We start from the raw sequence: 144,179 nt of genomic DNA, 5'->3' as shown, positions 1-144,179 counted from the left end.
CGTGAAGTAAGTTCATTGAAGCACTGTTCAATTTAAATGAAATAAAGATGTTCCGCTCGTGAATCAAACTCGTTCACGTGTTGAAACCAAAAGACGAAATTAACTGTGTACTGACAGTCCTTGGTTTGACTGTTCATAAACTAAATGTGCCCAGAATTGAAATACACTGTTCATTAGAGTAGAAATGCACTGTTCATTAAAATAGAGATGCGCTGTTCACACCTGCACAGTTCAAAATGTCGACACAATTTACGGATTGGTAATTTAAATTTGGATTAAATACAGTTTATAACTTAAAGTATCGAGTCCTCGGCAAGGAGCAATCAGTTTTAAGTCCATCAAATTTCAATTTCGAACACTCGAAGATATTTGCGGGTCTTGGACACTCGTATAGAGTAACAGTCAATAAATAATGTCCAGACGATACACAATTCACCTCACGTCCTATCGGAGTAAAAGGTTGTCACAATATAAGGAAATCTGAATAAGTCCACATTCAGCATGACTATATTAAAGTCCACGAACTTGAAACTTAGCAGCGGCTTCACGTTCGGTTACCACACCCGCGAACTGACTGCGCGAATACGACAGTCTAGTGTGCTTATAGAAATCCCGGCCTCAAACTGGTATCATATTCTGCTGCGCACTGCTGCTCACTATAACAAGCTGTAACACACACTGACACACTGACACACTCTGATCTGCTGAGCGAAGCAGCACGTATTTATATTTGATCCGAAACTTGTAGAACATTCTGCATCAATCCAGGCTGTGGAGTGCAGCGAGGCAGGCTGTGACGTCACCCGCTCACTACGTCACACGCGCGCAGCTGGTGCTCGCTGCCCGGTCAGTTCATCGTAAGCGGACCGGAGCATAACACGTAAGTTTAAGATTTTCATAACGGGGCTTAGTCTGTACCGCCGTTACCGGTACAATATATTAAAGCAGAAAACAGAAGTAGAAGAGAAATACAGTAAACTTTATAGCAAATGCCAGAAACGTACACTACGCGGTAAAAATGAAATGAAATGGCGTATGGCTTTTAGTGCCGGGAGTGTCGGAGGACAAGTTCGGCTCGCCAGGTGCAGGTCTTTTGAATTGACGGCCGTAGGCGACCTGCGCCTCGTGATGAGGATGAAATGGTGATGAAGACAACACATACACCCAGCCCCTGTGCCAGCGAAATTAACCAATGATGGTTAAAATTCCCGACCCTGCCGGGAATCGAACCCGGGACCCCTGTGGCCAAAGGCCAGCACGCTAACCATTTAGCCATGGAGCAGGACACTACGCGGTACCGTTCGAATATTTACAGACCCGTTAGTGCTATTCGAAGGTGATTGATTGATTGATTGATGATTGTTGTTTGTTGTTTAAAGGTGCTTAACATCGAGGTCATCGGCCCTTAATGGTAGAAATGAGACGAATTGAGACGGCAAGTTAAAAGTCCAAAATCCTCCACTGAGCAGAATTCAAAGCGTGAGAACGAAGAATGAATGGATGGATTGATTGATATGAAGTTGAAACGATCAGTGGATCCAACCCACAGTGCCTCACATGCACGGAAGCTGGCACAAAACAATAGTAGTACCTACGGACCAAGGGACTGCTTCTATAGCACGATGCTGAATCGATTAGAATATGCTCGTCGTCGAAACGGGTCCAAAATCCAGGTCATCGGCCCTCATAATGGTATTTATCGCTAGAAAAGTAGAACCATGGTATTAGCCAGGTTGCGGTACTAATCAAGAGTAGCGACTCGCGGTATTCCACACATTATGGTACGACTCACAGGTAATGAAATTCACACATGTATTACATACCTCATGTGTTTCGCACATTGCGGCGCCCTTGACAGGCAACGCAAACCTATGGTGTTCATCACCTATCAGGGACTCGTACTATCCCGTGGTGCTCCTCATATAGTGGGTGCTAATCATAGGCAAGCAAAAACTATGGGTTCCTCACCCATGGTGTCGCTCATATAGTGTTACTAATCACAAACCTATTTGGTACCCAACATAGTGGTACTACGCGCAAGTGAAGGCGACCCATGGTGTTGCCCGCGTGGTGATACTACTCACAAGGACATCTTGGTTCAATAGAAAACTCAAGTCTCACACAATAACAAGCACTCGTTCGGAACAACCTCAAACAACCTCGAAGATGATTGTAACTTCCAATGGTATTCCGCAAATATCCCGCAGAATGGCAGCATGACGTCTCTCTCGCCTTCTACCACGAGTTTAGAGAATTTTTGACGAAAGTGACATTACAGTATGTTACTTCCCTGCTGACAAGCAGCCAGAGACGTTGTCATGTTAACCGGTAGGTTCGTTGTCGATCACTCAGTGGAGAGCATGAAACTCGCAGAAAATAGTAATTTTCTCCATCGTTTGAAGAGTAAGCTAAATTATACTCATGAAAAAAAAAGTTGTTTATAGTGAGGGAACGTTTCATACGTAGTTCACAGATTTTACAGAAAATCAGTGTTATAAGAGGATGTGGAAGAGAACTGTTGTGGTTTCCTTACAAACCCCCATTCCCTTCAGTGATTTTAAAATCATATGCATATCTAAACCTTCCCCTGTATATGAAATTTGGTTGAGATCTATTCAACCGTTTCTCCGTGATGGTGCAAAAGACGGACACGAAAGCTAGAAATCATTGTTACGGTCTTCAGTTCATATAATTCGGATAAATATCTGACATAGTGACAAAACACACGAAATTACAGACAGCGGAACCTTTACAACTTTATTTATACACTGACTGACAGTGACAATGCAACACCAAGGAGGAGTGGTTCGAAAGGGATGAAAGTTGGGGAAAAAACAGAGACGGCACGGACGAATAATTGATGTTTATTTCAAACCGATATGCAGGTTACACAATGCGCACGGCATCGACTCAGTAGGATGTAGGACCACCGCGAGCGGCGATGCACGCAGAAACACGTCGAGGTACAGAGTCAATAAGAGTTCGGATGGTGTCCTGAGGGATGGTTCTCCATTCTCTGTCAACCATTTGCCACAGTTGGTCGTCCGTACGAGGCTGGTGCAGAGTTTGCAAACGGCGTCCAATGAGATCCCACACGTGTTCGATTGGTGAGAGATCCGGAGAGTACGCTGGCCACGGAAGCATCTGTACACCTCGTAGAGCCTGTTGCGAGATGCGAGCAGTGTGTGGGCGGGCATTATCCTGCTGAAACAGAGCATTGGGCAGCCCCTGAAAGTACGGGAGTACCACCGGCCGCAGCACATGCTGCACGTAGCGGTGGGCATTTAACGTGCCTTGAATACGCACTAGAGGTGACGTGGAATCATATGCAATAGCGCCCCAAACCATGATGCCGCGTTGTCTAGCGGTAGGGCGCTCCACAGTTACTGCCGGATTTGACATTTCTCCACGCCGACGCCACACACGTCTGCGGTGACTATCACTGACAGAACAGAAGCGTGACTCATCGGAGAACACGACGTTCCGCCATTCCCTCATCCAAGTCGCTCTAGTCCGGCACCATGCCAGGCGTGCACGTCTATGCTGTGGAGTCAATGGTAGTCTTCTGAGCGGACGCCGGGAGTGCAGGCCTCCTTCAACCAATCGACGGGAAATTGTTCTGGTCGATATTGGAACAGCCAGGGTGTCTTGCACATGCTGAAGAATGGCGGTTGATGTGGCGTGCGGGGCTGCCACCGCTTGGCGGCGGATGCGCCGATCCTCGCGTGCTGACGTCACTCGGGCTGCGCCTGGATCCTTCGCACGTGCCACATGTCCCTGCGCCAACCATCTTCGCCACAGGCGCTGCACCGTGGACACATCCCTATGGGTATCGGCTGCGATTTGACGAAGCGACCAACCTGCCCTTCTCAGTCCGATCACCATACCCCTCGTAAAGTCGTCTGTCTGCTGGAAATGCCTCCGTTGACGGCGGCCTGGCATTCTTAGCTATACACGTGTCCTGTGGCACACGACAACACGTTCTACAATGACTGTCGGCTGAGAAATCACGGTACGAAGTGGGCCATTCGCCAACGCCGTGTCCCATTTATCGTTCGCTACGTGCACAGCACAGCGGCGCATTTCACATCATGAGCATACCTCAGTGACGTCAGTCTACCCTGCAATTGGCATAAAGTTCTGACCACTCCTTCTTGGTGTTGCATTTGCTCTGTCAGTCAGTGTATATAGTGTTACCTTTTCTACATTTAATAAATCCATTCAAGCTTATTCCTTAACTAATGTCATTCCAAGCCATTTCTCCACTGACAGCTCGGAACATACCTTTTAGCAGAGCTGTTCGTCCCCTTATTTGACAAGTCTTCCAATCCAAAAGTTGCAATATTTTCATAAGCCTACTCCTTTGTCGGAAATCACTCAGAATAATTCGCTATCACTGCAAGGAGAAAAATATTATTTACTAGCGAATGTACCCGTGCTTCGCTACGGTATTCTACATTGTATTCGAATATTGAAGTAAATACTGTACATGCAGTAAATAAGATTGTTTTAAAAGTGTGTGTCTCTTAGCGTTATCCGAGAAAGAGCATGGGGAGGTCGTCGTACGTTGTTTCCAATGTAAAGTGTTTGTTACGGATTTGTGATATAACGGCAGGCTCACTTGCCTACTGCCATTCACAATCGAGTTGGGAAGTTTACATTATAATTGCAGGCCCCATTGCCTACTACGCGGACAGAATCGATTTGGGGAGTTTTCGTTAAAATGGCAGCCCCCCTTTCCTACTTCCAGAGAGATTACAGTTGAGGAGTTTCTATTATAATGGCAGGCAATTACCCTACTATCACTCGAAATTGAGTTGTGCAGTTATCATTATAATGCCAGGCCCATTTTCCTACTTCCAGCCAGCTTACTGCCAGTCACACCAAGTTGGCGAGTTTCCATCAAAATAGCAGGCCACTATGCCTAATGCCAGTCACATTTTAGATGAGGACATTTCTTTATAATGGCGGGCACCCTTGCCTGCTGCCAAACACAATCGGGTAGGGGAGTTTTAAACAAAACTGCATGCTCACTTGCCTTCTGCAAGTCAAATCGAGAAGGGAACTATTCATTACAATTGTAGGCCTCCCTTACTAATGACAGTTACACAGGAGTTGGAGAAGGAACCCTTTCCTACTGCCAGTCAAAGTCGGTGTGGGGAGTACTGATTAGAATAGCAGACCCACCCTTTCTCGATCGCTACAAATCGACATCAGTGAATATATATAGATCGACATACGAAAGTATATGCGTGTTTACAATATTGAAGACCTTCATTTACAGATTAACTGCTACTAAACGTACGTCATATCGACAAAGGAATATACCATAAGACACGCCGGATTTAGTGGCCTAAATGGCTGGTCCTATGATATGTCATCTATTCATGGGTCAGACTGAGTTAGAAACGTGGAACAGGGTAAAGGTTTTGTAAGATTATCTCACATTACATTACTTTTCGGATAATTATGTGACAGCTACATACATAGCATTTGGCTCACATATGGCTACTGGGTGGGCCAATTTTCGTGAAGAGTTTGATGATTCTGTATTTCATATAAGTAGGCTAATTGAAAGTATGAATTATGCATGTGAAAATTCCAAATTGACATAACATCGATTAATAGAGAAAAACCAAACGTAAAAGGGATACAGATACAGCAAAAAGTCATAAGACCAAGGTTGTAGATCATTCCAAATTGAGCGGAGATTGTGAAATCCGTTATGTGATAGGAATTTCCGAAGGTCTGCATCATCATTAAAATTGCCTGCATATTTTGATATTCTTCGCGGATAAAAAGTGAAAAATTTAATGATCTAGGATGTTTTCCGTTCGTTACAGGCTAAAACGTATAATTTTGTCAAATTTCAATTATCTTCTTTTTCTTCTGGCAGATTATGCCGCAATATGGATTTTGGGCGAGGCGGGTAAAAATTAGGACTTTCAGGAAACTAAACCAAAAATTATGGAGATGGTCATTATTACCCCTTAAACGGAAAGCTGTACGAAAATTTCGCCAAAATAGTCAGTGTAGAGGCACACAGTCGTTACGATTTAATATATATAGATAAGGAATCTGCTCCATGTAAAACACTTTTATGGCTATGTCCGCTGGACTTAACCTGCAAAAGTGACCATTCATGATATCTCCCTTATTAATCCTCCTTACGAAAAAATGCACATGAAGAAAAAGGTTTAGAGGTGGAATTCCATCACGTTTGGTCGATTTCCAGTCATGTTGGTCTTGTTCTGTATGTATTGTGGAAGAGTAAAATCACCATTTCGGTTCCCTATAAACCGCCAGTCCATTCCGGAACATGAAATGTTATTTACGTTTAAAACCTACCTTTGGACAGGTGGATGCTAAATGTAAATTTTGGTTCGAATGTCTTCAGTAGTTTTCAAGTTGTAAGGAATACGCTTTACACGCACCCGCTCGTGAGTTAAGTCCGATGGGACTTGTACAGATAAACGATCCGTTAATGATATCTCCCTTATTAATCCTCGTATCGAAATGATGCAAATGAGAAAAAAGGCATAGAAATTAATTTCTACCAAGGAAGGTAGATTTTCATTAAGTTTGGTTGTGTATATTTTGTGGAAGTGCAAAATCACTGTTTCGGTTTCGTATAAACCCCCAGTCAGTTCAGGGATTTAGAAACAATATTTGCCCAAAAACCTATCAAGGACAGGTGCATTCTAAATATGAGTCTTGGTGGAAATACTGCAACCGTTAGGGCGTTAAAAAAAATGCAACCGTGCCATGGGCATTAGTCGTCGCACCAAATTAAGTATGAACCAGCTCTGAACACATAGGGCGACAAAATGAAACTGGCCCCAAAAATTGGGCAACAAAATAAGGCTTACATTAGGTATATCAGGGCAATATTACTTAATTTGGTTACACAAACAGACGTACAGATGGAACATTCCGATGAGAACCGCCAGAAGTCACTTACCAGGCTTTAAGTCTCATCCTCCCTACTTTCATAAGATCACCGGCTGAATTCGTAGAGCAATATGGGTAATGGAATGTCCGATAAAGAAATAAAATAGGCACTATCTAAAATAATGAAAGTAGGATTCTATAATATGAGAGGAATATGCTAATATTTGTTAAATGAGAAGAATCTCCGTTCAAGTATATATTCTAAACATATTTATTATAATGATACGAACCACACAAATAATGTTGTATCTCAACATATGAGTAAAAGAAACAATTGATAACATTATATACACTGTATGCCTTCTTTTCTTGAAATTGTCTTGGCATAATTAATTCTTGATGTACACCATTCGATCAACATACACTGATACATGATATTAAAAAGAATGGATATTGAATTTATTTGTTAAACTCTCGTCACAAATGGATATTAAATATGGTTCCGGTACCTAGGATCGAACTCGAGACTCCTGGGTAAGAACCAGATATCCTTCATGTGTTAGTCATAAATGGATATTAAATAGTATCCTTTGTCTACCGGTCATGATTTGGAGAAAAGAAAAGAAATTATAACACAATATAAGCACATCTGATATACACACGAGATTGCATTGCCGAGTATCGAACATGTGATCCATTTGACCACGACAAATGTATATTTACATTGAACACTTACGATGAACATACACTCTGAACATATATGTGCGTATCCTGGGTTTACCTAACAAGTTAATATTTAAAGAAAATCAGTCAAAGCTGGAATCAAACCCATCACCATATCATATTTGGGAAATAATAAAACACACAGAAACATATATAAAAATATCAAATATATTTACACAACACATCTTGAAGATATGGCTTAACCAAGCCATAATATCTGGTTAAATCTTCGCTCCAGCATCATTCGAACCAATAGGCTTCGGCTTCCAAAGTAAAAATTTTTGGACTCCAATCAGAGGCTAAATTAATGCTTAGCACGAGAAGGGATCTATCCTTCACAAAATCCGAAAAATTATCCGTGTTACTTGCAACGTATAATTAGAATGGGATTGAGATTACTTTGGTAAATGAAAAGAGCTTGGCCCATTAACATCGTTTGCTAGAGACTGCAAAGTTTGCTCGGCCTACGGTCAGCCAGCATATACCTTTTCATCACAACAACAGCTGTGACTAGTCCTGAGTAGATACCATAAATCACCCGTCACTCTCCCTTTCAATTCTTACATATCCTCACGGCTCATTGTCAAGTATGCATTCACTTGAAGGCCATTATTTCTTATTACTCGTTATCTGGCTATATATTCAGCCCAATTTTATATCTCACAACAGCTACAATTATTTATTCTTCCTTATCACTCCAACAACAAAACATGTTATAGCTTCGCCCTCTCATGTCTTGGCATCGTATCTCAATCCGTTCAATTAATTCACAGAGAAAACCCATTATTTCAGGTTAATTATTCTCACAATTTCATGTATGATTATAAATTAATTACGCCTCGATTTGGATCAACTCCAATGATTATCTAATATTATCCGGGATTACAAATACCCGAATCTCCAAGTATCATTTATATCCAAACTACTCTGAAGATCTTTACCAGACGAAGAAATATAAATCTAGCTAACTTGCCGTTCTTCCCAAAGATAGTTCATATAAGCTAAGAACTTTGCAATCTATATAATAATTCATGCAGATGATTTTTTGTTAAATATCAATGATTATCTTAAAAATCACTTGATGATCGTAACTAATAATAATAAATCTTTCCCAATCATACGCGCATAATGTTCCCTACATATTTAATATTTCATTATGACATTATAATATTTACAAATATTATATTACTGGCATGCATCTCTCGTGTTTAGGGTATATTGAAGTATGTACTTAACATTTGGTGAGTAAGGCTTGCTGTCATCTGGGGTACATCTTAGATCTTTACACGAACATGATGAATATTATTGTTCCTAGTACTCCTTGGTTCTTCTCCATACGACGATACATGATTCGAACTGCTGTTTTCTCAGTTGAATTTCGGGACGATCCTTGTAAAGCTGATTGCAGGCACTGAGGCGCGACTCTTGTAGGCTCCGAGTCTTGGGTTCGACGACCACTCACGAACCTACAGAAAAATGGAAAATGAGTTATCAAATACTGTTTTATGCACTTTCAAAGGGGTCTACTTGTAACAAGATCCACTCTTAAGTTCAAACAGATTAACATAAGTAGTGATACGTTTGTAAAAATCACTGTTCATTCCCTGACCGTCACACAGACTATCACAACGAATATCCCTGGAGGATGCGAATATTAATTTTGTCAAGAGCGGTTATTTAATTTTTGCTAAATGTCACTCGTTCTGAAATGCTCAAGAGCTGTAATAATTAGCCCTTGCATATATTAGTTAACTGTCTCACCACGCTAAATAACCTGAAGTGTTTGCCCTCCGTTGGTGATTGCACCATAAGTCATAATTAACTAACTTCGACGATTGTGATGTTGAAAATGCCAAATTAAGGCTTCTATTCGGCAATTATGTACATTAACTTGTACCACATGGCTTATTCCGTAAAAATATTAAATCACATTGATGTGTTTCTTCAATGGCACAACACTTGATACACTGATATCCAAGTAACTGATATCCAAGTCCGCTTCTAATATGCTGGGCTGCCTCTATACAGACGACAATTAAGTAACGTGTTACCACTGCAGCTACACGGATGAGAATGAGATACAGTGTCTCGGTCCAGGCTATATTTATAACCTTCGGAAAAATGGTCAGGGGGGAAGTGAAATATGCCGCTGCTAAACATGACGGTCCGGTAATCGAAGTTTTTGAACGACGTGATAATAATCGAATTAAAGCTCTACTTCTACTACTACTCTACCTCTACTTTCTACTGAACATCTGTGAAACCAAAGCGATCAGTAGGTTATTCATAATTTCCAAAGCGTCCTTTTGGAAAATCATGCGTCATGTTTCATCATGCAATATCTCCCACTTTTGTCCACATGTTGCCAGATTTCAGTAGTCGCCTTTGATCTGCGTACTACTGTATGATAGGCGTCATTACTGATCCATATTTAAAGTATTGCGTTTATATACATTGACAGTCAGCTTAAAATACACTGGTTCGAATAGGACCTGATTTATAAATTTAGGAAAATTATTTCATGTAGAAGTATTCTTCTTCTTCCTCTTTTTCGTAAATTATGGTGAAGTGGTACTAATGAATGCGGTGTTGAATTTATAGTGGGCGTTTATTTTTCAACGGTTAACACACCTTAATTCGGCCCGGTCTCAAAAAACCTCCATCTCCGTGCGTAGCGTCATCATCTCTTCTTACTCGCTCGGAAAGAGAGCGCGGTTTCAAGGTTAACAATACTGCGCTGTCTTCTTCTCGTCACAGCGTAGGGAAACTGCTCCCTCCGGACTGGCGCGTCGCGGATCATACCCCGGTTAAGCATACAGAATGCTAACTACTGCGTTATATGTCACAGGATGTTGCGGAAAACGGCATATATAATTAGCCAGACCTCCTAACATCTCCATGGCATGATGGTGAACGGTCACAATACATCCAGTAGTTTGTAGCACTCGCGTACATACGGCGTAATTAAGGAAAAAAATAATACAGTTAAGAAAGTTGAAAGTAATAGAAAATGGATTATAACTGAGGACAGCCGGGTGACGACAAATATGTAAATGCCAAGTGCATGTATTGGAAAATCAAATGCCCCTCAATAAATTATGCTAGTGTGAGTTATGGATATAATAAAGCGGTAACAGAGGAGAAATTTAGGTCCAGTGATTCTTAGATAAACAAATAATAAGAAGATGACTAATGGTGTTATTACTTAATCTATTCGAGGGCGGTTATAACATCCAACGATATTCCGCCAATATCCCGCAGATAGGCCGATTGGCGCCTCTCTTGCCTTCTACCCAAGGAACAACCACGAATTTAAAAGCATGATGAGGAAAATGGCAATGCGTTACTTCCCTGCTGTCATGCCGTCAGAGACGTTGCCATGGTAACCTGTAGGTTCGTTGTCGGTCTATCGGTCACTCAATGCAGAGCAAGATACCAGCGGAAAATTGTAAATTTCTCCGTCATGTGAAGAGTAAGGTAAATTATGAACATAACGAAAGTTGTTTATAATGAAGAGACGATTCACGTACGGTAAACTAAGTTTACAGAAAATCAATAGTATAAGAGAAAATGGAGGAAAACCATTCTGGTTTTCCTATAAACCCCCCGTCTATTCAAAGATTTTAAAATAATATGTATATAGAAACCTTCCCAGGGATGAGTGTACTTTAAATATGAAGTTTGGTTGTGATCTATCCAGCCGTTTCGACGTGATGGTGGAAAACCCATTCTGGTTTTCCTATAAACCCCAAGTCTATTCAAAGATTTTAAAATAATATGCATATCTAAACCTTCCCCGGGATGAGTATACTCTAAATATGACGTTTGGTTGAGATCTATCCAGCCTTCGAAGTGATGGTGGAAAAACCATTCAGGCTTTCCTATAAACACCCCGTGTATTCAAAGATTTTAAAACGATATGCATGTCGAAACCTTCCCCGGGATGAGTATACTCTATATATGAAGTTTGGTTGAGATCTATCCGGCCGTTTCGACGTGATGGTGGAACAGACAAACAGACAGACAAACAAACAGACAAACAGACAAACAAACAGACACGAAACGTAAAAACCACCGATTCGCTCTTGAGTTGACCTAAAACGGATAAATATCTGAAAAATTGGCGAAACAAAAGAAATTACAGACAGCGGACCCCCTACAATTTTATTTATATACACTGATTGACAGAGCAAATGCAACACCAAGAAGGAGTGGTCAGAACTTTATGCCAATTGCAGGGTAGACTGACGTCACTGAGGTATGCTCATGATGTGAAATGCGCCGCTGTGCTGCGCACGTAGCGAACGATAAATGGGACACGGCGTTGGCGAATGGCCCACTTCGTACCGTGATTTCTCAGCCGACAGTCATTGTAGAACGTGTTGTCGTGTGCCACAGGACACGTGTATAGCTAAGAATGCCAGGCCGCCGTCAACGGAGGCATTTCCAGCAGACAGACGACTTTACGAGGGGTATGATGATCGGGCTGAGAAGGGCAGGTTGGTCGCTTCGTCAAATCGCAGCCGATACCCATAGGGATGTGTCCACGGTGCAGCGCCTGTGGCGAAGATGGTTGGCGCAGGGACATGTGGCACGTGCGAGGGGTCCAGGCGCAGCCCGAGTGACGTCAGCACGCGAGGATCGGCGCATCCGCCGCCAAGCGGTGGCAGCCCCGCACGCCACGTCAACCGCCATTTTTCAGCATGTGCAAGACACCCTGGCTGTTCCAATATCGACCAGAACAATTTCCCGTCGATTGGTTGAAGGAGGCCTGCACTCCCGACGTCCGCTCAGAAAACTACCATTGACTCCACAGCATAGACGTGCACGCCTGGCATGGTGCCGGGCTAGAGCGACTTGGATGAGGGAATGGCGGAACGTCGTGTTCTCCGATGAGTCACGCTTCTGTTCTGTCAGTGATAGTCACCGCAGACGAGTGTGGCGTCGGCGTGGAGAAATGTCAAATCCGGCAGTAACTGTGGAGCGCCCTACCGCTAGACAACGCGGCATCATGGTTTGGGGCGCTATTGCGTATGATTCCACGTCAACTCTAGTGCGTATTCAAGCATGTGCTGCGGCCGGTGGCACTCCCGTACCTTCAGGGGCTGCCCAATGCTCTGTTTCAGCAGGATAATGCCCGCCCACACACTGCTCGCATCTCCCAACAGGCTCTACGAGGTGTACAGATGCTTCCGTGGCCAGCGTACTCTCCGGATCTCTCACCAATCGAACACGTGTGGGATCTCATTGGACGCCGTTTGCAAACTCTGCCCCAGCCTCGTACGGACGACCAACTGTGGCAAATGGTTGACAGAGAATGGAGAACCATCCCTCAGGACACCATCCGAACTCTTATTGACTCTGTACCTCGACGTGTTTCTGCGTGCATCGCCGCTCGCGGTGGTCCTACATCCTACTGAGTCGATGCCGTGCGCATTGTGTAACCTGCATATCGGTTTGAAATAAACATCAATTATTCTTCCGTGCCGTCTCTGTTTTTTCCCCAACTTTCATCCCTTTCGAACCACTCCTCCTTGGTGTTTCATTGTCACTGTCAGTCAGTGTAGATTACATGTGCCGTTGATTGACCATTCATGCGTAATAGCTTAATTCTCTAGATTAAACTTTAATTGATTTCAGACTTGTACATGTCCTGATTTAAAGTGAGATTCGTACATTGCTTATTATTTTCTTTCCTTGCGAGTGATTTTATGTCACTCTAATACATCGATTCGGCGATTCAAGAATTGGAAAGAAAGAAGAAGAAAGCGGAAGTGGCTGAAGTAAGGCACACCCCAAACATTTGTCTGGTGTGAAAATAGGAAACCACGGTAGAGCATCTTCAGAGCTGTCGAAGGTGGAATTCAAAACCCCCATCTCCCGAATGCAAGCTCACAGCTACACAACCCTAACCGCACGGCTAACTCGCTCGCTTTACTTATTCTGTTCTATTATAGTGAGTACAGGAAATGCACCAACCAAAGTCTCTGTTTGTTTAAGATAATTATATATATATATATATATATATATATTGAACGAATCAACGAGTTGCCACAATGGACAAAGTAAAGTGTGTCAGGTTACAGAATGTTTTATTATATAGAAATATAGCGGTAATATGGATTTTTTAAAAATTATGGTGGTACAAACAACTGAGATCACAGGATGTGTACAGATCCACCTATGGTGGTGGTAACTATTCTTTCAATGCTGTTCATAGGTAGGTCGAACATCTTCCAGAATTCTATGAGAAAGGCAGTGTCTTTAACTCTCAGTATGTTTAACTTGAGAATATTTTCTACTTTTAATTTTGTTTATTGTTTGTGGTTTGTCCCCTGGGCTGTAACCAAGTTAGCCTTTCTCAAAATCCGGCCCTTCCGATGCCGATGGTCTTAAGTTTGTAACGTCTAGTGGGTATTTCATTTCCACGGCTTCAATGTCTTTCCCGTTCCTTTCGGTGACACCTTCATTCAACAATGGGCTGGATTTCCTCCTTTCTCTATCTCTTTTAAATTTATACTTCCCACAATGACAGGCTGCCTAAACCTGACAGAGTATACCATAACACTTAAATGTTGAATGTTTAATAGTGAACTGTAAGAAGAACGTTCCCCAGTTGTAGGCCTACTTTCTTTTAAAACAATAATCATCACCATCATCACCACTTTAGCCCACCTTCTGACTATGATGGTTAAGGCGTCGGGTCGTTACGGTTTTACACCGTGGTTAGCTCGTTCGAGTCCCGTTGGCGTAGGCCTACGGCTTTTAATGCCGGGAGTGTCCTAAGTCATGTTTGGCACACCAGGTGCAGGTCTTTTGATTTGACTCTCGTTGGCGACTTGCGCGTCGTGATGATGATGAAATGGTGATGAAGACGACACATACATCCAGCCCCCGTGACAGCGAAATTAAGCAATGATGGTTAAAATTCTCGACCCTGCCGGGAATCGAACCTGTGACCTCTGTGACCAAAGGCTAACCATTTAGCCTTGGAAATAAATCATCATCAGAATGCTGGCAGGCGTGGTAGAACAGGTGGTGTGGTATACAATTTCTAATCACTAGATTGCGTGCCAAAAGCCTTGATTCATATGGAGTGAGCGAATATGATGGTGTTGATGGGGGTCGTCCGTCGGATTGGGACGTTAACTCTTGAGCTGACTACTGGGTGTTATTCGGCAGGAGTAGGCTACGTGCAAACACCAGGATTTACACCCTCTCATCATCACCCCCACACATCCAGAACCTCAGGTCGCCCATGGCTGTCAAATAGAAAGACCTGCATCAGACCTCTTCGGAGGCCATATGACATCAATATCAGTCAATCACCAGTTCAAGGTTGCCCACTCGTCACTCTTCACAATTCCCTTTTACAGACCAAAAACTGTGTCTCTCACATTTTTTTTTTCACGCTGCACCGACAGAGATAGGTCTTATGGCGACGATTGGATAGGAAAGGCTTAGGAGTGGGAAGGAAACGGCCGTGGCCTTAATTAAGGTACAGACCCAGCGTTTGCGTGGTAATAATAACAATAATGGCGTATTGCCTTTTTTTAGTGCCGGGAGTGTCCGAGAAAAAGTCCGGCTCGCCACATGCAGGTCTTTTTTATTTGACTCCGTAGGCGACCTGCGCGTTTTAACCAATTAAGGTTAAAATTCCCGACCCTGCCGGAAATCGAACCCGGGACCCCTGTGACCAAAGCCAACATGCTAACCATTTAGCTATGGAGCCGGACGTTTGCCTGGTGTGAACATGGGAAAACACGGAAAACCATCTTCAGGGTTGCCAACAGTGGGGTTCGAACCCACTATCTCCCGGATGCAAGCTCACAGCTTCGCGCCCCTAACCGTATTGCCAACTCACCCGATGTGTCTCTGTACCGACTGCGCTCATTCAAAATTCCATAACACTCCTCTATATTCCTTTTTGTTTTGGTGCACACGATTTTCTTTTTGGATAACATTTCATGACAGCAAACACTGTTTATTGCAGTGTTACATAATTATGCTTACTCCGTTTGTAAGGTTGCTCATTTTAGAATACTCCCCTCAGCTAACCTCGCTGGACATCAAACTTTTAATCCATTTAATGTGCTCGTGTCGACTGGGTAGCGGGTTTCTCTCTGTGAGCAGGATTTACAGTCTAAATAAATAATAAGAAATGGAGGGTTGCTGGACAGGTCAATTACGAATGAACCCAGTATTCATACAGTGGCTAGAAATGATTTGTTAGGGTTTCAGTGCGCACGGTGTGCTGCTGAAGCCATTCAGTCAGCAAATGAACTACCTTCGCTTTCATTCACGTACAGCAGCCGTACGTAGAACGAGAACTAGCGACAGTCTTCAGAGATCTACAGATGTCGAGTTGTGTAAATAAAGTCGTGAATGGAATTTGTCTTAATCATTCTACCTTCTCGAATTCCATCCCAGATGAAGTTGCCCATTTTGGCAAAATTATTCACGTTCCACCTCATTACTGTTGGCATCTTAAGGGGACATTAAGGCTGAATAAGTGGGAATTTTGAAAATACGATAGCTGCGCATTTAGACACCATTTTTGAATTTGAATCCGAACATTTTCCTCTGTATATTCCATTCCATTTTCCGGACCTCCTTGATGCTTATGGTTAATGATTATGTCTCAGTTGCGTGGAGTGTTTCTGGGAGAATGAGAGTGAGGCGATGACGGAATTTGACTTTGGTGGAAAGTGGTTTCTTGTTGTAGATTTTCCAAATGATTGTGTAAGCTTTACGTAATTTTTCTGCACGGGGTTTCTTGGTTACTCTTTCATTGTTAGTGTTTCCGATAATTTTCCACAAGAAATTTATTATTATTATTATTATTATTATTATTATTATTATTATTATTATTATTATTAAATACGAAAAAATCCTAACAATTTTAACAGGCAGACTGGCTATCAATTAAGTAATACGTAGTTGCCAGCCATTAAGGATTTACGTAGGTAGTACTCTTCTCTGTACTTTCTCTATTGTTATTTTGTTTCGTTGTTTTCCAAATTCGTACGTTCGTCATCACCCGTTAGCGCATTCCAAGGTATGTGTTAATGTCATACTTTCATAACGTGTATACATCGGTTAGCCAGCCCCCCTCCCACACCGTCTCACATCATAATCATCCTCTGGTTTACTCCACGCACTTTCTTTCCATTCTTCTGCCCTGTTCTATTCTAACCTGGCTGCCATTCGTTGCACTTTATTTTATTAGTTTCTATCTATTTATTCTACCACTTTAGTCCCTGTCCTCGTTACTTCTTAAGCACACACGGTGTAATAGAACATCTCAATTGGAGCACGGCCGACTTGATGCATCGCTCTGGCTAGCACCGGAGCGCAGGGAGGGATCCAGTCAGCCGTGATTGGAGCTTAATATTGTCGTCAGATCCCGCTTGGAGCACTGTGCTAGCATACAGCGATCCACCTGGTGACCACTACAGCTCCAACGGTAAAGCATTCTTAAATACAAACCCTCATTATTGTAGACCCTGTCTAGAGAGCCTAGAATAACGGCCGAGAGGATTCGTCGAGCTGACCACATGACACCTCATAATCTGCAGGCTTTCGGGCTGAACAGCGGTCGCTTCGGGGCTGTTGCACCATGGGTTGTTTTTTTTATTATTGAAGAAGTCTTCCTCGTGAGCAGTCGAGATTTTCTTTCTTGAGATAGCATAAGCACAAAAGCCCATATCATGTCTACGATTACGAGCCGTGAAAGCTTCAATCTTATTATTATTATTATTATTATTATTATTATTATTATTATTATTATAGCAGTAGTAGCAAAATTTTAAGGCTGAGGAAAAGGTTTCCTCTATCATTTGTAAATTTTGAAAATATGAATTATCAGTATGATACGAGATTGCAATCGTTTTCATTTGCAGACATTTTTACATTGCTTTTCTTAAAACTATTACGTTAAATGTCTCGTATTTTGACATTTTTAGTTGTCTCTTACGACAAAGAGGTTTTATACTGCCCCCACTGACAGGGAGTTTCAAAGGAAAAGTTTATCTTCTAGGCTACTTAAAATTCAAGTACCTAGTTACGAGACATAGAACCATAATTCATACTTTTTAACCTCAAACTGTCTACTAATACTTTTACAGTTCCTATCTAAGAGTAGAGTTTAATTTACGCGCAGAATGCTCCGCTACGCAACTGAATGTATTACATTTACTGTCCAAGTACAGCAACAAACACTCCTTGGTTATCTGCAATATATACAATGAATGTTTCCTTTAAGTACGACCTTGGCGTATTTTGTAATAAATACCTGACTTAAATGAGGTCACATAACGTTTCATGTTTAGTGGACAGTTCTCTTCACCAGCCATCATATATTTAGTGTTTAGTACTTTTAAATCAAAACTGGGAATGTGTTATGTGTTCTGATGCTCGCTCACGTAGACGCGAGTGTTGATGGGCGGTTTACGATCCTCATTTATTTGCGCGCACTATCTTTGTTCGAGGAGTTTATACTACTTGCCTCTTATAGTGCCGGGAGTGTCCGAGGACATGTCCGGCTCGCTTGGTGCAGGTCTTTGGATTTGACGGGGATATGGGATGATGCTGATAACGAGGTAGGGAGAGGGTGAAGCCCGGTGTCGGTACATAGCCTACTCCTGTCGAATACTCTATCTGAAGGATGTATCATTATCGACAGCATCATATACCCTCACTCCATATGAGCACTGCGAAGAGGTTTGGAATTGCGTCCAGGCTTTTGGCACGCGACTTAGTGATTATAATTTGTATACCATCACCCCTCCTACCATACCAGCCAACATCCTGATGGTGAGATTACTAGCACGTAAAAGAACTCCTGCGGGCCAAAATTAAGACACCTCGGCGTTTCCGAAAACCGTCAAAAGTAGTTAGTGGGTCGTAAAACGCAATACCGTTATTATTATTATTATTATTATTATTATTATTATTATTATTATTATTATTATTATTATTATTATTATTATTGACCAAGCTCGACAGCTGCAGTCGCTTAAGTGCGGCCAGTATCCAGTACTCGGGAGATAGTAGGTTCGAACCCCACTGTCGGCAGCCCTGAAAATGGTTTTCCGTGGTTTCCCATTTTCACACCAGACCTTAATTAAGGCCACGGCCGCCTCCTTCCCACTCCTAGGCCTTTCCTGTCCAATCGTCGCCATAAGACCTATCTGTGCCGATGCGACGTAAAACAACTAACAAAAAAGAAATTATTGTTAATGATGGTAAATACTTCTTTTTGATCAGCGGGACTCGAGCCGGCTAATTACGGTGTCCGGCCATATACAGTGCTGGCAAAAAGTTTAAGGACACCTCTCAAAAGAAGGTAATAATCTACAGAAATCAATGTTCAGCCTAATACTTAGTGACCTACTGGCAATCACTTTGCAGTTATAGAATTTCTAGAATTTTCCTTTAAATTAATAATTAGTACAATTGAACTAGTGCATTACCCCACCAAGCTGACACCAAATTTTTAAGTCCACTTGCCATATCCTATTCTAAAATGTATCGTGACCTACCTGTCCTGCGAGACGTTCTAGTAGGTTGGTCACCAGGCCGTTGGATGTTGAGTTGACGTATTACAGGCCTTAAATATTGTGCTAACATACATATTTTGACATTGCAGCTGAAAGTACAGTAGAAATACCACCCATAAGTGAAAACCAGAGGTCTATAGCTCTACCCATTCCCAATTTAAAGTATTTTTTGTAATTTAAGGCATGGTTAAAAAAGCCACACATATATATGTATAACAAAATAAATGGTAACTTGAAAACGGTTTGAGCCAGATTTCTGAGCTTTGTTATACAAGCAGGTGTATCAGGTAGAATTAAACCAGTTCTTGCTAGAAGTCACTTAAAATGTGTGTTTAGATTTTAGGGGTGTTGAATGTTTGCTGTATTTTATGAAAAAGATCAAATGTAGGGAGAAAATTAATTTTGAATTTCCGTCCATATGATGGCCATGTGTCCAAAGACTTTCTAGCACACTGCGGTGACCCTAGGGGAGATGTTAGGAAGATACAGGCAGCACTGGATCTCTTTGGCATTGCAAAGAGTTGTTTATTCCTTTTGATGATTTCAGGTTAAGACATTGTGGTAAACTTTTATCGTGATAATACTTCGTAAAATTGTGACGAACGAGACAAAATAGCAGATTATTGCGATGCGTAAGACTTACAGGGAAAATGCAGCTTGTTTTAGTGTTTCAAAAGAGGGTGTAGACCTGAGGCCTTAAGGATGATGGCCACTAGGCGGGCTAGTGCACAAATGTGTTGATAATGATAATAATAATGTTATTGGCTTTACGTCCCACTAACTACTTTACGGTTTCCGGAGACGCCGGGGTGCCATAATTTAGCCCCGCAGGAGTTCTTTTAGTAAGTCTGCCGACACCAGGCTGAAGTATTTGAGCACCTTCAAATACCATCGGACCTGTGAGGTTGAGCTCAGAAGGACGTCTATTTGCCATCTGAGCCACTCATCCCGTCCCAAAAGGGTTTCAAAGAAGTCACAGGCAACTACAAGGGCTAAATATAGACAGAAATTCAACTCAGAAGGCCACCGCCTCAACAGTGTGGGTCTCTCAGAGCGGGGATGGTGAACGCGAGTGGTGGGGATAATTGTCTTAAGAGGAAATAAAAACAAATGTATCGACAAAATAAAGACAAGGGCCACCAAACGCGTGAAAACGAAAGATTCCTTCGGCCTCGCAAACTTAATACTGTTGAAAACAAGAATGGACCAAGAGAAATCGGGCACGAAAGATGAAAGTGATGATGATGATGCTTGTTGTTTAAAGGGACCTAACATCTAGGTCATCGGTTCCTAATGGTACGAAATGAGACGAAATGTAATGACAATTTAAAAGTCCAAAATTATTCACTGACACGAATTCAAAACGCGAGGACAAAGAATGAATGTATGGATATAAATTTTATTTAAAACAGTCAGTGGATCCGACCCGCAATGCCCCATATTCCCAAAAACTAGCGTTAAACAATAGCATTACTCTGCAAGAGATTGATTCTAAATCACAATCCTGAATCGATGATGCTTGTAGTCTAAACAGGTCCAAAATCCAGGTCATCGGCCCCTCATAATGGCACTTATCTCTAAGAAAGTAGAACCATAGTATTTGTTGTGGTACTAATCAGAAGTAGCGTAAGCTCGCGGTATTCCACACATTATAGTACTACTCACAGGTAATGTAATACGCACATGTAGTACAGAACTATGGTGTTTCTCATATTGCGGCGCCATTTAGAGGCAACCTAACATAGTGGTACTACGCGCAAGTAAGAGCGACCCATGGTGTTCCCTGCGTGATTATACTAATTACAAGTAACCTCATGGTTCTAATTCGACCATCCCTTGGTCGCCCTTTACGACAGGCAGGGGATACTGTAGGTGTATTCTTGGTCGGCGTCCCCCACCCATAGGAGGTAAAGATGAAAGTGAGAGCATCAAAAGACTAAGTGGAAACCTCGCAAGACTCAGCTATGGAACCTTGGTCGCCATCCGATAGATTCCAAAGTTACGAGCTCCTGGGGAGACCGCCTGCCTAGAGAGTTCCGGGAAGCGAATACGTCACGACAAGCCAGTGTCAGGGACAGGCATGCCCATTTATGAGCCTACGAATCTCAGGAACAACATAAGGGGTGGGAAAAATATCATTAAGCACATGTCGAGTGATGTCCCGTCAACTGACAATTTCGCTGTCATTTCCACACAGAATGAGCAGTAGGTCGAATATATGGATATTTACTAATACGTGCTCCATTCATCGATTGCTATCAAAATCATAAATTGAAACCTCTTTTATCGTGTTATTCCCACAAAGCCCCTGTGAACGGTTTACCAAAAGATACGAGTTAATTACAATTTAAATCCCAGTTCTGGTCTGTATAACATGTGTCAATAAGATTTAGTGGGATGTAAGCAGCTTAAAAACTCGCCAATGTAACAGCACTTATCAAAATATGTTAGCACGTACAGCTCTAGTTGTCTCTATTAGGACACGAAATAAAATGCGCTAGTCACCGTTTGACAATAAAAAAATGGTATTATCAATTCGATCCGTCATCAGTTAAAGTACTGATCCTGTGTTTTAATATATTAATAACATTCTCTCTTCTGTATGGGTAGGATTTAGAATACACTATTTTTACATCCTGGACGATCATTACAAAACAGAGTGAACTGGCCGGACGGTTACAATCGCCCAGCTGTGGTCTTTCATTTCGCAGACAGTGGGTTCGAATCCCACCGTCGGCAGGCCTGAAGATAGATTTCCGTAGTTTCCCATTTTCAAACAAAGCAAATGCCGGGGCTGTACCTTAATTGAAACCACGCCCGTCTCCTACCGACTCTTTGCCCTTTCACATCCACTCGTCGCTGAAAGTGCCACGTTAAATCACTAGCAAGAAACAGAGAAAAAAGGTAATTGCAAAGAAATATTCTGAGTAGCCGTAGGAACAATATTATTACTAGTTGATACCCGGTTTTTTAAATTAAATCTCGGGTCTGCCTGGCCGCGGTGATAAAAGGCGTGCTCAGTTCACCCGGAAGGACGTGGGTTCGATTCCCTGTCAGGAAGTTGTAAAATTTAAGAAACGGGATTTCCACTTCCGGAGGTGCACATGGCCCTGAAGATCACTCATCCTACAACAAAAATAAGCACTAGGTTAATTCCTGGGGGCGTAGAGCTACCCACTCTACCCCATCAAGTGCCGAGGTTCAGGATAATGGAAGCCTTTACCTTCCACCCCTTCAAGGGCTTACATGATCTGTACGGAGATGACTTTGCTTTGCTTTTTTAATTAATTCTACTTGATGCAATTTTTATTAACACTCTTCTTCATTATTTTTGGTTGCTTTGTTATTTATATTTTCTTGTTACATTTACTTCTAAGTTCACTTACGAAGCAAAGACATAATTACTGTCAATATGTTTTAATTTTTAGATTCTTTTGTCTATTCATTTTATGAAACTATTTCTATTTGCTTACATAGACTGCGATTTATTTGCATGATGTTCATTGCATGACATTCTTTGTTTTTCCATCTGGTGTGAAAATGAACAGAGTCCTCGGCAACGAGTTGCCTAGTTACACGAAGCTCCTAGCAAGAAATGTACCTCATAAAACATGGCGGCGTGTTCCCATTTTCCTATATACAGCATTTCTTACCGGACTATCATAAAACAGAGTAAGTCGCTGTCGCCTAGCGACAATCTATCCATGAATTCAAATCTTGGTGCGGCTTTGTAATTAAATGAATAATACGAAACAAACACATTTCTTGACTTTTCAAGAAATGCAAGATTTTAGCCATACTATTGAGACGATGTGGAAGATTTTGGTACAAATCGCAGAAGAGACAAATCGCATCACAACAATAGTCAATATAAAGTTATCGTTGGTCAGTTTTATGAGCTTATCATATTGTAGCCCCTAAACTACCATTTCATCCAGCGTTAACAAAAGTTATTTATAACCTAGATTGTAGCACCTTATTCCCAGACTCTATATACAGCTTTTCATTAAATTCTGTTCACCCATTTTTTCATGGTTCGGCGTTGATATGGACTTTGCAACAAAAATAGAAATACGAATATCTCTGTTATCACAGGTGGTATGGTAAAAATATATAAGACAAATGACCGTAAATTAAATTCTATATAACTTGAGTTATGTAGTATTTATCTTTAGGACCATTAACAACACAGATATTTGCGAAGTAAATTTGAGACCTTCCCCTAAACTACAATTTCACTCAGCGTGATTAAAAATATTTATAGCTTAGATTATATTGCGTCATTCTTCGACTTTACATACCGACTTTGATTAAATTCTCTTCAGCCATTTTCTCGTCATGCCTGTTCATACGTACATACATACATACATACACGTACAGACAGACAGACAGACAGACAGACAGACAGACAGACAGACAGACAGACAGACAGACAGACAGACAGACAGACAGACAGACAGACAGACAGACAGACAGACAGACAGACAGACAGACAGACAGACAGACAGACAGACACCAAAAAGAAAAGTACTACCTCATGTTTCCTCGGTATTCAGTTACATTACGTGGGGTTAATTTTCAAGCCGAGAGAAATATTATGCATTCTCTGATTTTCTCCTGTTATGGATCCCTCAAATAACAGCAGGTGTGCGAGGGTGTCCGCCACTGACTGCAGAGTATGAAGTCCGTAAAAAGTAGTATTTTCCCCCGCCATTTGAAGAGTCAGGGAAATTATGTACATAACAAAAATTATTTAAAATGAAGGGACGTTTCACATATAGTTCACAAATTAAACATATAACCAACAGTGTACGAGAAAATTGAAAGAAAACCTCTTCTGGTCTTCCTATAAAACCTCAGTCTATTTAAACTTTTTAAAATGATATCCTGGACTATGAACATTGGTCGAGATATAATCAATAGTGCAATAAAAATTGAAAAACTCTTCATTTGTTCCTATAAATACCCAGTCTATTCAGTAATTTTGAAATGATATGCATATCGAAACGTGCTCCTGAATGAACTGACTCCAAATACAAAGTTTGGTCAAGATCTATCCAGCCGTTTACCCGTGATGATGAAAAAACAAACAAATGGACACACACAAAAGCTAAACACCACTGATATGGTATTGAGTTGAGTTAAAACGGTTAAATATATCAAAATGAGGCAAAATAAACGAAATTACAGACAGCGGACCCCTACAACTTTATTTATGAGATACATACATCTATAATCTCGATCATTTTGGACTTTCCTTTTTCACCCCTTCTCAACCTCTATTTCGACTGGGCTGAAGTGTGACTTAAACGGCATTGAGACCGAAACAGATCATCTCCACGGAACGTTTACTCAGCCACCTTGGGGAGTGAGAAAGTTTGTTGTTACGAGTACACGGACTATAAAATGCTATTTTACATGAAGACGTAAACATTCCATTTTTGCCAGCAGTTTCACTTCTTTTAGTAGATTATGGGTGTTGGTAGGAAGACGAAGAATGCTAAGCGGATGTATGAAAAACGGAAGCTGGAAAATGGCAAGCATTTTCATACGGAGTGCAATTTGATCACGTGTGGTCCTTCTACAACAAAATAAAGACGACTTCTTGTGCATGAGAATATTTCAGTCGCGTGTGGTCCTTCAAATACAAACCATTCTGAAGTGATTCCTATTATTGGTGATGGTAATTATTTATTCTGCGCAATTTCATATTGTTTATATGGAAATGAAGATTAGACAAATTGAAATACGTTCAATTGTTGTAGACAGTATTAAAAAAAAGTGGCTTGCATATCGGAATTTTATTATCAGAGACGAGTCCTATGGACAAAATATCACCAAGGTTGCTGATTATAAATGTGTAATGATTGGTAATGGACAGAAAGGTGGACATGCTGAACTTCACAGTGCGGGTGAGTTGTTTTCTGATCACCTCTTCAGAGTTCACAGGGAAAATAGTGATGTAATAACGGATTACGGTTCTGGCCACATGATTCCTGACTTATTATTTACTGGGGATTTGGACAATGGATACGATAATATCTTGGAAAAATACCAACCCAACAATACAGGTCTTACTCCTGAAGTTCAGAGGCCTAAACGTAAAGCCACTTTAACAGGTCTCGTGAGTCAACTGCTAAGCCTCTAAGACAGTGTAACCACAAAATTGACGGTCTGAAATTTAATATTGCTTCAAGGTGTGATGTTTCACGTGTTATTCCAAATGTAAGGTCTTTTTCTATAGGTGATCTTCAAATGGTTTTTCAATATTGCTCTGCGGTGTATTCTAAATCCGAGAGGAATACAGCAGGACGCTTCACTCCCTCTTGTTATGATGGAAAAGTAAAACTTCCACCGGTTACAATTGTCGACAAACTGGAAGAGTTGTTCACCGGCACTGATGGAAAATCCGAAAACTTTAGACAGAATATTCGGCAGTACAATAATGTGCCGTTTCCATGTGGAACATGCGCCGCAGCGCGAGTGAAAACAGCGAGCACGAGGTCCTGAAACATGGCGCCGGAACAGTCTAGGCGAGAATTCAACTACGTACGTTTAATACGCGAAGAAGTGATCGTGAAGAGAGAGACTTTGCTTTCGTCTTTGAGCGGAAAGTAGTGTAAATACTTGTAAATAATGTTAAAATTAAGTTAAATGTAAAATGTAGAATGTAAAAAATAAGACGAAACCAAAGATCGTACATACAAGGGTAATGTTATGCAATGTAAAACATCGATAGTTGTTAATAAGTACGGTGGCGACACCTAGATATCGATAGATGTAAGTAGGTACTTAAGATAAACTTCCACATCTAGTGTGTAATTCTGATATTCCATGTCTTGTTTTAAAAACGAAAAGGCACTATACAAAGCCTGGCTATTGTTCATTGTTGGTGTCGATGTAATGGTAGTGTGAAATTGATACACGAAGGCTCAAGAAAAGTTGTTGCTAAATGAACTTACTATTAGTGAATGTAAATTGAATATGAAAAGAAGTTATTGGGTGATATGTACGCAGTAAATGAATGCAAATAGTGTGAAATAACAACGAAATACTTACAGTCGTACAAGGTAAAGCCATTACAAGGAAAGCAACGTGATACATAATAGAAATTGTCGGTATCTCGCAAACATCTACGTATAATTGGAAGTATATGCAATGTTGGTTCAATAGTGATTGTGTGTGTATTGAATAATCTAAAGTTAGCCTTTTTCTGCACGAAAGTAAAATAACAATGTCAGAAAGATATCCAGGAAATACAAATACACGGAGAGCATGGAGAGTTAAAAGAATGCAAACATGTCCAACTGAGATGATGGCGTGGTTACGAGGAAGGATAACCTAGGCCATGTGCTTTCCAATATCCTGGCCATCCAAGTCAGTAATTTCCCATTCTTCTCAATAATAATGTCTTCTTTTTTTTGCATTTTATTTTATGCAGCATTTATTTGCATTCTATTTTACTTAATGGTATCCATGGTATCCACAATGTAGATAGTAGTGTATATACAGTACATGTCCTGAGGTAGTTCGTCAAGACGTAATATTAGTTGCACAATGAGCGACGTGATATTATGTTATTTGGCCTGTAGTAATTCATATCCGCGTTTGGTGACACGGTATTAGAAATTCTATGATATCATGTGAGTGAACGACTAGTTATGTCAGTAGGCGACTTCGGCATTGTTTATATTATGTTGTGGTATCGCGATAACTGAAAGGCACGAGCTTATGTATGCTTATGTAACATGCGTTAGCATAGAATCTGAGCATATTTATTGTGAAGTTAACACAGGTAATACAGGTAAATGGATACGTGATTTAATATAAGTATGGATACAGCGAACGTTGTAAATTCAAGGGTACGTTGTTCTTCGAATGATAATTGCAGCAGATTTACTATAATTACGAGAATGGTCATGAAGCAAGGGCATATCGAGGTATCAATGAAGATGCAATGAAGTGCAATTGGACTAGACAAAAGAGTGACTGAATGGGTTGCTATATCTCTAGAAAATAGAGATCAGAGAATTAGAGTAGGTGAAGCTTTATCTGACCCTGTACTAATTAAGAGGGGAATTCCTCAAGGCAGTATTATCGGACCTTAATGTTTTCTTGTATATATAAATGATATGAGTAAAGGAGTGGAATCGGAGGTAAGGCTTTTTGCGGATGATGTTATTCTGTATAGAGTAATAAATAATTTACAAGATTGTGAGCAACTGCAACGTGACCTCGATAATGTTGTGAGATGGAGAGCAGGCAATGGTATGTTGATAAACGGGGTTAAAAGTAAGGTTGTGAGTTTCACAAATAGAAAAAGTCGTCTCAGTGTTAATTACTGCGTTGATGGGGTGAAAGTTCCTGTTGGGGATCATTGTAAGTATCTAGGTGTTAATATAAGGAAAGACCTTCATTGGGGTAATCACATAAATGGGATTGTATATAAAGGGTACAGATCTCTGCACATGGTTATGAGGGTGTTTAGGGGTTGTAGTAAGGATGTAAAAGAGAGGGCATATAAGTCTCTGGTAAGACCCCAACTAGAGTATGGGTCCGGTGTATAGGACCCTCACCAGGATTACCTGATTCAAGAATTGGAAAAAATCCAAAGAAAAGCAGCTCGATTTGTTCTGGGCGATTTCCGACAAAAGAGTAGCGTTACAAAAATGTTGCAAAGTTTGGGTTGGGAAGAATTGAGAGAAAGAAGAAGAGCTGCTCGACTAAGTGGTATGTTCCGAGCTGTCAGCGGAGAGATGGCGTGGAATGACATTAGTAGACGAATAAGTTTGAGTGGCGTTTATAAAAGTAGGAAAGATCACAATATCAAGATAAAGTTGGAATTCAAGAGGACAAACTGGGGCAAATATTCATTTATGGGAAGGGGAGTTAGTGATTGGAATAACTTACCAAGGGAGACGTTTAATAAATTTCCAATTTCTTTGAAATCATTTCGGAAAAGACTAGGAAAACAACAGATAGGGAATCTGCCACCTGGGCGACTGCCCTAAATGCAGATCAGTATTGATTGATGTTCTGCAGGTAAGTGATACAAATGTAATGAAGTTACGAGTGATGATACTACTGTGAATCGACGTGAAATAAATATGATAAAAATAATGATGTGAGTGCCAAGTGTATTGATTGCCTGCGATGGTGATAGTTATTGTGTTGATGAATAATATAGTGTAAGGTGATATCGTGATATGCTATTGATGCGTGGGCGAGCTCACGTGAGATTTGGTGATTGAAATAGTGAAAAGTGCTGCACCATGAGAATTATACAATAAGCTGGGATGTGATAGTGAAAATTCATCCTAAATTCGTTGCATAGAACGTGCTATTTAACTGTGTTATGTTACTGTGAAGTTAGATCATGCAAATGGAGTTGTGATGTTCATGTGCATGCTAATGCTGGGATTGTAATACCCATGTGTAAGTGAATGTTAAAGTTGTAATATTCATACAGGAGTGAATGCTAAGATTGTAATGTTCATATGTAAGTGTAGGCTAAGATGGTGATGTTGATGATTATTAATTGCGATGCGATGTCCGCCACGGTTATTCAATCCATTACCACGACATTACGGATGCCATATTCGGAATTTACGTTCGGTTACTATGATTTTCAGTTGGTATGATGACAATACTCTTGCGGCGCGTAGAAAGCTTGTCACGCACATAACTACGAGGACACAGGCCATGATATCCGTTAGGTTAGGTGTTTTACTTCATGGACATAGTAGTTTAGTTAAAGTAATAGAGATATCATGTGATGTTTTGTTGACATTTGAGTGTACATATTTCTTGTTCTTACATATGTTGTTTATTATTATTCTTTTTATGTAGTAGTATTAAGTTAATACGATCCTCGAAGGTATCTGCGAGGATGGGCGTGTAACTATTGTTGCGTCGAGACGAGCCTCATCAGGAGAGCATAAGTTAGTTAGGATGATGATGATTATTGATTTCAATTAGGATAGGTATCACAAAGAAAAAGCATTATTATTAGCTGGACTTCATGACGCAAGTAAAATTAAACTTCTCCTAATGCAAACATTATATTAAGAAAATGGTACCCAACACAATGAAAGTAAACAAAGAGTATGATCAGATAGGTGATACATGCAAACAGAATAGGTTAAAAACGAGATCTCGAAAAATAATTATTAATTTCAAGGTTCAGGTATACCAATGATTAAATGTAAGCATGTGTTCGTAATTTCGAATAGCTCTTGGAAAATGAAGATCAATTAACTCAAGATCACTGCATTATGTTGAAATAAGTCTAAATTAATTTAATTACGTCAGCCGTCTTAGTGTCATTATCAATGATTCCAAATATCTAAAATTAGAATCATGCTTTGGTTTCGTCTTAGTTAAGTAGGCTCACTTAAATCAATAAACAGAATCCAATCCAGAATATCTCCATCCTTTCATTATAACCTAGATGTAAACAACCTTACCTGTAAACTTAATTCAAACCTCAAGGTCATATTGAAATATGAGTAACTTTAACCTAAAACAAAGTCACGGTCGTTACATGCATGGTACAAATTGTAAAAATAAATAATGCAAACTGAACAGCGACGGATTGAAACCCTCAATGCAAAGATTTAGAAACCAGGTCGCCCGATAGGATTCCAAATCCGATTTTCCACCAGAGACGCGATACGTACTCATATAGCTAGCTGCGGCACACAAAATGACCTGCGACTCTCCGAAATAGCCCCACAACAAAAATAACCTGTTAAGACCCTGAGTGTAGAGTGCTCCCAGTGCTAATCGACGGGGCGATAGACCGGTAAGGGTGCATGTGTCACCCAACAGTGGGGCTCGACGCGACTCAATGCCGAGAAGGGTGCAATAAAACAATGCCATTTGTTTCCTTTGGTGAAAAAGTTGACTTACCACCAAATTATGGTCCTTAAACTTTCAGAATACACTGTATGGTTCATCATCGAATTTCAACATTATACCCTAAAGATGGGCAAAGTGCTTCATATTCTTGACTTCACCAAAGCTAATGAAGTAAGAATATCCCATGGTGGTAACCTACATTTGACCACAGAGACACTCACAGATTTGAATGGTTTGTTAAATAAATTTAATCCTTATGTTCGTTCACACAAGACCATGCATCAGAAGGTCAAAGAGGAAGAAGTTCTTGCTCAGAAAGAAAATCGTCCTCAACTCAATTTTTCATGCGGTTCTACCATGAACCATCTGCAGATAAGTGAGGTTATAACGATCCAACAAATTCTGAAATTGCTGCTGCGTTTGAAACAGGTGATGGAGCGCCACCTCCTCACAGACATATTACAGTGTTTGAAAAGGAAGGCGGATTGCAGAAAACAGATTATGATCGTATCCATTGCGATCGTCTGTGTTATACTTTAATTTGGCCCTGTGGTGAACCTGGTTGGCATATAGATATGCCTATTGAGGGTGTACGTCAGACACCATTAAAGAAGACGGATACTATGCGAGAGTATACATTATACAGAATTGCAGTGAGAGGAGGTGGTCCTTCAGGTGCCTTCAATCCTGTCATAAATGCTGGAAAACCTACTCAACAACTTTTTGTGGACTTATAATGCCGTATTGAAGGGGACAGACTAAATCACATTCGGAGGGAATAAACTAAATTGCGTGTAGAGGCATATGTAGGGTTAGCAAGTGCTGTACGTGTGAGAGATGAACAGGAGAATTTGAGAGTAGGTAGGATGGTAGTTCTGCCTTCTTCGTTCATGGGGAGTCCAAGGAATATGATGCAGAATTAACAGCATGCTATGGCAGTAATCAGAACTTTTGGGAAACACGATCTATTTATCACATTCACCTGTAACCCTGCATGGCCCGAAATAATAAATAGTATTCATCCTTGGGAGACATCAAATAATCGACCGGACATTGTAGTACGAGTTTCCATGCTAAGGTGCAAGAATTAATACGACTAACTTATAAAGTGGAAATCTTTGGAATAGTTAAAGCGTTCTTGTACACTGTGGAATTTCAAAAATGTGGACTGTCTCACATTCATTTCTTACTAACCTTACAAGATAATTCAAAAGTTAGGAACACAGAGGACATAGATAAAGTTGTATCAGCTGAAATTCTTGATCTTTCTAGTGAAGAACTGTATGGAAATGTTAAAGCTTATATAGTATATGGACCATGCGGTCATCTTAATCCTTCCTGCGTGTGTATACAAGATGGTAAATGTAAAAAGGAATTTTCCAAATCGTTCAATAAGAAAACAAAAGATAATGTCAATGGCTATCCCCTTTACCGACGGAGAGATAATGGTAGAACTAAACGTATTCATGGAGAGTATGTTGAAGTAACCAATCAATTAACTGTGCCGTACAATCCATTCCTCTTACTTAATTTCCATGCTCATATCAATGTTGAGATCTGTTCAAGTGTGGTTTCGATCAAATATGTGCATAAGTATGTCTATAAAGGTCATGATTGCTGTAATATACAAGTAGTTGTGGAAGATGATATCGTCGCTCATGATGAAATGAATCTATTCTTGAATGCTCGATATGCTGCGCCAAGTGAAGCTGCTTGGAGAATGCTTGCATATTCTACGCACGATCAGTCGCATACTATCCTTGGATGGCCAGTTCATTTGCCTGACTCTCACAATGTTTACTTCAAGAATGATTCTCCTGAGGGAGCATTGATCTAAGCTGAGTTACGTATGACACATTTAGTTGCATGGTTCAAACTGAACAGCAATCCTGCGACAAGAAGTCCTTACATTTACCCTGAAACCCCAGCTCACTATGCATGGAGTAAGAATGAATCGCATAAACGTAAAATTTACACTAAAACTATAGGCCGAATGTACAATGTTTCACCTTCTGATTCGGAGCGATATAATTTACGTCTATTATTGCTACATGTGGTAGGGCCACCTGTTTCGAAAATTTGAGGACTTATAAAAATGTAACGCCACAGCACGAGGGCTAATATTGAACGATATTGAATGGCAACGTGATCTAGAAGAGGCCTCTTCCTTTCAAATGCCGTATCAGATTCTACAGTTATTTGCCTACATATGCACATTTCATTCACCTTCAAATGCTTCAAATTTATGGAATGTCTTCAAAGAGGCTATGTCTGAAGATTTCCTTAAATCATATACAGCCGAAATAGCTTACCAATTAGCTATGCAAGACATTTCCACTACACAGGAGAGTAATAGAAAGAGTATTCGACAGTCGCCTACGCGAGTACATCCACTACAATGAACACCAGCGAGGATTCTGTTCAACTCCAGGCACCGTTATAAATACTTCCATTCTGGGCGCATTGTTAAAATCTGCTAAACAAAGGAAAGAAGACATCATGGTAATTTTTTTTGACATTCGAAAGGCATTTGACAATATCGGTCACAGCCACCTTCTAAAACTCTACAGTCCGAAGGAATACCTTCAAAACTCGCGGACGTAATTTCCAACCTTCAGACTGGGAACGCCACTCAAATGGAAACGCAGAAGGGTAGGACGAAACCTATACTCTTTAAGAGAGGTGTGATGCAGGGAACTCCATTATCACCAGCCCTCTATAACCTAGCCATAGATCATATCTTAGACGGGCTAAGCGAAGATAGTTTCTCGCGGCGTTACGGGGCATCTCTGTCACCTATAACCGTAATGGGCTTTGCCGACGTCTCCGTCATCATCGGGAAGCACACAGAAGCAGCCTTTGATCCTACTCGACTAGCCCGAAGGAGGTTGGAAGATATTGGTCTTGGTATCAATCCGCAGAAGTGTACAGGGATATGTGTAATCCGAGGCGAGTTGAAGCAAGGGCCGCTGTCCATGGAGGAAGACTGCAGGTTTGAATTGGAGACGGCGAACAAATTCGTTACCTTGGAACTACCTTCAGGGATACTCTAGTGTTCGACAAGACTGCTGAAATGAAAGACCTTCACAATAAGCTCCAACTTCTAACATCGTCGCCACTGCTTAAGGAAGACCAAAAGCTCAGAGTACTGAATTTCTCAATCTGCCCCACCCTGATATACCCTTTGCTGACATGCAGTTTCAAGAAAATCGCACAGAAATTATTATTTGTTAGCGTTAAAATGATTACAAGTGCAACAAAGGCGATATTGCAGTTACCGAATACTCCAGATGGCATGCTGTACACCGAAAAGAAATACAAAGGACTCGCTCTTTTAAAACCTCGTGGGAAGTTTACTTACAGTGCATTAATGCCTGTAACATCGTGCTTAAGACTAAACACCCACTCGGCGTCGCTTGGAGGGATTCTCACGCGGAGAATCGGGAATGTATAGAACGTCTAAAGCGTCTAAAACTAACAAACGCTGATACCCAGAAAATAACCGCCAAGAACAGTCTGTACGATACTAAGAAGATCCGTCAAGAGCTACGAGAACGTGAGTTCACCTCCTGGTCTCGGAGTACAACTTTACAAAGAGTATACGCCAGCAAACTCTTGGGTGCGAGACCATACCGGACTGTCTTGTAACGAGTGGAGAGAGGCTATAAAGATGACTGCTAATGTTTCTGCGGTGGGCTCGGTACCAAGCAGATCCCTGGACAACCACCTCTGTCGGCATTGCCACGGAGAGAAAGAAACTCTTTATTTATTTATTTATTTATTTATTATGGCTTCTTTCATGTGGCGAAGTTAGGGCACACTGCCCTCTCTTACACTTAACCACAATACAATAAATAATATTAAGGTTACCTATTATTGATTATACTAATTACACTACTTATACTATTTCCTAAATTAAGCTTAAGTTACACATCCACACAATATGCAGCTTATTAGCTCGTTACTTCAGTCCTCTTTTCTATCTCCCACAGCCACTTGCACATACACTTACAATGTACACACTTATCAACTACCCTTACGTTTATATTATATAAAACTAACAGAAACAATTTTTAATTTTACAATTACCAATCACGCGCACACAATACACACCAATACATACTTCAATCGGTATCTCTCAACAGGAAGTCTCGGCAAGATATTTTAAATTTGAGGAAGGAGTCAATGCTCCTGACACTTACTGGCAGGGAATTCCAAAGCCTGGATCCGGTTACAATGAAAGATTTATTATACACAGAAGAGTGGTGAAGAGGAATAGCTAAAGTGGAGCCCGAGCGAGTGTTACGATTATGGAAGGAAGAGAGGAAGTGAAGTTTTCATGTCCTGGGATTCTGCACACGCGGGGAGCTCCTTAGAAACACGCGGCACCACCAGATCTGATCCTTCATTGCCGAAGAACTGAGAAAGAATGGATTCACTGTACATGAGGAGCTACACGGAGTGGCCATAAACGGTAGTTCACAAAGAATTGACATCATAGCCTTTAAAGACAACAGCTCTTAAGGATTCATATTAGATCCGACTGTCAGGTTCGAGCACCATAGCGGTCAGGTAGAGGAGGTTAATCTAGAAAAGATTTACAAATACAAACCCACTATTCTTTACTACAAATCTAAATACCACCTTCAGGAAATCGAACTAATAGGGATAACGGTGCTCGCGATACAGTTCCTCGTCACTTCGTTGCCACATGGAAGCACTTCCAACTCCCAATGAAGAACATCCCATCCCCGAAATTGCGACCCTCGTCCTCCGAGGCTCCATCAAGATCCTGAGACACCACCTCTACAGTTACAGCTCTGAAATGCCACACTCATTATACTGTTCCTTTATAATTTAGAGTTTTCTTCAATTAATAGATTTGTACAAAAATTTTATATGTTTTACCTTGTATATATTAGTGGCAGGTGAGGCCGCCTGGGCGACGTACTGGTCCTCCTTCCTAGTTTTACCCCCGACCCAAAGTTTTAGTCTCTAGAATACTGACTTTGAGGTGGTAGAGGTACGATCCCTTACTGATTCCGAGGGAGAAACCGATCCTGGAGAAGAAAGAAAGACTATTATTATTATTATTATTATTATTATTATTATTATTATTATTATTATTATTATTATTATTATTATTATTATTATTATTATTATTATTATTATTATTATTATTATTATACCAGGAGGTACACCTCTACTCCGCTCATTCAAAATAACCGCCCTAATAAATTCCTCTATCGATCAAAAGGTGAAAATCATACTACAAGAACTTGGAAATTTAGTCAGAAGATGTCACCACCGAAATATTAAGTAATTGTGTTGTTGTGAAGTTTCGTAAACTGATTGAATTTCTCCTGGTTTTGTTTGATATACATCAAGAAGTTTGGACATTTTTCCATACATGTCACTACCATAAAACTTTGATCATTCACTCTCGGTGCAAGGTGCAAGAACATAACCTAAAAAAGTTTCATATTCCTATGTTTTCCATAGCTGAATCTATGTTCATTTATTTTTGGATTGGCAACACTTCTTTTTCTTTCCACCAGTTTTGAATCTAGGCAATGAAAAATTTCTGTAATTAATTTTCAACCTATCAAAGGCTTCTTGATCGATTTGAGTGTAACTTTTGAGCTTAACCAATGAAATTGAGAGGGTGTGTACGGCGTAGCCCAGAATCCTCTCGAACCTTCCCTGAGGGTATACAAACTGCGGCTTTTCATGTTTTCTTGTCAATTGATCGCCGAATGTATAAGTGTGTGTGTTAAGGCAGGAGGCGAGGCGCCTCTTTCGTCGGTCAGCAGAACATCTATAAGGTAATGGCGACATAAATTCTATCTCTCTTGCTACCTCCGCAGCTTTATTCGAGGAGAAGTTCCGAATCTTTAATTATGTAAGAATACTTTCCTAAAATGTAAACTTTCTTTCGGCTAATTTAAAAACTTCATAAAGTCTTTAACTGTAAATCGGGGATAGAGAGTGTGTTACCCTCTCTAGCTCCCCTTTATCTTGGTTTTAGGTGACAACGTTTTAGTAATGGCGTTCTCCTGTAATGTGTTGAAGTAATTTCAATGCGAAACCCCTCAGTAGTTTGGGAATAGCCCCTGTTTCATCGGCCGAGAGCCCCGTAGGATTTTAATTTTTTCATCAACTCGGAGCGCAGTGTACGCCTCCATTCAGTTTCTGTTCGGGCCGTTTATTTAACCGGTTCATTTCCGCTAAGGCGCTGTAGGTTTGGTACTAGATACCCCTGTATAAAATTTTCAATTTGTAGGTTGTGCCTTGAGAGGCCAGAGATTGTAAGTTTTTGATGTTGCCTTGAGTAGGCTGGAAGAAACTGAGAGCTAGTAAGCTCTTTTCAAAGTTTTTTAACAGTAAAGAGTGCCTCTGGAAGGCTAGATATTGTAATTTAGGGAACAAGTGCTCTTGGATTAGGGCATTTTTGCCCTAAACTAAATAATTCCACTTTCTATTGTAAATTTCTAACTTAGGGGATTGTAGTCCAGAATTTTAAAGGTCTGAACCTTGAATTTTCCAACTTTTGAAATTGTCATTGTACCTGATGTTTCATTGTTATGTTCATTCAGTGAAAAGTTGTTAATTTTATAATTCTAAAGAAATATAACTTTTGTTAAAGTTTTTAATGAATTTTGATATTGTAAATAGACCCATTCACACCGGCACCTTCGTTCACCTCTTTATGCTCCACGGGTATCCCCGTAAGAATTATTATTATTATTATTATTATTATTATTATTATTATTATTATTGCCATTGATGCTTTCACGGCTCGTACTTATGGACATAATATAGGCTATTGGGCTTATGCCGTGTCTCCAAAGCGTAAAGAATTTTACATTATTTTCTTGCCACGGCATTAGCCCAAAAGCCTATATTATTATTATTATTATTATTATTATTATTATTATTATTATTATTATTATTATTATTATTATTATTATTATTATTTGGCATCCAGAAACAATATTTGTTGCGGATGCCCGTCCTAACGGCAGCTCAAGGATGTAATTACTACCAGATGGAAACAAACACCTAGTTCCCGAGCCTCTTATGATAGGCAGGGCATACTATAGATACACCACGACCGGCAGGCGGACGAAACTGACCTGAGGGTTTTGTAGTGCCAACCCACGTTCCTATGTTATGTGTGTTGCCAGTGCAGTAGCATTTTCCCGAACCGTGTAGCCAATTCCCTCGGACTGCATGAATATAAATAATACAATAGTCTGTTGTGTTAACAGGAAAGCGTTGTGCTATAATTTTCCGTCCAGGAGATAGCTGCATACAAGGTGACCGCTGAGATAAGCGAAATTTGAACCCTAGTTTCCGTTGGTTGTCTAGCGAGACAGCTACGCAGTTGACTTGTCTCTGTTCAATGCAATGATATATTATACTAAGCAGAGTAATAGCACTGATTATTAATAATCTTAGGTAATTTGTATGAAAGCGTGTGTTATGTAAACATCACTAAGCGATTTAGCTGCACGGTTTAGGCTATCGCGGTGTCGAACCCTACCCTAAAAATGTGTTTCTAGGCAAATGCTGGAGCTGTACCTTAGGTAAGCGTATACATGCGTGTACTGTTAGTGGTGGTGATCTTTAGGGCGTCAGTAAATATATATTCGTATATTACTCTAAGGACCTGCAACTAAACGTTAGTTTTTATTAGCAGATACAGAGGAAATAAATATTTTGTAGACAGAGTGTTGATGGTTGTAATTATTGATATAATAGAGTGTAGCGGGTTCGAACCTTATAACCTATACATTTAGCTAAGCGCCTTGTAAGGCATTAGGAGTAGTATAATGGGAGAGTTCTGCCGCCTCCTCCTCCTCGCGCGGCGCGGGAAATTTGAATTCTGGCGGGAAATTTGAATTTTGGCGGGATATTTGAATTTTGGCGCGAGATTTGAATTTGTAAACAAAGCCACGTGCTTTTTGACAGCTGTCATCGACAACAACGCATCGCTAACCTCACTGCTGCCATCTTGACGGGCCTAAACCTCACTAGTGCCAACTTAACCTAACTAGCGTGAGGTAAACAAAGCCACGTGTTTTTTGACAGCCACGTGCTTTTTGACAGACAACAACGCATCGCTAACCTCAGTACTGCCATCTTGACGGGCCTAAACCTCAGTAGTGCCAACTTAACCTAACTAGCGCGAGATAAACAAATCCACGTGCTTTTTGACAGCCACGTGCTTTTTGACAGATTTGTAAACAAAGCCACGTGCTTTTTGACAGACAACAACGCATCGCTAACCTCAGTACTGCCATCCTGACGGGCCTAAACCTTAGTGGTACCAACTTAACCTCACTAGTGTGAGGTAAACAAAGCCACGTGTTTTTTGACAGCCACGTGCTTTTTTGACAGCTGTCATCCGCCATCCTTAAACCACAGAGCACTGTGCTGCCCTCTTTAGATGCAAAATTCGTCACCTGTCACCCGCAGTGCTGCCATCTTGACGGGTCTAAACCTTAGTGCTACCAACTTAACCTCACTAGCGCGAGGTAAACAAAGCCACGTGCAGCTGTCATCCGCCATCTTTAATCTATAGAGCACAGTGCTGCCCTCTTTAGCTACTTACCTTTGAAATGTGGTGGCGGATAATTTGAAAAATGCTTTTTGACAGCAGCCATCTTTGTGCACCATGCTGCCCTCTTTAGCTAGATACCTGTGGTGGCAGGCAATTCCACATGACAGCAGCCATCTTTAATCAAGAGATCACTGTGCTGCCATCTTTAGCTAGATACCTTTGAAATGTGGTGGCGGCAAATTGAAAAATTCCACGTGCTCTTGTTTGGAAACAAACTCACGTGCTTTTTTGACAGCTACCATCCGCCATCTTTAATCAACAGAGCATAGTGCTGCCCTCTTTAGTTTGAAATGTGGTGGCGGCAAATTCCACGTGCTCTTGTTTGGAAACAAAGCCATGTGCTTTTTTTTGACAGCTGTCATCCGCCATCTTTAATCCAGAGAGCACCGTGCTGCCCTCTTTATCGTAGTAGATGTAAATTCGTCACCTGTCATCCACAGTGCTGCCATCTTTAGCTAGATACCTTTGAAATGTGGTGGTGGATAATTTAAAAAGAGAAATTCTACAGCAGCCCTCTCTCGACGCTAATTGCATAAGATGGCGGCTATACATGACTCCTTAAGGGTGCTTACGCAAGATGGCTGCTATACACAGGTTCTTATGAGACGCCCTTGGGATGCTTGCGCAAGATGGCAGTTATACATGGCTCCTTATGAGATGCCCTAGGGATGCTTTCTCAAGATAGCGACTGCTCCTATGGGATGGCTTAAGTGTCCTTGCACAAGATGGCTTGAGACGCCCTAAGGATGCTTGCGCAAGATGGCGGACACAAGATGGCGGCTATACACAACTCCTTATGAGACGCTTTAAGGGTGCTTGCGCAAGATGGTTGCTACTCTTATGAAGAAAGCTGGCTTAGAGGCTAACTTGTCGTGCTATTTCTATTCATTAAATTTAGGGCTTAAATGCAAAATGTTAAATATATCGAAAACGGTGCACCGTAGAGCAAAACGGACAAAATTTTTCTGCCTAATACCTAGGTTCGCAGTATGAGGAACAAGAAAACCATGGTCTAATGATGGGATCAACGGTTCGGTTCCTACTTAGGCCCTTTGACATTTGCTCTGTTTTAGCTTGTATTGAAGCGAGTCTTCGTAACATGATCAGGTCTAACTATGGTAGAGAGTATAACGTACCGTGCTGGTTCGATTCATTAAATTTGGAGGCTTAAATGCAAAATGTTAAATATCTCGAAAACGGTGCATCGTAGAGCAAAACGGACAAAATTTTTCCGCCTAATACGTAGGTTCGTAGTATCAGGAACAAGAAATAACATAGTCTAATGATGAGATCAACGGTTCGATTCTTACTTAAGCACTTTGGCATTGGCAGCTATCTATTTCTACAAGATGGTGGCTGCTCTTATGAGACACAAGATGGCTTGAGACGTCCTAGGGATGCTTACGCAAGATGGCGGACACAAAATGGTGACTATACATAGCTCCTTATGAGACAGCCTAGGGGTGCTCGCACAAGATGGCAGCTACTGTTATGAAGAAAGCTAGCTTAGAGGCTACTGCGCAAGATAACAGCTGCTGTTATGCATGTGGTGGAGGGCAATTTGAAATTCTATGTGCTTAATCAACAGAGCACCCTGCTACCCTCTTTAGCTGAAATGTGGTGGTGGATAATTTGAAAAATTCTTTTGACAGCTATCATCTTTAAACAATGGCGACTATACATAGGCTGTTAAGGCCTTATCATTCTCCTCCTCCTCCTCCTCCTCCTTCTCTACCTCCTCCTCCGCCTCTTATGTCAAGGCATAGCTTTATATCGAACAAGTTTAAACCTGCATCGCGAAGGCAAGCGTGTGCAGCGATAACATTATTATGCATGTTTAGACTTTCGAAACATAAGAAGAGTAGAATCAAACGCTGTACTCGATACGACATGTGATCAGAACATTGATTGATGCGTTCAGAAAACAAAATAAGTGATCAAGACTAGAATCGAACACTGTACTCAATACATCATGTGTTTAGAATATGTCAGGGGATACCCTTGTTCTAAGAAGATAAGATTGAAACATAACAAGACTAGAATAGAACACTGTAATCGATGTTGCTAACTTCAACATGTGATCAGAACATTGATTGATGTGTTCAGAATACAAAATAAGTGATCATGACTAGAATCGAACACTGTACTCGATACAACATGTGATCAGAACATTGATCGATGTGTTCAGAACATAAAATAAGTGATCAAGACTAGAATCGAACACTGTACTCAATACAACATGTGTTTAGAACATGTTAGGGAGTACCCTTGTTCTAAGAAGATCAGAATGAAACATAACAAGACTAGAATCGAACACTGTAATCGATGTTGTTAACCTCAACATATGATCAGAACATTGTTTGATGTGTTCAGAGCAAAAGTACAATTTTGATGATTTGCTTAGTGTAAAATCAAAAACTATGGAAACACACTGTGCACATAGCGCATAGCTAACTCGCTCAGTAAGCAATATTGCAAAACTACAACTTCAATGATTTGACTAGTGTAAAAATAAACAAAACACACTGTACTCATACTGCGCTGCTAACTCGCTCGGTAAACGATATAGCCAAAGTATAACTTCAAATTATTTACCTTCCATCATTCGTCTTGTGTGAAAATCAGTCGAACAAGTTATCGCATAAACAGGTAACATGAAATATCAGTCAATCTGTTGGCATGGGTTACAAGCATGTAGCTTATGCGGGAAGTAAAATTAAACAGAACGCTAGTGCTATAAGAAATACTCTGCTTACATTTAAGTCCCTAGTTGTTGAACAAGTTATTACATAAATATGTAACATGAAATATCGGTTCGGAAACATATTGTTTCAAGGATGAAAGGACTCTTCCTCCTCCTTACCGCACATTCCTTGTAGGGCTAAGGGGCTAATGGGCTAAAGGGCTAATGGGCAAAAGGGCTAAAGGGCTAATGGGCTAAAGGGCTAAAGGGCTAAAGGGCTGAAGGAGCAACAACCTCATCGATCGCTATCAGCAAGAACGCTTGTACTTTGTTAAGTGTAGAAAATTAATCTTTATTTGTAAATGGTTTCATGTTCAGAACAAGGAATGGAACCTAGGGGTTACGTCTTACCTAATAAAATCCCCGAGGTGCGATGAGTTACGTTTTTTGAACTAGTGTTTGGAACACTGAACATTTCAAGATGATAGCAGAGAGTTTAGCAATGTTCTGTTGTTGGATTATAAATTCCGCGCTACAACATGCATAAGGTGGCAGCCTTGAGGTTTACTGCCGTAAAGATGACAAGAGTGAGGTTAACAATGTTCCGTTGTTGTATTTTAAATTCCGCGCTATAACATGCATAAGGTGTCAGCCTTGAGGTTTACCGCCGTAAAGATGGCAGCAGTGAGGTTAGCGACGCTCTATTGTCCTTCAAAGTGAGGTTAGATTTCGTCAAGAAGACAGCTGTCAAAAAAGCACGTGGCTATGTTTACCAAACAAGAGCACGTGACGTCACGACCATGTTCTGAACATGAAACCAGTGTTCGATTCTAGTCTTGTTATGTTTCATTCTGATCTTCTTAGAACAAGGGTACCCCCTAACATGTTCTAAACACATGTTGTATTGAGTACAGTGTTCGATTCTAGTCTTGATCACTTATTTTTTGTTCTGAACACATCGATCAATGTTCTGATCACATGTTGTATCGAGTACAGTGTTCGATTCTAGTCATGATCACTTATTTTGTGTTCTGAACACATCAATCAATGTTCTGATCACATGTTGAAGTTAGCAACATCGATTACAGTGTTCTATTCTAGTCTTGTTATGTTTCAATCTTATCTTCTTAGAACAAGGGTATCCCCTGACATATTCTAAACACATGATGTATTGAGTACATTGTTCGATTCTAGTCTTGATCACTTATTTTGTTTTCTGAACGCATCAATCAATGTTCTGATCACATGTCGTATCGAGTACAGCGTTTGATTCTACTCTTCTTATGTTTCGAAAGTCTAAACATGCATAATAATGTTATCGCTGCACACGCTTGCCTTCGCGATGCAGGTTTAAACTTGTTCGATATAAAGCTATGCCTTGACATAAGAGGCGGAGGAGGAGGTAGAGAAGGAGGAGGAGGAGGAGGAGGAGGAGAATGATAAGGCCTTAATAGCCTATGTATAGTCGCCATTGTTTAAAGATGATAGCTGTCAAAAGAATTTTTCAAATTATCCACCACCACATTTCAGCTAAAGAGGGTAGCAGGGTGCTCTGTTGATTAAGCACATAGAATTTCAAATTGCCCTCCACCACATGCATAACAGCAGCTGTTATCTTGCGCAGTAGCCTCTAAGCTAGCTTTCTTCATAACAGTAGCTGCCATCTTGTGCGAGCACCCCTAGGCTGTCTCATAAGGAGCTATGTATAGTCACCATTTTGTGTCCGCCATCTTGCGTAAGCATCCCTAGGACGTCTCAAGCCATCTTGTGTCTCATAAGAGCAGCCACCATCTTGTAGAAATAGATAGCTGCCAATGCCAAAGTGCTTAAGTAAGAATCGAACCGTTGATCTCATCATTAGACTATGTTATTTCTTGTTCCTGATACTACGAACCTACGTATTAGGCGGAAAAATTTTGTCCGTTTTGCTCTACGATGCACCGTTTTCGAGATATTTAACATTTTGCATTTAAGCCTCCAAATTTAATGAATCGAACCAGCACGGTACGTTATACTCTCTACCATAGTTAGACCTGATCATGTTACGAAGACTCGCTTCAATACAAGCTAAAACAGAGCAAATGTCAAAGGGCCTAAGTAGGAACCGAACCGTTGATCCCATCATTAGACTATGGTTTTCTTGTTCCTCATACTGCGAACCTAGGTATTAGGCAGAAAAATTTTGTCCGTTTTGCTCTACGGTGCACCGTTTTCGATATATTTAACATTTTGCATTTAAGCCCTAAATTTAATGAATAGAAATAGCACGACACGTTAGCCTCTAAGCTAGCTTTCTTCATAAGAGTAGCAACCATCTTGCGCAAGCACCCTTAAAGCGTCTCATAAGGAGTTGTGTATAGCCGCCATCTTGTGTCCGCCATCTTGCGCAAGCATCCTTAGGGCGTCTAAAGCCATCTTGTGCAAGGACACTTAAGCCGTCCCATAAGAGCAGTCGCTATCTTGAGCAAGCATCCCTAGGGCATCTCATAAGGAGCCATGTATAACTGCCATCTTGCGCAAGCATCCCAAGGGCGTCTCATAAGAACCTGTGTATAGCAGCCATCTTGCGTAAGCACCCTTAAGGAGTCATGTATAGCCGCCATCTTATGCAATTAGCGTCGAGAGAGGGCTGCTGTAGAATTTCTCTTTTTAAATTATCCACCACCACATTTCAAAGGTATCTAGCTAAAGATGGCAGCACTGTGGATGACAGGTGACGAATTTACATCTACTACGATAAAGAGGGCAGCACGGTGCTCTCTGGATTAAAGATGGCGGATGACAGCTGTCAAAAAAAGCACATGGCTTTGTTTCCAAACAAGAGCACGTGGAATTTGCCGCCACCACATTTCAAACTAAAGAGGGCAGCACTATGCTCTGTTGATTAAAGATGGTAGCTGTCAAAAAAGCACGTGAGTTTGTTTCCAAACAAGAGCACGTGAAATTTTTCAATTTGCCGCCACCACATTTCAAAGGTATCTAGCTAAAGATGGCAGCACGGTGCTCTCTGGATTAAAGATGGCGGATGATAGCTAACAGAACTTTTCAAATTGCCCGCTACTACGTGCTTAAGGTAGTAGCCATAAAGAGGGCAGCACGGTGTTCTGTGGATTAAAGATGGCGGATGACAGCTGACGAAATTCCCCGCAGCACGGTGCTCTGTTGATTAAAGATGGCGGATGACAGCTGTCAAAAAAGCACATGGCTTTGTTTCCAAACAAGAGCACGTGGAATTTGCCGCCACCACATTTCAAACCAAAGAGGGCAGCACTATGCTCTGTTGATTAAAGATGGCGGATGGTAGCTGTCAAAAAAGCACGTGAGTTTGTTTCCAAACAAGAGCACGTGAAATTTTTCAATTTGCCGCCACCACATTTCAAATGTATCTAGCTAAAGATGGCAGCACAGCGCTCTCTTGATTAAAGATGGCTGCTGTCATGTGGAATTGCCTGCCACCACAGGTATCTAGCTAAAGAGGGCAGCATGGTGCACAAAGATGGCTGCTGTCAAAAAGCATTTTTCAAATTATCCGCCACCACATTTCAAAGGTAAGTAGCTAAAGAGGGCAGCACTGTGCTCTATAGATTAAAGATGGCAGATGACAGCTGCACGTGGCTTTGTTTACCTCGCGCTAGTGAGGTTAAGTTGGTAGCACTAAGGTTTAGACCCGTCAAGATGGCAGCACTGCGGGTGACAGGTGACGAATTTTGCATCTAAAGAGGGCAGCACAGTGCTCTGTGGTTTAAAGATGGCGGATGACAGCTGTCAAAAAAAGCACGTGGCTGTCAAAAAAACACGTGGCTTTGTTTACCTCACACTAGTGAGGTTAAGTTGGTACCACTAAGGTTTAGGCCCGTCAGGATGGCAGTACTGAGGTTAGCGATGCGTTGTTGTCTGTCAAAAAGCACGTGGCTGTCAAAAAGCACGTGGATTTGTTTATCTCGCGCTAGTTAGGTTAAGTTGGCACTACTGAGGTTTAGGCCCGTCAAGATGGCAGTACTGAGGTTAGCGATGCGTTGTTGTCTGTCAAAAAGCACGTGGCTGTCAAAAAACACGTGGCTTTGTTTACCTCACGCTAGTTAGGTTAAGTTGGCACTAGTGAGGTTTAGGCCCGTCAAGATGGCAGCAGTGAGGTTAGCGATGCGTTGTTGTCGATGACAGCTGTCAAAAAGCACGTGGCTTTGTTTACAAATTCAAATCTCCCGCCAAAATTCAAATCTCCCGCCAAAATTCAAATTTCCCGCCAGAATTCCAATTTCCCGCGCCGCGCGAGGAGGAGGCGGGAGAACTCTCCCATTATACTACTATTAGGTCGTCAGTATAAGTTATTACTCTAAGGACCTGCAACTAGATACTGAAGAAATAAATAATTATGTTATACTTAAGTCAGTGACCATTTCTTGCGACTGCACACATCCAAGGTGTGTGCGCGCGCTCGCGCGCTGACGTATGTAAAATTACACGTAATTCCTGCTCGCTGTTGCCACATAGCTACATCTTGAGCAAAGACTGCGATTGAAGTAATCCATCTCCGGTACATGATCTGTTTATATCTCCATCGTAAAACTGAATATTCGATTTGTGTGTATTAAAGATAATTGTTTCGTGAAAGTAGTAGACTACATTTAAATAGACATTTTGTATACCAGGGAAACGTTTTTCGTAAAACTGAATATTCGATTTGTGTGTGTGGTGTGGATAAGTTTATCGCGAAAGGTTACATTATGAATGGCTCTTACATTTTTAATACTAGGCATCGGTCTAGAAGACAGTGAACAGCAGTGAACGTATGTGAAAAACGTCGTGGCAGGCTAGTGTGAGGTCATAATAGAAAGTGCTGACAGATATCGATCGTTGATCGATCCGAGTATATATATAAACGAACAGGCAATTCGTAACAGTCTTTTACATTCAACGAAGCTGCACTGAACTAAGGCAATCATACGTGTGTGTGAGTACTTTTGAAAAAAATATCCATAAAAATTAAGTATATATATTTACGATTTTTTCTTTCCTTTTAGAAAATCATCGTCATTGTGATTGATATCTGCAGTCTACTTCATCCCAGTGCCGTCTACTCCATTATCATCAATTGTAAGGTGCTAAAAGGTAAGTTTGATTTTTTTACATTATTATTATTTTTGTTATTATTATTATATTAATTTTTAATTTTCTTGTTTCCTTAACAGAAGAGCAACAACCGTTTACTGTGCTGTAGAAAATCATCATCAGCATCATCGTGATTAATATCTGCTATCTACTCTATTACAGTGATTGATATCTGCTGTCTACTCCGGTAATTGTTATCTGCTCAAAATCTTGCGGCTTCTACAAAAATCTAAAAGGGTAAGTTTGATTTTTTAAATGTATATTATTATTATTATTAGCTGCCTCTGTGGATCAGCGGTAGAGTGTCGGCCTCCGGATCCCAAGATAGCGGGTTCAAACCCGGCAGAGGTAGTCGGATTTTTGAAGGGCGGAAAAAAGTCCATTCGACACTCCATGTCGTACGATGTCGGCATGTAAAAGATCTCTGGTGACACATTTGGTGTTTACCCGACAAAATTCATTAAATCTCAGCCATAGACGCCCAAGAGAGTTTCGGTTTACTCGGTCTGCCATCTAGTGGGGGCCTAGAGTAAAACGGAACGTCGAAATTGACGAGCAGACAGCCAGATGGCGTCAAATTGAAATGTCTGCACACGGTAGCTGAGGCCATACGATTATTATTATTATTATTATTATTATTATTATTCCTTTTCCTTACAGAAGAGCAACAACCGTTTACTGTGCTGCATTCATATCGATCGCAGAAAGGACACGGAAGGTATCTACATTGAACGCGCACAGCTTTCAAAGGAATGTTTCCATCTTTTTATGAAACCGATATGTATAAATATCAGCGATCTTCCACTCAATCAGCCATTTAAAGTAATTTCTCTTCGAAAAATTAAAACGCAATTTGGTGAAAGAATTTCGTGGGTCTGTGAGGACTTCCAACTATTTTTACCCAATAGATTTAGTGAATTAACAGATTCGGTGTTAGATCACCTAAATACACCATCTATTAGTATTATGTACCGTGAAATAGAAAACAAAACCTGTATAGTTAGTTTCGTTGATATGTAATCATGGCAACCAATTGGGAGACTATTCATACATTTTTCTTCGCGGATACTAAGCGGTATTATACGAAATTCATTGAATGTATTAGATCCAAATTCTTTTTCACTGTCTTGCTATAATGTCTTTCAAGTAACAGTCACTTCTTTTTTCACAACGCATACCGCGCTTAAAGTAAACGCCTCACTTGCTTGTTCCTTCATTCTTTTTAAAGGCAATGCAGAAATTCATGAAAGTATTTCACAATTCTTTGAAGATGACAAAACTGTTATGTTCGGACAATATTTCAGAATTGTTTCGCGAACTCATTGTTGACGAATTGCTCGCTAAATTGCAAAAGTTTGAAGAGGGTGCGAGCAATAAAGCACTCGAGAATATTTTGCATCTTCAAATTAATGTGTGTAAATTTGATCCCTTAAATTTATGTAGTCATTATATTGAACTTCTGCAAGGTGTTCTGAATATTCAGAATAAAGACTATGTGCTTTCTATGGTTTATGGCAATGGCGTTAAAATCAGCAACACATAATCGTAAAAAACTTCTCAGTATAAAGATATGTTTATTCAGTTACAACAGACATTAAATTTTAACGATGTATCTTCTCCTATGGACTTAACAAACATTTCTACATTTGAGAAAAACAATCCAAATTTTTCCTTTTCTTTAGGACCTCTTTATTCAGCTTATTCTACAAAACAACGTCATCTTCATATTTTGTATGTTTGCAATGAAAACATAAGCCACTACTGCCTTATAACCAATCTTTCACGTTTGTTAAGTTCTCAACTTTCATCAAATCATCACAAGAAATTTATATGTGACAGATGTTTGCAGTACGTTTTTACAGAAAACTTGTTAGCTACACACTTAAATGATTGTGCGACACACTAAGCCGTAAAACTTGTCGATAGCATTCGATTTCTAGATTCGTATAAATTTATGAACTTTTCACTTGATACATTTGTAAATGATCTTTCAAGCTACGACTTGAAATACATTCGAGAGTATTTTTTGGGAACCTGAGCAATTTAAACTTTGTGTAAGGAAAGGTATTCTACCCTATGACTATATTCAGAACTTTGAAACGTTAGAAGAAACAAATTTACCTAATCAATCTGCATTTACAAGTGTATTAAGTGAATGTAGTACACCATCCTCATACGATAAGCATCCAGTATCGATTTCAGATGAAGACAACTTGCATGCCTGTAAGGTGCGGTCAACTTTTCATATATAGACATTAAGTGAATATGCAGACTTGTATTTGAAGGTAGATACACTTTTACTCTGCGATGTGTTTGAAAAGTTTCGTAAAATGTGCTTAACTATTTATAGCTTAGACCCTTGCTATTACTACACGACACCCGGTCATTCGTGGGATGCCATGGTAAAGTGTACTATTGTTAAACTTGATGTTCTTACGGATGTCGACATGCTTTCCTTTTTGAACGCGGAATTCGTGGTGGACTAGTTTCGCGTGTTAACAGGTATACCATCGCAAATAATCCCTACCTCCAGAATTATGATTCAGAGAAAGAAGATTATTATCACATGTATTTCGATGTTAATAATCTGTGTGGGTGGACAATGTCACATCCGTTACCATGTAAAGGTTTTGTATGGCTAACATAAACTGAAATTAAACATTTTGATGTTTTTCAAGCTGTTAAAGATAGTAATCGCGGCTACGTGTTAGAGGTTACACTTTCATACCCTTCTCATCTGCATCATTCACATTCCAACTTTCCTTTTTGTGTTGAAAAAATGATTCCACCTAATCATGCATCAAAGCATAGTAAACTGCTAGCTACTCTTTTCCCGAAAAAGCGCTATGTTATCCACATTCAATGTCTCGAATACGGCTGATAGTATTCGATAGAGTGTATTCATCGTATTGTTGCGTTTAAGCATGAAGCAAGACTTAAGCCGTACATGGATTTAAATACTGAACATCTTCAACGTGCTACAACATTTGAAAGTACGTTTCTTACACTCATGAATAACTCTATCTATGGAAAAAAGCATGGAAAACATACGCAAACATCGTGACATTAATTTAATTAATCAATGGGATGGCCGGTGTGGGGCACGCAAGTACATCACAAAACCAAATTTCAAAGCCTATCATGTCATTGATCGTGACCTTATTTCTGTTGAAATGAAGAAATGATATCGTCTATGTAAATCCAATTTATTTGGGAATGGCCATACTTGATTTTTAAAAATTAAAAATGTATGATCTTCATTATGGATTTGCGAAGCAAGAGTTTTCTAATCTTACACTTTTGTATATTCATACGGATATTTTTATTTATCATATTCGGAACACAGACGTCTACGATGTCATGGACACCATACTAAATACTTTGAAACATCTTCCTTTTACCTTGTAATCCATTTCACATTAAGCCACAGAACAAGAAAGTCATAGGGCTTATGAAGGATGACTGTGGTACGAATGTTTTGTTTTTTTTTGCTAGTTGCTTTACGTCGCACCGACACAGACAGGTCTTATGGCGACGATGGGACAGGGAAGGGCTAGGAGTGGGAAGGAAGCCTTAATGAAGGTACAGCCCCAGCATTTGCCTGGTGTGAAAATGGGAAACCACGGAAAACCATTTTCAGGGTTGCCGACAGTGGGGTTCGAACCTACTATCTCCCGAATACTGGATACTGGCCGCACTTAAGCGGCTGCAGCTATCGAGCTCGGTACGAATGTTTTGACAGAGTTTATTGGTTTAGCACCAAAAATGTATGCTTATGAGACTCAAAATTCATTATCTGTTAAAACAGCAAAAGGCGAACGTTCAAGCGTAGTTAGCCGTTTACACTTTCAGCACTATCGCGGTGTACTATCAACTAGAAATGACGCTTTCTTTACGTAAACAAGAATCGAATCTCGCAAACATCATGTTGATACCATTGAGCAAAATAAATGGTCATTATCTGCGTTTGATGATAAACGTGTATTGAATGGTATAGTTGTGTAGTTGTGCAAAAAAGAGGAAATTACATTATAATTCAAGATGCACAAAATCACTAATGCTGTAATTAACTTTTAAATAGGGTCCATACATTATGGGGAATTACATTATCATTCAAGATGTGCAAAATCACTCATGTTGTAAATATCAGTGATAATATTAATAATAAATAATGTATAATTGGTATAGTGTTTTATTTTAGATTATCTCTTCCTTCGTCCATCTATGTATTACCACATCCTACTCCCACATGTTTATCAAACGAAAGAAGGTATTACCTGCTCCTTACATCATCCTCCTCCTACCGCTCCCTTCTCTTCTTTGCTATAATATAACAAGATAAGGTTAGGATGGTTTCCTTAAATTCTACGTCTGCACATCAGAGGAGGAGGAGGAGGAGGAAGCTGTAACATTTACAAATTCCATCGACAACGTAGTTAAGATAACAGCAGTGAGGTTAAGGTCTGAGGGTGTTGAGAAGGGTAGCTTGGTTTAAAACTATGTTCTCTAAGATAGTAGTATGTTGAGAAAGGTAGCTTGCCATAAGGTAGTAAGTATGTCGAGAAGGGCAGCTTGTTTTAAGATGGTAGTATGTAAAGAAGGGCAGCTTGCTTTTAAACTATAATCTAAGATGGTGGTATGCCGAGAAGGGCAGCTTGCCTGTAGTTAATCCCCCTAGCTATGTCCTTAAATTCTGCGGCGTGATTAAGTCCCGTCAAAATTATATTAATTCCGCGCCACTTCGTTCATAAAGTGGCAGCAGTAAGGTTAGCCAGGTTTAGTTGTTTGTGCACGTGGTAGGACCTGTCAAAAAGCACACGGATTTTAAATTCCGCGCACAAGTGGCTTGGACATGACAGCTGTCAAATGCGCGTGTATTTTAAATTGCCCGCGCCACCACGTGCAAAAGGTGGCAGCAGTGAGTTTTAGCCCCATCAAGATGGCACCACTGAGGGTAGCCAAGTTCACATTTTTTAACTCCATGCCCATGTAGTTAATGATTGCAGCTGTTATTTTGACAGATGTCAAAAAATTCACGTGGATTTTAAATTGCCCATCACCACGTGCATAAGGTGGCAGCAATGTGGTTTAGCCGTATCAGTATGGCAGCATTGAGGTTAGCGATCTCTGTTGTTTACAATTCCGCGCCCACGTGGTTAAAGATGGCAGCTGGCAGCTTGACAGCTGTCAAGAAATTACGTGGCCAAGCACGTGACACTGTTTACGAACAATAGCACGTGGTCATGACGTCACGGTCACGTGACCGGGGTCCATCGCCGGGGTCAATGACCTTGGGTGCTGACGCAGCAGAAGAAATGCTGACGCTTGTATCCAGAAGCGGCTTTGCCCTTCTACTATGGTGACATCTCACCTGTCTGCAGTCAGTGCGCTACACAGTGAGTCTTTGGGAACACGACGTATTTCACAGTTGACGAGACTCTGACGTCAGCCCGCCTGCGGTACATATACACTAATATGTAAAGAGGTAACCTTTGTTTGTATGGGAATAGCTAATTTCAGGAACTACTGGACAGTTTCTAAAAATAATTCGAGGGGGGAACGTCGGGGGCATATATAAAAATGATAGGCTAATATAGGCGAAATACCAAATTTGTCGTAAAAGGACGAGACATAAGAAAAACTCTGTTTTAAGGCCGTTAAACCAGCCGTTATTGGGATATTATCACTACACTGCCCATGCTCTAGGAATCGGGTAAAGAAATGAACTGCCGTAACCATGGTAACGCCAGCTCCATGATTCCACAAATTATGCATGTACGTTTGGGCATAGCTGCCAACTAAAATTAGTACACATATGACTTACTATCTGGAAAAAATATACTATTGTGTATGACACTCATAGTACTCGTTTCGGCGCAGATGGAAAGCGGGTTAAGTAAAATATAATAGAAAACGACTTATGTTAATGTAGAATCCATAGTTTTGGGGTCGCTGAGGTGAATATTCACACTCCAGATATAATTTGTCCAAGATCAGCCCCCTTGGCAAAGGGGTGAGGAGGAGTGGAAAAGAATATATCCAAAATAAAGAGATGAAATTTTGGGGATACATTTATATCACAAAGGAAGGGTTTTGGATTTTACGTCGATAAGGGGGTGAAAAGGGGGAGTAAATTTTAAAATGGGTATGTGTCAAACATTTAACGGTTTAAAGATTAAAATAGGTATTTGGAATCTCCTTTAAAAATGAAGAGTTTTTTATTTTCGGAAATTCCACTTATCGGCTTTAAATAAGTGAAAAGGGGATTGAATCCTTTTTATGAGGATAGTTATGTCTCAAAACTGAAGAAGTTATAGGTGTGAAAATTGATACATTGCATCTCCTTTAAAGGTAAAGAAGCATGTTTTTCTCTGTTTTCGGGAAAAGCACTTAAGTGGGATTTGAAACAAGTGAAAAAGTGGGTGAATTTTTAAAATGATTATATCTCAAACATTTAACATGTTACAAACGTGAAAATTGGTATTTGGAATCTCCTTTAAAAATATAGAAATGCGTACTTTTTGTTTTCGGAAAATACAATTAAGGGGTGAAAATAATTGAATAAGTGTGTACATTTTTCAAAAGAGTACCGTATATCTGAAAAAGTAACATGTTCCAGACGTGAAAATTAGTATTTGCATTCTTCTTTAAAAATATAGAAACAGGTATTTTTGTTTTTGGAAAATCCACATAAGAGAATAACAAGGACTGAAAAAGAGTTTTAATCCCCTAATTAGGTTAGTTATCTCAAAACTGAGTATGTTATGGTCGTGAATATTGGTGTTCGGAATCTCCTTTAAGAATAAAAAACATTTAATTTTTCGATTTTTTCTCATATTTACAGTTCTATGTCCTATGTTCCAGAGTTCTAGGGTTAGCTCTGAAACTCAGTTTTTTGGTAGTTTTTATACTTTAGGAATTTTCATATAAAGTCTTAGTGGAGTACCGGCGAACGATTTCTTTTATCAAATTACGAAATCCACGCGAGCGAAGCCGCAGATAAGACCTAGTATATACTAGCTCAGGATTTCGTAATTTGATAAAAGTAATCGTTTCTTGGTACTGTGCTAAGAAATTATCAATTTTGAAAATTCCTAAGGTATAAAACTCACTGAGAAACTGAGTTTAATCCACCCCAGAAATACTTTGTAAACCACTTTTTTGGTATTGCCCTTTGGAGCTAAGGTGACCATGCAACATAGAAATGTAAATGTGAGAAACAGTCTTCTCAAGTGGAAAAAAGGATTTCTTTATTTTTACAGGAGATTCCAAATACCTATTTCCACGCCTGTAACATCTTAAGTTTTTGAAATGTAAGGATCCTCATAAAAATTAATTCAACTATTTTTTCACTTCTGTTCACCCCTGTTAAGTGCCTTTTCCGAAAATAAAAATGTTCCTGTATTTTTAAAGGATTTTCGAAATAATAAGTTTCACGTCTGTAACATGTTAAACTTTTGACATATAATGTAGATATAACGGTACTCAGTTTAAAAATTCACCCGCTTTTTCAATTCTTTCCGCCCATTACGTGGACTTTCCGAAAAAGACAGTGTTTATTTATTTTTAAAAGAGAATCGAAATACCAGTTTTCACGTCTGAAACATCTTCAGTTTTTGAGATATACGTATCCTCATAAAATAATTCAACTTCTTCTTCACTTCTTTCCACCACTCTCTCCCCTCAAGCGCACTTTCCGAAAACAATAAATACGCGTTTCTTCATTTTGAAAAGATATTCAAAATACCAACTTTGAGGTCTGTAATATCTTCCGTTTCTGATATATACGCGTAAGTATCCTCATAAACAGATTTCAACTCCTTTACTTATTTTATCCTCCCTCCTTACGTCGATTTTCCGAAAACAAAACATACGCGTTTCTTTATTTTTAAAGGAGGTTCCAAATACCAATTTTCACGACTGTAACATCATTAGATTTCTTAAATATAAGTGTCCTCATACAATTTATTCAAATAATTTTTCAAATCTTTCACCCGCTTAAGTAATTTTCCGAAAACATAAGAGTACGTGTTTGTTGATTTTTAAAGGAGATTCTATATACCAAATTTCACGTCTGTAACATCTTTAGGTATTGATATATAAGTACCCTCGTATAATGAATTCAGTAGTTTTTTGAATTGATTCACCCCCCTCAAGTAGATTTTCTGAAAAAAAAAAGGAATACGTGTCTCTTTATTTGGAATCTTCTTTCAAATACAAATTGTCATGTTCGTAACATCTTCTGTTTTTGAGCTATAAGTATCCTCAAAAAAACGTTTCAACACTCTTTTCACTCCCACTACCTTAAGTTCATTTCCCCCTAAAAGTGTGTTTATTTATTTTTAAAGTAGATTATAAATACCAGTTTCCACGTCTGTAACCTTCAGTTTTTGTGATTTAAATATCTCCATAAAAAGAATTAGATTATTTTACTTCCTTTCACCCTTTCCCCTCAAGGTGAGTTTTTCAAAAACAAATAATACACGTTTCCTTAATAATAAATGAGCTTCCAAATATCACTTGTCACGACTGTAACATTTTCAGATTTTGAGATTTGTGTATCCTCATATAAAAGATTTAACTCTATCTTTCCGCCCGCTTAGTTGATCCCCCCGCCGAAAATGCGTGTTTCTTTATTTTGCAAAGAAATTCTAAATACCAATTTTCAAGTCTATAGCATGTTTTAGGTATAAGTACTCTCATATAAATAGTTCAAATAATTTTTCAATTCATTCACCCCTCTCAAGTGTTTTTGCCAAAACAAAGAAAAATATATGTCTCTTTACTTTGAAAGAAGAGTCCAAATACAAATTTTCACATCTATAATATCTTCAGTCATTGAGATATAAGTATCCCCATGAAAAAATGCAACACCTTTTTCAACCGCCCTCCAAGTTGATTTTATCCCCAAAATGCGTGTTCCTTTATTTTTTAAAGTAGGTTCCAAATATCAGTTTTCACGTCTGTAACATATTCAGTTTTTGAGATATAAGTATCGCCAAAAATAATTAAATTTTTCATTTCCTTTTACCGTCCCCCGCAAGTGCATTTTCAAAAAAATATTTCCTTAGTTATTATAAAGGAGCTTCTAAAATACCAATTATCATGACTGAAACATCTACAGTTTTTTTAGATATATGAATCCTCATATATCCTTATATGCTTTTCCCCAAAAATGCGTCTTTATTTTTGATGGACATTACGAATACCAATCTTCAAGTCTGAAACATCTTTACTTTTTGAGATAAATATCCTCATACACATATTTCAAATAATTTTTCAATTCTTTCACCCCTCTCTTGAGTGGATTTTCCGAAAGCAAAATAATACGTGTTTCTTTATATTTAAAAGAGATTAAAAGTACCAATGTTCACGTCTGTAACATGTTAAGTTTATGAGATGTTCTCTAGATATTCTCATTTTTAAAATTCACCCACTTGTTCTGTTCCCCTTAAGTGGAATTTCTGAAAATAAATTTTCTATATTTCTTTACTTTTACAGGAGATTCCACATACCAGTTTTCACGCGTGTAACAATTCAAGCTTCTTGAGATATACTGTAGATGTAGTATTTTTAAAAATTCACCCCCTCCCCTTGTTACTCCTGTTCACCCACATTAATTGGATATTCCAACAAAACTGCTCCTTTATTTTTAGAGGAGATTCCAAATACCAATTTTGATGTCTGTAACATCTTCAGTTTTTGAAATATAAGTATCATCATAAAAGGTATTCAATCCATTTTACACCTTTTTTCACCCCCACTTAGGGGACTTTCCAAAAACAAAAAATACGCATTTCTTTATCTTTCAAGGAGATTCTAAATACCAATTTTTACGAGAGTAAGCTTTTAATTTTTTGAGATATAGATATGCTCATTTAAAATTTCACCCCCATTTTTACTATCCCCAAAATGTAATTACTTTATATCCAGTAGTTTTGGCTCGATAATGATGAATCAGTCAGTCAGTCAGTCAGTCAGTCAGTCAGTCAGTCAGTCAGTCAGTCAGTCAGTCAGTCAGTCAGTCAGTCAGTCAGGACATGTCAATTTATATACAAAGTATATAGACTCGCTTTTGCACGTTGGGGACTGCGTCCCCAAACCCCCAGTTGTACTTCGTATAAGTGGTCATTCGGAAAACTACTATGGCGAAACAGATCGTCGTATCCGTGAATGGATTGTGCCACCAGACAGCCCTTTTTGTGGTCTACGTGTTCGGTCCTATAACATGTTCTTGTATATTGTTGATTTACACCATAGATAGAGGTAAATATTTCAATTTAGGCCAAATTTCATACAATCTTCACGAGTTGAGAAATTATTCTTCCAACCTAGCAGGCATCTACATTCTTGAAAATTGCCGGGTGTATCGGCAATCAAACGATCTACAATTCTGGTTCTTAGACGTTTTATGGTATCTCCATCAACTACACCTTAGATTGCTTTAGAGACGTAGATTAGGCTGAAACTTGCGCAGTGTTTCCACACATACCTGCCATTTTCCCGTACATTCAGGGCAAGCAGAATAATGAAAGTTGGTTTATTTATGGCCAATGGAGGTGGAAAGCGGCATGCTGTATTTCGTGTGTCTGTCTGTCTTATAAGTGATTCAAGCAGTGTAATAATATATGGAAAATAAACAATATTAAACGAAAATCGAAAAATGAAGCTCAATCTTAAATATAAGGAGTCGAGTTAAGAAAAAAGTCATAGGAAAAAAGTTGTATATCTCTTCATTCTAGGGGTCAAAAGTGCTAACTATTTTTATACGAATTAGGGCCCTACCATTTAGCCACAAAATACATCGAAACGAAGGTCTGCACCGTAGTTAAATTTTCCTTACAATTTCGAAGTTTTTCGGGAGTAAAATGAAAAATATTTGGCAATCTTTGAATTTCTCCGGCGGTTACAGGGTACGAGCTATAACCGCGTCTATTTTTAATTTTCTATCGCACTGCAATATAGCGTCCGCCATTTTATTTTGGAGGAGGGGGTCAAAATTAAACATTGAAATTTTTGGAACTTTTTCGTAGGTTACAAATGTCAAGTTTGTGCCTCATCTGGAAGTGGTCAGTCAGTCAGTCAGTCAGTCAGTCAGTCAGTCAGTCAGTCAGTCAGTCAGTCAGTCAGCCAGTGAGTCAGTCAGACAGTCAGTCAGTCAGTGAGTGAGTGGGTGAGTGAGTGAGTGAGTGAGTGAGTGAGTGAGTGAGTGAGTGAGTGAGTGAGTGAGTGAGTGAGTGAGTCAGTCAGTCAGTCAGTCAGTCAGCCAGCCGTACGGTTTTATCTCATAGACACAGATAGATAGATAGATAGATAGATAGATAGATAGATAGATAGATAGATAGATAGATAGATAGATAGAATAGATAGACATATATATTCATTTGTCTTCGATAAGCTCAGCGCTAGGAGCAGTAGTAGTCTAGGTGTGCAGTATCTGTGTTTACAACGCTTACAAGGAATACGGTAAGAGCAACAGTGAGGTTTGGGTTCGTGATACACTTATGATTGAGTCCCAGGAAACACCACCATGCATAAGTATTATAATATTATGAAACATAATACGGTGTTCTTGGTGTGAGTTACTGTAGTCAGGTACTAGTTCGTGAACTACAGACAACGCGTGAGTGGTCTAGTAAGTGGTCCTGAGAGTGGTGGTTATTTCATGGCCTTCCTTATGCTCAAGCAGCGAAGACTATACAATCCACCGGTGGTCCCTAAACCACTGGAGGAGAAATTTTGAATGGGTAGCATCCTACTTCACAGAGATTTGCTGATCTCAGAATGATTTAAGCAAGGCTCGATCCTTTGGGAGTGACGAAGACTCACTTCATTTCACAGGCCAAAAAGCCCTTCGGAACCAATATATGAACGGAATGGAATTTAGTGGGATACTATTAATACGAGGGGGGCTTGTGGGATTAAAGAGGTGTGGAACTCAAGACCACACAGCAACTTGTTTGTGTAGAGCGTTGTTAATTCACAGAGGTTTGCAGACTGAATGCTGAAATGTATAACAATTTGTTTTAGAGGTCAATTAATAATAACATTTTAATTAAGGATATAAATTAAACAATGAGCATCGTGTGTAATAACGCGCAGATTCAGTCACATTTCGTTCATAAGAATGCTGAAGATGAAGAATGGAGAGTCGTGAAGAAGAAGAAGAAGACGATCATTAGGGCTGCTTAAAAGTATTTAGGAAGGAAGGAAGATCAAGTAAGAATCAGAGATATTAGACCTGATTGGTGAACGGCGAAGATTCAAGAACACAAACACTGAGGAGGGCAGAAAAGATTACAGGCGATTAAAGAACGAAGTAGACAGAAAATGCAAGACAGCTAAGGAAGAATGGATGAGAGAGAAACGCAAAGATGTTGATGATTGTATGGTTGTAGGAAAGGTAGATGCTTCATACAAGAAAATCAAGGAAACATTTGGAGAATGGAAAACAAGGCGTATGAAAATTAAGAGCTCAGTTCGTAAACCACTTCAAGGGTAATAACAGGGCAGAAAAACGCAGAAACATAGTAAAAAATTGTATCAAGCAAAATAAGAAGAAAAAGCTGTTTATGCTGATGAAATGGGAGACCCAGTCATCAGGTCAAAATTCGATAGAGCTTTGGGAGACCTAAATAGGAACAAAGCACCTTGAATTGATGACATCCTCAGACTTACTGACTGCCTTAGGAGAAGCTAGCATGGGGAGATTATTACATTTAGTGCAGATGTATGATACAGGAGAAGTGCCATCTGATTTCATACAGAATATTGTTATAGCTATTCCCAAGAAACCAAATGCTTACAAGTGTTATATCTACCGCACCCTTATTTCAGTATCCCACGCCTGAAAAATTTTAACACGTATTATTTACAGAAGAATGGAAAGACAAGTTGAAACTGGGTTGGGATAAGATCAGTTTGGCTTCAAAATAAATGTAGGAACAGCTGTAGCAAACCGGACTTTACATTGATCTTACAGGACCAAATTAAGGAGGGCAATCCTACGTACATGGCATTCGCAGATCTAGAAAATCATTCGATAATGTTGATTGCACCAAGCTACTCGAGATTCTGAAGCTAATCGGAATCAGATGATGCAACTATACCACCCACAACATTGCCCCATAGAACTATACGACAGCATAATTGCCCCCAAAACTGGGCTACCGCTATACAGCACCATACGCCAAGGCGTTCGGTGGTATAGGACCTCTTCAGTCTGGAGTCGAATGCCACCTCAACCAGAAAGCGAAGGAAAGTAAACTTCAAAGTGATGGGTGAACAAAAGCTCTTTCGATCGTGCAAGGATCAACTGCACTCCCTCCGTCCCATAGAATCAAACCTCCGGCCTCCCAGGGCCACGGTGCTTTCGTGGCATAAGATCTAAATATAACACTAAACTAACTTAAAGGAATAAGTGAACGGAGGAAAGTAGGATGCATTTCTTCGGCAAAATGATAATCAAGCAAATATTAAATCGTATTTATTAGACCTTGATAAACACATAATTAATTGAATGCAACCCTGAATAATACTAAAATAATAAAGAGATGTACAATATCTGACGGACTAAATACAAACGCGGAGATATGACTCATTTCATTGAGAATTTGAAAAGTCCTTCATATTTGAAAACAAATGTTCATATTGATCGTGTCTGTTCTTTAGGACATGATGATGTATAAACCTTGATCATTTAATATTATACATTTGAAATTTTTTTAAGTACAGGAATATCTTTGTAAACACGACGGTTCTCATTTAAGGCTTTCTTCATTATTAGAAGAAACACACTATCTACGCTAAAATCGGAGATATCTTTGAGTGGCCGCCTAACTAATTAACTCCATTCCTAATTATTAAACTAAAATAATAAGCTAACGTTATTAGACATTATCACAACCAACTATAAAATAGGACAGATGTCGAGTCCGGATTCGAACCCACATCGGAATGAATCGGATGAAAAGTAACGGGACAGAGCCCGTTCTATCATTCAATATCAAACTCGAAATAGCAATAGCCCTGAAAGATCATATTCAACAAAAAAATTATGTGTACACATTATAAACAGAAGGTTGAACAATAAACACATGCGACTGGCTGTATTTATGAATCAAACTAAATAAACTTGCGTGTGACGAAAATCTGCCTTGGACTTCGAATCGGTGGTCTCCAAGATGCCACCGACAAATGGGTCTCTGTAATCCTAATCTCAATTATTCATAAGATCAACAAACAATACAAATTACTGGAGTCCAGTTATTTACTTTCTTTACAAAATAATCATGAAAGAGTTTAAAAAGGAATCTTCTAAATGCGATCGTCTATTTGCGAATCCTTAAGCTTTCAGTTTTTGTGGAAAGGCTTGAACAATACTCGTGACATAAACCCTTCCTACGGGGAAATGGGCGCACACTTTTAAAACCAATAAATCATTCATCGCAGATCCATACCTGGTAATGGCTGGCCGGAGATCCTTCATACCACACAAACTCAAAGCGAGACGACATTCTCATCATGGTAAATAATATATAATTTCAACAATATCCCCTTATCATATTCAAAAGCTTCATTGGCTCATTAATTCTCTGCCCACTTACAATTCTTTAACTCACATCAAGTCACCATTCATTTTTTCAGTGTCACATCCATAGACATTGAATATCCAGATTCACACCTAGTCGATGGTACGGAAAAATAAGCCTGTGGCTTTCCTATAAATTTGAACTAAAAATCTCAAATGGATCTAAACGTACCGGTATCCATAATATTATTCTAATTTTAAAGGAAAGCCTATACTTCTTGACATGTAAAGAAAACTCTACCTAAATTGGGAGGATGTCCGTTCGTGTCCAGGCTTGTCACAAATACACAAATTAATACAGCCATCTCTATATTCTACTCATGCAAATTTACCTTAAAACCAGAGTGACTTTCTATACCCATGATTATTATGCCAAAACTGTCATTTTGAAGACACTACCATCATGCATTACTAATATACAGTAGGTTGAATACTCCATATAAAGATAATATATACATTTTACGGTTTGTAATCTATATATATAAAAGCAAATCGGTCTGGAGCGATCTATATATAAAGGTATAAAATTAAATATAGGCGTGAATTAATGAGGTACTTCCCGAAATCTCATAAATTTGAAATTTGGTACCGGAGAAGCTGATGACCCCAGCATCCCTAGAAAAATCGAAAATAATCAAAATTTCCGGAAGGGGGCACGTTGGGGGCTTCAAATTTTGGGCTCAGCATAAGAACACAGTCGTATAATTTATCCAAAGCGACAACCTGTAGGTTTCGTGGGATTAAAAAAATCGTGAATTTCTTAATTTTATCCCCCTTCCCCCCAAATCAAGAAGGCGGCACAATCTGCTAGACGAGCTAGAAAATTTAAATTTGGCGAAATTATAGCTTTTAGCCTGTAGCTGACGGAAAAATTCCAAGTTGTTCACATTTTTCACCTTTTATCCAAAAAATTCGAAATATGGAGGCAATTTTAATGACTGTGCAGACATTACTTTTGAGCTATTTGTTGGCTAAACGGTAAGTCAATCACAAAACAGATGGTGCAATCTCCGTTCAATTTGGAGTGATCTACAACTTTGGTCCTATGACGTTTTGTCATATCTCTTTCCCTTATACGTTAGATTTGGCTGTATTTCCGGATTGTTATTAATTTGGTGATTTTTACACTACATTGCGTTGTTTTACACGCTTATATGAAAGCGTCATTAAGTTTAGTGCGCACATTGGCACGACCGATGGTCATATGTGGACCAAATACTTAAGTATGCAAAACATAATGTAGAGTGTTAAAAATGTACTCAAATTTCACCTTATTCAAAGTTCCGAACTTAATTTGGCCCATAAATATCGTAGATACGAGAAAACGTTTTAGAATTAAAGATGTAGAACGATAAAGGGGGCGTGTAATGACGCAAATCGTCTGTTAATATGATGTACCGTTTAGGAGTAGTGAATCCCGAAGTGGTCTGCACTTTAATCAATTTAAGGAAATCTCAATTACGGCGTGTAAAGTAATTTATGTAGAAATACGTATACGATGTAAAGAACCGTAGCGAAGCACGGGCACATTTGCTAGTCATCAATAAAACAAATCTATATTTTACCCTCTCAATATAAAGCACTCTCAACCTTACAGATATTTCATCACAAGAATTCATGCACATGCTCTACTTCAAATTAACATTTTATAGGCTAGAAAATTTACCCCATATTATAAAATTTTCGATCCCATCTGAATAAACATTATTTAAAACAATATGAAGTACACTCAAAAGTCTCTCCCTAATTTAAAATACATGCATTTTAAATGTACTAAGCTATCATATGTGATCTACATATTTACATAAAATAACCACGTAAATTACAAAGATATTCATGTACTTATCATCATGTCGAGAAATACAGGGATCGGACCTTGGGGAGGCCCTCTGTCGTTGTTTAACCCCTCATGGTGCTGGAATGGATCACAGGTTCGAATAGTCTTGTGGCCCTGCTGAGCACCTTCATAATCCTAGGGTCCTCTTCTTCACTGTAACAAGACTAATGACCTTCGATTAAATTACGTCATTAACTAGCACAATTTTCGAAACTTTAAGACAGTTCTCGCTGTCGAATTTCGGCGATATATCTGTCCCGTTAGTCAAAATTATCACATACTTTCAGTCCTCTAACTTCATCTTTAACTTGGACAAAGTTTTTCTGACAGCGTATTGGCAAAATGTATATTAGCACTCCCGAATACAAGTAAGGCAGGACACCAGCGTATCGTATGTCTGCCTCCGATAATTCCCGTCAAGTAATAATTTCCTCAACTTTGCGCGCCCTTATATAATTGAACCCCTACACGAACAATATTTTATAGACGGTGAACAGTCCCCACCACTTTTTGCATATCAGTGGTTCTAGAGGTTGTGTGACATCGGCAATGCGCTCAAATGTGTGACTCAGACTTTTAAGTAATTTCATTATGTGCGGGAGACAAATCGATCGGCGGTTTATCTGAAATTTAACATCAGAACGATGCCTTTTCGGGGATCACACATCCGGAGTCTGCGTGCTTAGTTGGCGTGGGTACGCTACTGGTTCTTATATAATCTTCCGGTGGCGTAATTTTACACACGTAGAAATTTTATAAATAATTAGAATTTTGGCAGATGTCTACTATAAAAACATATGACATGTCGAGGTTTCCCTTACTAATTAATATACTTATCTCGAAATCTTACAATACAAATCAAGCAAAAGGCCGGTCTCCACTGATTAACATTTAACATCAACATGTTAAATTTAACATGTTACAGTTGATATGTATATTGTGATTGTGTCTTCAAATTGACTTTGCATGTTAACTCAAAATGTTGAAGTTAACACTTTTAACATGTTGGCATGTTTTCCGCTCCAAGTGGAAAACATGTCAAGTCAATTCGTTGTTCGGGAGATGTTGGCACAGCTTCGGCAACTTCCTTTCCGTTTCCATGTCAACAGATAGCCAAACGATGCAAACGATGTGCTTCTCGTGAAGTAGGATTATAGTCACAACACTCCGCAGCACTCATTCTCTTTGTTATAAGCTACAAATACAGTACTGGTACCGATACGCGCACGTGTGTCGTTCTCTCTGCACTATACTAAAATTTATAGTCAGAAATGGAGTGGAGCAAGATTACTTTAGACTTAATTAATGATGTAATAGAAAGGCCTTGTTTGTGGGATGTCTCATCAAAGGAATCCAGCGATAAAGCGAAGAAAGCCGACATTTTTAAGGAATTCTAAATTATCTATAATTGTTCCTGCGAATGCATCGAAAAAACCTAGCGACCCTCCGCAAACAATACAGTCGAGTATTGCAAACAAAAAAAATAATAATAATAAAACCAGAAAAGTCGGGGCGGGAGCGGACAAAATTTATACTTCAAAATGGTTTGCTTTTGAAGCAATGAGCAGGATGACGGGAGGAAATGTGTCTAATAGATCTGCATTTCTAAATCATAACAAGAAGCAACAATGGCAATAACAAAGGCCAAATCCTCTTCATCTGAGTCCATTGTCCTTGTCTGAAAATACCAGACACCACCTAAATGTATTACCACAAACTGATATGATGAACTACTATATATAAACAAAGAAAGTCAAGTTTAACATGTTTATTAAGTGTGGACACAATGTTAAATGAAACAGTATTCAACATTTAACATGTTGATGGTGTGACTAGTTAACATTTAACACTTTTAACATTTAACATGTTTTAAATGTTAATCAGTGGAGACCAGCCTTTGCACGTTGGCATTACCGTGTTTCGCCATTTTTAGTGGGCGGAGTTATTGCTATTATTTTTCTTCCTTGTCATTTTTTCATAGCTCGCTCTCTTTCTGGGGATTCTTCCAGCTATGACGGACTCGTATTTACACCACCAAGTCGGAGATGTTGTGCAAACTGATGCAATCTAATGCAACTTCACTACAATATAGACAAAGGAGCTTGACAAATGTTTCCACCGTCTAAACCAATTTTTAATTAATATTGTGTATGACCGATACGGTCAAAATACCAAGAATGATTCTACAATCTGTACAAAAATCAGTCTGAAGTGATAAGAATCGAAGGTTGTAGAAAAATAAGTAGCAGTCCAGAAAAGAGTCAGGAAAGGCTGCAGTTTGTCCTCTCTCCTTTTTAATGTTTACATAGAACAGGAAGTAAAGGAAATAAAAGAGGAATTTGGGAAAGGAATCGCAATCCAAGTAGAGGAAATCAAAACTGTGAGATTGGCCGATGATATTGTTATTTTATCTGACCTTGGAGAAGGTCTGGAGGAATTGCTGAAGGGTATGGACAGTGTCTTGGAGAAGGAATACAAGATGAAAATAGGCATGATCGTGTATAGGCTTTTGGGCTTATGGCGCGCAAAGAAAATAAGGTGAAATTCTTAACGTTTCGCAGAGAACTGTGCTTTGCATCCTCAGAAGAAATCTCGACTGTCCATGAGAGAGGTGTCTTAAACAATGGCACTTTGAAGCCTGAAGGTATGGTTATGACAAACAGATTAGATTAGATGCAGGATGAAGAAGTTACGTAAAAATGAAAAGTTTAGCCTAGGAGTTGGAGGGCTGCATAAAACCAGTCTATGGATTGATGACCCAACAAGAACGAGGGAGGCTTCTTAAACAATGACACTTTGAAGCCTTTCTTCTGAGGACGCAGAGCAGAGTTCTCTGCGAAATGTTAAGAATTTCACCTTATTGTCTTGACACGGCATAAGCCCAAAAGCCTATACACGATCATGTCTATAAGTACGGGCCGTGAACGCATCGATGGCAAGATGAAAATAAATAAGTCCAAAACAAAAGTAACGGAGCGCAGTCAGGTGATGAAGATTAGGAAACGAAGTCTGAAAGGAAGTAGTTGAATATTATTACTAGGATAGTTGAATGAATAATGACGGCAGAAGTAAGGAGGACATAAAAAGCAGACTAGCAAAAGGAAGGAAGGCTTTCCTTAAGAAAAGACATTTGCTCACTTCTAACAATAATACAGGAATTAAGAAGCATGGCGTCGTATGGAAGTGAAACATGCACGATAATCATTTCAGAAAGTAAGAAATTACAAGCTTTAGAAATGCGATATTACAGAAGAATGTTGGAGGTATAATAATAATTTCGTGTGGCAATTTCTAGCCAAGTGCAGCCCTTGTAAGGCAGACCCTCCGATGAGGGTGGGCGGCATCTGCCATGTGTAGGTAACTGCGTGTTATTGTGGTGGAGGATAGTGTTGTGTGCGGTGTGTGAGTTGCAGGGATGTCGGGGACAGCACATATACCCAGCCCCCGAGCCACTGGAATTAACCAGATTCGACTAGAGGTAGGATGAAGAAGTTACGTAAAAATGAAAAGTTAAGCACAGGATAGGGTGGCATGGAGGGCTGCATAAAAGCAGTCTATGGATTGATGACCCAACAACAACGATGATTTACGAGGCCCAGTCCATTCAACCTAACAAAAGTCAATGTAAGGATTTGAATGATGAACTCAAAGTGTTAAACACGTCATAATAATTAAAGAAAATAGTAAGCAGACCCTTCCTCTGTTGTTGTCATTTACACGCTGCAGTCATACCTCCATAACCCTGCGTAGAACGTCAGAAATGACATCGTCGGTCACGTAGGACCACTTCTTAAGAAGATGATTTTTAATGTGAACAAAGTTAAGTTAAACTATAACAAGAGTGTAACGACCTAAATGAAGATATTGTGGTACATAAATCTTAAAAATGTATATAACGAAGTATACACGTGTGTCGTAGGCACTATTATCATGATTATAGCCCTAGGTCTTCCCGTTTTATGCGACTGGTGATTGTCATCGCAGGCCCTTCCGTTTTACGTGGAATACTCGCTACTAAATTCCACTTGTGCCTCTTCCAGTCAATGTCCCATAAACAGGAAGTCAAGTCTCAACATCGACAACCTTACAGACAATGGCACTTGGTAGCCCTTGTACCTAAAACTTATTTCACAGACAAAGACGCTGTTAGTTTGGAGTACTAATATTGTTGCTTAGTGAGCCGCACTCTAAAACTCATTAACAAGGCCACAAAATAGTAAATTTAGGGAAGAATGTCGACATTGAATTCTTTTTCTATCTCTTTTTTGCTAGTCGTTTTACGTCGCACCGACACAGATAGGTCTTATGGCGACTACTGGATACGAAAGGCCTAGGAGTTGGAAGGAAGTGGCCGTGGCCTTAATGAAGGTACAGCCCCAGCATTTGCCTGGTGTGAAAATGGGAAACCACGGAAAACCATCCTCAGGGTTCTATCTCTTTTTCAGCTCATGATAAGCCTAGACACTTTAAACAGCCATAGACATTTTTTACTACTGATCGAATCACACCTGAAGTTTAACTAGTTTTTACCTTATTATAGAATAAATGTAACATTTCTGGTCACAAAATGCAAGAGTTTTGTTAACATCTGGTCTCGGTACATAGTTTTTTGTTACAGCTTCACACAGTTATTTTTTGCTTAATAAGTATCCTCTCGGTTATCGGAATATGACGTCGAAGCTTCGGAGAGGTCATCCAGCGAGCTGGCTGCATTCAGCATGCGGGACTTTCTTAACGCTCAACGAGTGAAATAAATAGCAAGCCAGAGCGAATGATACCATTATCAGCACTTGTAAGGATGTCGCTTTACTTGGTAAGTTTCTTGTTTATTTCTCTGTAGTCGATAGCAGGGGGTCAAGAGAGAGGATATCAGGCTTCGTGTTGGAAATATTATAATAATAATAATAATAATAATAATAATAATAATAATAATAATAATAATAATAATAATAATAATAACAATAAAAGCCCGCATGGTGGCCGTGATCGTTAAGGCGTTGGAGTCTAAACGGTCTAGCAACATGGTTACCCGGTTCGAGTCGCGTTGGTCGGAAAAGTTTTCACCATCAGGATTTTTTCCGGCAGGATAGGGGAAGTGGTAGTTTACAATTTCTAATCTCTAGACAGCGTGCCAAAAGCCTGGATTACATTCTAAACCTCTCCGCGGTTCTCATATGGAGTGAGGGCATATAGCGCTATTGCTAGTCATTCGTCCGACGTGTGGAGACGTTAATCCTAGAGCAGCCCCCTTAGTGCTTTAGGCATTAGTAGGCTATGTGCCGGCACCGAACTCACCATCCTTTCTTACTATCATATATATCACGTCATTCATTTCATCTCCTTAAATTCTCTGATAAGGTTGACGTCAGGAAGGGCATCCGGACATAAAAACCCGCCATGACAGACTAATCTCGCCTCATACACGACTTAAACAAACGGAACAATGGTTGGACAAATAATAATAATAATAATAATAATAATAATAATAATAATAATAATAATAATAATAATAATAATAATAATAATAATAATAATAATAATGGCGAATGTCCTCCGAGCAGGCCTGGTGCAGGTCTTACAGGTGACCTGCATGTCTCCGAGGATGCGGCCTCTACTGAAAAAGAAATGGCAGTCATCCAGCCGCCGATTGAACATTCAAGGTTAAAACCCCGACACGGCAGGTAATCGAACGCGGTACCTATTGTACCAAGCGATGTCACCATGGAGCCGGGCAATTTAAGGATGAAATATCTCTGCAGAGAATTCATAGAATTTCCGCTCTTTATCATAATATGGTCAGACAATGCTCCACCTACTATAATGCACTGAAATGTAGCCACCTATTCAGTCACACCTTGTATAGTCCAATAGCCCTCCCTTCCTTGCTATGTCCTGTTCATTGGCCTTGCGTAGGTAAATAGCGGTGCTGTCAATTTGGGCCCCTGAATATAAAATATCTGCTATATCTCGCTTGAACCCCGCTAGTTGATCCTCTCTGGAATTACTTTTCCTAAAGACAAATTTTCTTCTATCAGACCATTTTGAAATTTTGAAAATGTGTCCGATATAACCAGAATGAATGCTTTCTTCAGATACCGCGCATCACATATCAAGCTGACTGGCTCATAACTATCATCATTATGTTTGTCACCTAATCCGATGTACACTGGGGATACTACAGAAACTCTGAATTGATTTGCTAAAACTCCTTCATGCAAACAGTCTAGTAATTCGGGATATGCTCCAAGGTAAATAGGTAGTTACGCCCAATTTTTACACATTTAGAGAAGGTGTATGGTAGATTACTAGAAGAAAAGTTGTAGGAATTACTGGCATTTGTGTTCCCTGTATCGATAGTGAGGCCTCGTAAAGTTGTCTATGTTGTCGCCTGTGTAAATTCACTTGAACCGTCAGATATTCTAGTAGTTTGACCTTCTGTGACTAGATGATTCTCACTCGATTTTGTACTGTTCCCTTTTGTTTAAAGCACATTATCAACCTTGAAGAAAATTGGCATTTTGAACTTGGGTAAACCATTGGCAGTAATTTTTCTTTTAATAATTCAGACGTTATCAAAATCATGATCAAATGATGTAATATGAAATTGATTATCCAGTCAAAATGTATGAAAATTAATCCTTGTAGAAACATCGGCTGATACTCTATTTAAAGGTGTCTTGTACTGATTGACTTGTGTGTGTATCATCTGACGGCGGATTATGGGAGAGGAGGCGTGGGAGCAGCCTGAACATGAGCTAAAGGTAGAACTTTAACTACAGTATGTGAAACTTCTGCGTGTGAAACTCGGGCAGTCGATGTTTTTATTAAGCATGTGAATGTTTGGGTGTCCGCATTTCTATAAAATTAATGTAGGGCTTATCCTCTTGTGTTTGGTTTCCCTAATATAGAGAGGAAAACCAGGTAATAACTAACTCTGTGGGTAATATACCCCTTCTGCGTTAAGGGTCTGTGATGTGAGACAATTATTGTGAATAACGTACTCTACTGCCCTGACAACGGGCGTATTGTAAAATAATTGTGAACTAAAATCGAGGGTTCCAGCCCCGCTTAATATAAAACTGGAAGCTACGGATCCATCCTATTCTATGTATCTTCCTTAAACCCGAATGTGAAGTTAACTCCAGGGTTCGAGACCCGACCTAGGAAATGTGCTCTGGAAGCTACGGCTTCTTATGGTGAAGTATGCGTTTTCGATTTGTAAAGGCTAGCCTAATAATTTCCGGAGACCTACGGATCATCAGACTGTGATAGACCGGAGTCCTCTCCCCCAAATATGTTGTAAATTTTCTGAGTTTTCGAGTTCTTCATTCTGTATCTTTCGAGCGTTAAAATTCTACCTGTTGGTTCACGTTCAAATAGTTAGAAAAGAAAGAAAATTAAATTCTCAACGGATTGTTTTGGTAAATATTGCTTGTTCAGCCATTACCCCTGGAGCTCTCTGCTAGGCGGAAATAACTGCAATCAGTGTTCAGTGATAAATGATTATTACAGGAGGAGTTTTCTGTGCAAGGCACTCGTACCTAGTTACACGGACTAGACGGGACTGCCCAGAGTTTTCAAGGCTCCGTTATAGAAATGTAGACCATGACAGGGAGAAAATGTAGCAAGGTACGTGATATGGTCAGATCTTTTAACATACACTTAGAACCAAGCTCATGAAGCTCTCATCACGATAATTAAGAAATACTTAGGACCAAGTTCATAAATACTGTCAGAATACCTAAAACTGGTCAGGGAACCACGATTACTTTACACAGTAAAATATTGCGCGCTGTTTTGTTAACTGACCATCAAAGTTTTTAAGCTAGGCTGAAGATCTAAAGTAATGTGTTTGTTTGACTGAGGATGGATAGCGAATGAAGCTGAAATCAGTATTCTGCACTGAAGTACCAAATTTTCTGCCATAACCTCCTTTAGGCTGTCATTTTAGTCATAGTTAACTGTTGAACTCTGTACTTGTTGCAGGTTCTCTTGCCCCTGATGCTAGCAGTTTCACTGGCGAGCACAGATCAGTGTGTATCGTCTGTGGGCTCAAAGTTGGACGTGTCTGTCTATGGCCACAAGAACGCCAGTGGACATTGGATGATAACGGTACTGTATTTTCCCAACTGCAGAGGTGTGTTTCCGTGTTGGATGGATAATATTGTATGTCATTAATTCAAGTAACTTAGTACTTTGTATTTAAAATATTTGCATGCGCCATTCGAATTTAAGCCAATTTTCAAACCACACTAATACAGTTTGTGGAATTAATCAAATAGGTACTTGACATCAAAGTGCATCAAACATAAAGCTGCTTTACATGTGCTAACCACTAACGGCTTTTGGAAGAGACAACGAATTGCAGTGGAGTAGCTCATACCAGAAGTAATTACTTACGTTTGTAGTGTTATTGCTTGGACCTACGCACGCGTTTAAAATCATATCTGCCATAATTCTAATCGGCTTGCCCCAAGACAAGGGGCCTGCTAGTTCACGAGCTCGTCACGGAATGGGCTAGAACTTAGTGAATTTAAACTTCGCAGACACTGTGATATTTCACATAGGTTGTTTTTGTGACAAACAGCCTATGTCAAGCCCGCACTGATTTTGTTAAATAATATAATACCAATAATACGCAGGTTGTGGAGACATGAAAAAGATAGATGGGGGAGAATCTTTAACAAATCACTCAAGGAACACCGGTCTGGTTGGAAACATCTCGTAATGGTCACTCCATGCTTTACGGCGAAGTCTCAAAGGTGTATTCGGCGCAGGTGGAGACCCTGAGGAGAAACAACTCGGAGAAAGTGGGAACTGTCGCCTTCTTGGGTTTAATGAAGAATTCCAGCCAGGTAATATCTACTGCTACACTATCTGGAGCCGTAAGAAGTAGTCCAGCTAGGCGATATCTACTGCTACACTGCCTGGAGCCGTAAGAAGTAGTCCAACCAAGTAATATCTACTGCTACATTGTCTGGAGCCGTAAGAAGTAGTCCAGCCAGGCGATATCTACTGCAACATTTTCTGGAGCCATAAGAAGTAATCCAGCCAGGCGATATCTACTGCTACACTGCCTGGAGCCGTAAAAAGTAGTCCAACCAAGTAATATCTACTGCTACATTGTCTGGAGCCGTAAGAAGTAGTCCAGCCAGGCGATATCTACTGCTACATTGTCTGGAGCCGTAAGAAGTAGTCCAGCTAGGCGATATCTACTGCTACATTGTCTGGAGCCGTAGGAAATTATCCAGCCAGGCGATATCTACTGCTACATTGTCTGGAGCCGTAAGAAATAGTCCAGCCAGGCGATATCTACTGCTACATTGTCTGGAGCCGTAAGAAATAGTCCAGCCAGGCGATATCTACTGTTACACTGCCTGGAAACGCATATACGTCTACGGTACAATATTACCTCAACCGATCTCTGAAACTCTCCTTGTATTCACTGCGCTTGGCTCTTGATTTCCCCCACTCCACTCTTCTTACATTGGTATTACCTGTGGCCAGCAGATTTTGAGAACTTTCAATTCGTCGGCAATATTCTTGGTGAGCTTAAAATGTTCACAGCTACACGGAGCAACCGAACACCAATTGCTCTTTAATATTTAAAAGCTAATTGGTGGACATAGTTATGTAGAAGAGGCCTTCCTTTACGTCGGAACTTTGGTCAGTGAGGCCGCACATGGAAACATCAGAAGCATTGATTGATAAATAAATCGCCCTTGGACCTGATGTCCCTTTTCATGCAAGGAGAATGATGTCCAAAAAAACCGAAATTCTGTTCTTTAAACCTTGTTTCAAAACACACGAACAACAGTACCGAATAAAATGGAACTGCGATTTTCATAGTAATATCTAAGAATAACGAACAAACAGCATCTCCGTAAGTTGCGGCTCCGATTGCCAATATATGGTACGGTGAAACCTCGAATAAAGCACCAATCATTGTGTCGTGTGGAGGTTTGACGTAATGGCATATCTTGTGACGTGCGAGTAAGTAAACACAAGTGTGACTCTGAGGGAGAAGGGTTGTTTCAAGTGGGTGCTCCATATTCACATTGGAATTTCAGTGGATTTTGAACTAAATGTGGACTTAAATTTCTATGCCTAAGGTTTTTGAACTTTGTTATAGGTTGACACGCGGCGATTCACATCGACGGAGAATCAATGGGAATTAGCCGTGAAGGTCCACCAAGAAAGAAGATCCTGTGATAGCAGTGAACTTGAGCAGCTTGTTTCGGTGATTTCTACACATCCACCATTACACGGTAAGACAAAATGTTGTTGTTCCTGATCGTTGTAATAGAACTCTCATTCATACCTGGTACCCCTTATCTCAGAGAAGTACCTCAACTCCTCTCTCTGTGCAAGCAGGGAACGTGCATGTGTCAGGCTATTCGATATTGTAGACTGGACTACATGTTCTGGTATTGTTGAGAGGGCTGGAATTACTTACAGGGAATGAGGAGTAACTCCGACTGCAGTGAAGAAACAACCCCCAGCGAGCGAGGCAGGTGTGTTGTCTGCTTCTCCTACAGTTTAATGTGTACATAGATCAGGCAAAATGGTGGGAGGTAAACGCAGAGTAGAGGAGGGAAAGATGGCATGGAACAGGATCTCGAGAAGGAGAAAATGGAGGAGGAAGTGGGATGTGCAAACATCAGGGAACACTAGGGAGACTAGTAGGGGAGGGGATCTAATGAGGTGCATGGGGTCGAGGATCTGTTCATTGAGGACCCTATAGTTAGGCTCGTGGAGAAAGGGAACCAAAGTCAAGGCAGAAGTTGGGGAAAGAGGAGGGTAAGGAATGTGTGGTAGTTTTCCATGTTGGTACGAACAATGTACGGCAAGCAGGAATAACTGCGAACATAGCGTGGGACCTTGGTATGAAGTTGAAGGGGGAGGAGATTATTAACAATGGGATACTTTCTAGGAGGTGTACTGAGTGGAGGGGTACTTTAAATTAAACTAAGGATTAGGTATGTGGGAGACTGGAAGTGAGATTTGTAGTACGTACGTATATATGTATGAATGTATGTATGTATGTATGTATGTATGTATGTATGTATGTATGTATGTATGTATGTATGTATGTATGTATGTATGTATGTATGTATAAGTTAAGGGTTTGTTTAGAAGAGATAGAGGGAGGATTAGGCAGCGTATGTGTAAGTACAGAGACAGGGTGGTTGTAAGGAAAAGGCTATAATTAAGTAATTAATTGGATGTATAATTACCAGATGTTATATAAGTAGTTGAATCATGGCTAAGAAGTGACATAATGACGTTGAAATTTCTTCCGGAACTGGAGCGTTTATTGTAGAGATAACAGGGCGAGTTGGCCGTGCGGTTAGGGCCGCGAAGCTGTGAGCTCGCATCCGGGAGGTAGTGGGTTCGAACCCCACTGTCGGCAGCTGAAGATGGTTTTCCGTGGTCTCCCATTTTCACACCTGCAAATGCTGGGGTTAAACCATAATTAAGGCCCCGGCCGCTTCCTTCCCATTCCCAGGCCGTTTCTGTCCCATCGTCGCCATAAGACCTATCTGTGTCGGTGCGACGTGAAGCAAATTGCAAAAATATTGTAGAGATGGGGAGTAATCGATATGAGGGGGGTATTTATACGATAAAAAGTAAATTGTTAGCTACTAAAAAGTTAAAAATGGGAAATTTAAAGTTCAAGAGATGATATTTTTAGTGTGTACAGACATGGATAGATTGATGCTGACGCGGAAATATTTAATCAGGTAATCAGCGATGTGGGTAACGGCACAGAAAATTATGTGATTGTAGTGAGTGAACAAAATTTACCAACTGTTAACTCGGAATGTATTGCGAATGACAGAAATTTAAATTAATCTGGGAGGAAGCGGTGGGCCAGAAAGTGACGGAATCAAATAGGTGAAGGAATATTTTTGATGTAATGGTGGTAGAACCAAATGAGTATTTTAAGAAAATGCGGTGAAAGACGGAACAGGTGATCACGAAACTCTTTTAGCCGTAGCTAGAAACAAATGTGATAAAACCAAGGTTATAAAAGTCAAACAATAAATTGCTCGATATTAATTTACTAGATTGTAAGTATGGTAAAGGTTACATAATTCTTCATATGGCTATGGGGAATTAATGTGTGGTTTAAAGAGGAAGTACATCCTCTATTTACAGCAATCAAAAGGTATATGGAGGACACCCTAATACCGTCTGGGTGGGAAAAGAACAAGTAATGACCAAGAGAGGTTGGATGGTAACTCATTTATTTGCCTCTTAGAAATGCAAGGGACACCGTGTCTACTGTCCCATCACCCACGGGTCACAGATTTGGTTTGATTTGAGATTAGAAATTACATCGAATATGAATAGTGCGATTACTTAGCCTAAATCGTGGTGAGCTGAGGTGTGTGATGACCTGGGTGAGCACGGAGGCCTCAAGGATCTGAAGTGAGAAGGTTAGTATATAGATTATTTGGAAGAGTAACTGACCGAGGGAGGTGGATTTATATTGGTCTCCTGGCCTAGGGAGTCCTTCAATTTCATGTCCGTTTTGGCTCTTACCTTTCTTTTGGCGATAGTTTCGATCTTCTTTGTGGTTAGAGATGAGCGAGGAAAGTTCCGCTTAAGGAGATATGGAAAGAACTAAGTGGCATATTTTTATCCCTTTGTCCCTGAAACTCCTCTACCCAGAACTTTGAAATGAGCAGAGACTTCTCAGCTCTTGTATGACTACTCTACCAGAATTAAACTTTTAGAATAAGATTTATGATTTCCTTTCACTTTAAGCTCCCCCTGACATTCACAAACGAGGAAGATTTTAATATTGAACCCGTTAAGGATATTTGTAGGATACCTACCTTCTTTACTATTAGCAAATAGGCATGAAATCTTTCTCTTGGGTCGTATGCGGTTTCTTCGTCACTTGCTTACGTAAGAGGCGGGTTTCAGAAATTTAAACTATCTACTAAATGAGAGGAGTTGAGTCAAAAGAAATTGATATTTATTTATGACTTACGATGAGGTCGAAGAGACTCATGACATTATAATCATTCCTAAACAATGAACTCAGGTCTTGTCCATTTCAAAAATAACAATAATCACGCGAATGAGAAATACTGACTTTGGAGGCCTTAACTCAACTGCCTGAGGGGAATCCTTCCTAGAAACCACTGTCGTAACTCAAGAGTGGAATAAAGAAAGTCTGGAGATCCGTAAGATCGGGTTCATTGTGAGACTGCATGTACCATTCGTGATGGTGCACGCCCCGGAGCACGAGCTCTAGACTCTTGGTATATTTAAGGCAGTTCAACCGGTATGTGCCACGCAGTGGTTGTACGGCATGGCCCTTAATTGTACAGATGCGACCTGCGACTATGTCATAGACCGACATCTAAATTTCTGATTTACGTTAAAGTCATTGTGGATGATGACCGCAAGGAAAATGATGTTATAATGGCAGGTGGTCCTAATCTAAGTCACTGAGGTTGATTACCCCCATGATCATCCAAATTTTTAAACTGAAGGCTGAACACAATTACCTTACAGTAGTTGATGGCCAAAGTTTCTATATTAATACATCCCCAGCACATCTGATGCTCAAAAAATCAAAATAAAAATGATTACAACAACAATAACAAACGCTCACAACACTTGTGGCAGTGAAATCCTTCTGCAATCAGAGATGTCCCCTGAATCGTTAGGTAGGTAAGTTGAGGTTTCCCAGCAAATAAACTAAGATATCCAGAATACATTTTCAAGTTAGTTACTTGGTTTAAAGCTAATCTCAAAATAAGATTTCACTGAATTAAATTAATATTCTCATAATCCTAATTAAGAACAAATTTATCTACCCCGGACGAATAGTTTCTTTAAAATCCCTAACCATTTAATTAAATATTTATTTGTGCTCGTACATTTGTTTACTCGCCACTGAAAATGTGATACATTGTCGTATTTACCAGTAAAAATTATTTATTTCATGTCGTCACTAACAAGCTTGCATTACAACAGTAAGAATTATTAAGAAACTAGCTTGGATAATCCTAACATTAATTGCTACAATCTTCATAAATTTACACACTACGTAAAATAAACAATCCATGTTACATCGCTTCGTGACTTTCAAATAAAGTTTTGTATAACCCTTGCACCGCTCCCGCGTCCAGGTGGGGATACATGTGTTCCAGACTAGCTCTTGATAACGATTCCATCTGTCTAATATTACTGGGTTGTGAGTTCCGCGTGAGAAAGTACGCCAATGGCCTATGGTAAATCTTAACCTACGCAGAAGGACGTCTCCAACACGCTATCAGTCGGATACCATACTCGCATGTTACCGAAATTTTATCGCAAAATCCAGGTTATTACGGCATTTCAAGAAATTCGTGCATGTTGCTATCGAAATCGCAATCAGAAATAGAGTCATTATAGCCTTATATCTAGCTCTTACTCTAACTAGGCATTAAAATAATTTTTATATTTTCACTACTCAGCTTTTATTGGCAAATCAGTCTAAGTATGATTTGAAAATCACGTAAAGTATTGTTAGAAATTGTCTCATATAATGTAGATGGTTTCATAATGCAATCAGCATCTCTATGTGCCGTAATTATGTTGTATTGAAAGAAAACAAGTTTGAAAAACCTCTAACAAATAATTGGAAATCAGGCCTCAATCATCTGATACGCTAATTCTGGCCTGTCGAAATATTATGTTGTAATTAAGTAATATCCGTAAAAATCAAATGAAAGGAAAAATTAAATTATATATAATCAAGTGAAAAATTATTCAATATAGTTGAAATAATTAGATGCATCCAATTGGTTTAAGTGAAAACAAAATTATACTACCTAATATATACAACATTTCAAATTATGGTTTCAATTAAGAATGTGAAAACGCAGTGAAAATAGCCAATAATTAATTAATTAATTAATTAATTAAGGTCTGGAATCTTTCCTTATTGAGCTGGATTGCTCCTCAAAGTTACCAATAATTCTATCATTTTAACTTAAATTCACATGTGACTAGAGAAATGAATATCACTTTGCTGAAAACTTCACATCCACGTCCATGCACAGTAGGAAAATCGTGTGAGAAAGTAATGTTTGTTCTTTAGGGATTTCCACTAATTTAAGTTTGAAAATTTCCATAATCTTTTCATATTTCATGTTGACTGACCTCCATATAAGCAAATTCAAGTCCACTTTAAGTCGTAATTAATCTCAAATTAATTCTATCATAAGGCTTATGTGGTTACCTAACTCAATTATTATTTTAATTCATGGTTAAAATTCAATTAAAGTGCGTATCTGGCTGAATGTAGCATTGCCAAGTGTATTTAACTAACTTTCCAACAAATAATACCATAAGTGGAAAAATTGACCTATTAGAAGACTCTACCTTCATCTAAAAGTCCATATATGAATGACTAAGTTACCAGTGATGTGTCAAACTACTCCCATAAAACCATAAATTAAGTTGCCGTATGTGAGAATACATGAAAATGATCGTAGATAAGTCAGTGAAGGCCTAAATATTAACGTTATTGGCCTCTCGGCTCCTCTGATGATCCTACATACTCAATTAACTCTATATTGATGGCATTGAGATCGTATCCTAACCTATTTTGTATATCAGGGAATAAAAACAGCAATTGAAAACAGTACGTTTCAATATATACCTTAGCATGCGCAATTTACACATACTATCATCTCTTGGAAGAATACTATGACCAACTTTCCAAATAACCATAACTATCACCATCATAATCTACTATCAACTTATATCATTATTTCATTCACCATTTATCATTTCAATTATCACGTAGCATTCATATTAGTGCGTCTCAGGCACTCATTTCATCAAGTACTCGGCATATGTGCCATAACCTACACATATAAAACATTATCCTTACCGTCATAGTATCAAAGAAAAGTACATCACAACATTAAACTGTGCTACTATACTTTGTCGTAAACATTCCCTAAATACGATCTCCACGCTTGGTATTCTGTTAAAGCCATCACGCATGTATATTAACCTCCACATGATACTCTAACACTTCACTGACAACGATTTAAAAATATCAATCACTTCTGTAACACCATATTGATAAACTTGCGAACGGCATTCACTGGTATTTTACGCCTATGTATGGGATTAACTGTAACTTCAGATGAATACCTACTTCCTTGTAACTACACTTGAATATTAACTACGCACGCACAATGTCACAAATCATGTCACATATATCCAAAAGAAATAAAGGTTTCTACTTACGAAACGACTCATAGGGGACTTAACTTTGCTTATTGGGTAGTGACTCCCATCTCGCTGTTGTTCATCGGGAATGGTAGGCCTCGCTCCATGGTTCGGCTTAGGTAATCGGGTCCATCTCGTCCTCTCAGCTGATTACCACCCTCCTGGGTCATCAATCTCGTGAAGCGCCACCATAGTCGGAGTAGTCTCTGCCTCAGCCTCTTAGAACATCATAGTGGTCTTCAGAACGTCAGGGACAGAATAACACAATGCATTAGTTGATTTAGACATGCTGTAATCCGTTTCGTACTGCCAATGATAAAGGAATATATGTGCTCTAGGCCGTCTAATTTAATTATAACAGCTCTAAATGTGCTCTTATTTGTCAACTCCCTTGCTTGCTGAACGGATGTAAATTTTCTGTGCTTTTAAAATTGCACTTTATAACCAGTTGAATTCCGCTCTCTCTACGTTGTGCAGTATCGGGCAAAATATAATGCTTCCGAGCCCAACTGTGACGTAGTACTGAACCAAACTTGACGTTTCCTTATAGCTGGTCTATAATTTCACGTATATATGTCAACCTACAGCTGACGTTGAGCGGGCTGTCGCGGATTTAATTCTTTCTTCAGTAATTGATTATAAAATCAAATATCTAACTCGTTCCTTTACACGATTCCGTCCTTTCTTCGCTGCAGTGCTGGATTGAGTTTTTGTTCTAATGGAAGTCTCTTTTTTCCATAATCAGTTTAAATAATCCGCTTCTGTCATTCTTTCTCACCGCCTTCTACGAATGGTTCTTTCGGTGACTGCTGGTTGAAATTATTATCTTTTCGATTCGTACCGCTGTTAATTGCTTTTATATTGATCCTTTAATGGCTGGAACGCCATTTTTGTTCCTAATACTGCAACTATAGAACGGTGAAATGGCACATTTACTCCTCCCACGTTGATTTAAATATATGGCTTGCTATATATTTATCTCATCTATTTCTAATATCATAATGGGACTTTTCACTGTTCTTAATCAGAATTTTGAATGCGTTATTGTAAATTTTTACAGATCAATTGGTTCGTTCTTGCCGTAGACAATTTCAGTTTTTATTCCTTGTTTAACTGCGATGTTTGATAGACTTTGATCCCTTTGTTCCTTGAGGTATAACTTAATATTTGCGGCGTTGTGTACTCCTTTACTTTTACCGTTCAAGTCGTGAACTTCGTATGCGTTGTTCCCAAATGATCGATGTATAACGAATGGTCCATCGAATAAATGTACGAACTTTGCAAATACTTTAGTGGATACATTCAAGATTGCTGGTTTCTTTACTAATATAGAATTGATTTCCCACGAGTGTACTTGTGTTTTAATAACTATGAAATTTGAATTTTCCTGCGTTTTCAACATTCTCCTTGTCTTTCTATAGATAAGTTAACGTTATTTTCTTTCTGTCTGGTAATCTTGACGTCCATTTTCGTTCATCTTCTTCCCTTCTTGCTTTCGTCTTCACCTTCGAACATGGTTCGTTCTCTTCATACGTATTTGCTTGCCAATTCTCTGAAGTAACCTTCAGTTTTCTTACGGATCGTTTGGTAAGTACGGTGCTAGCCTCAAGTAAATGGATTTCTTCCTCTTCTTCATGCAAATCTGCCCTATGCATATTTATGTGATTCTGCATCTGCAAAATTTCTGCTTGAACTATCCTGGTTTCCATTTTTCTTCTTTTTCTTTGTCTCTCCTCCATTCTTGCAATTTGCTTCAGCTGCTTTCGCTGCCATTCTTCTCGTATGTCTGGTCTTCCTGATCTTTCTCTTCTTCCTTCTTCTCTGAGTAGTTCTCGTCGTTTCTCCTCTGGTTGTTCAATTATTTTCAGTAGCTTTTCTTCTCGGTTTTCATCATCTTCTTCTTTCTTCTCCTCCGGTTTCTCAGCTTCTTCTTGTGATGATCCTCGTTGATTCTCATGTTCTTTCTTCTCCATTCCTCCTTTAATTTCGACTCTCCATTCATTTATGAAGTTATTGATCGCATTCGCCTTTGACCGTATTTTCAAGATCTCTTCCTTTATTTCCGTCACTATTGTTTCGTGTCTCTCTTCTTGCTCTCGATGACCTTTCTTCATCTCCTCCTTCATTTCCTGCTTCATCTCCTCCATCATCTGCCTCTGCTTCTCTTCCTGTTTACTAATGATTTCTTCCTTCATCTGCTTCATCTCCTCCATCATCTGCTTATGTTTCTCTTCCTGTTTACTAGTGATTTCTTCCATCATTTTCTTTGTTGACTGTCGCCATTCTTCTTTCCACTTTTCATTCATGCTTTCCATTTTCTTCTTCAGTTCTCTGATCATCTCCTGTTGATCTTCTCTCCTTTCCTTCCTCATTTCTTCCACGAGTCTCTGATATCTCTCTTCCCTTTCTTGTTTCTCTTTCTTTCTCTCTTCTTCCTGCCTCTTCTCCTTCTCCTCTCGTTCCTGTCTTTCTTTCTTAGATTCTTCATCACGATTATCCATCTTTTCCATAATCTCCTTTAACATCTCCTCTTGCTTTCTCATTTCTTCTTGTCTTTCTCTCTTAGTTTCTTCCTGCTCTGCCTTCTGTTTTCTCTCTTTTTCTTCCTGCCTCTTCTCCTTTTCTTCCTGTTCTTCCTTCCGTTTTCTATACATTTCTTCTATCATTTGCTTAAAGGCTTGCAATATTTCCCGTCGTTCCTCTTTCTGTTCTTTCTGGTATTCTTCAAATTGCGCTTTTAATTGGCTTAACGTCGACATCTTGACTTTCACGTATTATTTCCGAATTCTCTATTATTCCTAATAATACTCTAATTCTGCCCTAACTTCTCTATAATTCAATATTCTCTAATATTCTTATACTTAACTCACTCAACTGTACTTGTACTATGCTTAAATATAGGCTTAACTACTCTGACTAGGCTTTGCTTACGAGGTTGACCCAATTACACCATGAAATATGAAACGTTTACTCTAATGATGAGATTCCAAATCTTAATTCTGGCATGAATAATTAAAAAGGTTCAAATGACTTAATTTCTTACCATCTACTTCCTATATCTAAGTTATTTCATAATAAATTGTGACTAACATATTAACAACATTCCTTAAATTCCCTTCCAACTATTCATATTTACAATTGTAAAGTCTTCATATTCTACATCAGCTTCCTCTATACTGAAATTCGATTGTTTCCAGTCGTCCTCGGACATTTCCTTCAGTTCATCCATCCATTTCTTCTCTCTCTTACTTCTGATTATTATTATTATTATTATACATTATTATTATTATTATTGGGCATCTCCTCGACTTCACAGTTCATTGTCCTCCTGTGTTCTCTTCGATCCCAATATAAAAATTTATCTGGTCAAACGACAACTTCTTTTACCAGATACAACTAAGTTTTGTACGATACTCCCATTTTCATTCAATCATCTCGTCCGTACGTTCAAAATCCTCTGTCAATCAACTCCTAAAATACCTTTCCTTCTTATCAAGGTTTCCTCAGTAAATTTTTCTCTCAGACTGCCACATGTTTGCGTAGCCAAATTTTACAAGACTCGACAACTCTATTTCTTGACCCTAATGCCTTTCTCTTCATTATGAACACGTCGTGGCATCAAATGTACATGGTTTGATGACCAACTTCTCTCTCCCACGGTGTTTTTCTCTCAAATTGCCACGGGTATGGGCGACAAAATTACATGCTTTTGGAGACCATTTCCAGTATCTTTCTCATTAATTGCCACACGATTGGGCAGCAAAAACTACATGTTTTTGGCAACTCTTTGCTCCCACGGCGTCTTTCTCTATTTGCCACACAGTTGGGCACCAAAAACTACATGCACCGCTCCCGCGTCCAGGTGGGGATACATGTGCTCCAGACTAGCTCTTGATAACGATTCCATCTGTCTAATATTACTGGGTTGTGAGTTCCGCGTGAGAAAGTACGCCAATGGCCTATGGTAAATCTCAACCTACGCAGAAGGACGTCTCCAACACGCTATCAGTCGGATACCATACTCGCATGTTACCGAAATTTTATCGCAAAATCCAGGTTATTACGGCATTTCAAGAAATTCGTGCATGTTGCTATCGAAATCGCAATCAGAAATAGAGTCATTATAGCCTTATATATAGCTCTTACTCTAACTAGGCATTAAAATAATTTTTATATTTTCACTACTCAGCTTTTATTGGCAAATCAGTCTAAGTATGATTTGAAAATCACGTAAAGTATTGTTAGAAATTGTCTCATATAATGTAGATGGTTTCATAACGCAATCAGCATCTCTATGTGCCGTAATTATGTTGTATTGAAAGAAAACAAGTTTGAAAAACCTCTAACAAATAATTGGAAATCAGGCCTCAATCATCTGATACGCTAATTCTGGCCTGTCGAAATATTATGTTGTAATTAAGTAATATCCGTAAAAATCAAATGAAAGGAAAAATTAAATTATATATAATCAAGTGAAAAATTATTCAATATAGTTGAAATAATTAGATGCATCCAATTGGTTTAAGTGAAAACAAAATTATACTACCTAATATATACAACATTTCAAATTATGGTTTCAATTAAGAATGTGAAAACGCAGTGAAAATAGCCAATAATTAATTAATTAATTAATTAAGGTCTGGAATCTTTCCTTATTGAGCTGGATTGCTCCTCAAAGTTACCAAAAATTCTATCATTTTAACTTAAATTCACATGTGACTAGAGAAATGAATATCACTTTGCTGAAAACTTCACATCCACGCCCATGCACAGTAGGAAAATCGTGTGAGAAAGTAATGTTTGTTCTTTAGGGATTTCCACTAATTTAAGTTTGAAAATTTCCATAATCTTTTCATATTTCATGTTGACTGACCTCCATATAAGCAAATTCAAGTCCACTTTAAGTCGTAATTAATCTCAAATTAATTCTATCATAAGGCTTATGTGGTTACCTCACTCAATTATTATTTTAATTCATGGTTAAAATTCAATTAAAGTGCGTATCTGGCTGAATGTAGCATTGCCAAGTGTATTTAACTAACTTTCCAACAAATAATACCATAAGTGGAAAAATTGACCTATTAGAAGACTCTACCTTCATCTAAAAGTCCATATATGAATGACTAAGTTACCAGTGATGTGTCAAACTGCTCCCATAAAACCATAAATTAAGTTGCCGTATGTGAGAATACATGAAAATGATCGTAGATAAGTCAGTGAAGGCCTAAATATTAACGTTATTGGCCTCTCGGCTCCTCTGATGATCCTACATACTCAATTAACTCTATATTGATGGCATTGAGATCGTATCCTAACCTATTTTGTATATCAGGGAATAAAAACAGCAATTGAAAACAGTACGTTTCAATATATACCTTAGCATGCGCAATTTACACATACTATCATCTCTTGGAAGAATACTATGAGCAACTTTCCAAATAACCATAACTATCACCATCATAATCTACTATCAACTCATATCATTATTTCATTCACCATTTATCATTTCAATTATCACGTAGCATTCATATTAGTGCGTCTCAGGCACTCATTTCATCAAGTACTCGGCATATGTGCCATAACCTACACATATAAAACATTATCCTTACCGTCATAGTATCAAAGAAAAGTACATCACAACATTAAACTGTGCTACTATACTTTGTCGTAAACATTCCCTAAATACGATCTCCACGCTTGGTATTCTGTTAAAGCCATCACGCATGTATATTAACCTCCACATGATACTCTAACACTTCACTGACAACGATTTAAAAATATCAATCACTTCTGTAACACCATATTGATAAACTTGCGAACGGCATTCACTGGTATTTTACGCCTATGTATGGGATTAACTGTAACTTCAGATGAATACCTACTTCCTTGTAACTACACTTGAATATTAACTACGCACGCACAATGTCACAAATCATGTCACATATATCCAAAAGAAATAAAGGTTTCTACTTACGAAACGACTCATAGGGGACTTAACTTTGCTTATTGGGTAGTGACTCCCATCTCGCTGTTGTTCATCGGGAATGGTAGGCCTCGCTCCATGGTTCGGCTTAGGTAATCGGGTCCATCTCGTCCTCTCAGCTGATTACCACCCTCCTGGGTCATCAATCTCGTGAAGCGCCACCATAGTCGGAGTAGTCTCTTCCTCAGCCTCTTAGAACATCATAGTGGTCTTCAGAACGTCAGGGACAGAATAACACAATGCATTAGTTGATTTAGACATGCTGTAATCCGTTTCGTACTGCCAATGATAAAGGAATATATGTGCTCTAGGCCGTCTAATTTAATTATAACAGCTCTAAGTGTGCTCTTATTTGTCAACTCCCTTGCTTGCTGAACGGATGTAAATTTTCTGTGCTTTTAAAATTGCACTTTATAACCAGTTGAATTCCGCTCTCTCTACGTTGTGCAGTATCGGGCAAAATATAATGCTTCCGAGCCCAACTGTGACGTAGTACTGAACCAAACTTGACGTTTCCTTATAGCTGGTCTATAATTTCACGTATATATGTCAACCTACAGCTGACGTTGAGCGGGCTGTCGCGGATTTAATTCTTTCTTCAGTAATTGATTATAAAATCAAATATCTAACTCGTTTCTTTACACGATTCCGTCCTTTCTTCGCTGCAGTGCTGGATTGAGTTTTTGTTCTAATGGAAGTCTCTTTTTTCCATAATCAGTTTAAATAATCCGCTTCTGTCATTCTTTCTCACCGCCTTCTACGAATGGTTCTTTCGGTGACTGCTGGTTGAAATTATTATCTTTTCGATTCGTACCGCTGTTAATTGCTTTTATATTGATCCTTTAATGGCTGGAACGCCATTTTTGTTCCTAATACTGCAACTATAGAACGGTGAAATGGCACATTTACTCCTCCCACGTTGATTTAAATATATGGCTTGCTATATATTTATCTCATCTATTTCTAATATCATAATGGGACTTTTCACTGTTCTTAATCAGAATTTTGAATGCGTTATTGTAAATTTTTACAGATCAATTGGTTCGTTCTTGCCGTAGACAATTTCAGTTTTCATTCCTTGTTTAACTGCGATGTTTGATAGACTTTAATCCCTTTGTTTCTTGAAGTATAACTTAATATTTGCGGCGTTGTGTACTCCTTTACTTTTACCGTTCAAGTCGTGAACTTCGTATGCGTTGTTCCCAAATGATCGATGTATAACGAATGGTCCATCGAATAAATGTACGAACTTTGCAAATACTTTAGTGGATACATTCAAGATTGCTGGTTTCTTTACTAATATAGAATTGATTTCCCACGAGTGTACTTGTGTTTTAATAACTATGAAATTTGAATTTTCCTGCGTTTTCAACATTCTCCTTGTCTTTCTATAGATAAGTTAACGTTATTTTCTTTCTGTCTGGTAATCTTGACGTCCATTTTCGTTCATCTTCTTCCCTTCTTGCTTTCGTCTTCCCCTTCGAACATGGTTCGTTCTCTTCATACGTATTTGCTTGCCAATTCTCTGAAGTAACCTTCAGTTTTCTTACGGATCGTTTGGTAAGTACGGTGCTAGCCTCAAGTAAATGGATTTCTTCCTCTTCTTCATGCAAATCTGCCCTATGCATATTTATGTGATTCTGCATCTGCAAAATTTCTGCTTGAACTATCCTGGTTTCCATTTTTCTTCTTTTTCTTTGTCTCTCCTCCATTCTTGCAATTTGCTTCAGCTGCTTTCGCTGCCATTCTTCTCGTATGTCTGGTCTTCCTGATCTTTCTCTTCTTCCTCCTTCTCTGAGTAGTTCTCGTCGTTTCTCCTCTGGTTGTTCAATTATTTTCAGTAGCTTTTCTTCTCGGTTTTCATCATCTTCTTCTTTCTTCTCCTCCGGTTTCTCAGCTTCTTCTTGTGATGATCCTCGTTGATTCTCATGTTCGTTCTTCTCCATTCCTCCTTTAATTTCGGCTCTCCATTCATTTATGAAGTTATTGATCGCATTCTCCTTTGACCGTATTTTCAAGATCTCTTCCTTTATTTCCGTCACTATTGTTTCGTGTCTCTCTTCTTGCTCTCGATGACCTTTCTTCATCTCCTCCTTCATTTCCTGCTTCATCTCCTCCATCATCTGCCTCTGCTTCTCTTCCTGTTTACTAATGATTTCTTCCTTCATCTGCTTCATCTCCTCCATCATCTGCTTATGTTTCTCTTCCTGTTTACTAGTGATTTCTTCCATCATTTTCTTTGTTGACTGTCGCCATTCTTCTTTCCACTTTTCATTCATGCTTTCCATTTTCTTCTTCAGTTCTCTGATCATCTCCTGTTGATCTTCTCTCCTTTCCTTCCTCATTTCTTCCACGAGTCTTTGATATCTCTCTTCCCTTTCTTGTTTCTTTTTCTTTCTCTCTTCTTCCTGCCTCTTCTCCTTCTCCTCTCGTTCCTGTCTTTCTTTCTTAGATTCTTCATCACGATTATCCATCTTTTCCATAATCTCCTTTAACATCTCCTCTTGCTTTCTCATTTCTTCTTGTCTTTCTCTCTTAGTTTCTTCCTGCTCTGCCTTCTGTTTTCTCTCTTTTTCTACCTGCCTCTTCTCCTTTTCTTCCTGTTCTTCCTTCCGTTTTCTATACATTTCTTCTATCATTTGCTTAAAGGCTTGCAATATTTCCCGTTGTTCCTCTTTCTGTTCTTTCTGGTATTCTTCAAATTGCGCTTTTAATTGGCTTAACGTCGACATCTTGACTTTCACGTATTATTTCCGAATTCTCTATTATTCCTAATAATACTCTAATTCTGCCCTAACTTCTCTATAATTCAATATTCTCTAATATTCTTATACTTAACTCACTCAACTGTACTTGTACTATGCTTAAATATAGGCTTAACTACTCTGACTAGGCTTTGCTTACGAGGTTGACCCAATTACACCATGAAATATGAAACGTTTACTCTAATGACTGAGATTCCAAATCTTAATTCTGGCATGAATAATTAAAAAGGTTCAAATGACTTAATTTCTTACCATCTACTTCCTATATCTAAGTTATTTCATAATAAATTGTGACTAACATATTAACAACATTCCTTAAATTCCCTTCCAACTATTCATATTTACAATTGTAAAGTCTTCATATTCTACATCAGCTTCCTCTATACTGAAATTCGATTGTTTCCAGTCGTCCTCGGACATTTCCTTCAGTTCATCCATCCATTTCTTCTCTCTCTTACTTCTGATTATTATTATTATTATTATACATTATTATTATTATTATTGGGCATCTCCTCGACTTCACAGTTCATTGTCCTCCTGTGTTCTCTTCGATCCCAATATAAAAATTTATCTGGTCAAACGACAACTTCTTTTACCAGATACAACTAAGTTTTGTACGATACTCCCATTTTCATTCAATCATCTCGTCCGTACGTTCAAAATCCTCTGTCAATCAACTCCTAAAATACCTTTCCTTCTTATCAAGGTTTCCTCAGTAAATTTTTCTCTCAGACTGCCACATGTTTGCGTAGCCAAATTTTACAAGACTCGACAACTCTATTTCTTGACCCTAATGCCTTTCTCTTCATTATGAACACGTCGTGGCATCAAATGTACATGGTTTGATGACCAACTTCTCTCTCCCACGGTGTTTTTCTCTCAAATTGCCACGGGTATGGGCGACAAAATTACATGCTTTTGGAGACCATTTCCAGTATCTTTCTCATTAATTGCCACACGATTGGGCAGCAAAAACTACATGTTTTTGGCAACTCTTTGCTCCCACGGCGTCTTTCTCTATTTGCCACACAGTTGGGCACCAAAAACTACATGCACCGCTCCCGCGTCCAGGTGGGGATACATGTGCTCCAGACTAGCTCTTGATAACGATTCCATCTGTCTAATATTACTGGGTTGTGAGTTCCGCGTGAGAAAGTACGCCAATGGCCTATGGTAAATATCAACCTACGCAGAAGGACGTCTCCAACACGCTATCAGTCGGATACCATACTCGCATGTTACCGAAATTTTATCGCAAAATCCAGGTTATTACGGCATTTCAAGAAATTCGTGCATGTTGCTATCGAAATCGCAATCAGAAATAGAGTCATTATAGCCTTATATATAGCTCTTACTCTAACTAGGCATTAAAATAATTTTTATATTTTCACTACTCAGCTTTTATTGGCAAATCAGTCTAAGTATGATTTGAAAATCACGTAAAGTATTGTTAGAAATTGTCTCATATAATGTAGATGGTTTCATAACGCAATCAGCATCTCTATGTGCCGTAATTATGTTGTATTGAAAGAAAACAAGTTTGAAAAACCTCTAACAAATAATTGGAAATCAGGCCTCAATCATCTGATACGCTAATTCTGGCCTGTCGAAATATTATGTTGTAATTAAGTAATATCCGTAAAAATCAAATGAAAGGAAAAATTAAATTATATATAATCAAGTGAAAAATTATTCAATATAGTTGAAATAATTAGATGCATCCAATTGGTTTAAGTGAAAACAAAATTATACTACCTAATATATACAACATTTCAAATTATGGTTTCAATTAAGAATGTGAAAACGCAGTGAAAATAGCCAATAATTAATTAATTAATTAATTAAGGTCTGGAATCTTTCCTTATTGAGCTGGATTGCTCCTCAAAGTTACCAAAAATTCTATCATTTTAACTTAAATTCACATGTGACTAGAGAAATGAATATCACTTTGCTGAAAACTTCACATCCACGCCCATGCACAGTAGGAAAATCGTGTGAGAAAGTAATGTTTGTTCTTTAGGGATTTCCACTAATTTAAGTTTGAAAATTTCCATAATCTTTTCATATTTCATGTTGACTGACCTCCATATAAGCAAATTCAAGTCCACTTTAAGTCGTAATTAATCTCAAATTAATTCTATCATAAGGCTTATGTGGTTACCTCACTCAATTATTATTTTAATTCATGGTTAAAATTCAATTAAAGTGCGTATCTGGCTGAATGTAGCATTGCCAAGTGTATTTAACTAACTTTCCAACAAATAATACCATAAGTGGAAAAATTGACCTATTAGAAGACTCTACCTTCATCTAAAAGTCCATATATGAATGACTAAGTTACCAGTGATGTGTCAAACTGCTCCCATAAAACCATAAATTAAGTTGCCGTATGTGAGAATACATGAAAATGATCGTAGATAAGTCAGTGAAGGCCTAAATATTAACGTTATTGGCCTCTCGGCTCCTCTGATGATCCTACATACTCAATTAACTCTATATTGATGGCATTGAGATCGTATCCTAACCTATTTTGTATATCAGGGAATAAAAACAGCAATTGAAAACAGTACGTTTCAATATATACCTTAGCATGCGCAATTTACACATACTATCATCTCTTGGAAGAATACTATGAGCAACTTTCCAAATAACCATAACTATCACCATCATAATCTACTATCAACTCATATCATTATTTCATTCACCATTTATCATTTCAATTATCACGTAGCATTCATATTAGTGCGTCTCAGGCACTCATTTCATCAAGTACTCGGCATATGTGCCATAACCTACACATATAAAACATTATCCTTACCGTCATAGTATCAAAGAAAAGTACATCACAACATTAAACTGTGCTACTATACTTTGTCGTAAACATTCCCTAAATACGATCTCCACGCTTGGTATTCTGTTAAAGCCATCACGCATGTATATTAACCTCCACATGATACTCTAACACTTCACTGACAACGATTTAAAAATATCAATCACTTCTGTAACACCATATTGATAAACTTGCGAACGGCATTCACTGGTATTTTACGCCTATGTATGGGATTAACTGTAACTTCAGATGAATACCTACTTCCTTGTAACTACACTTGAATATTAACTACGCACGCACAATGTCACAAATCATGTCACATATATCCAAAAGAAATAAAGGTTTCTACTTACGAAACGACTCATAGGGGACTTAACTTTGCTTATTGGGTAGTGACTCCCATCTCGCTGTTGTTCATCGGGAATGGTAGGCCTCGCTCCATGGTTCGGCTTAGGTAATCGGGTCCATCTCGTCCTCTCAGCTGATTACCACCCTCCTGGGTCATCAATCTCGTGAAGCGCCACCATAGTCGGAGTAGTCTCTTCCTCAGCCTCTTAGAACATCATAGTGGTCTTCAGAACGTCAGGGACAGAATAACACAATGCATTAGTTGATTTAGACATGCTGTAATCCGTTTCGTACTGCCAATGATAAAGGAATATATGTGCTCTAGGCCGTCTAATTTAATTATAACAGCTCTAAGTGTGCTCTTATTTGTCAACTCCCTTGCTTGCTGAACGGATGTAAATTTTCTGTGCTTTTAAAATTGCACTTTATAACCAGTTGAATTCCGCTCTCTCTACGTTGTGCAGTATCGGGCAAAATATAATGCTTCCGAGCCCAACTGTGACGTAGTACTGAACCAAACTTGACGTTTCCTTATAGCTGGTCTATAATTTCACGTATATATGTCAACCTACAGCTGACGTTGAGCGGGCTGTCGCGGATTTAATTCTTTCTTCAGTAATTGATTATAAAATCAAATATCTAACTCGTTTCTTTACACGATTCCGTCCTTTCTTCGCTGCAGTGCTGGATTGAGTTTTTGTTCTAATGGAAGTCTCTTTTTTCCATAATCAGTTTAAATAATCCGCTTCTGTCATTCTTTCTCACCGCCTTCTACGAATGGTTCTTTCGGTGACTGCTGGTTGAAATTATTATCTTTTCGATTCGTACCGCTGTTAATTGCTTTTATATTGATCCTTTAATGGCTGGAACGCCATTTTTGTTCCTAATACTGCAACTATAGAACGGTGAAATGGCACATTTACTCCTCCCACGTTGATTTAAATATATGGCTTGCTATATATTTATCTCATCTATTTCTAATATCATAATGGGACTTTTCACTGTTCTTAATCAGAATTTTGAATGCGTTATTGTAAATTTTTACAGATCAATTGGTTCGTTCTTGCCGTAGACAATTTCAGTTTTCATTCCTTGTTTAACTGCGATGTTTGATAGACTTTAATCCCTTTGTTTCTTGAAGTATAACTTAATATTTGCGGCGTTGTGTACTCCTTTACTTTTACTGTTCAAGTCGTGAACTTCGTATGCGTTGTTCCCAAATGATCGATGTATAACGAATGGTCCATCGAATAAATGTACGAACTTTGCAAATACTTTAGTGGATACATTCAAGATTGCTGGTTTCTTTACTAATATAGAATTGATTTCCCACGAGTGTACTTGTGTTTTAATAACTATGAAATTTGAATTTTCCTGCGTTTTCAACATTCTCCTTGTCTTTCTATAGATAAGTTAACGTTATTTTCTTTCTGTCTGGTAATCTTGACGTCCATTTTCGTTCATCTTCTTCCCTTCTTGCTTTCGTCTTCCCCTTCGAACATGGTTCGTTCTCTTCATACGTATTTGCTTGCCAATTCTCTGAAGTAACCTTCAGTTTTCTTACGGATCGTTTGGTAAGTACGGTGCTAGCCTCAAGTAAATGGATTTCTTCCTCTTCTTCATGCAAATCTGCCCTATGCATATTTATGTGATTCTGCATCTGCAAAATTTCTGCTTGAACTATCCTGGTTTCCATTTTTCTTCTTTTTCTTTGTCTCTCCTCCATTCTTGCAATTTGCTTCAGCTGCTTTCGCTGCCATTCTTCTCGTATGTCTGGTCTTCCTGATCTTTCTCTTCTTCCTCCTTCTCTGAGTAGTTCTCGTCGTTTCTCCTCTGGTTGTTCAATTATTTTCAGTAGCTTTTCTTCTCGGTTTTCATCATCTTCTTCTTTCTTCTCCTCCGGTTTCTCAGCTTCTTCTTGTGATGATCCTCGTTGATTCTCATGTTCGTTCTTCTCCATTCCTCCTTTAATTTCGGCTCTCCATTCATTTATGAAGTTATTGATCGCATTCTCCTTTGACCGTATTTTCAAGATCTCTTCCTTTATTTCCGTCACTATTGTTTCGTGTCTCTCTTCTTGCTCTCGATGACCTTTCTTCATCTCCTCCTTCATTTCCTGCTTCATCTCCTACATCATCTGCCTCTGCTTCTCTTCCTGTTTACTAATGATTTCTTCCTTCATCTGCTTCATCTCCTCCATCATCTGCTTATGTTTCTCTTCCTGTTTACTAGTGATTTCTTCCATCATTTTCTTTGTTGACTGTCGCCATTCTTCTTTCCACTTTTCATTCATGCTTTCCATTTTCTTCTTCAGTTCTCTGATCATCTCCTGTTGATCTTCTCTCCTTTCCTTCCTCATTTCTTCCACGAGTCTTTGATATCTCTCTTCCCTTTCTTGTTTCTTTTTCTTTCTCTCTTCTTCCTGCCTCTTCTCCTTCTCCTCTCGTTCCTGTCTTTCTTTCTTAGATTCTTCATCACGATTATCCATCTTTTCCATAATCTCCTTTAACATCTCCTCTTGCTTTCTCATTTCTTCTTGTCTTTCTCTCTTAGTTTCTTCCTGCTCTGCCTTCTGTTTTCTCTCTTTTTCTACCTGCCTCTTCTCCTTTTCTTCCTGTTCTTCCTTCCGTTTTCTATACATTTCTTCTATCATTTGCTTAAAGGCTTGCAATATTTCCCGTTGTTCCTCTTTCTGTTCTTTCTGGTATTCTTCAAATTGCGCTTTTAATTGGCTTAACGTCGACATCTTGACTTTCACGTATTATTTCCGAATTCTCTATTATTCCTAATAATACTCTAATTCTGCCCTAACTTCTCTATAATTCAATATTCTCTAATATTCTTATACTTAACTCACTCAACTGTACTTGTACTATGCTTAAATATAGGCTTAACTACTCTGACTAGGCTTTGCTTACGAGGTTGACCCAATTACACCATGAAATATGAAACGTTTACTCTAATGACTGAGATTCCAAATCTTAATTCTGGCATGAATAATTAAAAAGGTTCAAATGACTTAATTTCTTACCATCTACTTCCTATATCTAAGTTATTTCATAATAAATTGTGACTAACATATTAACAACATTCCTTAAATTCCCTTCCAACTATTCATATTTACAATTGTAAAGTCTTCATATTCTACATCAGCTTCCTCTATACTGAAATTCGATTGTTTCCAGTCGTCCTCGGACATTTCCTTCAGTTCATCCATCCATTTCTTCTCTCTCTTACTTCTGATTATTATTATTATTATTATTGGGCATCTCCTCGACTTCACAGTTCATTGTCCTCCTGTGTTCTCTTCGATCCCAATATAAAAATTTATCTGGTCAAACGACAACTTCTTTTACCAGATACAACTAAGTTTTGTACGATACTCCCATTTTCATTCAATCATCTCGTCCGTACGTTCAAAATCCTCTGTCAATCAACTCCTAAAATACCTTTCCTTCTTATCAAGGTTTCCTCAGTAAATTTTTCTCTCAGACTGCCACATGTTTGCGTAGCCAAATTTTACAAGACTCGACAACTCTATTTCTTGACCCTAATGCCTTTCTCTTCATTATGAACACGTCGTGGCATCAAATGTACATGGTTTGATGACCAACTTCTCTCTCCCACGGTGTTTTTCTCTCAAATTGCCACGGGTATGGGCGACAAAATTACATGCTTTTGGAGACCATTTCCAGTATCTTTCTCATTAATTGCCACACGATTGGGCAGCAAAAACTACATGTTTTTGGCAACTCTTTGCTCCCACGGCGTCTTTCTCTATTTGCCACACAGTTGGGCACCAAAAACTACATGCACCGCTCCCGCGTCCAGGTGGGGATACATGTGTTCCAGACTAGCTCTTGATAACGATTCCATCTGTCTAATATTACTGGGTTGTGAGTTCCGCGTGAGAAAGTACGCCAATGGCCTATGGTAAATCTCAACCTACGCAGAAGGACGTCTCCAACACGCTATCAGTCGGATACCATACTCGCAAGTTACCGAAATTTTATCACAAAATCCAGGTTATTACGGCATTTCAAGAAATTCGTGCATGTTGCTATCGAAATCGCAATCAGAAATAGAGTCATTATAGCCTTATATCTAGCTCTTACTCTAAGTAGGCATTAAAAGAATTTTTATATTTTCACTACTCAGCTTTTATTGGCAAATCAGTCTAAGTATGATTTGAAAATCACGTAAAGTATTGTTAGAAATTGTCTCATATAATGTAGATGGTTTCATAACGCAATCAGCATCTCTATGTGCCGTAATTATGTTGTATTGAAAGAAAACAAGTTTGAAAAACCTCTAACAAATAATTGGAAATCAGGCCTCAATCATCTGATACGCTAATTCTGGCCTGTCGAAATATTATGTTGTAATTAAGTAATATCCGTAAAAATCAAATGAAAGGAAAAATTAAATTATATATAATCAAGTGAAAAATTATTCAATATAGTTGAAATAATTAGATGCATCCAATTGGTTTAAGTGAAAACAAAATTATACTACCTAATATATACAACATTTCAAATTATGGTTTCAATTAAGAATGTGAAAACGCAGTGAAAATAGCCAATAATTAATTAATTAATTAATTAAGGTCTGGAATCTTTCCTTATTGAGCTGGATTGCTCCTCAAAGTTACCAAAAATTCTATCATTTTAACTTAAATTCACATGTGACTAGAGAAATGAATATCACTTTGCTGAAAACTTCACATCCACGCCCATGCACAGTAGGAAAATCGTGTGAGAAAGTAATGTTTGTTCTTTAGGGATTTCCACTAATTTAAGTTTGAAAATTTCCATAATCTTTTCATATTTCATGTTGACTGACCTCCATATAAGCAAATTCAAGTCCACTTTAAGTCGTAATTAATCTCAAATTAATTCTATCATAAGGCTTATGTGGTTACCTCACTCAATTATTATTTTAATTCATGGTTAAAATTCAATTAAAGTGCGTATCTGGCTGAATGTAGCATTGCCAAGTGTATTTAACTAACTTTCCAACAAATAATACCATAAGTGGAAAAATTGACCTATTAGAAGACTCTACCTTCATCTAAAAGTCCATATATGAATGACTAAGTTACCAGTGATGTGTCAAACTGCTCCCATAAAACCGTAAATTAAGTTGCCGTATGTGAGAATACATGAAAATGATCGTAGATAAGTCAGTGAAGGCCTAAATATTAACGTTATTGGCCTCTCGGCTCCTCTGATGATCCTACATACTCAATTAACTCTATATTGATGGCATTGAGATCGTATCCTAACCTATTTTGTATATCAGGGAATAAAAACAGCAATTGAAAACAGTACGTTTCAATATATACCTTAGCATGCGCAATTTACACATACTATCATCTCTTGGAAGAATACTATGAGCAACTTTCCAAATAACCATAACTATCACCATCATAATCTACTATCAACTCATATCATTATTTCATTCACCATTTATCATTTCAATTATCACGTAGCATTCATATTAGTGCGTCTCAGGCACTCATTTCATCAAGTACTCGGCATATGTGCCATAACCTACACATATAAAACATTATCCTTACCGTCATAGTATCAAAGAAAAGTACATCACAACATTAAACTGTGCTACTATACTTTGTCGTAAACATTCCCTAAATACGATCTCCACGCTTGGTATTCTGTTAAAGCCATCACGCATGTATATTAACCTCCACATGATACTCTAACACTTCACTGACAACGATTTAAAAATATCAATCACTTCTGTAACACCATATTGATAAACTTGCGAACGGCATTCACTGGTATTTTACGCCTATGTATGGGATTAACTGTAACTTCAGATGAATACCTACTTCCTTGTAACTACACTTGAATATTAACTACGCACGCACAATGTCACAAATCATGTCACATATATCCAAAAGAAATAAAGGTTTCTACTTACGAAACGACTCATAGGGGACTTAACTTTGCTTATTGGGTAGTGACTCCCATCTCGTTGTTGTTCATCGGGAATGGTAGGCCTCGCTCCATGGTTCGGCTTAGGTAATCGGGTCCATCTCGTCCTCTCAGCTGATTACCACCCTCCTGGGTCATCAATCTCGTGAAGCGCCACCATAGTCGGAGTAGTCTCTGCCTCAGCCTCTTAGAACATCATAGTGGTCTTCAGAACGTCAGGGACAGAATAACACAATGCATTAGTTGATTTAGACATGCTGTAATCCGTTTCGTACTGCCAATGATAAAGGAATATATGTGCTCTAGGCCGTCTAATTTAATTATAACAGCTCTAAGTGTGCTCTTATTTGTCAACTCCCTTGCTTGCTGAACGGATGTAAATTTTCTGTGCTTTTAAAATTGCACTTTATAACCAGTTGAATTCCGCTCTCTCTACGTTGTGCAGTATCGGGCAAAATATAATGCTTCCGAGCCCAACTGTGACGTAGTACTGAACCAAACTTGACGTTTCCTTATAGCTGGTCTATAATTTCACGTATATATGTCAACCTACAGCTGACGTTGAGCGGGCTGTCGCGGATTTAATTCTTTCTTCAGTAATTGATTATAAAATCAAATATCTAACTCGTTTCTTTACACGATTCCGTCCTTTCTTCGCTGCAGTGCTGGATTGAGTTTTTGTTCTAATGGAAGTCTCTTTTTTCAATAATCAGTTTAAATAATCCGCTTCTGTCATTCTTTCTCACCGCCTTCTACGAATGGTTCTTTCGGTGACTGCTGGTTGAAATTATTACCTTTTCGATTCGTACCGCTGTTAATTGCTTTTATATTGATCCTTTAATGGCTGGAACGCCATTTTTGTTCCTAATACTGCAACTATAGAACGGTGAAACGGCACACCCTTAAATAATATCAGACAACACCACTACCGATTCAAATTTTGACATCCCTGAAAATGGTTATTTCCAATATATCTTACAATCGTCTCGTTTCTGTCAGTTCAAAAACATGAATTCAGTTTTCTGCTAAAACTAGTCTCTTCTAAATAATGAAATCAAATTCCAAACATTTTCTTATTCATGACAAATCTCAGTAAAATTTAGTTTCTTTCTATCAGCAAGCTGGCTCGACTACCTAATAGTTATGGGACATTCGATTCATTTTACCGAATCGATTCATTTGATTCAGTTCACGTTACTGAATCGATGCAGTGACCCGATTCACGGCAAATTAGAGTCACCGCTCCTACTGCATCTTTGTATTATGTACTGGTAAGGCAGCAGCAACAGCATTCAGTGCTCGCTGCTGCAATCTGGTCTTCATACTATGAACTCCTTTCTTAGACAAAAATGCTAGTCACTCTAATACATTGAAGATTTCCGGCGAAGCAGGATGGGAAAAGTCTGGGATTAGGAAGATAGCAGCCATGGCCTTAATTAAGGTACAGTCAAAGCGTTTCCTGGTGTGAAAATGGGAAAATGGGGAACTACGGAAAACCATGTTAACGGCTGCTGACGGTGGGATTTGAACCCACCATTCCCCGAATGCAAGCGCATTGATACGCGATACTAATCGCACGTCCAAATCGCTCAGTTATTTTTGAAAATATGTAAATTTCTATCAGCAGAGGATTTTTGAAATCGTCATATTTTGTATAGGCTACCCGAGATGTACAGTAGCCCACTGGTTTTCTGATTCAACGTACTGTTGGTTACGTTATTGCGTCAGTAGGATCACTTGCTGTCCACATATTATTGAAGTCTTGAGCAACGATGTGACATACGAACTGAGAGAATACTGAGCCGCTCTTCCCAATATAAAACAGGTACTTTTGAGTGGTCATGAGCATGACTCATAGTCATAGGGCAGGCTAGAGTCGAGTTTAATTAATTGCCAATCTAAGTTATAATACAAAGATTCATTAAACCAATAAATAGTATAACCTAATAGACTACCTTCTTACTAGCTACCTTAGAATTATGTTTGACACCTTTTTAACAATGCAAATTAATCCATTTATTATTTAAACCTCCCTGTAAGAAGAGGACAGTGAATGAAAGTGGGTATTATTTTCAAATGAGCTGAGCTCGAGCGTCCATTATAGCGTACGATTCTTTCATTGTACCATGGCTCTGTATGTATTGCTTCAGAGGAACTTCGGCTCCCCAACAATGTCCAGTTTACCGATAAAGAACTGTGTGTATGTTGTGTCTCGCTGATCCGTGACTGCGTACGATTCCTTCGGTGTGCCATGGCTCACTGTATGTCTCGCTGCAGCGGAAGCTCGGTTCCCCGTCAACGTCCAGTGTCCCACAAGTGAGCCGTGAGTGCGCCACTCAGAACTGCCCGCTGAGAGTAAGCTGAATCGTGTTCAGTGAGCTCGCCCTTCCTGTGAATCGATTTACTCGGACACTTGAATGAATCGATACACTGCTTCGAATCATGCATTCAGTAGTCAACACTACTACCTAACAGCTGACAGGAGTAACGGGAACATGAGCTGTCCCCTGATATCTCGATACAAAACACAGGCTATTTAACTTGCGTCAAATAAAGAAAAACCGCCTTGCTGGCAATTCACATGAAATATAATCCTTGACCCACATGGATGATGTGAAGAGATTTAATTTAAGACGTCACTCAAATATTCTTGTCCATCACGGTCGTACAGTTTCACGCGGAATCCTAACTATGGACTGACCCTATTTCTATCTCAATAAATTACACAAAATATCTCCTCGGGTTTCCTACACTGAACAATCCGGCATTAACACTAGAGGATTTCAACAAACTGATCCACAATTGTTCATTACTTCCCATTCTTCGCAAGACATGAAACTTGCTATCAAAAATTCTCTGCACGACAATAATATGGAAATATCTCTCCTGGGTGACTTACAATGCTGTTACATAAATCACTCTGTGAAAACTAATCGTCTCTCCCCGCATATCTTAGCTAATATTTCCAAACCGAAACTCACAACTTGACTTAAAAAATGTTACCGTTATTTCCTCTCTTCAATTCTACACAGATTTCAACAAACTTTGGAATAGCAATCTCCGGTAACCTATTTTTATCGGTCTCGCCTCCTAACTTCCCTTGACAAACATTTACTTCACCGTACACAACGGTGTGCTTTCTGCGCCAGCTGTACATGAATAACCACGGTTTACGCTTGTGTGAGTTTCATCCTTCCACCGAACAGAATTTTATGTTCAATTAATGTCTTACCTTTGGCAAACCACAAATATAGAAAATAATCGTAAGGAAATGATACTTTGCTTTAGACATTATATCCATTTCCCAACCATTAAATATACTACTCTACAACACTTCACACGCTAGTTTCGCCACTCTCCCGATTATCCAAGAAACAATAAAAATGACCTTTTGTCATATTCCTCTGACATTTTCATGTAATAAAATGGTGACCAAAATACGTCACATATACACACATACAAAAATTGGTGTCATCATGAAATAAATGAAAGCACTTTATAAATGTGGTAATTCACATATCTGTAGTCGTACGTCGTCTCCCATCATTTTAGGCTGACCAGCCTCTCATTCTTTATGTGGCCATGTCGAGAGATAGTGGCTTTACAAAATATATTTTTCCATCCTTTCTATCTTCATTCACCTGAAAATAATGACATAAAAGAAAAAATTGCCTTTCACACATTCTCTTTCTCGCGAACCGAGCACGATCGTCAAACACCGATCCGCTCATGCATACGAAGTTAACTAACTAATATGGGTTAGTTCAATTGCAGGGCTTGGGCATTATAATGACCGTCTGTTGCCTTGATATGAGTTTACATAACGGTTCCACATGGGAATACCGTGAACTTGACTGACAACCTTTCTCCAATTGGAGATGCTATTCTATAGCCATCTTTGGCCAAACAACCCTGCTGTAGGTACTTAGTCTACACATCCGATTTTTTTTTACTATTCTTCTGAATAGCGTGCGGTCGCTTCAAATTCTTTGATCACAACGCGGCTTGCAAAATGGCACACCGTTCCTTTATACCATTTACTCCCACTCTCATGCCATTTTCATTTACCGCGAACATTTTTGCAGACACTTTTTCTACCCCATAAAATGTACTGATGGCAGATCACGATGTAACACATAGTTGTTTATGTTAGTAGCGGTGTTCATGATAAGCATTTAAGGATTTCCCTTAGTCAACTAAAGTGTTAAGTTACTTCATGAGAGAGGCACTATATATGGTCGATGTAACAGAGTTCGAACGAACAGGGGCGTCTTTCGACAAATTTCCTTCTGGAGCTATTTAGTGGTATTAAATCTTTACCATTAATGACCAAATTATTTCACTTACAATTTCCGAACTTTTACTACGGCTGTTTTGTCGGCAGCTCTTCTTAAACTGTACTTCTTATTACAAAAAATAGTCCGACATATCCTTGAACCCTATACACGTGCGCGTGACGTAATTTCTTTAGCAGGAAAATGAGAACTACCACCTTTATCTGCACGTGCTGTCTCTGGTCAGAGATAAAAATGTAGCTAGAACTCATGACTTGTAATGGATATGGAACTTCATGTAATGATTTTAGGAGTCTAGTTTCTTAGGACACAAAGGTTCAATACGGTACTCGAGCATTATCACAACATTTTAGGTTACTTTGAGGGACCAAAATCTAAGAATGTTTCCATTTTTTAGCATACTGTGTCTCCGTAAGAAACACGTAATGGTGACAAATCCTTACTTCTCACTGCTCGGTGAATGCTGGGATGGTGCCTATTTGTCAGTGTTCCCTCTCCAAGCGACAGTTGGTCTGGAAGACATTGTGGGTGATCGGGAGTAGGCCACATGTTGTTAGCTGTGTTCCAAACAGAATGGTACACACGTGACCCTACTAACATACATTTCACAAGCGGGAACCAGCTGTTTAAAATGTGGATGTCCTATTAGTTACAGACATTTTCTCAGCTCAGAACTCGGAAACTTATGTTCCCCTTTTCTTTCAGGTCAGACCGGAAATAAAATGTTCGATATTATATTATAACTTGTTTACGTGGCATCAGCTATAACTGAGAAGATTTAGATCTTACTGTAAAACCAAGATAACTTCCGGTAAAACTGGAACCGGAATGAATTTCCTGTGTGAAAGAGAATTAAATAGTATGCCCGTTGCTGTATGACCCTGCTTTGAAATACAGTAATATGCAGTAATATCAACTGTAAATATATATATTTGTCATCAAACTAAACCTTCTAGGTTTTAAGTTTGTAAACGGAAATAAGTAACAATCAAACTTTTCTTAATGAAAGAGAGAAACACATACTTTTCCAAATCTTGGTACAGTCCTGTTTTTAAACATAACCATATTTTGATGTATACATTGTCGGTGACCGTGAAATAACTCTGTCTTGATTTTATTTACACCGTTTCTGATAGATTATCAGGATTATTGTTTATCAGAAATTAAATATTTCTTGCGTATTTTTGTTCCAGGTACCTCGACGTCTCCAGATGTGGAACCAGTCACACCTTCGACTACTACACCAGCTGCAGATATTACAACCAAATCTATTACTAATACATCAAGTACAACAACAACTACTACTACTACTAAACCAAAGTCATGTCCTCATTCAGGTGAGTTAAACAGATTATCCGTGAATGGTGTACGAGAGGCCGGCGTACATGTGACTGTTGGAGATTTGCATCCTGAAGAAGATTCATTTATGGCCCTCATGTTCGAACAGAAGTCACTCATTCTCTCAAGAGACGTTCTAAGTCCTACATATGAATACATTTCCTTCTGTGGGAAGAGTAAACGAAGAGAAGTGTAATCACAGACAAATCTTAAGGAGGCCTTGCATATCACTTAAAAGCATATCTCTTTGACCACTTCCAACGTTCGCGTACTTTCAATCGAGGGATCAGAAATAAGTAGATAATTAAGGTAGACAGTTTCAATTCGCCATTCAGTGATATGACATATAAGTAAATACGGTACTTGAAGGTTTCTCTAGTAGTTTAATCTTTACCGACGAGGTGGTTACACTCCCCGACCCACGAACTTCTCATATCAAAAATGTTCCACAGATAAATTGCTCACACTGTTTGTTTGGTGCGGCAGTATACAGGAGAGTGCACGAGGACAGAGAATGTGATAAACTTCTTGTAAGAGGAGAAATGAGAGTGTCTTGGGTCTGAAGTGAAGGTGAGACCCGCTGAGTCTTCCATAGCTGAGCCGCGCGTCGTAACGTAAGACACACAGTCCCCACACGCAAACTGATGGATGATACTATCACGTGCAAACAACTGTAGGCTTGTATTAGAGAGGTCATGGGTTCAACATCCCTCAAAGTGACTTCATGAAGCCCCAGTTTTACACGAGACAAACATCTGGGTGTGTACCTTCAGTAAGGTACCTTCATGTTTATGGCCCTTTCCTACGGTGACGCTATCTGAGTTTGTGTCATGTTGTAGGGGAGGAAAGCAAAGGGAAACTACTCCAATGGAACTACTAGGATCCAGACTGCTTACCTTTAGTTTCCAAGTGAAATACAATACAACCACAATTTAGCAAACGACCTCGATGGTGTTCTGAACTCTGGATGTTGGCTCGTCTCACTCCTAAGTTTCCAGGGAGCTGCTAACTCTACGTATTTATTTACTAGGGCTGTGCCCGTTCCTCGAACAGCAGACTCCAAGAACTTGCGCCTCAGTTCACACATTATTTACGGTACTGAAATGATAATTTATCCGGAAGCATGTGACAGTATTGTCAAGTACGAAGAACTTCAACCAAACCCGGAGAGATAGGAAACTTTGTGAAGTTTAAATTATTGATCATCTATGTGTCTCTTCACTCCGTTCTTCCTTCGACGTGTTGACTCAGTCGGTTCCTCGGACACTTTAGGAACCTGCAGAAACCTGTTATAGGCCCTGAGGTAGAGGTTGGTCAAGCAGAAGAGTTCTATTTACCTTTTGCGCTCAGTAACAGTTACTACTTAACTTCGTACATCTGAGGAAGCGATCGCGATTAGTGAAAATATTTGACAATATGTGTGGGATCAGGGCATTCTAAGATGATGTGAGCTGGTCTCTGTTTTCCCTCACAGCAATCTCACAATTCTTCTCGAGAACGGCGTTTCTTCCGAAACTGGGATTCCGCTGATCAGTGCCGATACTTCTCAGTTTTACTGACTGTGCTCCTCGTTTATTCTACACTAGTGTTTAACATGGGCCTAAAGAGCTGCACTTTGTCACCAAACAAGGCGATCTGAGGAAGAAATACTCATAAATACAGTGTTGCCAATCGCACATAGTTACCATTGAAAATCTTCCAAATTCAACCAAAATGTGTACAAATTATGAAGTTAGTAATATGTTGTTCGCTCTTAAGAACTACAATGTGGACCAACTTTTGTACACGCGATCTACACTCCTTTTGTATAGTTTGAAGTGCTTCTAGTGCAGCCAACTGTTGCAAATAGATAGAAGAAACTTTGCAGTCGCGGTTGTAGGCTGATCCAACTTTGACTAAACGTTGTACGTTGGAGAAAAGCACCTCTAATAAATTATTAATGCTGGGTTAGGTGGCTCCAGAATTATTAATAGAGAGCAACTGGAGGTGCCAACCAAGCAGGGGAAATGCAACTAAATTGAAGAAGCCATAAAACATATTTCTATTAATTATCTTGCACATCTTTTACTCACGATACAATGTTAAGCCACTGACAGCCCAAGGAGATAGAGATCACTGTATTGAACTTTCAGTTTTCATTCCGTACCTTGAAGGGGTGGGGCGGGCCTCTCTTAGACCAGGGAGGTTTGTGGTTTGTTCCAGCATTCACCTTAGAGAATTGTGCGACATGCGTTATGTTTGAAGACAGTGCCGCAACTTGGCCACATGCTTCGTACACATAACCAATCTTCTTCAGGTAGCCATTTCATTAGATCCCCTACAAAAAGAGCGGTAGAAGAGGGCTGTCCGAGAAAAGGACACAAATCTGACTCATATTTTTTTCGTGTGTGATATTCATTTTTACCATTCTTCTTCCCTTTAATCAGTTTGCCCTCCAGGGTTGGTTTTTCCCTCGGATTCAGCGAGGGAACTTACCTCTACCGCCTCAAGGGCAGTGTCCTGGAGCATGAGGCATTGGGTCATGAGATACAACTGGGGAGAATGACCAGTACCTCGCTCAGGCGGCCTCACCTGCTATGCTGAACAGGGCCTTGTTGGGGGATGGGATGATTGCAAGGGATAGACAAGGAAGAGGGAAGGAAGTGGCCGTGGCCTTAAGTTAGGTACCATTCCGGCATTTGCCTGGAGAAGTGGGAAACCACGGACAATAACTTCCAGAATGGCTGAGGTAGGAATCGAACCCACCTCTACTCATTTGACCTCCCGAGCCGTCGTATCACTTTTCAAATTTCGTAGCAGATCCGGGAATCGAACCCGGCTCTCCGGGGATGGCAGCTAATAACACTAACCTCTAACCACATACATTTTTACCATCACTTCTTAATAATAGTAGAGTCATTTACGGTGTTTGGTGAAATATCTCCCTACGACACTTAAGAAACGTAACTCACCCTTGAAGAGGCAATCCACGCGGACAAATGTCGCTATTAAAAGCTCGGATCTCAACATAAATCAACAAGAAGCAGAAAATTATATTCGATACAATGTTAAAGAAATGCCCATGATCGTATGGCATAAATGATAGTGTTGCTGCTGGCAAAGCATAATGATTTAGTAGAATAGTGATATTCCATGTGCTAAAGCTTTCAGAAGTAATTCTGTATAATTCTGATTCGTTATGAGTGAAGCTTTCCTTACTTGGGACCATTTACTTCAGAAGAAAACAAGGATCAGTTGGCAAATCATCCTCTAGTTTTCAAATACTCCCCTTTTTGTACAACTGGATCCAGGCCAAAGCAATACATGCTACACGAACGTCACCCCTGGTGATACAATTGCAGACAATGAGAGCAAGCGGGTTTAGGAATCACTGGTTGACATCACATGGCAGCCAGTCGAATAAAAAGTTATGGAAATCCTTAGGAATATCCGGCAACATGAAGAATCTAAAGTGTTCAACTTCCAATCTAGCTGACTCTAGCAGAAAACTGTGGACTTTTCAGACGCGTCACATATATTTAAGTGTCCAAGACAAAATACAGATTAAACACGATGGCGATATTGTTGTTTTTTCGTTTTACCTATCTCCGGAATATAGTACAGTATAGTGCACCTGCTGGACAAGATCGTCAAAGTGTCAATTCTACACGGTCTGAAATCGTAGTTAGGCGGTTGGAGTCCCGTTGGTCGAAAAATGTTCACCATCAGAATGTTGGTCTGCAGAGTAGGGGAGGTTCTGGTATAAAATTTCTAATCCGCAGATTGCGTACCAAAAGCCTGGACTCATTCCAAATCTCACCACAGTGCTCATTTGGAACGAGGACATACGACACTGTTGATTGTGATTCGTCCGTCGGTTGGTGAAGTTAAGCCATGAGCAAACCCCTTTGTGCTATTTGATAGAAGTATGCTACACCCTCTCCTTTTGTGCTATCATACATCACGTCCTTCACTTTACCTCATTATCCCCTCTTCTGTACCTTACGGTGTCCCGTGACAATGTAATGCATAATAGAGTACCACAAATAATAAGAAAGGGTCATCATTTACACTCGTAGAATAGTCTAAAATCTAAAAGTGTAACTAATTTTTAATTGTGATATTCTAACTGCCCACAGAATACCAACTGTTTGGAGATTTCAACTGTTATAAGGGATACGTTGAAGAAAAGAGCTGGTTTGCCGCCAGGGAGCAGTGCAAGAGAGACGGTGGTGATCTCATGGTGGCGGAGACCGAACGAGAGAGGAAGGAGGTGTTCCCTATAATGTATGAGAGTGTGCGCTCATCCCCTTGGATGGGAGTTGACAAGACCGAATGTGAAAATCCTTGGGTGTCTGTGAAAGGTGAGTTCATCTCTCTAGCTCTTCTCCTCATGAAATACCGGATTTCGGACGGAAGACATTTGTCATATTATACAACAGTAGCCAACAAGGAATCATTTAGCTGTAGTGAGGGATGTCACTGACTGATAAGGGCACTAGGACGTGCAGGTTGCCCACTAGCGTCAACGGGAAAGACCTGCACCAGAACACACTGGGGTCATGGTAGGGACATCATCATTGTACAATGTTGTACCCTCGTTTAGCCCCATACCTATCGTCTTCAAATCATTAGAAACTATTCTTGCTATTGTTCATAACTTATGAATAAGATATTCAGAGTCCACCCAGATTTCACTCCCGTAAAACAAGCAGACCGATGTAAAGATAGTTCCGTCCATGAACTGACTTCTTCCTACACAATACCGTTGATCGTAACTCCGAGCTCACTACATTAGCTTTCCTGCACATTGATTCAATTTCGTTTACTACACTAACATCCTGGGAGAAGTGATCTACATGTTGTATCTCCGACCTGACATTCAGTTCTCAGAACTTTCTTCCCTACCGACATTACTTTAGTCTTGGTAATGCTAATATTAATAGCATACTCACTGCACTTTCCGCTCTGTCTGCCATTGACACCAAATAATCGGCGCAGGCCAAAATACTTATGACATTTCCACTAACTGAATGCATCCCTGGCACTTTATACCTTCAGTAGATTATCCTTGTAAACTATGAACAACAAAGGTGAAGATTGCAGCCATGTCCCACCGCCGTAAGTAAATTAACCTTGAAGCAAGAAATCATTCCAACATCAACTTTCACTGTCAACATAAATGAGTTTGATTGAATTTAATAATCCACTCTTAATCCCATGTTCTGTCAGTGTGGCTAACATTTTTTCGCTAAGTTCTCTGTCGTATGCCTTCTCTAGATCTACAAAACATAAACATAACTTGCATTTCATATCACAGCACTTTCCAGTTATCTGATGCATACTATACTGTCAAACCTTCTGAGGTCTGGAACTACACTGGTTATCATTCAACTTACTCTCAACCATTGACCGCTCTCTCCCTCCCAAAGTACCAGTGAACACCTAGCGTGGTGCACGGACGAATCACCATCAACAACATCGTGAAATACCTTCCCTTGCTTACAGATAGGTGCAATTTCTGTTTTAGTGAAATCAGAAGGAATTTTACTAACATTCCTGGCTGATCTTATTACTTTGTCAGCTCGCGATGTCAACAAAACATTTTCCTCTTATATTATTTCCACCTGTACCGTGATTTGCTCGGAACTACTATGAGTTCAGCTGATTAACTAAAATCACTATTTATTTCCCTTTTCTCTCGATACCCCACACACTGCCCATCCCTTTTCAACACTTGTTAAAAGCATTTGATTACCTCCAATGCTCTTACCGAAGTGTCATTAATTTCTAAATAAACCTAACTCGCCCAGATGCACTTCATTTCTCGTATAAGCCCAATTAATACTGTTAGATGGGTATTGAGTTCAATTTCGTTCACGTGCTCGTTTCCAGAGAGTCCTCCACTGTCAAATGGAAGTGGGAATCCTTTACTCCCGTAGGCTTGTTTAAAATAATCTCAGCTCGGTAAATTCTGTGAAGCAGGCTGCTACCGTACTTACACATAGCCCAAGTGAGAATCTCTCCTCTAACAGGTTAATGACTAATGGTTAATTGTGCAGTCGTAGGAGCGACATGACACAGAATATGTCGGAGGAGCCCAATACTATTCCATAGCGACTGGTATCCCGGCTCTCAGTACCACTTACTCGGCACTCGGCTGTTGCCCATGGTTCACGAACTAGGACGTGACATCAGTCACTCACACGACAACAGTATCCTGGGTAAATGGTTGGGTACGAAAGAGGTTTAACAATCAAGCAGCCGTCAAAAAAATCCCTTCGAAAATTTCTCTCCAAGAGACGGTGGGACATCTAGGGAACGAGTGTGAATGCTTCTGCATCGCGTAGGGGAAGTGAATAGCGTTTACTGATGCACATTCTCTTTAATAAACAATTATCGTCATGGAGATCCCATTGTGAGAAATTTTACTACCAACTATCAGCGTACAGGGTGACCAACACAATTGTCGGGAGCAGAGGACAGTAAGTATTAAAGATAAAACTTGTAGAAAAACATGACAACCTCATATTCTTCCAGGATGCTGATTTATCTCAGTGTCAAGTGCAGAAACGCTGCCCAGTGTACTGTTGTTTTGTCACAAGTTTTCTTTCTTCTGATTGGTAGAATGTGTGACCTGGTTCTTACCATTTGCACTCAAAGACGAGGAACAATTGCACTGGAGAGAAAACAGCACTTGGCTGGTCAGTACATCCTCCTGAGACAAACAGGACATCATCTCCACACTCTGGTGCGGTCACACAGTTTTAGAGCCGGATGCCCTTCCTGATGTTATGGGAGGTGTTCTCTATTGTGTGACCTGACAACTGTCTTGTTAGGACAAAACGAATACCGGATTTTGGGACGTACCGAATGCATCTTTCAGTGAATACAGACCAAGTGTTCGTAATATTCTTTGATTAAGAACTCCTTGGTTTGATTTTTGTGAAATTATTTACGTAAGTAAATGTAATTATATCTTGTAACCATCATAATTTGGATTCCTCGGTCTCAAAAACTGTCAACATGTCTCGTCGTGAAAATAGATAAGATACTCAATGGTGGTCTCTCTGTACTCGAATATAAACAGCAATTTACAAAATGACATGCTAACACTTGGAAGACAGAACCTCATACCACACTGTCGATAACAGTTCTGATACTCTCCGTGATATAGCCCGGAAAAATTTTCTTCCCACCAGATGGTGTCCGGATGTTTCACTTGACCTCAGATTAATTCATCGAAATATATGTAATTACACTCTAAAGAAAATCACTTTCGCATCATCGTCTTCGGAAGCAGTTCCTAATTTCTTATGAGCTTGAATTTTTATTTTATGCGATATCTGAGGCCATCTCCTTTCCGTTTCTACTCAGCTATTAAAACATACTTGAATTTGTAGCGAATCTCTCTGTGTTGCCTTTTCAGTTTCCATATAGTAGCTACAACCATTTCTGTTTTTATTTGAGTCTGCAATTTGCGCGTTTCGGATTAACGTATTCCCTGCAGTACAGTCGGATAAGCTGTCTGTTGCTGATACCACGCCTTTGTGTATTTCGTTCATCCCAATTAGGATCTCATCGCTTCACTTAGACTGACGTTTGGCTGTTTTACTAGTTTGCATTGATTTTAGATAAATTTATGTCTGTTATAAAATGTGCACTACAGATGACAGATCGGGAAGGGCATAGTTTCATCAGCGGGTATGCTCAAAGAAAGAATAAAGATCGGAAGTAGCCTCGTAGAAGACCATCGCATGAAGGACTCTTGTTTCTCTCTGTTGCTACACAGTGGGATACGGCATGCCCAGGTACTACAAGCAGGCCGGTGGCTGTGAGGAGAGTTTCTCCAGATCGCTTATATATAAAATTATTTACAGTGATATTGAGGAGACGAGAATGTTTCAACAGTGTCTTCTTTACATACGTTTCTTTCAGCCAAGTGATTGCCTCGTGTGATGCTCTGCACAGCTACACCCTGACTACCGTTGCTTTCCACAGAGGTAGATGAAACTTGAACCATTGGCACTAGTTATAGATCACAAGAACTTCAACTTTCAGTGAATGGATCATTTCAACTATTCTGATGTATGCAACCGTGTTATCTCCCTAGTATTTTTAAATATACATTTCGCTTTACGTCGAGCCGATATAGATGAGATCTTAGGCCGACGATGGGGGTAGGAATAGCGTAGGACTGGGAAGCAAACGTGCGGGATTCATTTTGTTCTTATTTCCACGCCGTTGAGGTTTCAGGTTTTTGTGCTGAAGAAATGATCAAGTTAATATCGGAATAGTTTGATACTTTGGTGTTTAGTCGTCTATGTACATTTCCCAGCAGAACACAACTACACACGATATAGTTTGTAACACCTGTTAAGATTCCACTCAAATGCCGCATATTTAACACTGAAAGTGTAACTTATACTCACAAGATTATTAACAGACTATTTAAATTTTTAAAATTATCTTATTATTTAGGATTATGGGTCTTGTGTTTCCTAAGATACATTAACATATTCGGTTCACATTTCCAATAACCGGTGCTTTTCATATAGTATTTTAGACTACGTGCTAATCGTTTATAATATTGTAGGTTTTTGACAACACGGCGCTCTTCTTTCTCTTGACAGACGAATGTGAGCCAGTGACTAACAAGTAAGTGAACATTTTCGGTGAACAGATGCATCGTAAGGCATAGCTACAAGCTTTCCAGATGACAGTGAGTAGTATAATGGGAGAGTTCTGCCGCACCTCCGCCACCGCACGCTTCCTCCTCCGCCGCCTCCGCCGCCGCCGCCTCCGCCCGCGGGAAATTTGAATTTTGGCGGGAAATTTGAATTTTGGCGGGAGATTTGAACTTGTAAACAAAGCCACGTGCTTTTTGACAGCTGTCATCGACAACAACGCATCGCTAACCTCACTGCTGCCATCTTGACGGGCCTGAACCTCACTAGTGCCAACTTAACCTAACTAGCATGAGGTAAACAAAGCTACGTGTTTTTTGACAGCCACGTGTTTTGACAGACAACAACGCATCGCTAACCTCAGTACTGCCATCGTGACGGGCCTAAACCTCAGTAGTGCCAACTTAACCTCACTAGCGCGAGGTAAACAAAGCCACGTGTTTTTTGACAGCCACGTGCATTTTTGACAGCTGTCATCCGCCATCTTTAATCCAGAGAGCACCGTGCTGCCCTCTTTATCGTAGTAGATGTAAATTCATCACCTGTCATCGGCAGTGCTGCCATCTTGACGGGTCTAAACCTTAGTGCTACCAACTTAACCTCACTAGCGCGAGATAAACAAATCCACGTGCAGCTGTCATCCACCATCTTTGAGCATCGTGCTGCCCTCTTTAGCTACTTACCTTTGAAATGTGGTACGTCACAGCTGTCATCCGCCATCTTGCATCCGAAACCTCAGTGCTGCACTCTATGTGGTGACGGCAAATTCCACGTGCTCTTGTTTGGAAACAAAGCCACGTGCAGCTGTCATCCGCCATCTTTAATCACCGTGCTGCCCTCTTTAGCTACTTACCTTTGATAGCCGTCATCCGCCATCTTTAATCAACAGAGCACAGTGCTGCACTCTATGTGGTGGCGGCAATTTGAAAAATTCTATGTGCTCTTGTTGGGAAACAAAGCCACGTGCTTTTTTGACAGCTGTCATCCGCCAGCTTTAATCAATAGAGCACTGTGCTGCGGGCAATTTCGTCAGCTGTCATGCGCCATCTTTAATCCAGAGAGAACAGTGCTGCCCTCTATGTGGTGACGGTAAATTCCACGTGCTTTACAAAACCTATGTGCTTTTCTGACAGCTGTCATCCGCCATCTTTAATCACCGTGCTGCCCGGTAGCGGCAAATCCCACGCGCTCTTGTTTGGAAACAAAGCTTTTAATCCTGAGAGAACAGTGCTGCCCCCGGTGGCGGCAAATTCCACGTGCTTTACAAAGCTATGTGCTTTTTTGACAAAAAAAAATTCTGCTCTCGAGATACTTACCGAACAAGACGATACTATACTTACGAATCCGCTCATCACCTTCTTTCTTCTATGAGTAATAAACAAAAACTCTATCTTGCAAATAAGGAGCGGGAGGAAGGTGATACCTAACCTAAAATAAAAGAATATGCTAATTCTACATTATTTATTTACATCTTGTATGTACAAGTTTTATCTTGAATCATTTTACCCCAGTGATGTTTGCGTACTTCTCGATGCAATTCTTGAATGTACAAGTTTAAACTTGCCGTACTACACTCTCAGCCTACCTCTCCCGAATTGTGATGTAAGACAGCGTAACGTAAGTACACACACCTCTAGCATAATGTTTATGTAAAGTAGTACTTATCAATACTACTATGCCCCCAGGCTAGCGTGTTGGTAGAATTTGGAATGACAAACCGTTTACAATCATCGCTATTAAGGGCTACCTTACTAATTAAATGAGTGTACAACTGGTGCTTCTTGCTTCTAATGACAGACATTTGCTTATGCAAAACAGGCGGATTACTTTTAATGCAATTGTTATAGTTTTCAAAACTTAGCTGATTCTGAACGACATTCTTTTTAACCCCCTTCAATCTCTTTATTTGTAATTCATTTAAGAGTTTTATGCAATATGACTTGGATTTAGTACCTACAAATGAATCGATAATATTCCCAGCACATTCATCTTTCATTTTACCTAGAACCTTTTTGTTCACTAGCGGAAGATGATATTGATTATCTGCAGGATAGTTACTCGTATCAAACCTACCCAAGTCTGGCTTTATATCATTGTAATAGTCATCAGTTTTGATTTGATAAATAAACGAATCGGTATCTGTGTAGAGCAATTGCGCATTATGCGCGTACTTCTTCATCATATAATCGTAATGGAATTCATACATGAGTGTTTTAGCCAATTCAAGTACTGCAAAGCCGACGTAGGTAGGTTTGTCATACTTAACCTTGACACGATTCACCTGTATAATAACTAAATTCTCATGTATGATGGTGCAGCTGTGGAAATTTGGTTTACTTATTAAATAGTTAGCACCATACCTTTTCTTAATATTATCCCAGTTTGTAATCAATTTTACATCAACGCGTTTGTCAACATTCTCCATAGTCTTACCAAACACACTGTTATTCATGAGCTTGTAGAAATCTTTTTCAAACTCGTTAACCGCATTCGTTCTTAATTTATTGTTCAGATCGATATATGGCTTTAGCCACGGTGACTGATTAAATTCTAGTACGCGATGAATTTTGGATAACTTCAAACCATGCTGCAAACACTGTTTTAAATTTCGGTAATGAATGATATACTTAGATTTATCGCATAAATTAGCAATGAGCATTTTCGTCGTTGATGCAATGTACGGGGGCTTCATATTTTCAGGGCAGAACGGTAGGTCATTATGAGAAGTGTGTAACTCTTTAGGATACTGTAAGTCAACTTCGAGGAAATAGCCTTTATCAGCTTCATCACCTAGGGCGTGTAGCTGTAAAGCATCAATTTCGCACTGCGTCAGCCAGCGGAAACCACTCACCGGTAGATGCTGACTCATCGCCCACCCATACTGATTATTAGCATCGAGGTAAACGATATACCGAGATTCCTGACTGGAATCGAAACTCGGCATGTACTTATTATTAGCCCTCGAATGTCGGCCGCTGCACTGACTCAGACCGCCTCGAATTGACGATTTTACGAAGTGTACTATATCGATATCGGTTAGCAGTTCCAAATTCACACGCGTGTGTTTCAACATCGCATCCCAACTTAACCCAGGTGCAGTAAAATACTGACATGGGTCAAGGCTGTAGGTGTTCATGCAAACACAGCGAAAATTTTCAAAAACATCAGCTAACAAAAGTACATCTGTCTTTAAATATAAATCGGAGTATTCACCCAGCGTTTGAATGTGGAACTGCTCCCAGATATGTTGTGCATGTAAATAGTCATCATCACTAATATCTGCTGAATTCAGCGAGCTGTAAAAGGATTGTTTCGATGGTAAGGCACGTTCTTCGAGGCGGTCTAAGCAGTCGAGATAATCATAACAAAAAACACCCTTACGCCGAAGTAAATTAAACTGCGCTTCTTCGGGAAAAACGCGTCGAATTTCTGTAAATTGTTCAGGCTGTAAATGACTAGAAAGTTTATCGAGGCTACTCGCCATAAAGCGAAACGAGTCAAGGAATCTCAGTTTTATAGAATGCTCAGCATCTACTTTTACAGACTTTGCAAACGCAATGTACCGCTCTTTATTCTGAGGGATTATATCTACTTTTTCATCCGAAGCTCCAAATTGTGAAATGGTGAAATGAGAGTCGTAACCAGATAAGTTATGAAAAATTACAAGGATAAATTTAGGAACTCTATACTTAAGATTACAGCTATAATGAGCGGCACATCTGTAGAAACCAGTTAAATGATCATGATCAAAAACTTTAGGGTCTTTTTCGGAAAATTCCCCATCACAAATGCTACACTTTGTAGCACGTTCATGATCATTTAACTGAATGTCGGTGAGTGGCTTCATAGGAATATTACTATTCAGAATACGACCGAGACGAACTGCATCACTTTCAAGTCTTTCTAAAAATACTTTAGCAGCATCATGTCCTCGATACAGCTCTAACTTGTTAAGCGTACTATCGTAACTACACTTGATGTAATACGCGAAGCTATACGGGACATGCATGTGCGTAGTATTAGTGAAAGAGTTGTCAGGATTAGGTGAGCATGTGTTGCATGGCGTGAGGATGGCTTCAAAGTCTGCATAAATCACGAACGGTACCCACATCTGCTTGTGAAAATTTGTAAATTTTAAAACATTATTGCCTGTAGTAGGTATCTCTGTACGTACATGATTGCAGTCATTCTTGGAGTGCTTCGTTAACTGATCTTCAGTTTTAAAATACTGCAAGCATCCATCACATAGCCACTTTTTACCATTACGTTTTGACAACTGACTGCCAACAAGTCTACTCAGATTTTTAATCCAGCAAAAGTGGCTATTCTCACTGTTTTCAATATAGAGTAAATTAACGTGAGTACTCTTCTTATGACATGTATAATACAGAGGACCTACTACAGACTTTTTCTCTACACCATACACATTAATACTAATGTTATTTAGTTCCTCAAAGCGCTTAATATCTTTTAACTGTACAGGAAATTCTATACTATCGAAATTTAGCTGCGTTGAATAGTGTGGATAGGATGATGTTCTATACGCTACATTCGATTTAGCAGGATTTAAAGCTGACATCACCGCCCATGCAAAACATGCTTCGTCATTGTTTCGGATGTTTACAACAGCTTTTCTTTGTTGAATCCATGTCGGCAGCTCGATGTGCGAAGATCCACGCATAGGATTGTACTTATTGATGTTAACTTCTAGATACATTATCTCAACTAAAGCCCACCCTGATTCCTTTTCCTGAAATTCCTCGCTCTTAGTTGAAATAATGTTAGAGACATCCCTAAGTACATCACCAAAATTAGCCGACTGACTTATGACGAAATTCTTCGTATTAAATGATTTAATGTCCGTTATTTCGGATTCATCCGTGCTTTTAATGTACAAGGCGAAAAGTTCAAAATTAACTTTAAATAAACTATGATTGGACAAAGATTTAGCAAGAAGCTGTTGTACATGCGGTTGAACGCAATTTAAAAAGTTTGAAGTGCTCTGAAACTTTTGACTAGTGCGAATTCGGTAACTAGCAATCCTACTTTTAAATGCTGTATTAATTTCCTCGATGTTTGCGTTACTACCACTTCTACACGCATTATTTTTATGCGCATTACTCCGTAAGTGTCCCTGAAAATGCGAAGATGGTACATCAGCGTTACAGTGCTCGCAGTGATTAGTTTGAAGTTCATGATTTTTTCTAGGTTTTTTACTACTAGTACTTTCTACAGCTACATCAGTAGCTGCAGGCTTTTTCCCTACTACTACTACCTGAGGGCAAGTAGATATTTGATGTACCTCTGCTAAGTGATCCTCATATCGCTCTACGTTAGCGAAATACACACTACAAACTTTACATAAAGCAGATGTTATGCTAGGGTGTTTTGATTTCATATGGCGCATGAAGTTATCACGCCTTGCAAACGTTACATTACATTCTTCGCAGCAGGGGAACATCTGTTCATGGTTTTTTTCTAAGTTTTTTACTACTAGTACTTTCTACAGCTACATCAGTAGCTGCACGCTTTTTCCCTACTACTACCTGAGGGCGAGTAGATATTTGATGTACCTCTGCTAAGTGATCCTCATATCGCTCTACGTTAGCGAAATACACACTACAAACTTTACATAAAGCAGATGTTATGCTAGGGTGTTTTGATTTCATATGGCGCATGAAGTTATCACGCCTTGCCAGTAGCGTAGCCAGGATTTCAGTTTGGGGGGGGCCCATTCATCCAGAATTTTATTTTGATAGGTGTCCAAACTTCCATAGTTTAGGTGGTGTAGAATACCGAAAAAGGAAATGCGTGTCCTTGGATCCAAGTAAGAGTGGTGGATTCGTGCGGATTCCGGAAGCTAATAGTACTTTCCTTCTTCTTCCCCACTTTTCCCACATCTGCGGGGTCGCGGGTGCGAAATGTGTCGCACATGTGGATTTGGCCCTGTTTTACGGCCGGATGTCCTTTCCGACGCCAACCCTATATAGAGGGATGTAATCAGTGTTGTGTGTTTATTTGGTGGTTGGTAATGTAGTATGATGTCTGAATATGAATATGTTGGGACAAACACCCACTCCCAGCCAGAAGAATTATTCAGACGCGATTAAAATCCCCGACCCAGCCGGGAATCGAACCCGGAACCGTCTGAACCGAAGGCCTCAACACTGATCATTCAGCCAATGAGTCGGACTCCGGAAGCTAATATTAATGCACATTATATATAAAATGCTCAATAAAAGAACTTTCGTTAAAACTCCTGGGGTGTCTGGACTCCTTGGACGACAACCCCCCGGTCCCCCAGCTATCTCTGTTACTCCCATCCCAACATAACTGCAGCATTTCATATATTCCACGTAGAAGTGAAATGAATGCAAGAATAAACACTTTGAGTAAGGATGCAATATTCTGGTTTAGAACAAATACGGTAATGTTATAATAATAATGGTCATGTGATAAGCAATAAAGAAGTGACATTTTATACAAATAATGCGGCAAAGATACACACACAAACACACACGCGTCGAATACAGGTTTCTCGTCCTTCTTGTCCATGGCTAGATGATGAAGGCAAGAGAATGATGGCCCACCGTGACTCGTTATTTCAACATTATAAACAAACCCTAGATGACACAGACTTCGAATCTAACCGCATCTTAAGAAATCACACAAAGCAGTTAATCAGAAATCTTAAAAATGCACATATTTTCGGATTTTAGCTAACAACTTAAATTCTAATCACGCATGGGACCAACTTAGAGCTCTGGGAATAGGAAAACATCAACAGAGACAGACAACTCCTGACATTCCACTTGACGAACTGAACGATTACTTTAGTAGAATAAATATTCAACCTACCCAAATTAACTGCACCGACTCACTGCCCTCCCCTCCAGCCAATCCGCCATTCACATTTCACAGTGTCACAGAAAATCAGGTTAAAATGCTTTGTACTCGATTAAATCAAAGACTACAGGTGTATATGATATTCCTATTACTTTTATACATAACATTATGGGTGCTATCTCGCCTATACTGTCGCACATACTGATCTACTGTTTACTAAACGGAACTTTCCCTACTGTATGGAAAACAGCCAATATTATATCGGTACCTAAGAGTTTAGATCCACAATCACCCTCTGACTATCGTCATATGTCCGTACTCCCTGTGCTTTCTAAAGACTTTGAACGTTTAGTATACGAGGAAGTTCTGGAATACCTAAATAAAAATGCTCTTTTGGACCCTTTGCAATCTGGATTTGAGAAGGGTCACAGTACCGCGACAACACTTTTGAAGGTTACCGAAGACATTAGAAACGCTATGGACAAACGACTGCTCACTATACGTATCCTTCTTGACATCAGTAGCGCCTTTAACACTGTACTAATTCCGACTATGATACAGAAAATGGAACTGCTAAATTTCGACCTGGCTGCACTTAAGGTTTTTAGTTCTTATTTGAGTAACCGTCAACAGCGTGTAACAGTAAACGACAAGGCCTCTAAATGGAAAATGAAACTTAGTGTTGCCCCACCGGGCAGTATTCTACGGCCCCTAAGTTTCTGTATTTATATCAATGACCTACCATCTGTGACAGGAAATAACACACATGACCTCTGTGCTGACGATCTTTAAATAGGCTATATCGACACTGCAAGACAAGATATTAACAGGGACCTCCGACGACTCAGTGTATATGCACAACGAAGCTCTCTTATACTAAACTGCAAAAAAACTCAGACAATTATAATTGGATCACGAAAATTACTGAGCTTCTCAAACAATGTCGCAATCCCGCCTATCCTACTGAATGGTAACATTATTCCCTACAGTAAAACGGTTAAAAATCCCGGCGTAATGATGAATGTAACAGTTGATTGGTCTGATCAAACGAAAGAAATACGTAAAAAGATTTTTGGAGTTCTTCACCCTCTTAAACGACAGAGGAATGTATTTCCATTTGAGCTACAGGCCAAACTAATACAGACACTCATTCTCCCTATTCTTGATTATTGTGACGTTGTTTTAGTTGACATGATGAGAGAAGAAACACTTAAACTTCAACGAGCACTGAATTCCTGCCTGCGATTTATTTACAATATCGGGCACGATGTTCATATCACCCCATACTATCAGGCTGTCTCATGGCTGATGTCTGATAAACGTCGGCAGCTACACACTTTAACGATGGTGATCAGAGTGGTAGCTGAAAGTCAGCCAATGTATATTTCTTCTAAATTCATCTTTTTATCATCATTTCACAACTTAAATACACGTTCTAGATTCATTCCTTTTATTCCACTGCACCGCACAAATAAAATTATTAGATCATTTGTGTTTACTGTCGCCAGATTATGGAATTCCCTGCCAGTTCAGGTCAGAGAAACTAGCTTTTTTAAATCACGATTTAAGGTCACCTGCCGAGACTACCTGCTGAGGACAGCTGACTGAATGGTTGAAGTATGAATGTGTGCGTTCCTGAGGATTAGCCATGTTTAAGAGTTTTTAATATTAATTAGTTCTAATATTAATTTAGTACGTAATTTATTTAAATTTATTTTAAATTCTATTAATTTATGTAGTTTTAACTATTTTAAGAATCTCAGTATTTTATTTAAGATTTTGATTAGTATGTGGTTAAGTGTACTAGAGGGCCTGGAGCCGTAACTTCGCCACTGTACTGAAGGCACTAATAAATAAATAAATAAATAAATAAATAAATAAATAAATAAATAAATAAATAAATAAATAAATAAATAAATAAATAAATAATGTAAAGCGTATGGGTATAGATATTTTGTTAGCTGGTAAAGAAAAATACACGTTACAACAAATGCTATGTATGGTTTACCTTGTCCTGTTAATTTCCAACGCGGTTAGGGCCACGCAGCTGTGAGCTTGCATCCGGGAGATAGTGGATTCGAACCCCACTGTCGGCAGCCCTGAAAATGTTTTCCCGTGGTTTCCCATTTTCACACCAAGAAAATGCTGGGGCCGTACCTTAATTAAGGCCACGGCCGCTTCCTTCCCACTCCCAGGCATTTCCTATCCCGACGTCGCCATAAGACCTATCTATGTCGGTGTGACGTAAAGTAAATTGTTAATTACTTTTCCACGCAAGTCTGGGATACAGAATATAGTAGTATAAAGTTAGAGCTTCGTGACGCTAATATTCGTATCTATAATTTTTATTAACGTGCCAGAAATCAACGACACTGATCTGTTGCCATTTCAACACCGTTTTAAGGGTTACCGATCCAATCCGGGATTTGAATCTGCGAACTCAGACTCAGAAGGACAGCGACTCAACCAACTGAGCCACATGAAAAGGAGGCGTTTGTGATTATTGTTATAAATAGATGCAGCTAGTATTTTTACAAATGTTTTATGAGGAGCATTTATTAAGGCGTACGTTTTTTTACTCTCCTAAACGCACGAGGCCGGGCAGAAGAACTAGCTGGAAGTTAAGGAGCCTTGCAGGGGTGTCGCTTCCTTCTCTGTTCACTTTTCCAAATCAAACTCCATGACGTAACAGCTCCGAAGCGCCATCGCCTACCAAGCGACGGCTGTTCAGCCCGGAGGCCTGCAGATTACGAGGTGTTGTGTGATCAGCACGACGAATCCTCTCCGCTGTTATTCCTGGCTTTCTAGACCGGGGCCGCCATCTCACCGTCAGATAGCTCCTCAATTATAAACACATGGGCTGAGTGTACCTCGAACCAGCCCTCAGATCCAGGTAAAAGTCCCTGACCTGGCCGGGAATAGAACCCGGGGCCTCCGGTAAGAGGCAGGCACGCTACCCGTACACTGTGGGGCCGGCTGGTACTTTTAGGTCTCCTTATTTTCGAATTTGACTTAAGACATCCTGCATTCGATTTCCGGCACTGACAGAGTTAAGAAAGGCATGGGATGGGGAGGATACAGCCTTGTTTTTGGGTGCAGTAGAGTTTTCCTTGAGTCTCTCGTAATCGAAATATATACGGCCTGGAAGGTAGTCACCTTCACGCGGTGTAGTACCAAAGTGGTTCCTTTTTTTTAAGAAGACAAATTAAATGAAGATTCTACTTCCTCACAAACGAAGAACGATATTATCAATTTTACGAACAGTTTCAATAATGCAGTCGGTTTATGTTAAGAGTACAAAAGCTATGATTGTACATGGTAACAATCAAAACCAACAATATCTACTGAAGATCCGTCACCGCACTCGGTAGGACCGGCTTTCTTTTCATATTCACCGGGCGAGTTGGCCGTGCAGTTAGGGGCGCTCAGCTGTGTGCTTGCATCCGGGAGATAGTGGGTTCAAACACCCCTGTCGGCAGACCTAAATATGGTTTTCTGTGGTTTCCCATTTTCACACCAGGCAAATGCTGGGGCTGTGCCTTAATTAAGGCCACGGCCGCTTCTTTCCACTCTCAGCCCTTTCCTTTCCCATCGTCGCCATTGACGACCTACGGTGCGACGTAAAGCAAATTCTAATTAAAGAATAAAAAATATTTTCACAACCCCTTCCAAGGAAAAGTTGTATCCACACTACTGGCCTGGACTTACACCCCACCTACTGAAATTATTTTGTGGGTACGCCACTGCATCCACTCACCATTTAAGGTACAAGGTAAGTCCGAAGAATGGTTGGGTACTCAAAATACACCACCATAAATGATGCGGTTCTGGCTCAAAAGTATAAAGAAAGGTAAGGGACGGGATCTAGTGTTTTAAGTAGAATCCGTATCAATAGAACGTGACTACCCATTTTAAAAATGTTTCATGCATCGACTGCGATTCAAGCCTGGGCCGTCCTGATGAGAAGATAGAAGCATTGGAACTGAGTTATCACGCCCGCCAATTACAAAGTATTTACCCGCACATTTGATGGTTTCATTTGAGGTTCCAATCAGTCCCCGGGCATTTGACAAAATATATAGGCCTACCTATCGAACTTAGGCACGCATCCGCGATTGTCTTGGCACTGTAAGAATTAAAAAAAAATCTTTTTCATAACTTACCGAGGATGCACATAGTGTTGGCTTTTCAGTGACAAAACGGTCCCTCTTCAAAAAATGTTACTTGTATGGCACAAAATGAGGAACTAACGTGCAGATCACAATCCTGTCACAGTCTTCCCAACGCTGCAACTCAAACACAGCACATCTCTCAACCACGGTGCAACCCGAGGATCCCTAGGACATTGTTGTTTCCTGGAACCGATCTGCAAAAGTTGACACGATGTTATAAGCTTGAAGCTGTTTCTGGACGTGGCCCCCGTTTTCTCGGTGGTCACTTTCCGGCCCCCTACTGAGTAATCCCTTGCTAATTGGCCCTTTCTTCATGTCTTGACATTTGTCAATACACGGTTTCATTCCCAATACTGAGGCCTCTACAGGGAAATATCCTCGCGCATCACAATCCTAAGTGTCTTCCTTTCATTCAAGCAGTACAAATATGGAGAATTATGTATGTCCCTATTGAGCCCTACTAATAGATTCTTGTCGCTACGTTAATTTAACATTTCTGCGTACGTTTTTAAGTTGTTCGTACCGTACGTAAAACAACGGCTAATCCTCGCTCTAGTTTCAGGAAATATTTTGGGGGGGACCCGGCCCCCTTGGGCCCCCCCCTGGCTACGCCAGTGCGCCTTGCAAACGTTACATTACATTCCTCGCAGCAGGGGAACATCTGAAAAGAGAACGACCGATAGAGATTAGGTGAAAGTTACAGAAGAAACCAAGTTTCAGCGTATAGAGGTTAGACAGGGCTGTGAGTTAGGCCTATAGCATGAGGATTGAAGAGAACGACTAAAGTTACGATGTTCGAAAGAAACCAAGTTTCAGCCCGTTGAGGACAGACATAGCTATGTGTACGTGTTTGAAATTATACCACGTCTATAGCGCGAGGATTAAAGAGAACAACTATTTATCAATTGCTTAAAGTTACGATGTTTTAGAAGAAACCAAGTTTCAGCCCGTTGAGGGTAGACATAGCTATGTGCATGTGTTTGAAATTATACCTCGTCTATAGTATGTAGATTAAAGAGAACAACTATTTATGATTAGCTTAAAGTTACGATGTTCGGAAGGAACCAATTTTCAGCCTGTTGAGGACAGACATAGCTACGTGTGCGTGTTTGAAATTATACCACGTCTATAGTATGAGGATTAAAGAGAACAACTATTTATAAATAGCTTAAAGTTACGATGTTCGGAAGAAACCAATTTCAGCCTGTTGAGGATAGACATAGCTACGTGTGCGTGTTTGAAATTATACCTCGTCTATAGTATGTAGATTAAAGAGAACAACTATTTATGATTAGCTTAAAGTTACAGAAGAAACCAAGTTTCAACCCGTTGAGGACAGACATAGCTATGTGCGCGTGTTTGAAATTATACCACGTCTATAGTATGTAGATTAAAGAGAACAACTATTTATGATTAGTTTAAAGTTACAGAAGAAACCAAGTTTCAACCCGTTGAGGACAGACATAGCTATGTGCATGTGTTTGAAATTATACCACGACTATAGTATGTTGATTAAAGAGAACAACTATTTATGATTAGCTTAAAGTTACGATGTTCGGAAGAAACCAAGTTTCAACCTGTTGAGGATAGACATAGCTACGTGTGCGTGTTTGAAATTATACCCCGTCTATAGTATGTGGATTAAAGAGAACAACTATTTATGATTAGCTTAAAGTTACGATGTTCGGAAGAAACCAAGTTTCAACCTGTTGAGGACAGGCATAGCTATGTGCGCGTGTTTGAAATTATACCACGTCATGTGTGCGTGTTTGAAATTATACCACGTCTATAGTATGTGGATTAAAGAGAACTATTTATGATTAGCTTAAAGTTACGATGTTTTAGAAGAAACCAAGTTTCAACCTGTTGAGGACAGACATAGCTACGTGTGCGTGTTTGAAATTATACCACGTCATGTGTGCGTGTTTGAAATTATACCACGTCTATAGTATGTGGATTAAAGAGAAAAACTATTTATGATTAGCTTAAAGTTACGATGTTTTAGAAGAAACCAAGTTTCAACCTGTTGAGGACAGGCATAGCTATGTGCGCGTGTTTGAAATTATACCACGTCTATAGTATGAGGATTAAAGAGAACAACTAAAGTTACGATGTTCGGAAGAAACCAAGTTTCAGCCCGTTGAGGACAGACATAGCTATGTGCATGTGTTTGAAATTATACCACGTCTATAGTATGTTGATTAAAGAGAACAACTATTTATGATTAGCTTAAAGTTACGATGTTCGGAAGAAACCAAGTTTCAACCTGTTGAGGATAGGCATAGCTACGTGTGCATGTGTTTGAAATTATACCACGTCTATAGTATGTGGATTAAAGAGAACAACTATTTATGATTAGCTTAAAGTTACGATGTTCGGAAGAAACCAAGTTTCAGCCCGTTGAGGACAGACATAGCTATGTGCGTGTGTTTGAAATTATACCTCGTCTATAGTATGTAGATTAAAGAGAACAACTATTTATCAATTGCTTAAAGTTACGATGTTCGGAAGAAACCAAGTTTCAGCCCGTTGAGGACAGACATCGCTATGTGCGTGTGTTTGAAATTATACCTCGTCTATAGTATGTGGATTAAAGAGAACAACTATTTATGATTAGCTTAAAGTTACGATGTTCGGAAGAAACCAAGTTTCAACCTGTTGAGGGCAGACATAGCTATGTGTGCGTGTTTGAAATTATACCACGTCTATAGTATGAGGATTAAAGAGAACAACTATTCATCAATAGACTAAAGTTACGATGTTCGGAAGAAACCAATTTAAGCCTGTTGAGGACAGACATAGCTATGTGTGCGTGTTTGAAATTATACCCCGTCTATAGTATGAGGATTGAAGAGAACAATTATTTATGATTTGCTTAAAGTTACAGAAGAAACCAATTTTCAGCCTGTTGAGGGCAGACATAGCTATGTACGCACCTCGTCTATAGCGTGAGGATTAAAGAGAACAACTAAAGTTACGATGTTTTAGAAGAAACCAAGTTTCAACGAATAGAGGTCAGACATACCTTAAAATCTTCGCGCTGCAAACTGTTACTCGGATGTATAAAATGCGTGCGTTCAAGCCTGAAACTCGAATGATAATATCTGGTCGTACCTAAAAAAAAGAAGAAACATATATGAATGTAGTGTAGGATGCATCATCTAACCTAGTTATCTTTACAACTCAAAGTTCGAAAACATACCTTTTAAAAAAAATGCACGTGCTGCAGACTGTTACTCGGATGAATAAAATTGCGTACTTTCGAACGGTACCTAAAAAAGAAAAGAACATATATGAATGTAGATGTCTAGCGTAGAAGTTGCTTTGCAAATAAAAAAAGTAACTAACAGTTCTACCTTACCTTAAGATAAAGGCTGAAGAATAATATTCACAGCAGACGGGAGATGTGTGTGTACGCAATAAACGCATACAGAGAACTGTGAGCACTTCGCGCAGACTGCAGCGGCTAAATATTCTGCTTGTTACCAAGCGGATGTGAAAAAATCGCTGACAACTGCGGCACAGTCGGAACGAAGTGTTTATGCAACAAGAGCTCCCAACTGCAGGCTGACGTATTCGAACCTCCTGTTGATGCCGAGGTGTCAGAATTTAAGAGTTCGAGCCTTGGAAAGTTAGCGCGCGATCCTCGACTTCTCGAGGGTACATCCGCGGTATTCCTTACCTGTAGGTATTGAGCTAAAACTAGATCATGTAATGACGATCGCGCAGGGCCCCCCTCGCCTAGCATTTACGGCTTCTAGTTCGAACCCGCTATTTCTGAAGTAGCGAGAATGATTGAAGAGTGTTGAGGGTGATTCATTCGTCGGATGGAGGCGTTAAGCTATGTGCAGGCTTCTTCTAGTCGGGGTACGCGATTCAAATCCTAGCAACTTATACCGTCGGGAAGGGCATCCGGCTAGATCATGTAATGACGATCGCGCAGGCCCCTCGCCTAGCATTTACGGCTTCTAGTTCGAACCCGCTATCTTCCGAAGTAGTGAGAATGATTGAAGAGTGTTGAGGGTGATTCATTTGTCGGATGGAGGTGTTAAGCTGGCTTCTTCGGTAGGAGTAGGCTATGTCGGGATATCGATTTAAAATCCTAGTCAGGAGGGGTAACCGGTCGTATAAAACTATGGTGTGAAGCGGGGTGTGCAAAAAAGCCAGCATTAAGTAAGGGCTGTTGATAGGAGGCGTTAAACCATGTGCAGGCTCCTTCACCAGGAGAAGCCTACATGCCGGTACCGTGCAGGTTCTTTCGATAGGAGTAGGCACTGTGTGTGTTTTAACCTCTCCGTACAATCATGATATTTTACGTTAGGAACTTACATAGGCTAAATGCTACACATTCCGTGGCAGAGCCGGGAATCGAACTCGGACCTCTGAGGGTAGCAGCTAATCACACTAAATACTGCACTACAGAGGAGGACTATTTCAGAATATTTTACAACCTTAATTGGTACTGTGTTTTAAGAGCTTACATGCTACTCAGCTAAGAAGACGTTCGCGAGTTACAAGCCGCTTATCAGCACGCAGTGTCCTCGTTCAAGGTCGAGCCGGAAGATACGTGTACAATTTCAGCTAACACATGCATTCCACACAACTCGCTCAGAATGACTGTGCCGATACTTCAAGGACTGTAGAACAAATCTATAGCCTACAGTTTAGTTTAGCGTGCATGCCTCTCACCCGGTAGTCTCGGGTTCGATTCTCTTGGGAATAAAAATGTGTTTAAATCGCATGAATTTGTTGAGTTCTCCTTCCTGATGCAAATCTAGCAGTATCTAACCTCATACACTATAATTTTCAACCGGTTGCCCTTCCTGACAACTCGGATTAAGAATCTGTTTTACAACGTCTAACACGGGGAATCGGGGATTTGCAGCTAGATGCACTTCTTAGATTTTAAATCACGAACTATTGTTTTACGGCCGGATGCCCTTCCTGACGCAAAACTAAGATTTTAAATCGCAAGAATTTGTTTTAAGACTAGTCGCCCTTCCTGATGCAAAACTGGCAGTATCTAGCCTCATACACTATAGTTTTAGACCGGTTGCCCTTCCTGACGTCAAAGAACTCGGATTAAGAATCTGTTTTACAACTTCTAACACGTGAATCATAGATTTACAGCTTAAAGATGGCGGATGACAGCTGTCAGAAAAGCATATAGGTTTGTAAAGCACGTAGAATTTACCGCCACCCGGCAGCACGGTGATTAAAGATGGCGGATGACAGCTGTCAGAAAAGCACATGGGTTTGTAAAGCATTTAGAATTTGCCGCCACCACATAGAGTGTAGCACCGAGGTTTGTGATGCAAGATGGCGGATGACAGCTGTCAAAAAAGCACATGGCTTTGTTTCCAAACAAGAGCACGTGGAATTTGCCGTCACCACATAGAGGGCAGCACGGTGGTTAAGGATGGCGGATGACAGCTGCACATAGCTTTGTAGAGCACGTGGAATTTGCCGTCACCACATAGAGGGCGGTACTGTTCTCTCTGGATTAAAGATGGCGGATGACAGCTGTCAGAAAAGCATATAGGTTTGTAAAGCGCATAGAATTTACCGCCACCGCACAGAATGCAGCACTGTTCTCTCTGGATTAAAGATGGCGGATGACAGCTGACGAAATTGCCCGCAGCATAGTGCTCTGTTGGTTAAAGATGGCGGATGACAGCTGTCAAAAAAGCATGTGGCTTTGTTTCCCAACAAGAGCACGTGGAATTTGCCACCACCACATAGAGTGCAGCACTGTGATTAAAGATGGCGGATGACGACATAGAGGGCAGCACGGTGATTAAAGATGGCGGATGACAGCTGCACATGGCTTTGTAGAGCACGTGGAATTTGCCGTCACCACATAGAGGGCGGCACTGTTCTCTCTGTATTAAAGATGGCGGATGACAGCTGTCAGAAAAGCATATAGGTTTGTAAAGCACGTGGAATTTACCGCCACCACATAGAGTGCAGCACTGTTCTCTCTGGATTAAAGATGGCGCATGACAGCTGACGAAATTGCCCGCAGCATAGTGCTCTGTTGGTTAAAGATGGCGGATGACAGCTGTCAAAAAAGCATGTGGCTTTGTTTCCCAACAGGAGCACGTGGAATTTGCCACCACCACATAGAGTGCAGCACTGTGATTAAAGATGGCGGATGACGACATAGAGGGCAGCACGGTGATTAAAGATGGCGGATGACAGCTGCACATGGCTTTGTAGAGCACGTGGAATTTGCCGTCACCACATAGAGGGCGGCACTGTTCTCTCTGTATTAAAGATGGCGGATGACAGCTGTCAGAAAAGCATATAGGTTTGTAAAGCACGTGGAATTTACCGCCACCACATAGAGTGCAGCACTGTTCTCTCTGGATTAAAGATGGCGCATGACAGCTGACGAAATTGCCCGCAGCACAGTGCTCTATTGATTAAAGATGGCGGATGACAGCTGTCAAAAGAGCACGTGGCTTTGTTTCCCAACAAGAGCACATAGAATTTTTCAAATTGCCGCCACCACATAGAATGCAGCACTGTGCTCTGTTGATTAAAGATGGCGGATGACGGCTATCAAAGGTAAGTAGCTAAAGAGGGCAGCACGGTGATTAAAGATGGCGGATGACGGCTGCACGTAGCTTTGTTTCCAAACAAGAGCACGTGGAATTCGCCGTCACCACATAGAGTGCAGCTCTGAGGTTTCGGATGCAAGATGGCGGATGACAGCTGTGACGTACCACATTTCAAAGGTAAGTAGCTAAAGAGGGCAGCACGATGCTCAAAGATGGTAGATGACAGCTGCACGTGGATTTGTTTATCTCGCGCTAGTGAGGTTAAGTTGGTAGCATTAAGGTTTAGACCCGTCAAGATGGCAGCACTGCCGATGACAGGTGATGAATTTACATCTACTACGATAAAGAAGCCAGCACGGTGCTCTCTGGATTAAAGATGGCGGATGACAGCTGTCAAAAATGCACGTGGCTGTCAAAAAACACGTGGCTTTGTTTACCTCGCGCTAGTGAGGTTAAGTTGGCACTACTGAGGTTTAGGCCCGTCAAGATGGCAGTACTGAGGTTAGCGATGCGTTGTTGTCTGTCAAAAAGCACGTGGCTGTCAAAAAAACACGTGGCTTTGTTTACCTCATGCTAGTTAGGTTAAGTTGGCACTAGTGAGGTTTAGGCCCGTCAAGATGGCAGCAGTGAGGTTAGCGATGCGTTGTTGTCGATGACAGCTGTCAAAAAGCACGTGGCTTTGTTTACAAATTCAAATCTCCCGCCAAAATTCAAATTTCCCGCCAAAATTCAAATTTCCCGCGGGCGGAGGCGGCGGAGGAGGAGGCGTGCGGTGGCGGAGGTGCGGCAGAACTCTCCCATTATACTACTACAGTGCTCCAGCGCCCACAGCTAAAGTGGTTCTGATCTTGGTTTGAGGAGCTTCTACTCTTTCCCTGGCCTATTCAATTATTCTAACCAGTGTGCTATGTTATAGTGACAAGACTCCATCGTCTCTGAGGCTGCTGGGTCAACATTCTATGACGGTACTTTCTATTTATTTATATTTTCTGTGATTGGGTGGTGGTGTGGCGGTATCTTTGCTTTGACAGGAACTACAACTAGGCAACCATCCTCTAACGGAGAAAAAGAATTAACAAGCCCGACACTTCGAAAGATGAAGGTATCGGCTAAAGAAATGGAAGGGTGGAAATGAAAGACTCTCCAAGCATCGGAAATGTAACATCGTCGTGGTCGGACAAGACGAGGCTTAACGAAGGATAGGTGAAAGTGAGGAGCCTGGTACAAATATGTTAAAATAAAGCCAGGACTCATCTAAGGTTTCCATGATCACCAACTCACGCTCCAAAATTAAGAGCCCCTGTGATCCCTTTTGTTATCCTCTTACGATTGGCAGGGAACACCGTGGCGTGGCTGTATTCTATGGTCCCTATCCACGGGGTTACAATTATAGGAAAATAAAACAACAACGTTGTCGCAAGCTCAAAGTACACGGATAAGAATTCAGAAACTCGAAAATGTTGGATATATAATACAGAAAGCGATGACTATGTCATATAAGGGACAATCTATTTATTAATATTATTATAATAAGAGGAATAGAATTGTAAGAATAAGTACAGAATAGAAATACAATGGTGCATAATGATAGGGAATACAATTAAACATAGTAGAGTAGAACAGGAAGTGGAAATACACGTAATAGAGTACAGGTGCATGAAGAAGTTCAGTAGCAGCACACAGCGTATCGACACGATAGTCCACAGAAATAACAAGCTAGGACTCAACATCGCTCAAGCAGCCGGGGAAAGTACATCTACGAGCCCTCAATGCAGAAGTACCAGCTGCGTAATGTCAAACTTATCGGACTGATGGCAGGACACGTGATAACATCCAAGAGTTCCTTATAAACTTCAGCAAAGACTTTCAGCTGCCTGTGAAAATCGTTGATAAAATTGACATCGCTCCAGTTCGAGGGTCTGTGAACATATTCCTATCCCATTTATACGAACCTGCTTCACTTCATGATATAAACATGTAATCTCAATTTGGCAAATCGCTCATGGGGGAAGTTGTTGCCATCTGAACAAATTATTTTTATAACAAGAGTACTGATAGTTAGTTAAAAACTGTGCAGTCAAATAGAAAATCAGAAATTGCTAGTGGTTATTGTTTTAATAAGAATACCACTGGGTATCCACCATCTATTAACACCAATCAGAAGAGGTCCGACACTTATAAAATTGAAGGTATCGGAGAAAGATAGGGAAGCACGACGAATGTCGTGAATATTAAACTCCCTGGGCTGTCGGGTTCGGACAAGAACAAGAGTTGACCAAGAGAGATGGCATAGGAAAGAAGAAAGGGAGGAGTCTGACAACATTAAGTGAAAACAGGAAGGCCATACCGTGGACGTTATTGTAACTCCCACCGGGTGAGCTGGCTGTGTGGAGATAGTAGGCTCGAATCCCACTATCGGCAGCCTATGGTTTCCCATTTTCACACCAGGCAAATGCTGGGGCTGTACCTTAATTAATGCCACGGCTGCTTCCTTCTCACTGCTAGCCCTTTCCTATCCCATCGTCACCATAAGACCTATCTGTGTCGGTGCGACGTAAAGCCACTAGCAATTATAACTCCCTTTCCCACCGGGGTCTAGAAGGCTGAAGTTTTGATCCCGGTTTATCTTGGGTTGATATTTTCATGTCGAAATGCGCGTGGTGCCAGGTAGGACATTCGGCCATAAATCTCGGGCCAAAACTAAAATGATCCTGGGTGGCTCCAGTGACCGCAGGAATAACTGGGATATTCTGAAGAAAGATAAAGTACTGTACGATTCTTATGTTCTGTGTTTCCAGGTGAGCCTTCTCTCAGCAGTTGGTGGAGGCCTGGTGAACCTGATGACCATCCTGGTCGTAAGTGCGGCGGTGCTGCTAACGAATCAGGTCTGCTGCGGAACTGGAATTGTGCAGAACTCAGACCCTTCATCTGTGAGATCTCACCGGGTGAGCTGGCTGTGCGGAGATAGTAGGCTCGAATCCCACTATCGGCAGCCTATGGTTTCCCATTTTCACACCAGGCAAATGCTGGGGCTGTACCTTAATTAATGCCACGGCTGCTTCCTTCTCACTGCTAGCCCTTTCCTATTCCATTGTCACCATAAGACCTATCTGTGTCGGTGCGACGTAAAGCCACTGTATATTGTTGAAATGTATATTGTTGAAATTTAATGAAGATACTTGTAAATAAGTCGTGACTTTCTTCGTTCTGTTTCAACACTAACTATAGGGAAATTTTCATACGACGTTCTGCCTTCTCCTCTACAAAATAACATGGTCATCAAACATATAATGTTCTAACTTCCGTTAAAACAACAAGGTCATCAGACACATAGTGTTCTACTATCCTTTAAAAACATTGTAATCAGACATATAATGTTTTACTTTCCTTTAAACACGAGGTAATCAGACAAGTAATGTTCTACCTTACTTTAAAAGCAACAATGTCATCAGACATATAATGTTCTACTTTCCTTCAAACACAACGTATTCAGACATGTAATATTCTACTTTCCTTTTAAAAACAAGGTAAGCAGACATGTAATGTTGTACCTTACTTTAAAAACAACAATGTCATCAGACATATAATGTTCTACTTTCCTTCAAACACAACGTATTCAGACATGTAATATTCTACTTTCCTTTTAAAAACAAGGTAAGCAGACATGTAATGTTGTACCTTACTTTAAAAACAACAATGTCATCAGACATATAATGTACTACTTTCCTTTAGAAACAACAAGGTCATTAGATTTGTAATGTTCTATCTTACTTTAAAAACAACAATGTCATCAGCCATATAATGTTCTACTTTCCTTTAAAAATAACAAGGTCATCTGACACGTAATGTTCTAACTTCCTTTGGAAAACAAGGTAAGCAGACATGTAATATTCTACCTTACTTTAAAATCAACAAGGTCATCAGACATTTCATGCACTAGTTTCCTTTGGAAAACAAGGTAATCAGACATGTAATGTTCTACCTTACTTTAAAAACAACAATGTCATCAGACATATGATGTTCTACTTTCCTTTAGGAACTACAAGGTCATTAAATATGTAATGTTGTACGTTACTTTAAAAACAAAAATATCATCAGACATATAATTTTCTTCTTTCCTTTAAAAACAAGGTAATCAGACATGTAATGTTCTACCTTGCTTTAAAAACAACAATTTCACCAGTCACGTAATATTGTACTTTCCTTTAAAAATAACAAGGTCATGAGATATAAGCAGTGAAAATTGAGGATTCAAGCCGATATTGACAGAAGTGTGCAACTGAGGTTTTCTCTGCAGAAAATAGGAAAGCACATCAACTCGGTCAGCATCTTTGTGCAGCGACCGTCATCATTCTTGAGCTCAAATATAGAGCCTACGTATAGCTATGAAACGACTGCAAACTGAGCGGCACTCAGTAACGATCTCTGTGATATTCCATGATCTTCAACGCGATGCTCGTAGTGATATTAGGTAGTGTCCTAAGACATTCCCAGGTAAAAAAGTGAAGACGGCCACTAAGTGCTACTGATGAAAAACAGCTTGCTGAATTGCTCTCATCAGGCTAATCAGGTGATCAACGTCAGACAGTCATACAAGCAGTTAGTCAAGAGACTTCGCCCTTCCAAAGCCCACACAAGACCTCGGTTCACCATTCTTTCAAACAGCTTACAGACTTTTGTTAGGCATAATGACCTTAGGCCTTCCAGAAGTTTTGAATCCTTACCTGGCTAGGGAATTGGTATCACAATGCACTTAAGTCATACCCTGTTGATCAGAGTGCGGATATTACTGAGACATCAGTCACTCCTTTGTTATGGATTTTGTCCCACCCAGGAACAGCGTAGCTTCAAAGCGTGAGAGCAATCCCGAAGTCCCAATCCATGAAAGGCACCTTGTAGGATTACGAACCGCTAGAGTCTAAGGGGAGCTGGTGCACCACAACCACGCGATATATACGCAGAGCTGGACATTCCAGGCAAATGTGACGGGAAGTGATCTGCAAAGATCTCCATTAAAGGAGATGAGTAGGTGAATAGGACTTAGCCCGAAGGCATTTAATTGCTATATGTTTGGCCATCTTAGGATTTCGATGATAATGCTTAAAAGCCCATCGGCGATCACGTATTGCTGAAGTATTACCTGCGAAGGATACCGGATGAGGGAGCTATTGTTTTCTCTGTAGCCGTCAGAATTCCAGTTGTAAAAGAACCAACGTGGCAATCAACAGATACCACCATTTCAACAACCATCACTGAGCGTTCGGAAAATTGCGGCAAGTAGTATAATGCAGGGATTCGGCCGCCTCCTCCTCCTCCGGCTCTCGGGAGAGGCCTCCTCCTCCCGCGGGAAATTTGAATTTTGGCGGGAAATTTGAATTTTGGCGGGAGATTTGAATTTGTAAACAAAGCCACGTGCTTTTTGACAGCTGTCATCGACAACAACGCATCGCTAACCTCAGTACTGCCATCTTGACGGGCCTAAACCTCACTAGTGCCAACTTAACCTAACTAGCATGAGGTAAACAAACCCACGTGTTTTTTGACAGCTACGTGCTTTTTGACAGACAACAACGCATCGCTAACCTCAGTACTGCCATCTTGACGGGCCTAAACCTTAGTGGTACCAACTTAACCTCACTAGCGCGAGGTAAACAAAGCCACGTGCTTTTTGACAGCCACGTGCTTTTGACAGATTTGTAAACAAAGCCACGTGCTTTTTGACAGACAACAACGCATCGCAAACCTCAGTACTGCCATCTTGACGGGAATAAACCTTAGTGGTACCAACTTAACCTCACTAGCTCGAGATAAACAAATCCACGTGCTTTTTGACAGCCACGTGCTTTTTTGATAGCTGTCATCTGCCATCTTTGAGCACAGTGCCGCCCTCTTTAGCTACTTACCTTTGAAATGTGGTGGCGGATAATTTGAAAAAATGCTTTTCGACATGCAGCCATCTTTAATCCAGAGAGAACAGTGCTGCCCTCTATGTGGTGGCGGCAAATTCCACGTGCTCTTGTTTGAAAACATACTCACGTGCTTTTTTGACAGCTGTCATCCGCCATCTTTAATCCAGAGAGAACAGTGCTGCCCTCTATGTGGTGGCGGCAAATTCCACGTGCTCTTGTTTGAAAACATACTCACGTGCTTTTTTGACAGCTGTCATCTGCCATCTTTAATCTATAGAGCACAGTGCTGCCCTCTTTAGCTACTTACCTTTGAAATGTGGTGGCGGCAAATTGAAAAATTCCACGTGCTCTTGTTTGAAAACATACTCACGTGCTTTTTTGACAGCTGTCATCCGCCATCTTTAATCCAGAGAGAACAGTGCTGCCCTCTATGTGGTGGCGGCAAATTCCACGTAGAAACAAAGCCATGTGCTTTTTTGACAGCTGTCATCCGCCATCTTTGAGAACAGTGCTGCCCTCTATGTGGTGGCGGCAAATTGAAAAATTCCACGTAGAAACAAAGCTATGTGCTTTTTTGACAGCTGTCATCCGCCATCTTTAATCCAGAGAGAACAGTGCTGCCCTCTATGTGGTGGCGGCAAATTCCACGTAGAAACAAAGCTATGTGCTTTTTTTGACAGCTGTCATCCACCATCTTTAATCCAGAGAGAACAGTGCTGCCCTCTATATGGTGACGGCAAATTCCACGTGGAAACAAAGCCATGTGCTTTTTTGACAGCTGTCATCTGCCATCTTTGAGAACAGTGCTGCCCTCTATGTGGTGGCGGCAAATTGAAAAATTCCACGTGCTCTTGTTTGAAAACAAAGCTTTTAATCCAGAGAGAACAGTGCTGCCCCGGTGGCGGTAAATTCCACGTTCTCTTGTTAGTTCGTGATTTAAAATCTAAGCTAGCTGTAAATCCCCGATTCTCGACAGATTCTTAATCCGAGTTGTCAGGAAGGGCAACCAAGAGCTTAGATACTGCTAGTTTTGCATCAGGGAGGGCGACTAGTCTTAAAAACAAATTCTTGCGATTTAAAATCTTAGTCAGGAAGGACATCCGGCCGTAAAACAATAGTTCGTGATTTAAAATCTAAGAAGTGCATCTAGCTGTAAATCCCCGATTCCCCGTGTTAGACGTTTTAAAACAGATTCTTAATCTGAGTTGTCAGGAAGGGCAACCGGTCGTAAAACTATGAGGTTAGATACTGCTAGTTTTGCATCAGGAAGGATAACTCAACACATTCATGTGATTTAAACACATTTTTACCCCCAAGAGAATCGAACCCGAGACTACCGGGTGAGAGGCATGCATACTGTAGGCTATAGATTTGTTCTACAGTCCTCGAAGTATCAGCACAGTCATTCTGAGCGAGTTGTGTAGAATGCATGTGTTAGCTGAAATTGTACACGTATCTTCCGGCTCGACCTTGAGCTAGGACACTGATAAGCGGTTTGTAACTCGCGAACGTCTTCTTATGTGAGTACCATTCAAGCTCTTAAAACACAGTACTAATTAAGGTTGTAAAATATTCTGAAATAGTCCACCTCTGTAGTGCAGTAGTTAGCTGCTACCCTCGGAGGTCCGAGTTCGATTCCTGGCTCTGCCACGGAATGTGTAGCATTTAGCCTATGTAAGTTCCTAACGTAAACTATCATGATTGTACGGAGAGGTTAAAACACACACAGTGCCTACTCCTATCGAAAGAACCTGCACGGTACCGGCATGTAGGCTTCTCCTGGTGAAGGAGCTTGCACATGGTTTAACGCCTCCTATCAACAGCCGTTACTTAATGCTGGCTTTTTTGCACACCCCGCCTCACACCATACGACCGGCTGCCCTTCCTGACTAGGATTTTAAATCGCAGTATACGTGATAAATTTGTTGTAGCGGGTTTTATAACTAGATATCCCGGTACCGATACATAGCCTACTCCACTGAAGAAGCCTGCACAAGGCTTATTGCCTCCATCCGACAAATGAATCACTGTCAAGTCTTGTACTCAAAAAAATCATTTTCGAAGGAGTCTGCACAAGGTTTAACGTCCCCATCAACAGCCCTTACTTAATGCTGGCTTTTTTGCACACCCCGCCTCACATCATACGACCGGCTGCCCTTCCTGACTAGGATTTTAAATCGCAGTATACGTGATAAATTTGTTGTAGCGGGTTTTATAACTAGATATCCCGGTACTGATACATAGCCTACTCCTGACTAGAAGAAGCCTGCACAAGGCTTATTGCCTCCATCCGACAAATGAATCACTGTCAAGTCTTGTACTCAAAAAATCATTTTCGAAGGAGTCTGCACAAGGTTTAACGTCCCCATCAACAGCCCTTACTTATTGCTAGCTTTTTTGCACACCCCACCTCACACCATACGACCGGCTGCCCTTCCTGACTAGGATTTTAAATCGCAGTATACGTGATAAATTTGTTGTAGCGGGTTTTATAACTAGATATCCCGGTACTGATACATAGCCTACTCCTGACTAGAAGAAGCCTGCACAAGGCTTATTGCCTCCATCCGACAAATGAATCACTGTCAAGTCTTGTACTCAAAAAATCATTTTCGAAGGAGTCTGCACAAGGTTTAACGTCCCCATCAACAGCCCTTACTTATTGCTAGCTTTTTTGCACACCCCGCCTCACACCATACGACCGGCTGCCCTTCCTGACTAGGATTTTAAATCGCAGTATACGCGATAAATTTGTTGTAGCGGGTTTTATAACTAGATATCCCAGTACCGACACATAGCCTACTCCTGACTAGAAGAAGCCTGCACAAGGCTTATTGCCTCCATCCGACAAATGAATCACCGTCAAGTCATGTACTCAAAAATCATTTTCGAAGGAGTCTGCACAAGGTTTAACGTCCCCATCAACAGCCCTTACTTATTGCTAGCTTTTACACACACCCCGCCTCACACCATAGTTTTATACGACCGGTTGCCCTTCCTGACTAGGATTTTAAATCGATATCCCGACATAGCCTACTCCTACCGAAGAAGTCAGCTTAACACCTCCATCCAACAAATGAATCACCCTCAAACACTCTTCAATCATTCTCGCTACTTCGGAAGATAGCGGGTTCGAACTGGAAGCCGTAAATGTTAGGCGAGGGACCTGCGTGATCGTCATTGCATGATCTAGCCGGATGCCCTTCCCGACGGTATAAGTTGCCAGGATTTGAATCGCGTACCCTGACTAGAAGAAGCCTGCACATAGCTTAACGCCTCCATCCGACGAATGAATCACCCTCAACACTCTCCAATCATTCTCGCTACTTCGGGGGATAGCGGGTTCGAACTAGAAGCCGTAAATGCTAGGCGAGGGGGGCCTGCGCGATCGTCATTACATGATCTAGCTTTAGCTCAATACCTACAGGTAAGGAATACCGCGTATGTACCCTCGAGAAGTCGAGGATCACACGCTAACTTTCCAAGGATCGAACTCTTAAATTCTGACACCTCGGTATCAACAGGAGGTTTGAATACGTCAGCCTGCGGGTAGGAGCTCTTGTTTGCATTCGTTCCGACTGTACCGCAGTTGTCAGCTCAGCGATTATCATATCCGCTTGGTAACAAGCAGAATATTTAGCCGCAGCAGTCTGCGCGAAGTGCTCACAGTTCTCTGTATGCGTTTATTACGTACACACGCATCTCCCGTCTGCAGTGAATATTATTCTTCAGCTTAAGGTAAGGTAGAACTGTTAATTACCTTTTTTTTTTTTTATTTGCAAAGCAACTTCTACGCTAGACATCTACATTCATATATGTTCTTTTCTTTTTAGGTACCGTTCGAAAGTACGCAACAATTTTATTCATCCCAGTAACAGCCTGCAGCACGTGCATTTTTTTTTAAAGGTATGTTTTCGAACTTTGAGTTGTAAAGATAATTAGGTTAGATGATGTACCCTACACTACATTCATATATGTTTTTTCTTTTTTTAGGTACGACCAGAATATTATCATTCGAGTTTCAGGCTTGAACGCACGCATTTTATACATCCGAGTAACAGTTTGCAGCGCGAAGATTTTAAGGTATGTCTGACCTCTATTCGTTGAAACTTGGTTTCTTCTAAAACATCGTAACTTTAGTCTATTGATAAATAGTTGTTCTCTTTAATCCTCACGCGGGGTGCGTACATAGCTATGTCTGCCCTCAACAGGCTGAAACTTGGTTTCTTCCGTAACTTTAAGCTAATCATAAATAGTTGTTCTCTTTAATCAACATACTATAGACGTGGTATAATTTCAAACACGTACACATAGCTATGTCTGCCCTCAACGGGCTGAAACTTGGTTTCTTCCGAACATCGTAACTTTAGTCTATTGATAAATAGTTGTTCTCTTTAATCTACATACTATAGACGAGGTGCGTACATAGCTATGTCCGTCCTCAACAGGCTTAAACTTGGTTTCTTCCGAACATCGTAACTTTAGTCTATTGATAAATAGTTGTTCTCTTTAATCCTCACGCTATAGACGTGGTATAATTTCAAACACGCACACATAGCTATGTCTGACCTCAACGGGTTGAAACTTGGTTTCTTCCGAACATCGTAACTTTAGTCTATTGACAAATAGTTATTTTCTTTAATCTGCATGTCATAGAAGAGGTTAATCTTATAATTTCAAACACGCACGCATAGCTATGTCTGACCTCAGCAGGCTGAAACTTGGTTTCTTCCGAACATCGTAACTTTAAGCTAATCATAAATAGTTGTTCTCTTTAATCAACATACTATAGACGTGGTATAATTTCAAACACGTACACATAGCTATGTCTGCCCTCAACGGGTTGAAACTTGGTTTCTTCCGAACATCGTAACTTTAGTCTATTGATAAGTAGTTGTTCTCTTTAATCTACATACTATAGATGAGGTGCGTACATAGCTATGTCCATCCTCAACAGGCTTAAACTTGGTTTCTTCCGAACATCGTAACTTTAGTCTATTGATAAATAGTTGTTCTCTTTAATCCTCACGCTATAGACGTGGTATAATTTCAAACACGCACACATAGCTATGTCTGACCTCAACGGGTTGAAACTTGGTTTCTTCCGAACATCGTAACTTTAGTCTATTGACAAATAGTTATTTTCTTTAATCTGCATGTCATAGAAGAGGTTAATCTTATAATTTCAAACACGCACGCATAGCTATGTCTGACCTCAGCAGGCTGAAACTTGGTTTCTTCCGAACATCATAACTTTAAGCTAATCATAAATAGTTGTTCTCTTTAATCAACATACTATAGACGTGGTATAATTTCAAACACGTACACATAGCTATGTCTGCCCTCAACGGGCTGAAACTTGGTTTCTTCCGAACATCGTAACTTTAGTCTATTGATAAATAGTTGTTCTCTTTAATCTACATACTATAGACGAGGTGCGTACATAGCTATGTCCGTCCTCAACAGGCTTAAACTTGGTTTCTTCCGAACATCGTAACTTTAGTCTATTGATAAATAGTTGTTCTCTTTAATCTACATACTATAGACGTAGTATAATTTCAAACACGCACACATAGCTATGTCTGCCCTCAACAGGTTGAAAGTTGGTTTCTTCCGAACATCGTAACTTTAAGCTAATCATAAATAGTTGTTCTCTTTAATCAACATACTATAGACGTGGTATAATTTCAAACACGCACACGTAGCTATGTCTGTCCTCAACAGGTTGAAACTTGGTTTCTTCCGAACATCGTAACTTTAGTCGTTCTCTTCAATCCTCATGCTATAGGCCTAACTCACAGCCATGTCCAACCTCTATAGGTTGAACATCGCAACTTTAGGCTAATCTCTATTGGTTGTTCTCTTTTCAGAACTTGTTGCATACGCTGTTCACCTAAACACTTTATTCGAAGAAAGAGAAGACACTATGTTCCCATGCGAGCTGTGTAAGGCAATGTTCACAAGACGTGACAACCTTGCACGCCATGTAAAAACAAAACATCATCAGCTATCTGCTTGCGACTATAACCCAACTATGTTCCCCTGCGAACAGTGTAAGGCAACGTTCGTAAGACAGGATAACCTCGCACGTCATATAAAAGCAAAACACCCTAGCATAACATCTGCTTTATGTGATGTTTGCGGGCTGTACTTCGCTAATGTAGAGCAATACCAGGCTCACTTAGCAGAGGTACATCAAATATCTACTTGCCCTCAGGTAGTAGTAGGGAAAAAGCGTGCAGCTACTGATGTAGCTGTAGAAAGTACTAGTAGTAAAAAACCTAGGAAAAATGAACTTCAAACTATTCACTGCGAGCACTGTAACACTGATGTACCATCTTCGCATTTTCAGGGACACTTACGGAGTAATGCGCATAAAAATAATGCGTGTAGAAGTGGTAGTAACGCAAACATCGAGGAAATTAATACAGCATTTAAAAGTAGGATTGCTAGTTACCGAATTCGCACCAGTCAAAAGTTTCAGAGCACTTCAAACTTTTTAAATTGCGTTCAACCGGATGTACAACAGCTTCTTGCTAAATCTTTGTCCAATCATAGTTTATTTAAAGTTAATTTTGAACTTTTCGCCTTGTACATTAAAAGCACGGATGAATCCGAAATAACGGACATTAAATCATTTAATACGAAGAATTTTGTCATAAGTGAGTCGACTAATTTTGGTGATGTACTTAGGGATGTCTCTAACATTATTTCAACTAAGAGCGAGGAATTTCAGGAAAAGGAATCAGGGTGGGCTTTAGTTGAGATAATGTATCTAGAAGTTAACATCAATAAGTACAATCCCATGCGAGGTTCATCGTACATCGAGCTGCCGGCATGGATTCAGCGAAAAGAAGCTGTTGTAAACATCCAAAACAATGACGAAGCATGTTTCGCATGGGCGGTGATGTCGGCTTTAAATCCTGCTAAATCGAATGTAGCGTATAGAACATCATCGTATCCACACTATTCAACGCAGCTAAATTTCGATAGTATAGAATTTCCTGTGCAGATAAAGGATATTAAGCGCTTTGAGGAGCTAAATAACATTAGTATTAATGTGTATGGTGTAGAGAAAAAGTCTGTAGTAGGTCCTCTGTATTATACATGTCATAAGAAGAGTACTCACGTTAATTTACTCTATATTGAAAACAGTGAGAATAGCCACTTTTGCTGGATTAAAAATCTGAGTAGACTTGTTGGCAGTCAGTTATCCAAAGAAAGGTGTAAAAAGTGGCTATGTGATGGATGCTTGCAGTATTTTAGAACTGAAGATCAGTTAACGAAGCATTCCAAGAATGACTGCAATCATGTACGTACAGAGATACCTACTACAGGCAATAATGTTTTAAAATTTACAAATTTTCACAAGCAGATATGGGTACCGTTCGTGATTTATGCAGACTTTGAAGCCATCCTCACGCCATGCAACACATGCTCACCTAATCCTGACAACTCTTTCACTAATACTACGCACATGCATGTCCCGTATAGCTTCGCGTATTACATCAAGTGTAGTTACGATAGTACGCTTAACAAGTTAGAGCTGTATCGAGGACATGATGCTGCTAAAGTATTTTTAGAAAGACTTGAAAGTGATGCAGTTCGTCTCGGTCGTATTCTGAATAGTAATATTCCTATGAAGCCACTCACCGACATTCAGTTAAATGATCATGAACGTGCTACAAAGTGTAGCATTTGTGATGGGGAATTTTCCGAAAATGACCCTAAAGTTTTTGATCATGATCATTTAACTGGTTTCTACAGATGTGCCGCTCATTATAGCTGTAATCTTAAGTATAGAGTTCCTAAATTTATCCCTGTAATTTTTCATAACTTATCTGGTTACGACTCTCATTTCATCATTTCACAATTTGGAGCTTCGGATGAAAAAGTAGATATAATCCCTCAGAATAAAGAGCGGTACATTGCGTTTGCAAAGTCTGTAAAAGTAGATGCTGAGCATTCTATAAAACTGAGATTCCTTGACTCGTTTCGCTTTATGGCGAGTAGCCTCGATAAACTTTCTAGTCATTTACAGCCTGAACAATTTGCAGAAATTCGACGCGTTTTCCCTGAAGAAACGCAGTTTAATTTACTTCGGCGTAAGGGTGTTTTTTGTTACGAATATCTCGACTGCTTAGACCGCCTCGAAGAACGTGCCTTACCATCGAAACAATCCTTTTACAGCTCGCTGAATTCAGCAGATATTAGTGATGATGACTATTTACATGCACAACATATCTGGGAGCAGTTCCACATTCAAACGCTAGGTGAATACTCCGATTTATATTTAAAGACAGATGTACTTTTGTTAGCTGATGTTTTTGAAAATTTTCGCTGTGTTTGCATGAACACCTACAGCCTTGACCCATGTCAGTATTTTACTGCACCTGGGTTAAGTTGGGACGCGATGTTAAAATACACGCGTGTGAATTTGGAGCTGCTAACGGATATCGATATGGTGCACTTTATAAAAGCATCCATTCGAGGCGGTCTGAGTCAGTGTAGCGGCCGGTATTCGAGTGCTAATAATAAGTACATGCCGAGTTTCGATACCAGTCAGGAATCTCAGTATATCGTTTATCTGGATGCTAATAATCAGTATGGGTGGGCGATGAGTCAGCATCTACCGGTGAGTGGTTTCCGCTGGCTGACGCAGTGCGAAATTGATGCTTTACAGCTACACGCCCTAGGCGATGAAGCTGATAAAGGTTATTTCCTCGAAGTTGACTTACAGTACCCGAAAGAGTTACACACTTCTCATAATGACCTACCGTTCTGCCCTGAAAATATGAAGTCCCCGTACATTGCATCAACGACGAAAATGCTCATTGCTAATTTATGCGATAAATCTAAGTATATCATTCATTACCGAAATTTAAAACAGTGTTTGCAGCATGGTTTGAAGTTATCCAAAATTCATCGCGTACTAGAATTTAATCAGTCACCGTGGCTAAAGCCATATATCGATCTGAACAATAATTTAAGAACGAATGCGGTTAACGAGTTTGAAAAAGATTTCTACAAGCTCATGAATAATAGTGTGTTTGGTAAGACTATGGAGAATGTTGACAAACGCGTTGATGTAAAATTGATTACAAACTGGGATAATATTAAGAAAAGGTATGGTGCTAACTATTTAATAAGTAAACCAAATTTCCACAGCTGCACCATCATACATGAGAATTTAGTTATTATACAGATGAATCGTGTCAAGGTTAAGTATGACAAACCTACCTACGTCGGCTTCACAGTACTTGAATTGGCTAAAACACTCATGTATGAATTCCATTACGATTATATGATGAAGAAGTACGCGCATAATGCGCAATTGCTCTACACAGATACCGATTCGTTTATTTATCAAATCAAA

The 144,179-nt window shown here is 39.7% G+C and overlaps 1 protein-coding gene across 1 annotated transcript; it reads left to right on the top strand.

Annotated features, from left to right (window-relative positions):
- Positions 1-67,596: 67,596 nt before the first annotated feature.
- On the top strand, positions 67,597-132,083 carry LOC136876865 (hemolymph lipopolysaccharide-binding protein). Its single transcript, XM_068228765.1, has 6 exons — positions 67,597-67,693; positions 70,867-70,992; positions 73,013-73,148; positions 102,503-102,646; positions 106,766-106,990; positions 131,693-132,083. The coding sequence occupies exons 1-6, from the start codon at positions 67,652-67,654 to the stop codon at positions 131,860-131,862; spliced, it is 843 nt and encodes a 280-aa protein (XP_068084866.1). The 5' UTR covers positions 67,597-67,651; the 3' UTR covers positions 131,863-132,083.
- The last annotated feature ends 12,096 nt before the right edge of the window (positions 132,084-144,179 follow it).

Source organism: Anabrus simplex, chromosome 7, assembly GCF_040414725.1.
Source record: "Anabrus simplex isolate iqAnaSimp1 chromosome 7, ASM4041472v1, whole genome shotgun sequence".
Classification (NCBI taxonomy): domain Eukaryota; kingdom Metazoa; phylum Arthropoda; class Insecta; order Orthoptera; family Tettigoniidae; genus Anabrus; species Anabrus simplex.
This window is presented reverse-complemented; position numbering and strand designations above follow the sequence as displayed.

Bases quoted from the DNA above. Each gene is read 5' to 3' on its own strand.
- LOC136876865 (XM_068228765.1), top strand. From the start codon at position 67,652: ATGATACCATTATCAGCACTTGTAAGGATGTCGCTTTACTTG. The intron at 67,694-70,866 runs GTAAGTTTCTTG...TACTTGTTGCAG, and splicing joins TAAGGATGTCGCTTTACTTG to GTTCTCTTGCCCCTGATGCT. The intron at 70,993-73,012 runs GTACTGTATTTT...ACTTTGTTATAG, and splicing joins GTGGACATTGGATGATAACG to GTTGACACGCGGCGATTCAC.